The 142990-nt window shown below is 50.8% G+C and overlaps 1 protein-coding gene and 2 long non-coding RNA genes across 5 annotated transcripts; all 3 read right to left on the reverse strand.

Moving 5' to 3' along the window:
* Positions 1-11723: 11723 nt before the first annotated feature.
* Positions 11724-107564, reverse strand: ACTN1 (actinin alpha 1). 3 transcript variants are annotated; one of them, XM_022570283.3, is made up of 22 exons: positions 107092-107564; positions 54739-54853; positions 50607-50726; positions 42781-42867; positions 40895-40982; positions 40283-40361; positions 36602-36683; positions 35287-35372; positions 28497-28589; positions 26923-27153; positions 25134-25281; positions 22063-22213; positions 21496-21604; positions 20872-21012; positions 19854-20036; positions 19429-19563; positions 18185-18364; positions 17293-17439; positions 16247-16327; positions 15704-15769; positions 14332-14490; positions 11724-12437 (listed from the first exon to the last, which is right to left on the reverse strand). In XM_022570283.3, exons 1-22 carry the CDS (start codon positions 107194-107196, stop codon positions 12279-12281), a joined length of 2745 nt encoding a protein of 914 aa, XP_022425991.1. In that variant the 5' UTR covers positions 107197-107564; the 3' UTR covers positions 11724-12278. The 3 variants fall into 3 exon arrangements, with proteins under 3 accessions (XP_022425991.1, XP_089763998.1, XP_022425992.1); XM_089907872.1 differs by lacking the exon at positions 107092-107564 and adding an exon at positions 78306-78393; XM_022570284.3 differs by lacking the exon at positions 15704-15769 and having other exon boundaries at positions 107092-107561.
* Positions 71295-78298, reverse strand: LOC149750318 (uncharacterized). The gene is made up of 2 exons (XR_016392206.1): positions 73427-78298; positions 71295-71614 (listed from the first exon to the last, which is right to left on the reverse strand). It is a non-coding gene; the product is annotated as an uncharacterized LOC149750318 (long non-coding RNA).
* An 11032-nt stretch (positions 107565-118596) lies between the features above and the next one.
* LOC149750319 (uncharacterized) lies at positions 118597-141348 on the reverse strand. The gene is made up of 3 exons (XR_016392207.1): positions 129046-141348; positions 128033-128227; positions 118597-126107 (listed from the first exon to the last, which is right to left on the reverse strand). It is a non-coding gene; the product is annotated as an uncharacterized LOC149750319 (long non-coding RNA).
* Between the last annotated feature and the right edge of the window lie 1642 nt (positions 141349-142990).

The raw sequence follows: 142990 nt of genomic DNA on the forward strand, positions 1-142990 counted from the left end.
GCTTGTTACAGCACCTCGTCTTCCCCTGTGAGGCCTTTCCCAGGGACTAGCTGCTCCAGATCCCAGGATTGATGCCATCCTAGTGACACCTGGGGTGGCTGCTCGGCAGGCCCACCAAACCCTCACTCAAGCCTGCTCGCGGCAGGTGGGGCGAGACAGCTCAACAATATTGAAAACCCAGTCCCCCAAAGCCGAGTTCTTCTGCTGAGTTCATGATTAACCTCTCTATGCAAAACTTTATTCCCTTTCTTGTCCCACCCCTGTACCCTCAGGATTGAGGAGTATCAGAGAAACGGGGGATTGAAACTGAGCAGGATCCTGTGAAGCCCTCCCAGGTACAAAAGTCTCCATTTCTCATTTGCAGAAAAAGGCTTTAATCTCCTAGACCTTCCCTGAGTTCCAAAGAGCAGATTCAGCCGCTTACTAATTAGGGAAGTGAGGGAATGCAGAAACCAAGGAAAAGCAGGCAAGAAACAATAGTGCAGAGATAAAAGAGTCCTAGTTTCTCCTCAAGGGATGTACATAACAATCTGATATATATCTATGAGTTGTTCTGCGGGAACTAAGGCCCCTACTCATGTGGAGGATGGTAACTACATGCTGAGACCTCACCTGCAGCCCTCACCCCAAACGTCACCTTAAAAAATGCTTCCCTGAAAACCCTCAGAGAGTTTGGGGTCTTTTGAGCATAAGCTGCCCATTCACCTTGCCTGGTCCTTGCGATAAGCCTTTTTCTGCTCCAAACTCCGACACTTCGGTTTGTTTGGCCTCACTGTGTATCGGGCACACAAACTTGGGTTCAACAATGATGCCATCCTGTGCTTTCTCCGTGCCTCCTGCCAGACAACACAAAGGTCCCCAACAAGGCCAAGGTGCTTGATTTCCATGGGGGTGCAGGGGAGGGGAAAAAGTCTTTTTTTCCTCTACCCTTCTTAGGTTCATTGTACAGGGGCCCTGTATATTATACTAACAAAGGACAGATTAACAAGAGAAAAATAAACAGAAGTTTCACATGTGCACCCCACTTGCACTTGGAAGCTCTCAGAGTTGAGTAACTCAAAAGAGTGGTTAGAACTTGGGCTTGTGTAGCATCTTAACAAAAGAACAATAAATTTTTAGAGAAGTGACATGGAGCTCGATATCAGAAAAACAACGCAATCCAAAATGGACAGAAGACCTAAACAGACATTTCTCCAAAGAAGATATACAGATTGCCAAGAAACACATGGAAAGATGCTCAACATCACTAATCATTAGAGAAATGCAAATCAGAACTACAATGAGATATCATCTCACACCAGTCAGAATGGCCATCATCAAAAAATCTACAAACAGTAAATGCTGGAGAGGGTGTGGAGAAAAGGGAACCCTCTTGCACTGTTGGTGGGAATGTAAATTGATACAGCCACTATGGAGAACAGTATGGAGGTTCCTTAAAAAATTAAAAATAGACCTACCATATGACCCAGCAATCCCACTACTGGGAATATACCCTGAGAAAACCATAATTCAAAACCAGTCATGTACCACAATGTTCATCGTAGCACTATTTACAATAGCCAGGACATGGAAGCAACCTAAGTGCCCATCGACAGATGAATGGATAAAGAAGATGTGGCCCATATGTACAATGGAATATCACTCAGCCGTAAAAAGAAACAAAACTGAGTTATTTGTAGTGAGGTGGATGGACCTAGAGTCTGTCATACAGAGTGAAGTAAGTCAGAAAGAGAAAAACAAATACCATATGCTAACATATATATATGGAATCTAAAAAAAAAAAAAAAAAGGTTCTGATGAACCTAGGGGCAGGACAGGAATAAAGATGCAGACATAGAGAATGTACTTGAGGACACGGGGAGGGGTAAGGGTAAGCTGGGACGAAGTGAGACAGTTGCACTGATGTACATACACTACCAAATGTAAAATAGATAGCTAGTGGGAAGCAGCCACATAGCACAGTGAGATCAGCTCCATGTTTTGTGACCACCTAGAGGGGTGGGTTAGGGAGGGTGGGAGGGAGACGCAAGAGGGAGGGGATATGGGGATATATATATACGTATATCTGATTCACTTTGTTATACAGCAGAAACTACACAACATTTTAAAGCAATTATACTCCAATAAAGATGTTAGGGGGCCTTCCCTTGTGGCGCAGTGGTTAAGAATCCGCCTGCCAATACAGGGGACACGGGTTTGAGCCCTGGGCTGGGAAGATCCCTCCTGCCTCAGAGCAACTAATCCCGTGCGCCACAACTACTGAGCCTGCGCTCTAGAGCCCATGAGCCACAGCTACTGAAGCCCGCGTGCCTAGAGCCCGTGCTCCACAACAAGAGAAGCCACCGCAATGAGAAGCCCACGCACCGCAACGAAGAGTAGCCCCCGCTCACCGCAACTAGAGAAAGCCTGAATGCAGCAACAAAGACCCAGCGCAGCCAAAAATAAATAAATAAATAAATAAATTTTTTTAAAAAAAAGATGTTAAAAAAATTTTTTTTTAGAGAAGTGATAAGACACAGGAAAAGGACTGAGTTTCTAGGGTGGAAAATTGTGGGAAGGCAAATATATGGGGAAGCCAATGGTCGCTAAGAGCTAGTTTTAGCAAGGTTTGCGTGTAGATTCCTCTGATGCTGTCTCTGGGTTGCTGAGGGTCTAGGGTTGCAGCCAGTGATTAACTTCTGGACTTCCTGGTAGAGAGCAAAATTTACAAATGATACATACATTTACAAATTTATGTCCTGCTTTTAGGCACATAGGAGAAGGGAAGAGAGCTTTTCTTGTATCTTCTTCTCAATTGCCTTCAGTTCAAAATAATCCTTATGTCGAAGTGGCATATTTTGGAGTGGCATCAGGGACCACCCACCATGATGACTGCCAATGAAAGGAGCCTCAAAATAGAAGAAAGGAGAGGAGGGATTTCTTCTCTCTTGGAGGTTCACACCTTGGCACCCTCATGTGTAAATTGGGGCCGTCAACCTCCAAGAGTCACCAAGGACGGGAAAGGAGATTGCATCTGTGAGCACCTACCAAAATGCTTGGCATGTAGAGATTAGTTTGAATCAGAATATATGACTATTATAAAGTTTTTTCTTATGTCCTGACAAATTATCCCTCCTATTAATGATGAGATCTTAATCTAATGCTTCCCAAAGCGTGGCCCATGACCCTGCTTGGACTACTTACTAGATTCTACCCATAATGTCCCGGGGACAGATTCCCAGTTGTCTTTGCTCCTCTTAGACCCACTCAATCACAATCTTAAGGGACAGAGCCCTGGATTCTGCATCTTTGACAAACTCCCTAAACAATTCTTGGGCATAGCAAAGTTTGAGTACCACTGGTAAAGTGAATGAAACATTGCTTCTGGAGACTAGAGAGACCTGGGTTCAAATCTCAGCTTGGCCACTAACTTAAGGTTTCTATGCCTTGGTTTCCTGGTTTTTAAAATGGGATAATAATAGTATGTGTGACGATTAAATGCAGAGAAATCGCTTAAGACTTGGGCCAGCACAAAGCAAGTGTCAACAAGTGTTAGTCATTGTTTTTCTCCTGCTAAATGTTGCTTCTGCTGTCCCTCTGTGGCACAGACCATGGCCCCCAACATCCCAGGAACAGCCCAGCTGGGACCCGCTGGGAGCAGTGCAAAAGAAAGCAAGGAGGATGTGAGGGCGCCTGCTCGGGTCTTGCTCCCTGCTCCTCTCAAACTGGGAAACGCTGTAAGGACACATCCGGCCACTGGAGGGCAGCATCCACCTAGCTAATTTTAAGAACAGCTTTCTCAAAAAGCAGCTTTCTGGTAGCGGTGCGGGGAAGGTGGAAGGAAGCCTTAATGGGGGCTTACTGGACACTGGATTAGTTGCTTCATTCTAGAAGTTCGTTTACATCCATCCTACTCTAGGCAACCCTTAGTGAATAGATGTGTTCTAAAATACAACCTATAAAGAGAAGTTTTACGTAAAGAACCCTATTTTCCCATTGCCTTGAACTATAAAATGAGAATTTTGATCCTAACTCTGGGATCTCCCACAGGTGCCCAGTGACAGTTTTCTGAGTGCCCACATGCCTGACCACCAGGACTCCCCACACCTCCCCAAGGCATGCAGGAATCTCCCTATTTTCCAATCCTGCCAGCTGCTGGCTGCACACGAAGAAACACGTAGGCAGCCCAGAGAGAGGCGGCAGCCCCCTTCCCACACCCTTGGTGTTCCCTTCTCAACGCGGCAGCAAGGACGGTTTCTGCAGCCGGCAGGTCCAAGTGTTCTAGTACCGTGTGAGCACAAGGCATGGGGCCCCTGGGCGCCCATCTCAAGGGTCTCAGGTGAAGTCACTCTCCCAAGCATGTCCCCAAGAATGGTCTGTGTCTTAGTTTGGGTTACTTACCCCCAAGGAAAGCTCTAGACGATGGTGTGCTGTGAACTCACTGGACTGAAGCAGGACAGCATGTTTGAGAATGAAGTCCATCCAGAGAAACTAGGTCCTGCTGGCAGCATGTAAGCCCCTGCCTCAGGCATTACCTCCGGACACTTCAGTTATCCAGGCCAGTAAATCACCCTCTGGCCTTACCAGCCTGGGTTGGGTTTTGTGGCTCTTGGTCTAGAAGGGTCCTAACCAAATACACAACCTAATATCCTCAAATGACGCTGGGTTGAGTACATGCATGAGATATTACAGCTAATCATCTCAGGCTGATTGTGTATGAGACCAAAATATCCTTTTCTCTCTCTCCATCCCCCCTTTCTCCTCCCACCCACCTTGGCTCCAAGCTTGGCTGTTTTGGACAGAGCAGGAAAAGGAAAATGGGTCACGAGTACCAGGATCCAGTTCATCTCACTCACAGGCTTGAGCTGACATGGGGCTAGGTCTCTCCCCCACTGCAGCATTGCTTCATTTTGTCTGTTAAAGACCAGCTTTCCATGCTTCTCCTGCAATTGGCAGATAATGTGGGCACAAGCATCTTCTGAGTTTCCAAGCTATTGGTCCAGCCCAAGATCAAATTAGCTCTTTGGAGCTGCTTCTCCACACTGTTCACTCGTATTAAGTTTGGGGATATTCTTGGTCTCCTTTCCAGGGTATCTCCCACATCCTGTTTATTTTTAGACCCACTTCCAGGGTTTTACATGCATTCCCATGAAATGTAACCTTATAAGATTACTCCCATCATTACTGCCTGTTGAGATCTTTTGAGATCCTAATTCTCTCATTTACCTTGTAGGCTTCATAGCACCTGTGGGGTTGATGAGTCCAAGTCAGTAGGACTTAAAACAGAACCAACAATCGGTCCTTACAGCCTATAGCAACCTCCCAGAAGTCATCAGATTCATAAGGCAGCACACTCTGGGCACGCTTTTTGTTTACACAGCCACTTAGCACTGTAGTGGGACTCTCTATCGTCCCCACCAGGAATAGAGGAGACGCTGCTTTTCTGAATTTCAGCAAAGACTGAGACATCTTTTTTTCTTTGCGGTACGCGGGCCTCTCACTGCTGTGGCCTCTCCCGTTGAGGAGCACAGGCTCCGGACGCGCAGGCTCCGCGTCATGTGGGATCTTCCCGGACCGGGGCACGAACCCGTGTCCCCTGCATCGGCAGGCGGACTCTCAACCACTGTGCCACCAGGGAAGCCCAGGACTGAGACATCTTTATATTGCTCTTTCTGAAGAGCCCAGTACCAACCCCAAAAGAAGACAATGTTAGTCAAGCAGCGCCTGCTCTTCACGGAACCGGGCTGCACCCAGGGATGACTGCATCCTTTTACAAGTGTTCACAAACCCTCTTTCAAATAGCTTGCTTTCAGAAGCCATCTTCCCAGGTATTAAGAGTTTGCAAAATCTCTCTTGCACTTTCTGTTGGAAAAGTAGGATTCAAGGAGATGTCTAAGAAAAAAAGGATAATTAGAAATGGAAGATGCTAGAGAGGGGCGATTAGAGACCATATGTTAAAGTAATCTGTGATAAGAATGGAGGTTTTACACTGGCTGAGGATCTCCTAGCTTTGCCAAATTACATAGAGTAGGTTTAGGATGAATCTTTCTTTTGTTCTCTCATCAAAAATAGAACCCAGAAGGTTGGGGAGTTGACAGGTAATCTGTTCCGTGGGCCATATTTCATTGAATCTAAAATACGGTCAGATTTAGAAGACGCTCCATTATTTTATAAACCATCAAGAAAGAGAACGTGTAACCAACTAAACTGTAATACAATGCTTTCTTATCATTCTTTTATTTTGTACTTATGTGAATTATGTACTTATTGAAAGAGCTCTTTTAGACTTTAAACGTTTTTATCATGTCACTCTTGTGCAGAGATAAAAAAGAAAGTATGAGCAAAACAGAGTCCAACTCTTCTGAATTCCTTGTCACAGTCTTTAAGTGCATTTTCCACATGTCATTTCGATCCATAGCATTAATAATGCAGCTTTTCATAAGAGAGAGCTCCACTATGACCTCCAGATTGTCTTTCTGTATACCCATTCTGCAGGCTTTGATCCTGGTGCCTGATCTTACTAGAAGGTGTTAATGGAAGTTTGAGACAAAAGCAGGACTCACTTTCCTACTTCAAAAGGGCAGGCAGTGACTCTAGGTCATGACTGCCACCTTGCCAACAGCAGTGGTAGGATACCATTAATTCTAACGTGAGATTGGTCATAAGCTACATCCCAATCTCAGGGATGTGAAAATTGATAATGAACTGAGGTAGCTCTTATAAGGCCACCTTTTGAGTTATCTGTCCCACCCAGCTCCTGACTGATAGCCTCAGCCTCATCCACTGGTAGGCATCACCGTGTCAGACCAGGCCAGGCTGGGCCAAGTGGGTCCTGCCATCTTGGATTTGGGACTAGCTTCTTGTGTAGAGGAAAACACTGGGGTACGTGGGTCAGCCTCTCCCACCACAGGGGTCACGACCAGAGAGAGCTGGGCCCGAGAGAGGAGCGAAGCTCCCACACAGAGAGGGGCCGAGATGAGATGGAGAAATGGCAGGCTCTTGGCTTCCCGAGGGCTTTCTGGGGGCTGTGGCCAGTCCCTACCTGAAGCTGGGCTGCCGCCTAGGCCCTGGGTTCTGTAGACACCCTGAAGCCTATTTCCCCTTTGTCTCTAAGCCAGCGAGGTGGTCCAATTACTAGCAAAGTGTCCCACTGCAGCACCTTAGCTGTGCCTGCTCAGACAGGGGCTGCCCCACCACTCTTGGGGCTCTGAAAGCCTCCACGGTCACAGAGTGGCTTCTAGAACTGTAGTTTAGCTGAAGGACCCTATTCCACCATGTCTGGGTGTCCTGTTATCTCTGGGCCCTCTCTGCCTCGATGTAGGCTTCCAGCTCTGATGGCCAGGTTTGCCTGGTGCTGGGTGAGAGGGGTGTCTGTCCAGTGCCATCCTCCAGGGCACTGCATGTAGACAAGGTTCTTCAATGGTTTTAGTGGCAGTGCTGGTGCTTAGTTACCTCTCTTCTGTCCCCCTAGGTTTGGCCTGGTCTGGGGGTGAAGGAGCAGCCTATGGCCTCGGGGCAGACTTGTCCGTGTGAGGTCATCTACCCCATCAGGGGTTAAGCTCACAGCCTTCAGCCCCTCAGCCAGTGCCACTAACCAGGTGAGCTAATTAGCCTACCCACCTCCTGCTGGGCCTAATCATTCTGGCCCTTTTGGAGTTTCAGAGCTTTGAAGCTTCCATCTCCTTCCTCTGCAGACTGGCGATGTTAGGGTTAGGAGTTCTGGTCCAGTAGCTGTGACAGCCTCCCAGGGATGACGTTGCAAGTTCAGGCCTCTGAAGCTGGGGTGGTTTCTCCAAAGCCTCAAGCCTGTACCATGGATCACTGGCGTCAGGGAGGCAGCCAGGCTTCCCAGAGGCCTGGATAATGGAGCAAGTATTAGTGTCCTATTGTTGCTGTAACAAATTACCACAAATGCAGTGGCTTAAAATATGAATTTATTATCTTACAGTTCAGAAACCCAAAATGGGTCAGCAGGGTTACATCCCCTCTGGAGGCTCTAGGGGAGAGTTCATCTCCTTGCCTGTTCCAGCTTCTAGAGGACAGTGCCTTCCTTGGCTTGTGGCCTCATGTCATTCCAACCTCCACCTCCATCATCACATCTTCTGACACTGCTGGCCTGGCTCCCTCTTAGTAAGAGCCCACCCAGATAATCCAGAATAACCTCCCCATTAAGTACCTTAACTCAATTACCCTCTGCGAAGTCCCATTTGCCATGTAAAGTAACACGGTCCCAGGTCCCAGGGATTAGGACACGGACATCTTGTGGGGACCGTTATTCAGTCCACCACAGAGTTCAAAGACTAGAAGAGGACTCCTCTTTTGTTTAATTTTTTTTCCTTTTTTTTTTAAGATGTTGGGGGTAGGAGTTTATTAATTAATTTATTTATTTTTGCTGTGTTGGGTCTTCGTTTCTGTGCGTGGGCTTTCTCTAGTTGTGGCAAGCGGGGGCCACTCTTCATCACGGTGCACGGGCCTCTCTTGTTGCGGAGCACAGGCTCCAGACGCGCAGGCTCAGTAGTTGTGGCTCACGGGCCTAGTTGCTCCGCGGCATGTGGGATCCTCCCAGACCAGGGCTCGAACCCGTGTCCCCTACATTAGCAGGCAGATTCTCAACCACTGCGCCACCAGGGAAGCCCCTAGAAGAGGACCCCTCTTAATGGTATTTTCCTAGATGTACATGATATGTTATTACCTGAACCTTTGACCCCCAAAAGCCAGCAATGAGTAGTAAAGGGACTTGAAATCGCCTATTTAGAAATAAGTAAACAGATGAAGTAAATCAAACTCTTAGGACTAATACTTTGGAGGTGTTCAGCAGCTTGTAAGCATCATGGCAACCGGTGGGTTAATTTAAGGTGACTGAACACGGCAGAGAACCTGGCATATATTAGCTTTGTGGTTTTTCATCTGAAATGTATAATTGAAATGAGACGTGTGATTTTAATCCTGGAGGTATAAGAGAATTGTTAGTAAACAGCTTTGAACTGCTCCAGAGAACGTGATTTACTACATTTATAATATTTCAATTGCCTTGTGCTGAGTGAAACTGTGCCGCTTGGATTTGAATCTTCCTGGGTTGGGAGTCTGAAGTCCTGGAAAGAATTACTAAAACTTATAAATACACTTAAAATATTTAAAGGAATTTAATGAAGTTTGCAAGTGGGGTTGTTTGGGGGGATTAAATCTGTTAAATGTATGAATGATTAGGACAAGAGCGTTTTTATTTTTACAGAAAAATTACATTATCAATAAAACAAGATGTCCATGATGACCTTAAAAGGTTAAGAAATCAATTTTTAAGATTTTACTTCTTTAACAGATTGAAAATTAATTTAATTATAGTCATTTGCACACATACAAGCACCCTTGAACACTGAGAAACTCAAACTCTTGAAGGCTGTGGAATAACTCTGTAAACACACTTCATTCAAATGACTCACACATTCTTTTAAAAATGGATCGTATCTCTGGAAATTGAAGCTTTTTAAAAAAAAAAAAAAATTCTGGCCACGCCACATGGCATGTGGGATTGAACCCACATCCCCTGCAGTGGGAGCATGGAGTCTTAACCAGGAAGTCCCTGGAATTGAAGCTTATTAAAGAACTTACACCCTGAGTTTAGGAAACTTTCTGGTTGGAACAGTTTCCCTCTCCTCAACTCCTATACCACCATGCCCTTGGGTAGACTTGCATGTAAATAGCTAAAACAACATATCTTGCTTATCGGCCTCTCCAAAGACTTTGAGAGCAGGCTCTGGCCTTTTTCCACAGTTTTCCCCACAGAGCTGCAGTCAGAGCAGGCCCACCTTGAGCATTTACTGGCTTACCAGCCAGTGGTAAAACCTACAGGAATGTTTACCAAAGCAAAAGCCAACCTCTCTCCCCATGTCTTTTCTCCTGAGCAGCCTTGCCTCTTTTCCAGGGCAGGGATGTTCCAGAAACTCATAGAACTAATTCCTAAACAAGAGGGCCTCACACTGAAGAACTTATCTTTGGCTCCAGTTCAGTAAGTTCTGATTTAAGCTTAGTCCTCTTATATGAGGGGACGTATCATGTTGAGGGTTCTCTTTTTAAGAGATCCTTCAAGCGAATCCCTTGAAACTTAAAATAAGATTGACAGCTAACATTTATATGCACTAATATTTTAGGAGCTCTGTGTATTACAGCATCAACTTTCCAACAGCACTATTATTCCCTGTTAACAGATAAGGGAACTGTAGTGCACAGTTAACCATTTTGTAAATGGCAGTCATGAATTTGAACACTGGCAGTCAGACTCCACAGACCCAACTCCCTGTAACCACTACACCAAACTGTTTTACTCCTAGACACAGCCAGAACTGGAACACAGACCTTTAGCTTCCATTGCTAAGTTACATTTCTGTAAATCACTGCACTGTTACTATTACTGGTATCATTATTGGCAGTCTTCATTGCCTGATAACCTCGAGGAGGAAACACAGGTAAGGGGAAAAAACAGGAGAAGCTACAGAAGTGCACACAGATGTCTCGGGGACCTTGTTATAAGGCAGATTCTGATTCAGGAAGGTCTGGGGTGGGGCCTGAGAGCCTGCATTTCCAACAAGCTCCAGGTGATGCTGGACAGCGGCCGTCTGCGGAACAGTCTGAATAGCAAGGGACGAGATGCCTCTGAGAATGTGTCCCCTGTGGCAAAAATAAAAGGAAGGGGGGGCATATAGATGTTACAGAGCTGTTTGATGCTGTGGGAAACAAATGAAGGTGGAGTCTACTTTTAACTCATAGGAGCCTCGTGAGGAAACGACCTTCTCCTTTTAAAAACGAAACTGAAAAAAAAAAAACAAAAACGAAACTGAAGTGTAAGAAGACGGAACGCGCCAAGGTCGAGAGCATATTAGGGGTGGTCCAGGTGCCCCCACACCATCGACCCCACACACACTTCTGTAAAACAGTAAGCAAGGAGCAAGCAAAGAGCTGACATGGGAGTGTTGTTGCTTTAATATGGTGTGTGCCAAGCAGCATCGAAGTGGTCCACGCTTGCCAATTTTCTCCTGACCGTTTTTTTTTTTAGTGTTGCTTTTTTAAAATAATTAATTAATTAATTTTATTTTTGGCTGCGAGGGTCTTGGGTCTTCGTTGCTGCGTGCGGGCTTTCTCCAGTTGCGGCGAGCGGGGGCTACTCTTTGCTGCGGTGCGCGGGCTTCTCATTGCAGTGGCTTCTCTTATTGCGGAGCACGGGCTCTAGGCGCGCAGGCTTCAGTAGTTGTGGCTCGGGGGCTCTAGAGCACAGGCTCAGTAGTTGTGGCGCACGGGCCTAGCTGCTCTGCGGCCTGTGGGATCTTCCCCAACCAGGGATCGAACCGTGTCCCCTGCATTGGCAGGCGGATTCTTAACCACTGCCCCATCAGGGAAGCCCCTGTCCTGACCATTTTTTTTTTTTTTTTTTTGCGGTACGTGGGCCTCTCACTGTTGTGGCCTCTCCCGTTGCGGAGCACAGGCTCCGGACGCGCAGGCTCAGCGGCCATGGCTCACGGGCCCAGCCGCTCCGCGACATGTGGGATCTTCCCGGACCGGGGCACGAACCCGTGTCCCCTGCATCGGCAGGCGGACTCTCAACCACTGCGCCACCAGGGAAGCCCCTGACCATTTTTAATGAGCAATATTTAAAAAAAAAAAAAAAGGGTGTGCTGATAAATAGGCTAATTACACCTCTGGACTTAAAAATGAGAAGATAAGCCACATAAATTCTCTTTCTTAAAAAAACAGCCATTTCAAAAGATTTTCTTTAATATCATAAAATATTTTCATGGACAGGTGAGCTAGCAAACACACATGCACCAATGTGCCTTTGACAAGATTATCCCCTACCCTCACCCCCCCACTCCACATCAAGGTGGACATGAGATTGGAGAAATGAATACAGCAGATGGTACAGATAGAAAAAAAAAAAAATCGATAAAAAGGATGGATATAACATTGTGCTTGGTTATTTTCCTATGTCACAACAAAACAAAACATTTCGGTGCAAATAGTTAATTTTTCCTCTTTTCCATTTAAGTCTGGTGGAGAAAAAAATACTTTTTCTATAATAAAATATGTGGTTTTTTACTTTTTCTAACGTAACTTTTTTTCTTTTTTGCAGAAAATAATTTTGTAAACTGTCACTTCACGGTCTGGGAGGCTCGATGCCACTTGGGTCCAGCTCGCCCCTTTGGAGGCGGAGCGCGAACCAAACCCGGGCGGGAGAGGGGGGACAGCTGAGGCGCAGGGCTGGGCGCGCATGGCGGACGGGGGCAAGGGCATGGGCCGGCGGGAGGGGGTTAGAGGTCACTCTCGCCGTACAGCGCCGTGGAGAAGGACATGTAGTCCAGAGCACCTGGCACGGCGTCGGGGCCGGTGTAGGGGGCCATTCGCGCGATGCAGTACTCAGCCTGGTCAGGCGGCAGCTCACGGCGCAGCTCGTCCACAGTGATGTAGTTCTGCGGAGAGAGCGCGGTCAGGACGGCGGGTCAGGGCGGCCATAAAGCAAGGCGGCCACAAAGGCCAGAGGCCGTAAACCTCACTCATGACATTAGGTACCCTGTTCCATCCCCGTTCTGGCCCTGTCCTCATACTTCTGGATATAGAAATACGTGTGTGTGTGTTGTGTATATACACACACGCACACGTATATTACACATTCATATGTACGTATATATGTATGCGTATGTATATAAATATATACGATACATATACACAAATATAACCATATACACGTGTATATAAATATATACGATATATATGCATATACACATATATAACCATATACATGTGTGTGTATATAAATACGTATGCTATATATACACATACACACACATAACCGTATACATGTGTGTTTGTAAATATATGATACATATATAACCATATACATGTGTGTATAAATATGTACGATATATACATGTAACATATATGTGTGTACACACATGCACATGTATATTGCACGTACATATGTATGTGTGTATATAAATACATACGATATATATACATATACACATATATAACCATATACGTGTGTGTGTGTGTGTGTGTGTGCGCGTGTATTTAAGTCCCCTTATAAGTTTTCCACTTCTATAACTACTTGAGGCGGTTTCCAAGCTAACTGGAAGTGCTAACTGCACCTGTAATCTTTCCACGTATCGCTCTAGCCCACCCCGGCCACAGGCAGGATCAGCAGCACCGTATCTGGTGGGACAGAGTAGGGCCCCCCACACCCACTCAGCTGGGCTCCGAGGACATCACCCAACTCCTGCAAATTACATGAGCATCAATCATCTTCAGATAGCATCACTGCCACAGACAGCTATCTGAACCGTGTTTGCGAAATTTGGACCTTACCCCACCTGGCCCGGTTCCCAGTCTGGGTCTCTGCTTTCGCCCCGCCTTGGACTTGCCCATGAAAGTCTACTTGGAAGCTACTTCTTTTGGGAGCTTGAGGCTCCACAGGAGCTCAGGGGCTCTGACCCACACGGCGGGAACCCGTCCTATGCCCTACTTCTGCCAGAGTCCCCCAGGAGCCAGTCTGAAGGAGGGAGGCGCTGGCCCTCAGGTCACTTCAAAAGTCAGAAGACCAGGTCCCTTTCTGGGCCCCGGAGACCTCCTCTACAAAATGAGTCACTTCAAGGAGGTGGCTTCTCAGGGTCCTTCCAGCTCCAAAGTGCTGACTCTAACATGCTGTCCTCGAACTTAAGTCAGACCTTTAGGAACCACTTTGTGGGTTGAGTCTTTATTTCCATATAGATTACAACATTGCGGAAACTATACTCCCTATTGGCTAAGGAAGGATGGCATAAGGATTATCCTGTGAATTTTTCAGAAAGGGAATCTGGCCTCTAGATGTCTCTGCCCCAAAATTCCCCTGGATGCTCCCACGTTTCCACTGTCAAGCAGGGCACTGAAGGGAACTTGGGAGATTTGGAAAATTGAAGCTGACTGCTGCTCAGGGTAGAAAAATGAGACACACGCTTCCTTCCTGCTCCCTACCTATATGCCATACCTTGTGCGCAGAATGATATAGGGGCGAAGTCCAAGTTCCCAGATGGACCTTTCATCACCCACTCCCACACTCCACCTGACTGGACTGCCCTCCACCACCCATCATTTTGTCACAGTATCTCATCACAAGTATGACATGCAGTGTCCCTGGCAGGGGACCCCCTTAAGCTAACGCTGTGTCCTAATGCCTTAGCTGATCCCAAGACGTTACAGAAATGGGTAGAGGTGACAGCAAAGAGGCCCGGGGGTGGGGGGGGGGAAAGGAGGAGCAGTGGAGGTGCTCACGACCACCCCTCCATATCAGTCCGCCCCAGCATGGTGCCCACACCACAGCAGACCCACCTTATCCCCGGCCAGGATCTTGAAGGAAGCCATGACTTGGTCTGCTGTATCTGTGTCAGCCGTCTCACGGGACATAAAGTCGATGAAGGCCTGGAACGTCACTACCCCTAGGCGGTTGGGGTCCACAATGCTCATGATGCGGGCAAATTCTGCCTCTCCCTGGAGGGAAGAGCCAATCCCAGGTCTGTTATCCTCTCAGCCACGGTCTCCTCTCTCTATGGACCTCAAGCCCCTGCGGGCTCGGAGTAGCCTGAGGCTATTAGAGAGGGCAAAGCAGACCCCTGACCTAACCTGGGTTGTCTTGAGGGCATGATAGGAACATAATACCCAATAGTGAAGACCCAGTTCAGGCTTCCCACCCTCTACGGATGCCTTGATTCCTCTTGGAGCAAAAATGATAATGCTGATAATAATTAAGGACAGCAATGGCTAACACTCACATAGCATATACTATATACCAGGCACTATTCTAAGTGCTGTGTAGAATTCATTTAACCCTCCTCACAACCATATGAGGTAGGTATTTATTTTATTATTTCCATCAGGTTCCCAGATGAGAAACCTAAGGCCCAGACAGGCTTAGTGACTTGCCCAAGGTCACACAGCCAGTAGGTAGAAGAGCTGAGACTTGAACTTGGGTGGTCTGCCTCCACCGCACTGTACTTTCTATGGGTCAGACATGGGCACAGCACTCACGTGAGTTCCTTCACTTAACCATTACAACAGTAGGGCAGGGCTCCCCTCGCTTTATCCAGGCCCCCAAGCTGATGATGGCAGAGCTGGGTTCCCTGTTTCTAAAGCCTGTGCCCCTGCCCCTCCGCTGGGCAGCCCATGGGCTCTGCACTCTGCACCACAGCCCAGGCATCGCCGGGCTGCCTGGCTGAGGCCCCTGTCCCGCTCAGAAGGCCAGCACGAGGGCTGGCAGCTGAGAAGGTTGGGGAGGGGCTTGAGGAAACGGCAAAGGGGCAGCAAGCCTGGCTGGAGCCATCACACGGGCAGAGGTGGAAATCTCCACGCCTCATGCGAGATGAAGCAGAACCAAGCCCCACCCAGAGTGCCCACCACCAGTCCTTCCTGGCAGCCTTGCGGTCAGCCCCACCATCCACAGTGGGAGAGTTTTAAAAGGCCCACGTCCACTGTAAATATCAAAAGATAAACCAGCAGAGAGAGGCGAGAAGGCCAGGTCTCTGGGACACACACAGGCCCTGCGGCTGGGCTCAGCCTTCAGGGCGCCATCTTCCCCATGGACCAGAATCTTGAGGCCCCTCTGGGGAGGGCACCCTGAGCCTGAGGGCCTCCAGCCCGCCACGGCCAGGACTCGGTCTCTCGAGTCAGCTGGCTGCCCCTGGCCAGAGAGCGGGGTTTACATTACCATGTTGTAACCCATGGAGATAAGGCAGGCGCGGAAATCATCCGTGTCCATCATGCCTGTCTTCTTCTGTGGGGCCAGTGGCACCGAGACACAAGGAGGAAGGGCCGGCCGAGGGCCAGGAAGACATGGCCCAGGTGGCCAGAGGGGAGGTCGAGGTGTACGGTTTGGGGATCAGGAAGGGGACAGGAACGTAGGAGGTTCGATTGCAGATGCAAATACACATCCGGGGGAAAAGTCCACAGGAAGGAGGAAGACAGAGCAGGGAGATGCAAAAATCCGTCCACAGGATGGAGAGCGGCGAGGAGAGAGGAAGGTGGGCACCGAGCAGGTTCCCACGAAAGACAACCGAGGGCAGAGGTCGGAGTAGTGGGGGGAGGAGCCCGACACGGGCCAGGGGGGGACAGCAGGAGAAGACGAGCCCCGCGGCCCACAGGAAAGGGGAGACAGGGAGATCCAGACAGAGAGAGAAAAGAAAAAGGAGAAACGCGTTATTTCTCGCCCCGGACGCCACCCCTGAGCGTGCTCCATGCAGGAGGCGAGTACCTGGGGGTCGTTGCCAATATCATAACCCAAGCTGATGAGACAGGCTTTGAACTCCTCGGGACCCAGCGTGCCGGAGTGATCCTGGGGCCGCCGTGCGCCAGCCAGCGAGCCATGCGGTGCCAGGGAGGCGGAGGCCGTGAGGGGAGGGGTGGGCCACGCCCCGGTGGAGGGTAGTGAGTGTGGGGAGACACAGGGAAGAAGGCATGCGGATGGGGAGGGCGGAGGGTGGAGGGTCGGGGGAGGAGGGGAAATAAAAGTGCACACGGTTAGACACACAGACGAGGCCCAGGGGCCCTCTCCCCGGCACACTCAGCCCTGCTCCGGAAGGCAGGCCACAGGGGAGCACGGTGAGCCACAGGGGTTAGCAGCTGCCTCACAAGTGCCCAGCCCACCTCCGGCCCTGCTGCCCAGACCGGGCTTTCCAGGAGGGTGCCACCCACCCAGGCGCCTGGAGGGCAGTGAAGCAGGCAGGGGGGGTGGGCAGCACCTAAGACCATGCTCCCACCCCCTGTGGCCACCGCAAAGCCCCAGGGCAATGGGAGGGGCAGCCCACGCAGAACTGTCCTGTCCCAGAGCTAGGAGGAGAACCCAGGACTGACAACTCTGACAGCCCCGCAGTGTCCCAAAGGCTACACTGGGGTGGGAGGTGGGGGCGGGGGAGGAGGGAGCCCCTGCTCTGTCCTGAGGCAGAGGCAAGGGATGGTCCCCACAGCCAGGAGACAGCAGGCCTTCCCTTGAGGCTATGGCAGCCTGGCTCCCGGGGGTTGACTCCTGGTCGCAGGAGACCAAGGGTCGGGGTCAAAGGCTCTCTCCTTAACTCACAATGCGAGCACTGTCTTCAGGAAAGCGGGGAAGCTCATGGGACACCAGGACAGCTTCTAAGACTCGCTGTGCAGAGTCAGGGCAGGCTGACAGCAGTTCCTCCCGGCCACCCCCCCCCCCACACTTGCCCAGGAAGCAGGCCCACGTGCTGGGCGTTGCCCTCCAGGGCCCTGGGGCAGGAGGGACTGGGGATGCCCTAAGCGAGTGCAGGGGGCGGGGCTCACCCGGTCGAAGTGGTTGAAGGAAGCCCGGAACTCGTTCATCTGCTCCTGGCTGATGCCCTTGGCATCCCTGGTCAGGATCTGGTTCTCCACCTCGTTGATGGTCCTGGCGATGGTGGTGAGCAGCTGCTCCCAGCCCACGCGGATGTGCTGGGGGTGGGCAGGGCCTGTCAGCAAAGGGGTCCCAGGCCTGGGCCACCCCTGCCTACTCCTTCCCCTGACAACCAAAATGGCCAAAGCAATCGAACCAGGCCTTCTGTCCGGATTTACAGTGTCACCAGAGGGCAGGGGAACCAGGACAAGGACAACCCACCAGGACAGAGGACCCTGATGATGAAGGGGGAAGCACAGGAGGGTGGTGGTCCCTGCCCTGGATGGCAAAGACCAGAATGACCAGTGTGGTCAGGTCAGGAAGGAGGGCAAAGTTGGCAGCAGGAAAAACTAAAGGACAAAAAAGTGGGTAATTCCCTGAATATCCAACTCCACAACCTCACACACATGCCTTCACGGTCAAAACAAGTGGGTCATTTAGAAAGCAGATGCCAAGCCAGTGTTCGGAGGCCACCAGCCTCAGAATCACCAGGCTGTTTGTTAAAAATTTAGATTGCTGAGCTCCATCCCAGACCTAGTGAATCAAATTCTGGAGATGGGGCCTGGAAATCTGCATTCTCAACAAGCTCCTCGGGAATATTCAGAAGGCACTGAGGACTGAAGACCCAGAGCTCCAGGAGTGAGGAGAAGCGAGTAGCCCCTCACTTAAAAGCCAGAGTTGATCCTACTATGGCCAGTTTTCTTGGATGATGGGTAACCCCCCACCACTACCCCAGCCCAGGATGGTGAAACAGAAGGGCATCTGGGGCTCCCTCTCTGGAGAAGCAAGGCTGGTGCCACCCACCTCCATGGTGTAATTGGTGTGCTTGTTGTCGAAGATGAGTGCTTCCTGGATGAGCTGGTGGTCGCCCTCCAGCTGGTCGATCTTGGGCTTGTAGTTGACGATGCTCTTCTCGTATTGCCGCAGGTGGCTGAGCTGGTCCTCCAGGGTCCCGTGCATCTCAATGGAGATCCTCCCAATCTCCTGCTCACCCGGGAAGGAGGCCCTTGTCAGACCGCCCCACTCTGGGTCCCTGGGGTGGAGATTGGGGCCCCCAGGTCATTGACCAACCCCTCAGATGATTCTTGGCATGGAAACAGCATCATAAAGATAATGTTATCACCGGCTGAATATCTCCTGTCTCTCGGATACCTCTGAGCCTCAGGAAGGGGATGCAAGGTCAGTTGCTAATGTAAATGTTCACTCCTCTGGTCCAACTCCCTTCTCAAGCCTAATCCCGGCTACCATCCATCTCAGGCACTCTCCCACTGAGCTGGGTCCCTCACAGGCTCAGCGCACCTCACCTACCTTCTCAATGGCCGTGCTCCTGCTGTTCTGTTCCTAGGATGCCTGTCTTGCCCACCTCAATCCCACCTGTCTCCGTGGTCCAGGACTAGTCCCCGTTTCTGTCAGTCTTTCATCCATGTAAACACACCTTGCTTGTAAAGGCACCTTCTGTGCGCTCAGTTCAACTCAGCAAATATATCCCGAGCACCTACTATGCACAATGTGCTAATAAAGCAGGTGGGGGTGGGATGCAGGGAAGACACAAACATGAACTCGATGTGGTCTCCGCCCTTAAGGAGCTCAGAGGGACACCATGCTCTAACCCACACAGTGTCCCTTCCTTATCTACATCACCCCCATACCTGGCCCAACAATTCAGCAAAAAATTCCACGCTTGCCCAAAGCTCGGTTCTCTCTCTGGGGAGATCACCCTGTCTGACCAAGCTCACGACTCAGGAGGAAGGGAGACCTGGTCAGCCACATAAGCCAAAGGGCAAGCCGAGCCAGTCACCTAGGCACCGCTCCTTCTGTGGGAAGGACTCTTTAGTGGTGTCCCTGTGTGGGTCTTTGCTCTCAAACCAGACACCGGAATCACCCCACAGGCCTTCCTCGCATAGACTCCACCCCCACCCACAGGGCAGCAGACCAGACTCCACAGTCCCCACAGGTCCCGTCCCAGAGGAGACAGGGCAAGCCTGAATGACTGGGATGGTGCTGGGAAGGGTGGAAACCCTCTCCCTGCTCCCCACGATGGGCCCCACCTCCATCTTGGTCTGGATCCAGGGCCCGATGACGTTGGCCTGGGCCGCAAACTGCTTGCGTAGCCTCTCGTTGTGCTGCTGGCGGGCGTGCTCCTCCATCAGAGCCTGGTCCCTCCGAGGCACCAGCTGCCGTACCTGGGGCAGGAACAATCATGGGACACTGGGATGGGCCAGCCATCTGCCCTCACTTCAGAAGAGGAAATGGAAGAGCCGTGAAGGGAAGGGGCCAGTCAGTAATTGAGTGAACACGTTGACCTGTTCTAGAAATTCAGCCATTCGTTCACTTGACAGATACTGAGTACTTACTATGTGACAATGAAATCAATGAAAAGTCAGTGAAATCAACAACACACACAGACAAGAATCCCCGCCCCTCTGAAACTTACAGTGGCTCCGCCAACACCCCACCCAGCCCTTGGACTCACATGGTCCCATTTGCCGTTGATCTCCTGAGGCGTGATGGTTGTGTAGGGGTTGGTGCCCGCCATGTTGACGTGGTAGGTCTGGACAATCTTGGACACCTCGTTGTGGATGCCTAGGATGGCCAGGCGCTCCTTGTCAGCATCGGGGAGGGTGGCCTTGAACTGCTCATGGGCTGTGGTCAGTCCCTGGACATAGACGGGCATGCAGGAGAAGCACAGTGACCGGGAGGGAAGTCCCTCCCACTCACTGGTGCCTCCCGTGGGCAAGAGGAGACAAGGGAAACCTGCAGGCCCCAGGGTAGAGGTGGGTGGAGGGGCCACCGGAGGCCGGCCGCACACCAGCTGGGAGGCCCAGCGGTATCAAGCCAGGGCTCTCGCGGCTGAGCCCCAGGACGGCTGGGCTGGCCACGGGAAGGTGCCGACAGCTTCACCCTCAGGACTGGTGAAGTCAGCAGCAACCCCCCGGGGGGCGCTCACCACCCCACAGTCAGGTCGGGGACAAGGGGTGCTCCAGGTCTGCTCCTCGGGTGACCTCCCCCAACACACGTTCCTCAACACTTTGCAAAACCTTTTTCGTCTGACACTCTACAGCTGTACAAAAGAAGAGCTTATTGCTATGAAATGGGCTCCTAGATAATTGTTAGGTTAGAAATATAAGGCTCAGGATACAGTATATAATAAACTTTTTGCATTAAAAAAGGGGTGTGGAGAACATGTTAATAAATAAATGTGCTTGCCTATGCAGAGATCATGTGGTCATACTGCTCACCTCTGGGGAGGGGCACTCAGGGCTGGGGGACAAGGAAGGGAACTCATTGCTTAGCCTTTTTAGCTTTTAGATTTTATACCATGTGCATATATGACTGAGTCAAAATAAATAAAATGCAAAGCTTTCGAATCTATAACATCCTGGAGATGCTAGCCTCAGTCCTCTCCTTACAGGGGCAGTCCTGCAGGAGTGTGGGCCGTGGGCAGCTGGGGAGCCAGCCTCTGGGGGCGAGGGGGGAGGGCGGCAGCACACCTGGATCTCCTCGATAGTGTGCACGATGAAGGTGTCCTGCAGGTCCTCCATGGCCCCCTCCATCCAGTTGTTGAAGGGTGCAGCCCGCTTGGCATATTCCAAGTACAGCTGGTCAATGGTCTCCAGCAGTTTCTCTGTCCGCTGGGAGTGCCAATGGCATGGGGGTGGGGAGGTGTTTAGCAAAGTCATGTCAGGAATCACCGTGTCCCCCCACCCCTATTCCCAACAGCCTTCGAGATCCTCCCGGCCAGCCCAAAGGGGTTCAGGTCTGGAAGCACAAGACTAACTCAGACAGAAAGAACAGGCTCTCTCTGAGGTGCTGGTTCTTAATATGGGGTGTACGGACCACCCCTCAACTGAGTCACCCAGCCTGGGCCCCAGAGAGTACGGTTTGGAGAACAAGAAAGTTCTCAGACAGCTGGGGTGGAGCCGAGTACACTAAACTGGGAGGACGGGATATGATTAGGGCATCTCCATCAGGGCAAAGATCAAGTCCGGGGTCAATGTGAGCCTTCCACAGGCAGGCCAGGCCTGGGGAAGGTCCGGGGAACCCAGTGGAGCCTCTCAGCGCAGAGCAAAGAGAGTTGCTGAAGGCAGGCCTCTGCCTCCCTCAGGGGGCCTCACCTCCAGAGCTTCCCTCCGCTTCTGGGTTAGGGCCCCCAGATTGTCCCACTGGTCACAGATCCTTTGGCACCGGGCGTTGACACTGGGTGAGTCGTAATAGTCCAGCTCACTGGGAGGGAGGAGACAGGAGGAGTCAGATGACCCAGGTGACTTCCGTAGCCTGCTATCCTCTCCCTGGGGCTGGGGCGCTGGTGGCACTTGAAGGCCAGGTGTGCTCGCTTCATGAAGACCTTCCAGGACTCCCCTCCCGCTCTCAACTCCTTGGCTTTCAGGAGACCGCTGGCAGGAGACCGGCGAAGGCCAGTTCTCCTCTGCAAGGGCCCCCACCCCAACCCTGCAAAAATGCCCAATGACAGGAAGCCACTAAGGCCAGCCGAGAGCTCAGAGCCAAGACTTGGTCGTCCTCTGGTCCCACACCAATTACAGGTGAGGACCGAAGGCCTGGAACAGGACGGTCACAGGCTATTCCCCACCTGGGGGGAACGTCCTTAGCCTTCCGTACTGATGACTTTTCAGGCCACACTCCCACCTCCCACAGCGCCCCTGCGCCCGCTGGGCCGGGCCTACTTGAGCTCCTGCGCAATGGCGGCGATCTGCTCCACGCGGTCCTGGTGGGCGGCCAGGTCGCTCTCGAAGGCCTCGTGCTTCTTGAGCAGGGCCTTGATCTCCGAGAGGGTGGCCGTCTCGTAATCCTTATGTCGCAGCATGGCCTCTTTGCCTGGGGTCAGAGACAGGGCACGAGGCTGGGCGGGAGCCGGGAGGCCCCACCTTCTTGACCCCAACTACCCACCCCTCAGGGCCCGGAAGCTCCACTTCCGGTACATCCCGAGGAGGCGTGCCCTATGCGATGATCGATTATCTGCAGTTTGAGAAAGCAGATGTGCAACCGGAACACGCATCCACGATGGGGCGGGGGCGGGAAAGTCACTACTTTCCATGGAGCATGTCAGGGCCGTCGGGCGAGGTGATGTAAAAAGGCTATGCTGGGCCAGGAGGGAAGTTAGGGCATAACGTGAACTTGATGAACAGCGGGAAACGATGATCTATGCCTGTGGTATAACCAGGGAAAAACAAGCCAAGCCCCTCAGGGATACCCCATCTTTAGAGTTTCTCCAGTTATAGTTGCTGGTGCCCAGCAGCCCGGCAGGGACCCCTCCCCTCAATTACGCTCAGTGTGGGTAGCATGTCCAGTGCACTCTGCACATAAGCACCAGTGGCCAGGACCTTCTCCCATCGTCAGGTGCACTGCCCTCCCCTCTGAGGGGCAAAGGCGCACTTGGATTTCTCGGATTTTTGTTTGCCAGGAGAAAAAGGGGGTGAGAAATGACCTCCCAGACTGCTGTTAGACAATGGTTATCAGCTACCCCGGGAAGGAGCTGCTGCAGGGCAGGGGCTGGCCTGGCCTTGCCTGCACTCCCACCTCCTGTGTTCGCACCCATCAGGGATGCTCAGTCCCTCTCAGTAAACGAAGGCTGGTTTGTGAGGTGAGGGCTTCTTTCCTTCTCTTTACTCTTTTTTCTTTGTCAGAATAATAATATGACAAGTTTCGGGAAAAAATATCACAGATGAGCCTACTTATCTACTCCTTTTCAGTCTTGCCTTATATGGATGTTGTGTTAAAACCATCAGGTGCATATAAATAAGGCTCCTGCTTTTAAAATGCTCAGCAGCACGTCATCAGTTTCTGCTCTGGCTCCGGCGGCTTTTACATGAGCCGCTCTGATGGCCGCATGACATTCCGTCGCGTGGCCGAACCGTCACTGGCGTGACCACTCATCGCCCTACCATGGGGCGTTCAGGGCCCTCAGCTTGCACTACTGTAGATGGTCTCATCGCAAACATCCCAGACACGTGACTTCGGCCATGCTTAGGGTTAATTTTTTAGACAGTCTCAAGAAATGCAATTCCCGGGTAAGCGGGCAATAACACTGTCAAGCGTGAGTACGTGTGCCCAGCAGCTGTGCCGGCATCTACAGGCACGCCAGCACCTCTCATGACCTTGCTGGCGGCTGGCAAGCTGGCGGGGCCGATCCTTGCTCTGTACCTTTTGGCAAGCTGTTCCTTGGCTCCGGAGAGGACACGATAGGAGCATGTGGGTGAACAGGTGCAATTTCCACCATCCCCCTTCTACTCCGCACATCCACGCTTGGATAAACAGCTCCGTACATGCACAGTGGAATGTGGGGCAGCAACCTCATATCACTGTATACAAAGCTCAGCAAAGCCCCTCTGCTGAGTCAGGCACACACTCCTATCCCCAACCAAGCCGCGCTACCCCCAAGTGGCCGTCCCTACTCGTCTCCAGCCTAATGTCTGACGATCACAACAGAGCTGGGTGGGGGTGTCTTAGGGCACTGAGCTCCACTGGCCAGTTGGTCTGCCCCAGGGGCTCCAGCTGAAAAGGCTGCATGGCCCTAGGAGATCGGCAGCATGGCCCCCTCTCCAGCCCCAGCCCAGGTTCTGAGGAAAAGACCATTCCAGGTATGATCTTCTCTCCTTGGAGTTAACCTTAGCTGCCAACAAGCAGACATCAGACATGGCCCCAAGAACCTCCAGGTCAGAGTGATGGAGACACGCAGGTGCTAAGGCCAGGGCTCCAGGGTACTACAATGGGAGGCCAGAAACAGGAAAGGGGCAGGCATTGGAGGGAAGATATCAAGGGCTACCATTTACTGAGTGTGTTACATGGGCCAGGCACCCGACCAAGCATAAAATGCACTTATGGTGTGTAAGCATACAACAACCCCATGAGGAGGTATGCTGAGCTGAATAGTGTCCCCCCAAAACTCATGTCCAACCCAGAACCTCAGAATCTGACCTTATTTGGAAATAGGGTCTTTGCAGATATAATTAGTTAAGATGAGGTCATACTGGATTAGGGTGGGCCCTAAATCCAATGACTGGTGTCTTTAGTAGAAAACTGAGAGGCAGACTGAGTCAGAGAGACCCAGAGAGAAGCAGCCACGTGATGATGGAGGCAGAGACTGGAGTGATGCTGCTACCAGCCAAGGAACACCGAGGACTGCCAGCAACCACCAGACGTGGGGAAGAAGCATTGGACAACCTCCCCCTCAGAGCCTCCAGAAGGAGCCAACCCTGACGACAATTCACTTTAGGACTTCTAGTCTCCTGAACTGTGAGAGGATGCATTTCTGTTCTGTTAAACCACCCAGTTTATGGTAATTTGCAGTCCTAGGAAACTAATCCGGGAGGGTACATCATCACCTGCATGTAATAGACAAGGAAACAAGACCACTGGTCCAAGTTGCACTGCTTCAAGGTGGCAATGTCGGGGTTTGAACCCCAACCTAATTCAGGGAAGAAGAAATCATTATAGTGACAAGAATAATTAACACATATATAGCATTGTGCTATGCCGGGAACTCTTTTCCGTGCATCTAATGTATTAAGTCATTTAACCCTCATAAACCTATGAGGTTGGTACTATTATTGTCCCCACTTTACAGATGAGAAAACTGAGGCAACCAAAAGGCTGATGAACTTGCCTAATGTCAAGGAACTAGCAAGAGACAAAAAAAAAAAACAAATAATAAACAAGAAAAAAAGGAGTTGTGGCTGGTGGTTCAGCATGAAAGCCAGACCCTTGGAGTAGGGGGCAGGGGCTAGGCTGGCCTTACCATCCGTCCAGGCCTCGTGGATGGAGGCCTTCTGCCGGAACTTCTCTGCCAAGTGGTCGAGCCGCTCCAGCCTCCGGATCTCATTCAGCAGCCACTCCTCATAGCCCTTCTCTGCCTGCTCCAGGCAACCCCACGCGTTGTTGATGTCCTGTTAAGGATGGGAGGCACAGGGTCAGCCCGCCTGGCCTCCCGAAACCCCAGAGCTGCTCCGTGCCTTCCAGGAGGAGCCTCCTCCCCATCTCAGCCATCCCCGTCCAGCCCGCACGGTGTTTCCCAGGGCTCCCGGGCACCAGGCCTCCTGGACAGAGAGTGGGGCTGCCCAGCTACGGGGTGTTGGGTGTGCAGCTCAGTGGGCAGAAAGCCCAAGGCCCTCTGTGCTCCAGGACTGGCTTCTGACAGGATTCTGAGCAATCACAGGGCTCACAGGGCCAGCCAGGGAGACAGAGCAACAGACTGAACGAGGCAGACAGGTGTAGGAGCCTCCCAGCCTTCCCACATTTCTGGGTCCACTCATGGGCCCCAGCCTCCGGGCCCTGGGCAATAATAGCCTGGAGCCTGTAGGGACCCTGGCCTGGGTGAGCCAGCCAGGAGCTGCCCAGAGATAGTGACAGGTACTGAGCATAAACCCACAGGCCTTCAGACAGGGAGCCACTGACAGGGCCATCCCCTACAGTTAGCACAAGGGCACCCCTGGGCCGTGATGGCTGACCCAGCTCGAGTGCCACCCAGGTCCCTGCCATGTGCCAGGGGCCACACTGCATCCACCCAGAGGAGGGGCTCTAAAGCACAGAGCACCCTCCAGATAGCAGCAGCTCTGGCCATCTAAAAACTGCTGATTCATCCTGTGAAAGGATGCAGTTTTCCAAACTGCATGTACAACGTCACAGCCTTTTCCCTGTCCCCCAGAGTCCCCCCATGATCCTGCTTCCTTTTCCAATGCTGTCTGCATGCTTCTCCCCGTCCCTTCCATTCCTGCCTTATGTGCTCATGTCTCCTCATCAACTCTCCATTGCAAAGGGCAAAAGCTCTACCCTGTTGAATTTTAAATTTTCTTTTACGTGTTTCCCTGGCTCATAAAATTTCTCACGTTCTGCGGAGAGGGTAAAGAGGGAGGAATTACATAAAGTGACATAAATGAAGAAAATTTTATGACATGGAAACCTGGTCACAATATATTGTTGTTGCTTTTAAAGCAGCTTATTAATTAAAACATGCTTTACGATTCCCTTAAAAATTATATTTACAGAGACTAAAAGAATCTCTTTCCCCCCCAACATCTTTTAAGTTGATCCTGGGTAGTAAGATTATGAATAATTTCTATTTTCTGAATTTTGCTTATTTATACCTTTGAAATATCCTACCAAAAAATCTATTACTTAAGGTAATAAAAACAATTTTTAAGTAAGATTCCATGAAAGTGAATATTATCCTTATTGCTGTTATACCCTGTTTGGTTCAACATGTCAAGAGGGATTTTGTTTGCAAAGATGATTTTTCTGAGGGGTAGGGAGGAAGGTGCTGGGGGCAGATCCAAGTGGATGTTCAGGGGTCTGGAAGGGCAAGTCTGACCCGGAATGGTGAGGAGAGAAGGGGCTCTGTTCCTGGGGAGGGAGGGAACCCCACATGGCTGAGTGTGGGCTGGAGCCTGGGCGGTCACCTGGAAGGGAGAACTGGTCTCTGGAGCAGGGTGGGCAGGTAGAGAGCACACGCCCCCGCCCTGCCCCACTCACGATGCGGCATTTGATGGTGACCCGGCACAGCTCAGGGTGGGGGCAGTCCGGGTGCTCACCGAGACCATCCTGCCCTCGGAGGGCATGAAGGCGGGCCGGTTGCTGAGGCGCAGCTTGGTCTGCAGCGTGTTGAAGTTGATCTCCAGCTGGCACTTCTCCTGCACCTTGGGCGGCTTGTGCAGGCGCCGGTAGTCTCGGAAGTCCTCCAGCTTCTGCTGCATGGCGTGCATGGTGTTCTCGGGTACCCGGTTCTCCAGCCACGGGATGGTGCGGCGGATCCACTCCAGCAGCTGGAGGTAGCGGGGGAGGATGCTGGGATGGGGGCAAGGACTGGCCTCCCTCTCCTCCTGATGCTGGGGGGGGCACCTCTCCTGACGGCACACTCTTTCCCTACTACCACCCCAGGCCACTCGGCCAGGTTCCAGGGCATTCCCTCTGAGAATCAAAGGCCTCATGAAGCCTGGCCGCTAGGGTGTGTTAACCCACAGCCAGCATCACTCAACCTCCCTGCTCTGCCAAGGGGAGACCTGGGGGCAAGATGGCTCAGCTAAGAGCAGGAGACCCGAGTTCTATTTCTAGGTCTACTACCTGGCTGGGCCTCAGTTTCCTCATCTTATCATGAAGGTGTGAACACTCATTCCCTGAGGCCCCTGCCACCTGACCTTCTAGGATTCTAGAATGTGGGTCCCTGACTCAAAAAGGAAGAGGCTGGCCTCTGGGGCACAGGCAGGGATTGTTTTCCTCAATGAGGTGATGGAGGAGGAGTGGAAGTGATGAGAGGAAAGACGTGATCCCCTGCAGGGTACCAGGCACGTGGCCTGAACTAACTCATCTGAATGATGGCGAGAGCTACGTCGTCATGGGGTTAAGTACTGTGATCCTGCCTCAGGTGGCGGAGGAGGTAACCAAGGCACTGTGAGGTTCTGTGACTTGCCAAGGTGACCAAGGTGGAATGGTAGCACAGGGATTAAACCCAGGCACCTGGGCACCAGAACTTGGGTTGTCACTATGCTGGACGGCAGATCTGATCTACCGAGAGGCTGGGCTGAGCTGTTCAGAGGGCTGAATTCTTCTAAGGAAGAAGCAAGTGGAGCGCTAACCCAAATGCAGCCAATGGCAGAACAGCAAATCCAGTCCTGTCCCCTCCTGTCCCCTGGGTGGGCCCAGCTGCTAAGCTAGCCTGAGCCAGCACTGATTTCTCCCCCATTCACATCCTCTCAGGACCGCATACTCCTTTTCTAGTCCAAGCGAAACCCCCAGCACCACAGCACGCTCACTGGTCTCGAAAGGCCTCCGAGGTCCCTTAGCACAGCTTTCACTTGTTAAGCGAAAAAAAAAACAAGACCCAGAGAGGTGAAGGGATTTCCCAGGCTTACTCTCGGTGATAGAAAAAGCCTGGAACTCGGCTCTCCAAAGCCCAGATTGGCCCCGGACCCACCCTCTGCTTTCTGGGAGAGCAGAAGCAGAGCCGAAGCCGCCCTAGGAGGACTGCTGGGGATGAGGGATGACACCCAGCCTGGGGCTGTGCCTGGGCACAGATGTGGAGGTACAGGTTCTGGGGCCCCCTCGTCTCTCAGGGCAGGGTGGCGGGGCCTTGCTGGGGCCAGGCCGGGAGAACCCAGAGGGAACCCACATCGCTGGCCAGCTTTTCGTAGTCTTCCATGAGGCGCTCATTCTCCTGGTTGACGGCCAGCACCTTGCAGATGCGATTGGCGGCTGTCTCGGCCTGGCAACAAGACAGAGAGGGACACGGTCAGCCTCACGACAGCGGGAGCGCCTGGCACACGCCTGCGGTGACAACGTCTCCCCCCGCCCCTGCAGATCACGTGGTTGGAAGGCACCTCCCAAGACTCTGAATTCACAGGCTCCTCGCCATCCTCTCTGCCAGCCTGGGCCGAGTCCCACAGATCAAGTGAACCCAGACGGAGATCTTAGCGGCTGAACTGGGGGCCCCTGAAGAAGGGCCTAAGTTTGAGATCCAACATGTATGTTGGAAAGAAACTAATCCAATGACTGGTAGAATCGAAATACTCAGCTCAGGTGGAGGGGTGAGAAAATCCATGCCCATCCTGGAATTCCAAACTGGAGACCCTGGGACTCCCAAGGCTCAGGCTTTCAGACTGGCTTTGCCAACATCTTAGAGATGCAGGAATTCCAATCTGGGAGTCCTAGAATAAGGTGCTGATAAGGAGCGGGGCCTCTCAGGACCCCTGCAGAATCTCTCTAGGCTCCTGGCCCAAAGCCCAAAGAACTTTAAGAGAAGCTGCAGGAATTAAGGATCAACCCAGCACAGGCAGGATGTCCAGAAAGCAGGCACGGGCACCTCTGGGAAAGCTAAGCACACATTCCACACCGAGTGCTGGGCCAGCAGACACCCGATGTGGGCCTTGGTGGCAAGAGGAACTAAATAGGACTGAACGGCAATCAGATACAAAAGGCCCAGAAACCCCAGGGGACACTGCTTCTCCCGCTTAGAGGGCACTGTGCACCCGACACTGGCAGGGGCCAGGCGCTCCTAAACTCACTTTGCTCAGGTGATCTTTAAATGCAGTTCTTGTGCACATCCTAACCCAACTGCAAGGGGAGGGGAACTCGAAGCCATTTGGGGGTCCTGTGATAGGAAGATGGCCTAAGGGTGGCAGCAGATAACGCCAATGAGCAAACAGATAAGCATCCTGGGGCCCTGGAGAAGGGTGACCCTGCAGATGGCAAAGGTTTAAGGGGGAGAAAGATGGGACCTTGCGCCCGGTTGATGAACAAGACAAAACGGGTTTCAACTGCAGCAAGATAAACTGAGGCCAGGCATCAAGAAGTTCCTGAGAATGACGGTGCTTTGACTTGGGAAGGAACAACTGAGAAGATGTAAATGCTTTTTCATTGCAGAACTCTGCAAATAGAACACACGCCCACCAAATCATGTGATGCGTGGGTGACTGCCAGGTGTGTGTGCGAGGGGGCAGGATGAGATCACCAGGAAGGTTCTTCCAAGCTCCAAGCGAAGACACTGCACCCTCCAGGGCGAGGTTTCAGGGTGGGTGGGCCTCCAGTGGGAGAGCTGTGGGTGTGGCCAGAGGGGGAGCTGAGAGTCCCAGGTCTCAAGAAACTGAGACAAGCAGTCAATCCTTAGATCCTCACTCACTGTGCCCCAACCTAACTCTGTCCTGGAGATGCCAAGGCCACTTCTCACAGGACCATCAGGAACTCCTGACGGATCGTCCTTCCTCTAAAGAACCAACAAGCAACCATGGGGGATCCCAAGAGGCCACAAGGAGAGAAATTCCTTCCTGGAGCCCGTCCCAGAAGATGTGGGGCCCCGGAACGAACAGGGTCATGGGAACTGGGCTGATGTCCCCATGAAGCTGCCCCAGGAATCTGCCTGGAGTCACCGGGGCCACTTCCCTTGAAGGCTGGGGAGGGGACCCGGGGGAGGCCAGGGCTCTCCCGTGTGCTGACATGTGCGTAAGACCGTGGGGTGGCTGCAAAGCCCCCAGCCCAATGTGCTGATCAAGCAAGGAAGAATCACAGGTGGCCCCTAATCATCGGCAAGAAGCAGCTGCCACTGTGACGGCGAATGGATCCAGCCCACCTTCGTCGTGTTATCCTCCTGATCCACCTTGAGATCCTGGGCTCAGAGGCCGTAAGCTTTGAATGGATCCAGCCCACCTTCGTCGTGTTATCCTCCTGATCCATCTTGAGATCCCGGGCTCAGAGGCCGTAAGCTTTGAATGGATCCAGCCCACCTTCGTCGTGTTATCCTCCTGATCCATCTTGAGATCCTGGGCTCAGAGGCCGTAAGCTTTGAATGGATCCAGCCCACCTTCGTCGTGTTATCCTCCTGATCCATCTTGAGATCCTGGGCTCAGAGGCCGTAAGCTTTGATTCGTGTGTCAATTTGTGAACTTGGTGGACTGAGTGAGGCCTGTGCTCATGGGATTCTGGAAGACACGTCCTGCGGGCCTTAAGGGCCTTGGCCGTCCCTCAGAGGCCCCCGGGTCAAAGGGGGCTCCTTTTGGATGAAGTCTAGGGGAGTTCCCGGGTGGGCCTCCTGGGGACTTTTTATAAAGATCATCAAATGGGCTGAGAAAATATTTGATAGAAACAGGCCAAAGGATGACTTCCAAGTGCCAAAGGAAAAGATTACTAGAAATTTGTGTTGACCCTTCCACGGTTTTTTGTTTTTTATGACCCACTTTAAGGTGTATTGTTGTACACTGTTACACACTGTAATACAAAACAATGTGCTTAGTTTTATATTAATTATTTGTCTCTAAGTTATGGAGTACTAGCCCCGGAGCGCTTAGCCATCCTCAAGTGAAGCCCTCAGCTATTCCAGGCCAAAGCGCCTCTCTACTAATTAGCATCAAATTAGCCGGTAGGTGCGGTCTGGAGAGGAAGCAGCCTCAACGCCGGTGACATCCAACAGCCAACTGGGGCCAGATGACGCGCCGTGGCGCTGCCACCCGCCACCTACATCGTGCGAGTGCCACGAAGATCTCATCTGTGACATTTTTCGTCAAAAGTTTCCCAAATCTAGCTAGAATTGCCCATTTCCTTCCTCCCACAGCTTCCCACTGCCTAGTCTTTCTCCATGTCCCAAGTCAGCTCCCTGCCCTGGTGTCCCTGCCAGCGAGGACCCCAGACACAAGGGAGCCAACCCCGCGGCGCTCAGCCCTGACCCCAGCGACCGACTCTGGCTTTGCCCCCAGTCCTCACTCCAGGCAGCGGGACGGACGTGCTCTCCTCTGAGGCTGCACCGTCACACCATGAAGCGTCGCACAAGCCGTGACCACCTTCCTCAACCTTCCCTGAGCCTTTCAGTTGCAGATCCCCACCACTCAACCCTTAAGACCCTCAAGCTCCAGTGTCGCCTGCTCGAGAAAGCCTCCACATCCCGCAGCCCTGCAGCGCCCCCACCCCCACCCCGCTGCTCAGCTCTGCAGCAGAGCAGAGATTAGGCCACAGCATCACGAGCTTGTTTATTAAGAGTTTTCCCGGATGGACCATGAATCCCTTGAGGGCAGGAACGGGGTTTCTTTCCCTTAGAAGATTCACAACCAGCTGGCGACAAATGGAAGGCTGCGAACAGCATCATCTACTCCTAAAAGCATCCAGAACCCCCTACAGCAAGTCCGGTTCGTGCCCCAAAAGGCTGTTTCTCAGAAACAGTTCCCAATAGGCCATGAATGTTAAAGCAACAAACTACACAAACAAACGCTGGTTGCTCACAAGCCGTTCTAAACCCCTCCAGGGGAAGAGGAGGGGAGAGGAAAGCTGAGAAAGAATCAGAACCAAAACCAACACGTCAGACAGGAGTTGGTCCTCATCTGACTAGGAACGTCCATCACACACACTGGCATCCGTACAAGTGCAGTATCCACACAGGCACACAAACACATGTACACCTGCATGCACGCATGTATTAGACTCGGCTGTCTTTCTAGTTCCACCGCCCAAGGCTTGATAAGAGAAAGACAGTGAAGAGGATGCAGGGCACTGGGCGTGGGTTTCAAGGACACTTTCCCCCACTGGCTCCAGACACGGAGACAGTCAAGACAAGAAGAGTCTATGAGTCTGAAAGACTCCTCCTTCTTCCACGGGAGAGGGGCAAGATTCCCCTCCCACCGGCCTGCTGAGCTGTAAGCAACTGCCTGACTCCTTCGAAGTGGGATGGGAGGGGCAACTCTGGGTGAGGCTCCTGACCCAGGACGTGAGAGGAACACACCCCCATCCCCACCCCCCCACCCCATCCCCCCAGCTGGTGACCTTGTCCTCATGTATGGACAAAAGGAGCATGAAATGACTGCAACAGGGATGAGTGAGAGGGAAGAGGGCATGGGGGGAGGTGGTATGAGATTTGGGAGGAAGAAAAGCAGGCTGCTTCACACACACACACACACACACACACGCACGCACGCACGCGCGCGCACACACACACACGCACACACACACTCCCTTCCGAGCATCACCAGCCAGGACACAGGGAAGGCTTCAGAGACAGGGAAGGCCAGTGTCAACGGGCATGAAGCCCAGGAGAGAATCCTGCAGGAGCAGGGGAGGAGGAAGGAGAGCTGGAAAGAGGGGAAAGACCACGGCCGAGAGCTCAGCCTAGCCCTGGGTGCAGGCAAGACTCTGTGCGGTTCTCAGGGCTGGAGGCCCAGTGAGGCAAGTAGATAGATGGTGCGCACATCCTGCCCAAAAGGTGGGGTGTAAGAGGGGCCAGAAGAAGCTGACAAGAAAGAGCAGCAGCGGAGGTGGGACAAAGAGGAAGAAGAAGCAAGAGGCAGGCCAGAGAAGAGGCTGAAAAGGGCTGGGCCTCCTGGGGATGCTGGGACACCCAGGATGGGGAGCCTCCAGGCGGGGCTGTTTCCTGTCAGGCAGTACCCATGAGGCCTGGAAGGAAAGTGAGGAAGGTCTTGGGTGCCCATCCAGGCAGGGCATGGGGCACCTCTATTGCAAAACTGTCATACTTATTCTGTTAGAAGACATTTTTACTGCCATCTGCAAGATTATTTTTGTAAAAAATATTCAAATCTTCATGGTCTATGGTGCACACAGGGCACCCTTGGGTAGTATGCAACCTGCACCACTGTCCCTGGCAGGCCTGGTTGGGAAGGATCAGGCAGGACTCTGAGCCTCTGGACTAGACACGAAGGGGAAGGCAGAAGACTTCGCCCTGCCCTGGCTGCTGGGTAATTTGAGAGGGTAGTCTTGCTTAAGTAGATGGAGAGAGAGAGAGAGACGTGAGAAGGTGCTGGATATTTAAGAGAACAGGCAGGAAGCAGAGCCAAGAACTGTGCTGCTTGGGATAAGGGCTCTCAACTCAGTCCAGGGAAGGAGCTGAGACCACAAGCTTCTTTCCCGTTTGTGGCACCTATTATGCCCAGCGTGTAGGGACAGAGATGCAGGCCATCCAGAGGCTGGCATTCTCAGGCATCTTTAAGTGTCCTGGCCAAAGCTCAGAGAGCATCTTGCCCTCCTACAAGGGGCTGGGGTTGCGGTAAGGGGAGGGGGGCTTTTCTAATCCCGCCTTTCATTCCAGGGGCTGCAGTTCCAAGGGGCTGCGGCTGGAGTATCCAGGGCGGATGGAAGAGATGGGCAAAAGGGCGCTGGGAGAGAGGGCGAGGCAGAGGGAGAGCTCACCTTCTGCGCACCGAGAAGGCGTGGCAGTGACATGAAACATTAGGTCACATGGCCTTCCCATCCGGCCTTAGCGTGCCTACACATCTGCACAGAGAAGGAGAAGAGGTTGAGAGAAGAAAGTAGGCAGCAGCGGCGCAGAACAAACCCAAACAGCCATGGTGGACAGAGCACACAAGACAGACAGACAATGAGGGAATGGGCAGAAAGAGAAAATGAGATGATGGGAGGAGAAAGGGGCTGGGGTGGGAGAGAGATAGGGAAGAGGTGGGGAAAAAGGGGTGGGGAGGGGGGTGCTGGGGAAGGCTGGGCTGAGGGTTGGGGAGGCGGGAGCATCGCCCCATCATGCATTTCAAAACAGGCCACTCAGACTCCATGCAGAGGGTGGGAAATTTGCCTGAGTATGTGGCAGCTCCAAGGCCCAGAGCTGAGAGGGCCAAGCCTGTGGTCTGTCGTCATAGCGACCTGGAGGTTGTGCTTCTAGGGTCCTGTCTGTGAGGGGACCTGGGGGAGGGGCGCCTGCCACCCGAGCTAAGCCTGCTAATGAAAATATTCAAATCTTCAGTGTCTGCAGTGTGAATGATGCCTTTGTGGAGTGCAGAACCTGCACAACTGGACTTTAACCTCAGGCCTCCCTGGGCAAACCTGGGTCAGGACACGTGAAGTGTTCACCGCGGCCCACCCTTTCCCTTCGTCTCCCCAAGGGGTTGTGCAGAACGACCCCGCATGGGGGCCCCAAGCAAGATATAGAAGGCGCCAAGGCCCAACAGGGCTGTGGACAGATTTGCTGAACCACGCCTGGGAGCGGGAGAAAGGCGGGGGCTTCGTGACACCTCTGCAGAACAGGTCAGTGAGGACAGGAGGCACCTCCCCAGACCTGCCTCTGTAAGGGACGCCTGCTGCTCTGTTAAAGCTGTAGCTTCAACAGAGGTGGGCACAGAGGGGCTGCTGCCCACAGCGCTTCCAGGCCTCCAGAACCAGCCCTGGCTGATTTCACCCATGCCGCCCTTCCTGCTGAAGCCCGCCATCCGGGTCCCAGAAGGTGAGCGCTTTCCCAGTGTTGTCCGAGGCAGTAGAGGAAGATGAGGGAAAGCAGAGGGGCGGGTGGGAGAGGAGTTGAGCTGGAATGACATGCCACGTTGGCACCGGGGGCTGACTCTACCGAAGAGACAGACCATCGGACCCTGTCGCCAAGGAGAGGTGGGGAGAGGGGGGGGCGGGAGGGCATGGCTTGGGGTCTGGCATGAGGTGTGCTGGGCAAGGAAGGAGCAGGGGGCCCTGGGTACCTTCTGGGCTCCAGAGAAGGCGTGGTAGAAGCTGGACACGTAAGTCATGATGGCTTTCTCATCCGGACGGGCGGTTCCGACAATGTCTGTCAAGAAAAATCTGGAGTTAAAGCCAGCTGGTGAACACATGATACGCTTCCTGATGTGATGGGGAAAGCAGCTCTCAGAACCACCAAGTCTTCTTGCCAAGACGCTGAGCCTGCATCTAACCAGCCATCTGGTATCAGCTTCCACTTACGGGAATGCGAGAGGTAGAGGAAGGAGTGAAATGGTACCCGAGGAAGGAAACAGACAAACCAGAGTAAGGGGTACTCGGGACGGCTGGCCTGGGTTCTACAACAAGTTCAGTGCCAGGAACGAAAGGGGTCGGAGGGAAGAGAGAAGTGCGACAGATTAGAAAATACACAAGAAATAGAACAACGAAATGCCACGTGCAGACTCTGTTTGCATCTGGATCAAAACAAAGCAACTAAAAAGAAATAATGGGGAAATTCGATTCTGAACCAGGCAGCAGATGTATCAAGGAATTATTGTCAATTTGCTTGGTGTGAAAATTATTTTCTGATTGCATAAGAAAATATTGCTATTTTTAAGGTATGTAATCTGAAGTATGTAGTAGTGAGATGCTGTGATGTCTGAGACTTGCTTTAAAATATTTCAACAAAGAAAACAAAAGCGAAAAAAAAAGGAAGTGTGACAAAACCTCAGTAACTGTTCTATCTGGATGGTGGGTACATGGAAGCTAATTATATTATTCTCCCTGCTTTTGCATGATTGAAATTGACCTTACAACTTGACAGACATTGTCACAAACTATCATATCTTCCATCTATTCTCCTAAGGGCCCATCCATCTTTCCAAAAAGTCATTTGTATTTCCACAAGTGCCCTCTCTCCCACTCCCTTTCCCCTGTGAAGTCAGGTACGTATATAGACCCCAAACTCAAATCACCCCTTTGAGTTACTCATCACTGCAAGCTCCCACGGGTGTCCATGATGCACATGATAATAAACTTTTTTTTCCCTCCCCTACAACAACAAAGGACCACTGCACTCCACCCCGGCACCCACTACCCCGACTCCAAGACCAAGCTGAGGACCATGCTCGGGCCGCCCTTTTCGACACCAGCTACCACTTCTCCCTCCAAACCTCAGGGAATCTGTCTGTGGAATCCCTGAGAGACAACTGACCCCCTGGCTCCCCAGATGAAGACCAAGCCTTCTCCCTTCTGGCCTCAGGTGCGGGGCCCGCCCTTCCTGGCCGCTGGCCGCAGCCGGGAGAAGAGCCGAAGGCCCAGAAGGAAAGCGCCTTTCACCTTCTGCATCCAACATCTTGGGGATGTCCAGGTATTTCTCCGCCACATCGAAGGCCGTGTTCAGGTTTGTAAGTGGGTCGTCCTAGGGGGAGAAGAAGAAGGCGGCGGGTGAGAGGCACAAGAAGTCTCTGGCTACCCCCATCTCGATGATCACCAAGACTGGGGGTGGGGGGACTGCCACATGCCGTGGTGCAACGGAGAGCGCCACAACTACTGAACCTGCGCTCTACAGCCCGCGAGCCACAACTGCTGAGCCTGAGTGCTGCAGCTACTGAAGCCCGCGCACCTAGAGCCCGTGCTCCAGAGCAAGAGAAGCCACCACAGTGAGATGCCCAAGCACTGCAACAAAGAGTAGCCCCTGCTTGCCTCAACTAGAGAAGAGAAAGAAAGGAAAGAAGGAAGGGGAAGGGGAAGGGGAAGGGGAAGGGGAAGGGGAAGGGGAAGGGGAAGGGGAGGAAGGAAAGAAAGAAAGAAAGAAAAGAAAGAAAGAAAGAAAAAAAAGAAAGAAAGCAAGAAAGAAATGCAAGCTGAGACCAGGCACTGGCCTGGGAGCCATCAGTCTTGGCTTCTGGTTTCAGCTCCACCACCAGCCAGCTAGCTGGACTGGTAAGTAACCTAACCTCAGTCTCCCCGCCTGTTACTCAAGAGTTGGCCTAGGAGCTCTCAAGCCCCTTTGGCGCTCATATTCCGTGAAATTTGGGGCTCCTTCAAACAGCTACAGTCTTCTGACTATATTCTGGCTCTGCTATCTTCTCAAGAAAACGTATTGGGGATCGGTGAGGAGGTGGAGTAATCGGAACCCTCGTGCACTGTCGGTGGGATTGTAAAATGGTGCAGCAGTATGGAGGTTCCTCAAAAAGTTAAACGAAGAACTACTATACGAAGCAGCAATTCCACTTCTGGGTCTATTACCCCAAAGGATTGAAAGCGGGGACTCAAATAATTTGTACACCCACATTCGTAGCAGCATTACACACAATAGCCAAAAGGTGGAAGTAACTCAAACGTCCACTGACAGATAAACAGATATGGAATATTATTCTGCCTTAAAAAGAAAAGAAAAAAGAAAAGAGATCCTGAGACGGGGATACTACAACATAGACAGCCTGGAAAACGTTACGCTAAGTGAAATAAGTCAGACTCAAAGGGACAAATATTATATGATGCCACTTATACAGGTGCCTACAAGAGCGGTCAACTTCAGATACAGAAAGTAGAGTGCCAGGGACTGGCGGAAGGGGGAGTGGAGAATGATGGTTTGAAGGGTTCGGAATTTTAGTTTTGCAAGATGAAGAGTTCTGGAGAGTTGGGTGGTGGTGATGGGTACACACCAGTGTGAATGTACTTAATGCCACTGAACTGTGCACTTAAAAATGGTTAAAGTGGTACTTTAAAAATTATGTATATTTTACCAAATTAAAAAAAAATTTTAATGTGGAAAAAAAATCCATAACTTAGTCGGAGGAGTTCCTCGCTGGACCTCCCACTCGATTCTTGGTTCCCAGACTAACCCAAAGCAAATGGCTTTGTCAGCCTACCACTCAGCTTCCGCGTTTGCTAGGTGAGAGTCACAGGGTACAAAAGGATAAATCCATTCATCTGGGACGCGTTCAGGAAGAAACTGCTCAAAATAGAGAAGGTGGAGTCCTTCTGGGAAAGTCTCTGACAGCTTCCAGAATAATAAAAAACCACTGTCAAGCAGCAACAGTCATTTCCGTCCAGGCCCTCGGCCATCCTCAGGCCCCGGGTGCACACCCGCCTGCCCCCCTCGATTCCCAGGGACCGCCAGGCCCCCCACGCCCACCTAGAACGGGTGCCGGAAGGAAGTGCTTCCCGGTCACAGCCCTTGGCTCTCTCCTGTTCCCAAGCACCAGAGGCTCTGGCAACCTCTGTGCTTTCTGGAAAGAATCCACGGTTCAGTGGGAACAGGTCTGTACTAGGATTTGGGCTGGACTGTACTGTTGCTACTGAATTAAAGAGAAGGGGAGACAGACACAGAGAGACAGGGAGAAATGAAAAGACACAGAGAGGGACAGAGGGTGGGGAGAGGCTGGCCAGGAATGAGACAAAGGCCCCTGGACTCTCACCTCCCAAAAGGCTGAGGCTCCTGGAGTCGGGGGGTGGGGCGGGGGCTGAGACTGAAAAGCCACAGTCAGCACGGACCCCACTTTATATGGGGGTGGGGAACAGCTGTGCACTGGCTGGCTGCTGCCCACCCCGGCCGCCCAAGCAGGGACACAGGCACGTGCACACCTGTCACCACAGGGCATCGGCTGACCGCTAGGGCGGTACATGATGATCATACCTTTAAAAAAAGTCTCCGCCTCTAGGATTCCCCCACCTTGGCCCCTGTCTGGTTTGGCCACACAGCTTTCAGGTGGGTCAGGGGGGTTCTCAAATCGATTTTTTTTCTCTTTGCAAAGTGGCTGAGTTAGAGGGCTGGGACCCGCCCCATCCCCCAAGAGGTTAGCTGGACGCTCGTCCACATACACCTGGATACCGCCATGCACAGGGCCAGGCAGCGGGGCTCTCTCCTTCGGCAGGTGGGCTTTTCGAGGTGGGCAGAGGCCCAGACTCAAGTTTCAGGCCCAGCTTGGGGTTTCTGGAGGGGGTAGGAAACTACTCCTTTCCTCCCTCACAAATCCTTTTTGGCGGTTCACCCCACCACACCCCCCCCCCAAAAGGAGCTTCTGATGCCACAGAGCTGCTGCTGCACCAGCAACATGAAGCCTTGCTTGGCCACTGGGGGCAGAGGCAAGGTGGGGGACTTCACTGAACACTGAGCTCTCCAAGTATCAAGGTCAAGGAGACAAATACCAGAACGGTCATTCCTAGAAGCCCTTTGCCAAGAGATTCAAGGACCAACAGGTGACATTCCAACCCGAGCTCCAGGCCATATACCGGGGGCATGAGGAGGGCTCCACGGGTGGCCTCTCCCAGGACGTCTGCACCACAGGGCCTCTCGCTGCTGGGATGGGCTGAGAGGGGGGGTGCTGAGCACAGCCACGGTGTCCCAGACAGGCCTCTCCCAGGTCAGGCCAGCAACTTTAACCAGCCCGGACACTAAGAACCATCACGAGGCTAGACACACAGCTCCCACCTTCCGGTCTGTTCCTCAACATCTTGTTGCTCAAGAAAAGCCCCTAGCAACTTCACACCAAAAGCATAGATGAATCAAGCAGCTCTAAAATCCCCAGCCAAACTTCAGCAATAGGGGAAAGCAAATCATGGCGGGAAGCTGCCCAGGACTGTAGAGCAAGCCTCGGACAAGGCTGGGACAGATGTCTCTAAAAATATGCAATATCTTACATTATGGAAGTAATATATGCACCTTGCACAACCCAGAAAAACAGAAGGGGAAAAGGCCACTTAGTATCCCTTCATCCTAACAGAATTGCTTTGGTGGTTCTGATATTTTTCCTGGCAGGTTGGGCATGTCAGCAAGTACCTATGTGCTATGCACATACATACTCAAGCAGCCCTGAGAGAGGAGGTGTTTTTCTCTTACTTCTAGAAGGGTTGTCTCCTCAGCTCGTCTAAGGAGACTGACACCTCTTCACACTGGGCCATGGGCTCTCAGAACAGGGGGCCGAGTCCTGCCCATCCCCCACCCAACCAAGGGGAACCAGTCGGTAGGAGCTGCTGGGGGAGGGGGCAGGAGGGTCAGGTGAGCACACGAACCTTCCGCAGCTTCCCGTAGTCAATCAGTTCAGGCCGGTGTCGGTGAATCAAGGCACAGAAGCCGAGGCCGTCCTTCCAGCTGCCCGGGGGAGAGGATGGGGGGCAAGCTGGTGAGGTGGGCCAAGCAGTAGGGGCATAGCACTAAGCAGGGGCCTCCCTTTTTCCAGAGATGAGTACATAACCCTTCAGAGCAGGAGCTGGGAGAAGATACCATGGGAAGGAACTTTCTTCCTGCCACGATCCCAGGCACTGGGGTACGACACTGTGGGGCTTGGTAAGTTGAGACACACCTGCCACATCCAACCCTACCCGCCCCCAAGGTCCAGGGCCCTCATCTGCTCTGTTCCAGAGCCCCAGGCTAGAACTTCCCAGACACGCTCCTTGGGGGTCTCCAAGGGCATCAACCAAAGGTGTATCAGGCAGTAGCTAGGAGGGAGAGGGCTCCTCTCCAGGAGGAAGGGGGCATCAAACGGCGACACTCCCTTCCCAGAAAAGCGACTTCTTCCCCAAGTGTCTTTGTTCTGTTCTAGAGCTAAGACTGACCCAGCCAAGGGGGTCCTTGGGGGAAGCAGCCCAGGTTCTGCAAGGGTCCCTCAGACCCCAGCCACTCACCTTATGTGGAAGTTCTGGATGTTGACGTTTTTGTAAGGGGCTGTCTTTCTCTGGCACCACAAGAGCAGCCCTTCCTTCGCTGAAGTCTCTGTGGGGAAGGGAATGACAGGCAGAGAGGTCAATGGCTGGCTTGGTGGAGGGAGGGGCGTGGGCTCATGGAGGTCCCACCGTGACCACAGGGTCCATGCTCTTTCACACAGGGGGTCCACACAAAGACCCCTAGATTTCAACCCTGCTGCTACCAGGCCAAAAATCTACTTCCTTGACAAAGTTTGAGAACTTATTTGAGAAACATAGAAGTAAGCTAGGAAGCGTTTCATAACTGGCCACCTTACACATTTAAATACTGAGAAAATGGCTTTTCAAACTTTCAGAATATCTCCCCGTCACTCCCTTTTATGCAAAGAAATGGCAACAATACAAAATAAGCTGGCAACTTATGTCAGGTGGCCACTTTGGGGAGGAAGGTTTGATTGGTCTGTGAAATCTGAAATTCATGAATCTTCAGATAGGGGCCCCATGTACCCTGTGGAGGGCACACAGCCATGTGGGAAGAAAGCATTAGGACTTCCGGTTGCATTTAGTGTTCATCTAAAAAAAAAAAATGGTTTCCTTATATTTAATGCATGGGTCAACACTGTTGCTGTGTGTAAAGCAGACATGTATCAGTAAGATAGGGCAGGTATCTGAGAGGACCCCAGAAGCTCCCAGCCCAGGAGGGCTGCAAACTGCACCGCCCCCATGTGTTCATGGCTGTGAATTGCAGGTTATAGTACTCAGTAAAGTGGGTTTGTGGATGATCTCATTTACTTTCGATTCACAAAATGGACTTTAAAATGATGTTAAACAATTCCTGCAAAGATAATATAATAATTCAAGCACAAGAAAACGATTAAAAAATCAGCAAAGCTAACGCTTCTGCTTTTAGTTCAAGCTCTTTGTCAGTCGCATTACAAGATGAAAAAACAACGATTTAATCAGAACTGACAAGATGTCTACCCAAAAGAATAAACTCATCAAGAAAGCTATTTGAAAACCAGATTTATATCTATTATCACTAACAAGCACCATGCCCTAAGTGACTCCTGAGGGTATCTTTTTAACCACTTCAGCCCTAAATACCAGGTATCTATAAACCAAACTTAGAATTTCACATTGCTGTATCACCAAGTGTCAAACCAAGATTTCCATAACAAAGCAATTTAATCCACATTGTTCTCATTAAAAATTATTTTGAACAAAAATCTTTTCAAGATTTGATTTCTAGGCCATTAAAATGAATTAAAAATATTTTTAAAATATCTCCACCTCATCTTTAAAAAATTTGGTTTGGTGTGTTTTATAATATGCATAGAAATACATGCATATAATTTAGTGCAAAATAAATACACACGTATCAGACATAAAGCTCAAAAACTGCTGGAGTGTGAAATCAAAAGTTTAGAGAGATCACTGCCCCAGACCATGGTGGCCCCTTGCAGATCTACAAGGTGGCCACCAGAGGGTGCTATGGGAGCAAAGTGGAGGACCTGGTGTCCACTCACCCTCCTGTCACTCCCTCCTGACTGCTATTCCCCTACCCTTTCAGATTTAACAACCCAAGAGCCAGGTGGGGTGTTTCCAATACACTTCCCCACAGCAACCTTGGGCTTTCTAAGTGAGGGGTTTCTCTGAGGCCAACACATCTATGGGGACCAGCACTCCAAACAGTTCTTACTTCCCTGTAGACTAGGAGAGCGCACAGATGCCAGCGATGGGTAAGCGGCCCAGGATGTGGCCCATGATCAAGGCCCTGTTGCCCCGGGGATCAGGGAGGAAGACGTGATGGTGAAGGCACGGGAGAGGTGGAAGCCTGGGGATGGCAGGGAACAGAGCAGAAGACCTACCTTCCACGGAGATGTCCTGGATGGCAAAGCGGAGAATGATGGTCCAGATCATGCCCAGGGTCATTTTCACGTTCCCATCCACGATTTCTACAGAAACAGCAGTAGGACACATTAAGAAGGGTCTCAGCAGGAATAGAGTTCACACTCCCTGAGTGACCATGTCACTCCGTGCGCCACTTAGGAAGTCAATGACCACAAACTCCACTTCTAGAGGGAAGTCTAAAAATTAGTGCAATTACGTGTCACAGGTGTCAGGAAGGAAGTCTACTTGGGGGTGTCTTGGGGGCACCAGGAGAGTGGTCAATTCGACTGGGTACAACAGGAAAGGCAACAGAGAAGGGGGTGTCTTAAACCCTGAGTGGTGCCCACCGGCCTAACAGAGAAGAGGGAGAGAATTTCTATACCATCACAAATGTCCTGGCACCTCTGTGAGCTGAGGACCTCTGAGCACAGCTCTCGGAACAGGCATCCACAGCTGGAAAGCCAGTGCAGGCAACAGAAATTAACCAACCCGACAAAGGTTTACAAACTGCCACTGGAAGGATCCACTAACTCACAAATCAAGTTCACGATGCCACTAGCTGGGTATTTTTTAAGAAAAAACAAACAACAGCTTCAAGATCACAATTAAGAGGTACCCCACTATGGGTTTCCCTGGTGGCACAGTGGTTAAGAATCCACCTGCCAATGCAAGGGACACGGGTTCGAGCCCTGGTCCGGGAAGATCCCACATGCCGCGGAGCAACTAAGCCCGTGCGCCACAACTACTGAGCCTGTGCTCTAGAGCCCGCGAGCCACAATTACTGAAGCCCGCGTGCCTAGAGCCCGTGCTCCGCAACAAGAGAAGCCACCTCAATGAGAAGCCCACGCACCGCAACGAAGAGTAGCCCATGCACCGCAACGAAGAGTAGCCCATGCACCGCAACAAAGAGTAGCCCCCGCTCGCTGCAGCTAGAGAAAGCCCGCTCACAGCAACGAAGACACAACGCAGCTAAAAATAAATTTAAAAATTTTTTTAAATGAATAAAATCTATCTTAAAAAAAAAAAGAGATACCCCACTAAATTCAGTCTAAGCAGCACTTTCTAGACTTTTTAAAAAATGTTATAAATTCTATGAAGTAATTTTTTTTTTTTCCTGTACCAGACTCAAAGGCAGGGAATACAAAGATAAATAAGCCCTGTCTTCAAGGAGCCTAAGACATGGAGTCATTTATAGTCTTGGGGGTTGAGAAGGGTAACGATCAAATGCAGACTCCTTACCCTCACCTGCTTCCAGGCCAGGAGATGGTAACCTGGCCCCATGGTGAGGTACTCTCAGTTAAGACTCAGGCATCCAAAGAATATCTCGTTTTTTCCTACCTGCAACACTAGTTTTAGGGGAGACCCAACAAAACCATAAGAAGGGGCAACTTCCAGGGACTCCTAATCCCCTGAGCCCACATCCACTTGGGTTTGCTTCCCACAAAACAAACCCCTTAAACAAGAGTGGATTCCACTAAGGAAATTAAGATCTCATCCCCTTCCTCAAAAGGGAGGGCAAAATTGCACGCAAGGTAAAGGCACTGAGCAGTGATGCCTGGCCACAGCAGCTTCTGGTGGGGACAGTGGGTAAGTCTGCTGAGCCTGCATCAGGGTGCTGAGTAAAGGAAGCACAGTGTCCACTTTGGACTTGGGACAGGATGTGACTCTTCCTGTAAAGGGGGTTTGAATGCCCCTCCCAGAACCCTAGGCATCCGCAGGACAATGATCCAAGTTGGAGAACCTGAGTTAGAGAGACAGAGAGATGTAGCAGCATACAACCGTCCTCCTTAATAACTAAAACAGCCGGCTGCACTTTGCAGAGCAGGCTTGCGGGAAACGGGAGTACAGTCAGTTAATCAGTCAAGAATCAGTTCCTTGTAAAGCAACTATACTCCAAGGTAAATTGAAAAAAAAAAGAACCAGTTCCTAAAAGTTTGATATTTTTAAAATGCCCTTTCATTTGTGACTCCCAATGGTTTTGCATCTGTAATGTTCACAGTGTTTATATAAATTGATAAAAGTCTAAACTCATAATACATAAGTAGGCAAAAGACATGAATACACTTCATAAAACAAGAAATACAAATAACCAATCTGTAAGAATGTCAATCTCACTTGGAATTAAAGTTATAAGATACCATTTCCCAGCTATTAAATTAGCAAAGTTGAAAAACAGCGAACACACACCAGGGTGGTAATAAGGCTACCATACTGTGGCTAGAAGTTTTTAAAAAAACAACACCTTTCTGGGAAATAACGTGGCAATAGGGAGCAAGCATCTTGAAGTTGCTCAACTTTTTGAAAAAAAAATTCTCTCTCTAGCCCAAGCCAGTGGAGTGAAATACAGAGTAAGGTTGCTGTGAAGGCCCTTGCTGCCAGGGTATTTATCATGACCACACACTGGAAACCCTGTGAAGGTGCAAAGTACGAGGCATGACTGAGCAAATCCCCAGACTTGTCACCTCTCTGCTCAAAACCTCCACTCGGAGCCAAAGGCAGTGGCTGGTGGGGCCTCTGGGACCCCTCCTCCCTCTACCCCTCCAGTCACACGGCCTCCCTGCAGCTCTCCCTGGTCCTGGGATACCCCTCACCTCCTTCCTGTTTCCACTCACCCTTCATCTTCTCACTGAGCCCTTCATCTTCTCACTGAGCCCTTCCTGGACCTCCCATTTTACTTTTCTACAACTGACATATGTATTTTCTTTCTCCCTCTTCTAGAATGTAAGCTCCCTGAGGGTAAAGATTTTTTGTCTTGCATCACTGCTTAAGAGCCCAGCATTGTCCCTGACACAGAAAAGGCCCTCCATCAACATTTGTTGAATGAATGAACAAATGAATGAATGAATGAACAGGACACTGGAGGACACTAACCACAGGTGGGCGAGCGGGCAGAGAACATAGAGCACTTGGGCTCCTCCAGGACCACAACAGAGCACAGCTGTGCTCACCAAATAGACAATTAGAACATAATTTAAAATGATGTTCGCAAGTTTTTAATGACTTGGGGCCAGTGTCCCCACCCCCAGCTGCCCCATTTGTGAAGATCAAAATATCCCAGCCGGGCTTCCCTGGTGGCGCAGTGGTTGAGAGTTTGCCTGCCGATGCAGGGGACACGGGTTTGTGCCCCGGTCCGGGAGGATCCCACATGCCGCGGAGCGGCTGGGCCCGTGAGCCATGGCCGCTGAGCCTGCGCGTCCGGAGCCTGTGCTCCGCAATGGGAGAGGCCGCAACAGTGAGAGGCCCGCGTACTGAAAAAAAAAAAAAAAAAAATCCCAGCCTCCTGCTGGCCTTGAGCTCAGTGTCCTCCCAGCACCAAGGAAGACAAGGCAGCTTCTTCTCTGGGTCTTGCCTACTTACGTCTCTCCTCCTTCCACAGAAACACCCAAGCCCTGGGGGTGTTGCTTACTGAATTCTAACTCCTACCAAAGAAGCAGTTTCACTCCAGAAAAAAAAGGGGCCAAGGACAGGCAAAGAGAGTGGTGTGTGTACAGTTAACAGCCCATGTACCACCCATCCCCAGTGCCCACCTGATTCCCCACACACCCTCAGAGTGTAACCCTCCCCAGAGGGCTCTCCTGCCCTGGTCCCGAGAACGGTAGATCCTTTCCCCAGGCATCTCTGTTTGGAGTAAGGCTGCCCATCTCATAGGCATCTATATGGCCTGAAATGCTGGGTCCAAAAGAAGGGTTCCAAGGCCACAACCGGGCCCTTGGGGGAAAAACCACGAAGCTAGATTAACAATGTCTGGGACTTCCCTGGCGGTCCAGTGGTTAAGACTTTGCCTTCCAATGCAGAGGGTGTGGGTTCAATCCCTGGTTGGGGAGCTAAGATCCCACATGGCTTGTGGCCAAAAAACCAAAACATAAAACAGAAGCAATATTGTAACAAATTCAATAAGGACTACTTTAAAAATGGCCCACATCAAAACAATCTTTAAAAAACCAAGCCAAACCAAAAAAACTGTCGCTGTGGGTGTGGAAAGAAGCCATTCCTAGACCACAGCTACCTGTGAAGCTGTTCACATCCTGATTTTACTCAGAACCTGCCTGTCCCCTGGCCCCAGTCCGGGGAGGCAGTCACTGAGCAGTATTCAGACGGTGGAATGAATGATGCCGAAGGAACTCCACGTGATAGAAACCAGAACCCTGGGGGCCACCACCTCCCGAGACCATTGGGTTTAGCTACTGTACCCGCCGCCCCCTCCATCCTAAGGACAGATGCTAAATCCTCGAGCCCACCCCCAAGCTCTAGCACCCAAAGCCATCAAGCTTTCCCTGCCTCAAGATTTTAAAAGGAAAAATCCTTCTCAGGTGCCCTCATCTGGTTAAATCCCACCACTCACCCACGTCAAGTCCCAACCCCGTGAAGTCTAGACATTCTAGAATCAAGTATCACACAAGAAATCCCAAGGATCTATTCTAACCCCTGCCGCTGTGTGGATGCTTCTTGCCCCTGGCCTCCATCTTTGGGGGCAGGGAACCCGTACCTTTCCCAGAGCACCCACTGCATCCCCTAAGGTTCTGTATGTTATCCACAGTCAGCCTGCCCACAGGGTCTCCCTTCTGGGCCTGGTTCTGCACGTCAGAGTCAGTCAGAGTCGAGACCTTGCCCCACGTGATAACCCTTCAAAGGTCTGGGGCCTTTCACCTGGGCTGGGCCTGGTCCCCAGGGCACCCCAGCCAGAACAACTGGCAACATCTCCCCCACCCCAACCCCAGGAGGGCTCCTTCCAGGTGATCCATTCCACTGCCTTTTATAGTCTACAGCAGTAAACTTCACTTCATTAAAATAAACAAAGCCCATTCAGGGCCTCATCCAGTTTCCTGGCTCAGCAGAGCGGCCGTCCTGGCATGATCTTGGTGCTCAGCTTTTTTTTGTTTTCTTTTTTTAAATTTATTGGAGTGTAGTTGATTTACAATGTTGTGTTAGTTTCAGGTGTACCCCAAAGTGATTCAGTTATACATATACATATATTCATTCTCTTTCAGATTCTTTTCCTATATAGGTTATTATTTCAGCTTGAAGCGGGAGCGAGGATCTCAGAGGGAAGGCTTGGCCTAAAGGCAGCGAGAAGGTAGGGAATGTCTCATTTTAAGGCAGCTTTAGAAATCTTTTGAGAGGCGAGGCTTGTGCCAAAGGAGCTAGAAAACTCTGGCCAGCTAGGTTAGGTGACTCCCCAGAGATTAGAGGGGGGTCGTGAGCGTTTACACCCATGTCAGTCTTTGCTCCTTACCCCTCTGTTGAGACAACACAGCCAGCTTGACCTGCCACTTCAGAGCTGAGGAAAATCAGACATGAAATTTCTGTCCTGGGCCCCTGCAGAGGGGTGATGGGAGAGCTTCAGACCTCAGCTCCAGAGCCCGAACCCCCGGGGTTTACTGGGCTCTGCCATATGGAAGCAGTCTGGTCCAGAGCCTGTACTACACACTTCCATCCCATCAACTTCTTCGAGCCTCAGTTTCCTTGACTGTAGAACGTGGCTGGTGACATGACAAGCCTGTTAAAGTATCCTGTCTAGTCAGCCACAGATCTGGAACTCAGCAAGTGCTATTCTCGCCCATCTTCTCCTTTCTTCCTCCCCTTTGGTATTCAGAGTCTTTACAAATATATTTTTTTAGGTAGTTGTTAAATTTTCCTTTCTAAAAATCTGGATTTCTGGCTTCTTTTGAAAAATTGGAAGATCTAGCAATGCTTGAAGAGTATTCCCACACAGCAACGACTGACCAGATCTACATGGCAGCTGCCCTGCTTAGAAGGACATGTTCTCCCCTCTTCTCCCCACTCATCCATACCGCTCACCCCAGCCCACATCATACGTCCTCTACTTCCCTGTTCCAGTGAGCATCTGAGCTTGCACCAGACGACCTGAGTGGCAATTTCTTTGGCTTCCCATACCTGCTTGGTTGAAACTTTCTCTGCCAAGTCTTTTTCTTTCTTTTTGCGGTACGCGGGCCTCTCACTGTTGTGGCCTCTCCCGTTGCAGAGCACAGGCTCCGGCCATGCAGGCTCAGCGGCCACGGCTCACGGGCCCAGCCGCTCCGCGGCATGTGGGATCCTCCCGGACCGGGGCACGAACCCGCGTCCCCTGCATCAGCAGGCGGACTCCCAACCACTGAGCCACCAGGGAAGCCCATTCTGCCAAGTCTTGGTTCCTCCCTAAGAGAACAAACTATTCTTTTCTTCTTAACAGGCAGTGATTACTTTCCCACTCACAAAGCGACGTATCCTGCTACGCACAAGCCCTTCGAACGTTTACTGAGCACTGACTGTGTGCATCGTGCTGCTAGGAGCTGGGGCCACAAGGATGTAGAAGACGTGATCTCTGCCTCACAGCTGAGGGGATGGGATGCATAAGGCACCACCCGTGCTGGCCTCAAGTACTAGCCTGAGTCCCTGGTAAGGCAGGGGTCAGCAAGCTTTTCCTGTAAAGGGCCTGATAGGAAATATTCTCGGCTTTGCAGGCCATATGGTCTCTGTCGCAACTATTCAATTCCGCCTGTAGCAGGAAAGCAGCCAATGATATGTAAACAAATGGGTATGGCCGTGTTCCACTAGTTACAAAAACCCAGGTCAGCCAGGTTGGACCCCATGGACCGTAGTCTGCCAACCGCCGTGCTCAAATTTCTCAGTTTGAGGTTGATATATCAAATCCCTCAATTTCTAGAAAAAAAAGAGGAGGACTTTAAAGTCATCAAGCGGAGAAGAGATCAGCTCCTATGGATTTACTGAAGCAAGACCCTCCACCCTCTGCGAGGAGAGGCCACCCTCTGGGGTATTTCTCTGGAGTCACTCAGACCTGAATTTGAGTTCTGGCTTTACCACTTACTGATGATGGGACTTGGGACAAGTTAATCTCATCAGGCATGTATCTTCCTTTTGCAAAATGGGGATAATAATTAGAGCCACCCCATAGGGCTGGTGAGGGTGAAATGCGATCACTGGTGCAAAGGGCTTCAGCACAGTACCTTCTGCAGAGCAAGTGATCAGTCAGCACAGCCAGGGTTGTATCTACAGTGAAGGAATGAATGGATGGAGATGCTGTCTTCCTCACCTTTTGATCTCTGGCACCACACAGCGGATACCCAATCCATTGCGGAATCCATGGGACACAGTCCTGGCGGGGCCTAGTTACGGTATTTTATTCTCATCACCTCACGACCCTCCCTAAATCCTTCAGAACCATTACAGTGCACACAAGAAATTGTGCAACCTCCTTTTAACCATTAAGAACATGCCAATAATGGTTCAGACTGAGCTTTAAACAATTTTTTTAAATTGAAGTAAAGTTGATTTACAATCTTGTGTTAGTTTCAGGTGTAGAAACAATTTTTTGGTAAGTAAAGGGCAAAGAGTCAAGAAGCTGCTCTGCAGGGAAATGATATTAAAAATGTTCCTAAAGGCGTGCAGGCAGCCATCCTGCAGGGGCTGCCTCCACCCAGCCAGTGTCTGCACACTCTCCCCAGACCACAGAACTCTCTGCTTGGGACAGCGCAGTGCAGCCAGGCCTGTGGAAGAGGGAGGTGGCATTCTACACAGGGATATCCCACAGCGCCAGGATTCAGCGGAGGGGTTGCCAAGGTGCTGAGATTGGATGGAAAGTGCTGTTTTTACATGAAGGATCCACGGGGTCGACCAGATGGAGGTGCTGGGAGCCCTACTTCCAAATGCCCCCAGGGATGTCTAGAAGTGGGTGGGACATAAGAGTGGGTCTAGGAGTCAGGCTGGAAAAGGCCAAAAGAACCAGGAAGCTGTGGGGTGGGGAGAATCCAACTCCGGGGGGCAGCCAGGGGCAGGCCTTACTCACCTTCAGCTCCTATGGACACCAGCTTGACCCCCTTGCTGGCTATGAAGTCCAGGGCCTTGTTGACATTGGAGATCTTGTGCACCCTCATTTTGCCTCTCTCCGGCTTGGCCAAGCGTTCACCTGAACACAGACGAGAGGGAGGGACAGGAGGTGAGATGCTGTTCTCCGACTTCTCGGGTCTAAACTGCTTGCAGCCGCTCAACAAGCCTGTATCAAGCCCCTAACACATGCCAAAGACTTGGCTGTGTGCTGGGAATGCGGGGGTGCACAGAGCAGTTTGCTGCCTTCATATACTTATGGTCCAGGAGGAGAGACAGATCTTCATCAGAGAAACACACAAATGAACAAGCAGCCAGAGGGTAAATGCTTAAAATAAATGCTTTAAAAGAGACACCGCAGAGGAGGGCAGGCAGGAGGGCGAAAGAGTTGTGAGGTGGTCAGGGGAGGCCTCTGAGTGGGAGGCAGCCAGGCCCAGACTGCAGGGAATGGTGACCAAGGCAGAAGGAACAGCATATGCAAAGGCCCCGAACTCCTAGCCTAGATTGTTTTGGCCTGGGGGAGTGTTTGGGTCGCTCTAGAGTATTCTGGAAGAGTTCCCTGTGCTCTGCCAGAGTCCTCTCTCATTTGAGCACCGCTGCTCTTGTCCAGTTACTGCCTCCCAGGGGTACCCTCGGCTCAGCTCTGAGTCAATCCCCCACCGTCACTCCACAGCCACTCCCCCACCCCACCCCACCCCTCCAGCTTCCACAGGGGATCCCCTGCTGCTCAGGCTTTTCGGTCAGAAGCTGCCGGGAAACAGGTGTTGAGGAGCAGGTTCTCCAAACACCCTGTTAAGAGCATAGACCAGGGGTGTCCAGGGACCTCCTGAAACCATCTGAAAAATGCGTATGTACAACATGTGTGCCCATATCTGGGGAAGGGGCGCACAGCGTTCAGAGTCTCTAAGAGGTCAGGGACCCTAAAAGGCTGAGAACCACCATCCTAGGACCTGAAATTCAGGACCCTTGCACCTGCCACGGTCTCCAGCCCAGCCCAGCAGTGCCCGCCCCCCTCCCTTCCGAGCACATCGACAGTCTGGCTGAGAGATCTCGAGGGGCAGGGTGGCCCTGATGCTGGGCCATGCCCACCCTGTCAGAGCGGCATTTCTCCGGGGGGCCTCCCAACTCCCCAGGGGGCCCCCCCAGCTTCTAGAGAACAGAATTCCTGCCACAGATGTCATTTGGCCGAGCAGCTCCCAGGGAAGCACAGCTGGGTTTTTATCATTAAATCAAGACTTTCCGCTCACGGCTTTCCCAAGGCTGTGGCCGTTGCCCCCCTCTCTGGCAAGGAACCCTACCGCCCTCCTGAGCAGATGAGATGCCGCAGGGCTCCCCTCCGATAGGATGGATGGAGGCAGCACCTCGTGCCCCCAGAAGGCTGCTCCCGCTAGAGCCCCAGCCCTTAGGTCCTGCTAAGCCTGAGTTCGCCAGCCAGCCCACCAGCCACGTACACTGGCTGGAACGGGGCTTCTCCAAGACAGTGGAGGCAGTAAGGATAGTGGTTCTGGGACTTCAATCAGCACAGAACCACCAGGAGGACCTGCTAACTGCAGACGTCCAGTCCCCTTCCCCTGCTTCCCGAGTTTCTGATTTAGGAGGTCTGGGGTGTGGGCTGGGAACCTGCATGTGGCCAAGCAGTCCTGCTGATTCTGCTGGGTGGTCCAGGGACCACACCCAGAGGACCTCTGCAGGGAGCACCCTCTTCCTTTCTCCTGTTATCCTACCCATCTCCAGAAACGCTCAAGGGGGAAAAGGCAACATCTCGGTGACTCAATCTCTCCCCGCCCCACATACGTGCACAGGCCGGCCCGTTCAGTGAGAGCACCTGGTGGGTATGCGGAAAAGCCCAGCGGGCAGTCAGTCACTCTAATATTTGTTGAGCATCACCTACGTGCCAAGTACAGGTATAAGCACTTGGGATACAGATGAGACTGTCCCCACCCTAAGGGGCTCAGTGCGCAGTGGGGAGAAAACACATGAGCCAAAAATGATCCTGCTGCATGGCAAATGACACACTAGAGGAATCAACAGCCTGTTCTAGGAGCCCAGAGGAGGGCAGCCACTCAAAGCACGAGTGGAGGTGGGGGGATGGGGGGCGGTGGTAGTCAGGGAAGCCTTCCTGGAGGAAACGCCTAAGCTGAGTTTTGAAGAATGAAAAAGAACAATGCCAGGTTTGTTTAAACTAAGAAATGTTGGAAGAGAGGTCGGGAAAGACACTCTAAAAAGCAGAGGAAAACATATGGCAGTTCCTAAAAAAATTAAATATAGAATTACTCTAGGACCCAGCAATTCCACTTCTGGGTACATACGCAAGAGAACTGAAAGCACAGGCTTGAACAGATATCTGTACACCATGTTCTTAGCGGCATTATTCACAATAGCCAAAAGGTGGAAACGACTCAGGTGTGAATTGACAGACGACTGAATAAACAAAATGTGGGATATATATACACGATGGAATATTATTTGGCCTTAAAAAGGAAGGAAATTCTCATACATGCTACTTCATGGAGGAACTATGAGGACATTATGCTAAATGAAATAAGCCAGTCACAAAAGGACAAATACTATGATTCCACTAATACGAGGAACCTAGAACAGAATCTGTGAATCAAGTTCACAGAGACAGAAAGCAGAATGGTGTTGGGCAGGGGCTGCGGCAGGGAGAAGGGAATGGGGAGTTGGCATTGAATGGTATGGAGCCACAGTGTGGAATGCTGAAAAAGTCTGGAGACGGATGGTGGTGATGGTTGCACAGCAATGTGAATGTACTTAATGCCTCTGTGTACATTTTAAAACGATCAAAATGGTAAATTTTATGTTACGTATATCTTACCACACACACACACGCCCCACCCCACCCCACAGATTTCACCTGCAATGAAAATATTTTCAAGTATTGGGGAGTGGGGGAAGGCAGTCGGAGCTTGTGCAAAAGCACAGAAAACAGAGAGCATGCCATCTGGGGAGGACTGCGTGTGCCCCCAACGTGGCAGAGGGTCTGAAGTCTGACACATTTTTGGGAATAGTTCGTTGAAAACAAAGCAGGTGCCAGCTCATGAAGGATCCTGCTAGCTATGCTAAGGAATGTGGGCTGCAGGCGCAAAGCCCCAGAGAGGCAATGAAAAGTTTCAAGCAGGGAACAGCGCGACCATATTTGGGCCGTTGGATGGACCCTCTGGCTGCGTGTGGGTAACGGAGGGCGGTGGGAAGGGAGAAGCTGGGAGGAGGGGTCAAAGGCCTCTGGGCATTATCTAGGTGACAGCTGACGCAGGCGCACTGACACCGTGAGGCAGCAGAGGTAAAAGAAGGATAATAGAAGGAAACAGAAAGAATGAAACTTGAACGCCAAAGAGCAAAGGCATTGAACCCTGGGGCACATGTGGGGGAAGATGCCCAGTGCGATTCAGTATTTAAAAGGAGGCTCCAGGGAGAAGGCTGGACTGAGACTAGCCTAGGACAGGCGGCAAGGTGGAAGGTAAAGTGAAGAAAGCAGCCAAGATCCTCCAGTGCATAAGCCAAGGCTAGAATCTCGGGACCTCCAACCTTTAAGGGATGGTGGAGGAAAGGTATTCATAAGAAAGAGGAGATATGCATTGGAGAGGAGCTGTCCCTCCAGATATCTGGACACCCAAATTCCAAGCTGGGGGCTGGATAAGGGACTGGAATCACCTGGATATAGGTAGCAGTGGAGCCAGTGTTTGGAGATGGTCAGCCATGGCTGCTTTCTTGACCACAGAGTCCTAGCATTTGGAGAAGAGACCTCAGAGACCATCCTTCAAACCCCTCTTTATGCAAATGAGGATGCTGAGGCAGAAAGGCGGTGACTTGTCCGAGGGCACACAGGTAGTCGGCAGCAGGGCCAGGACCAAACTCAGTCTCCTTGTCTGAATTCACACGTCACCCCCAACGTTTTTCAAGACACCCAAAGCTAGCCATAACCAAGGACAGAGCAGACGCAGAGGTGTCAGGGCAGCATTCCCAAAGTGGCAGAACCCAGTGGGCAGTGCCTGATCCTGGGCCACGGAGGCCCCACCCATCTGGCATCACCGCACCTCTGCTCTGGCTCTCCCAAGGCCAGTGGTCCAGCTCACCTGAGATGACCTCCAGCAGTAGCATTAGCTTCAGGCCATCCCGGAAGTCCTCCTCGATGTTCTCGATCTGCGTCCCTGCCTTCCGGAGGTGGGAGTTGCACCATGCTGTAAACGTCTGCGCAAAGGAAAGAAGAGCAAGCGGTCAGTCTCTCCCACAGGCCACATGGTCTCTGAGGCCCTAAGGACCCGTCTGTCTCACGCCCTTTTTCCAGTTGTTCTGTATAAGGTGTTGGGCAGGCTGGTGGTGTCATCCTTGTTGGTCAAGACATCTAACCATAAAGGGTGAGAAACCCACACAGCAGAGCCCATAAAACCTCTCAGCGTGGCTGTTCTGCAGTCTCCTTCACCTCATCGCAGGGCAACAGCTGAGGGGCCGCCCTGCAGGGCCAGTGGCATGGGTGGGCACCTTCCTTTAACAGCTCCCCTCCCAACCTTCTTCCCAAAACATCATCCCCACCCACACTGAGAAGTGGCACAATTCCATTCTTAGCAGTTCACCTTTTAGATTATAAGGCTTAGTTTCGATCTTCACAGTTACAAGGTCGAGTACCCCAGGGGTAAAGTATTAAGCCTCATTAACACCTTACGGTAAATAAGTTTATTAAATCCTTGTCCATTTGGCAGCTAGCTAAAGGAAAATTATTCAGTTTTGTTGAGGACAGAGTTCAGAGGGGCAGAATAAAGAGAGAGAAGTAAGTACCCCCATGGTGTATGTGTGTGTATTTGGGGTGGGAGGTGAAGGCATCTTAGTGCAAAAGTAAGAGCAAGAATTTCAAAAAGGGACTGTCAGAAGACTAAATGAAAGACCATCAGCGCTGTAATTTTCTGATCTGTGGGGAGAGAGCAGCAACCTTGAAGCTTCTGTATTAAGCCGACCATCAGGCGGGCCAAGCTATCCTGCGCCAACAGCACCCTCTGGTGGCTCACACAAGGAACAGGGTGACTCAACAAACATGAGAAATAAACAGCATGCACTTCCATTTCGCTCGCCCATCCAAACAGAACGTGGGCAAGTGTCTCTCCCCAGCTGTCACAAACAGAGAGAAGAGCTCTCTTACTTTAGATCCAATCTATTCCTTGGCAACTCAAGACTCCTCTGCACCAAATGGTACTCTCAACTACATGGGGGCTCAAAAGCCAACCTTCAGTCCCCCACAGCAGGGCCAGCCAGCTCTCTCCCCACCTGTCCTGCAAAGTGGCAATGGTGACAGTGTTATTTCTCAAAACAGCAGCAACCACCCTGGAAATACTCCCCCTCTTCGGAAAGGTCACCAGACTCATGACCCGACCACCACGTCCTCTTGCCCTGGGGAACTCCAAAGTGAAGTGGCAATAAATGGGCAGGAGAAGGGGGCAGTGCCACAGCAGTGAGTACTGGGGAGAAGAAATGGCCGTGTAGGCTTATAAACCAACAGTTGACGAGCCTGTGGGCAAGAAGGCGAGACAGCATCCCACACGAGGTGGGGACAGGGGGCCGCACTATGACACCCCTCCAACACTGGGCTTCATTCTTAAATCATATCTCACTAGAAACTCAGCAACACAGGGTACTTCTCTCTCCCTGCAAACAGCTCCACTCTGTAGGCCAGCCCACATCCACGATAGACAAGAGGGATGTGCGTGTGCTGTCCCAAAGCTTTCGTAAGCCTGGCACACAGCTTGGGGGTGGGCAGGGGACATACACTGATTCCTCAGCCTGGAGTGTCCTTTATGTCATGCTTGGCTAACTCACACTCCTCTTCTAAGACTGGGCTAAGATATCACCTCCTCCAGAAAGCTTTCCTGATAGCCACCCGCCACATTGGGCTGATGTGTGAGCCCACGGCACCCTGCAACCCCTCTTTATCATTGCCCGTATCCCACTGCATGGTGGCCACCGGTCAGCTTCACACCTGGACTCACCCTAAAGTCTCGGGGCACAGAGTCATAGATGCAGCAGTGAACAAAATAACACAATTCCTTGCCCTGTGCAACGGACATTCTAGTGGATGTAAAAGTGAGAACGGATGCAAAGTGGGAGGGTCCTGGAAGATCCAACCACACCCGGATGGTATCAGTGCAGGGGGGTGATGGGCCAAACAGCGCTCTCAGAGACCCTCTGGAAGAGGAAGACAGCTCAGAGGAAAGGGGATGAAGCAGGGCAAGAAAGAGTATCTACCAGGTCCCCTTCCTCTCGTGTTGGCATTGCAAACCTAGCAGGGGATGAGAGGCTACTTAGTTTTTATTTTCACCGTGCTGTCAATTTTTTGATGCAAAATTTTTTTATTAAAGAATTTTTAAACCTTTAAAATAAATATGCATTTGTTTGTAGTTCCTTATTCTCTCCCAGCTGTCACGTGCCTGTATGTGCACTTCTGCCCGGGTGTCATCACACCGTACGTTGACGGAGGGGGTGGTCATTTACCACCGTCTTGCATTTCCACAGCACGTGACTCTCATCTCCCTCCCAGGCCCACACTCAGCTTCTGCCTGGGGTTTTCTGCTGACTTGGCAGGAAGTGGGTCACCCCAGCAGCTCAAAGGGATAGTTTTCAGGTCCAGTGGGGCCGGGGTCCTGGTGGGAATCCCCAGACCCCCGCAGCTGGAGGGGCTGTGAAATCTCACTGTTTACCACCCAGTCATGGAGAGGGGATGGGGTGAGAGAAAGGAGGAAGAGGCCACGTGGGTAAAAAGGTACCACTTTTGCAAGAGGAAAAGTGCTGTTGAAAGCAGCCAGCCCCATTTCCTGGAGAAGCCAGTCCCAGAGCCCTGGAGGCTGACACGCACCTGTGTTTGCTCAGACTCCCCAAAGCCCTGCCTCTGAGGCCTCAGGGGCTGCACTTGGTTAAAACCCCAAGCCCCCTTCCCGGCCCCTACAGGTGGCTGCTATGAAGGGGCCTCTGCCACCTCCCCAGCAAGCAGCTCGAAGCTCAGGTCATGGAGGAAAGGGTAACTCAGTGATTAAGAACATGCACTTGGGGGGACACCAGATCCGGTTCAGCGCTCAGACCCACTCTTTACCAGTCTGCAGGTGAGACCTGCCGACTCACCTCCCTAAACCTCGGGTCCCTTAGCAGCAAAACAGGGATAGTAACAGCACGCTATAAAAGTCAGGCGGATTAACTAGAAAATATTTATAAAGTGCCTACCACGTAACACGAGCTCCATAAATGGTAGAAGGGAGGAGAAAAGCTAGCTCCCCTGGAAGCTCCGGGGTAAGGGGCTCAGAGGACTCGGCCCCCCATGCTCCCAGCCCACACCCTTCCCCCAGCCTCCAGCCACTAAACTCCGTCCTGGGTTCCACCCCGGCACATGCTGTGCTGTGTTCCCAAGATGACAGCTTGTGTCTGGGGACTCTTTTTCTTTGAACAGGTGCTGATGTGTTATGCGGAGGGGGCTCAAGTTGCGGCATGGGGGCAGAAAGCCTGTGACTTTGACCATGGCCTTGTGGATCCCCAGCAGAGGAGGCTGACGGGGCCTGAGAGGGGAGACAGCAGGGTCAGGAGCGAGGTCCTCCACGTACACCGCACAGCCACGCTCTCTCCTCCGGCACAGGCAGGCCCTAGACTTGAAGCCTGAGCTCCCACATTATGACAGAGGGGGATACCTGCCCCTTAGCAGGAGGAAAAGCGAACAGCCACAAGGGATGCCCATGGCTAGAGACCCTGGCCCCATGGCCTCCAGCCCAGATGCCCCAGCATGGTGGGCAGTGCTACCCCAGCAGGGTTACGGTCCAGCCTCATTCAAATAAAGGGCAGGTGGCATCTTGTTGCCTCACTCCCAACCAGGCCCTGCCCTATCCGACCTTCCGCTTGCCCCAAGAGCCCCGTCAGGGGATCCTTGCTGTGGCTCACTGCCTAAGGAGATAGGAGGAACTGATGGTCCTTCCGTGGACCCACTCTTGCAGAATGAGCTCGGGTGTGCAGACAGGACTCAGGAAAAAGGGCCTGGGCACCATGCTGGAAATGCTCCCAGAGCTACAGTGAGGGCTAGCTTAGCTCTCTTCTCAGCAGCCTCTCTCTGCACTTCACCTACCTCCAGCCCCACTGCACGGCCTCGGAAGGCCCTGGACAGAGAGGGAGGGGCTGGCAGAGAACCCAGACTCCTGTTCAACTTCTCACTGACCTTGAAGCATCTACCCATGTTTAATCTGGCATAAAGGTGATTTTAAGGAGACACAGTTTAACTATCCAGTACTGTAGCCCAAGGTTACAAATGGGCCAGGCCAGGCTCCAACCCAACAGGGGGTGAGGGAGTACAGGACACTTGAGCTGGGCCAAGGTCCATGGAGTTGATGGAGAGAGAAGCATCTTTGTCTACCTTCTCTGTGGGTCTCACAGTCCCGCTTTCACACAGAATCCTCTAAGGGCTTTCTATTATATCTTTAACAAGTATCGTATCCATATATTTCCTTTTTTTTTTGGCTGCCGCAAGTGGCTTACAGGATCTTAGTTCCCCAACCAGGGATCAAACCCAGGCCCCAGGCACTGGAAGCGCCGAATCCTAACCACTGGACCACCAGGGAATTCCCTATATTTCCTTTAAAATGTGCTGAGAAGGCAAGTGGCTTTTGAGAACATGTTCTCCCTGCTCCCCAGCTCATATGCACTAGAATGCGACTTCAGCCACACAGGCCTCTTTGAGCCTCAGTTCTCACACTGTAAACTAAAGACAACAGCACCTTCCAGGCAGGACTGCAATGAAGATTAAATAATAATATAGTGTATTTTACCACAACCTAAAAAACTAGGAAAAATGATAATGTTAACATATTAATATTGTTAATTTATATTAATAATGATAATATAATATTAATGTGTTTGAAATACACTGAGTGTGTAAGAAGTAGTCGGTACCGTCATCATTATTATCTAAATTTTAGATTCTAAAAGGTGTCTGAATAATCACTCAGCTGGGATCTGGGGTACAGAGGATTACCCCATAAGCGTGACGCAGGTGCTGAGCTTTTGAAGTCAAGTGGCATTCAGAGCCTTGACCTTGGTGGGAGGGGGAGTGGTTAAAAAACAAGGTGCTGAGCACGGGAAGATCACAGGACTTAAGATCACTCCACAGAGGGAGTTCCCTGGCAGCCCAGTGGTTAGGACTCCGTGCTTTCACTGCTAAGGGCACGAGTTCAATCCCTGGTTGGGGAACTAAGATCCCACAAGCCGCAAGGTGTGGCCAAAATCTTTTTTTTTATTTCTTTAATTTAAAAATAAAAATCATTCCACAGAGCAAGAATCCAAAAGCCTGGAAGGATTCAATCACTCTGAAGAAGACAAGGCAAACCCCAGTCCATCAGCTTCTAGCCAGGTGGGCAAGCGAGTCAACATGGCTCTGCCTCAAGGCACTAGTCTGTAAAGTGGGGTAATGACAGCATGGGGTTGGTGGAGAATTCAATAAGATAACCCACTTAAAACACGGAAAAGAAGGTCTGGCACACAGTGACTGCTCCATAATTACCTATCATTACTGGTACCACAATAATTAGAGATAACTATTACAAGTTCATGCTGTCCAACACATGTCATCAAAGAATGTTAGAGCTGGAAGAGATGCTTGGCACACCTGAGCCAAAACCCTCCCTTTACAACTGAGGACACATGGACCAGAGAGGGTGAGTGACTTTTCCCAGGCCACAGAGCTGGATGTGTTCACAACCTGGCCTCCTTACTCCCAGTCCCGTATACTTTTCTGCTCCACCAGGATGACGTGGATTTCAGGTGCAGGTGTGCGTGGGGTGCTGGAAGGGAACAGCAGAACCAAGGGTAGACAGGTGGGCTGAATCTTGTGACATGTCACTGAAAAACAGGTCACTGTGAAGTAAAAACACCACCCAGAGGGAACCTGGGTGACTCCGGTCAGCACTGGCACAGAGAGTCTTGAGTTGATGGACCATCAGCTGGCATGGGATGGGCAGCTTCTCTGGAGGCAGCGTGATGGAGAGAGGCAAAGGGAGCATAGCCCCGAGGCAGGTAGCTGGTTGTCCAGAGGTGGGAGATCGTTCTGGATGGTAAGCAGATCAGAAACATGTCTTTGAGGAGAATTCTGGGAACTGGGGCTCTTTGCCCAGGAAGAGAGAAGAGCGGACTCAGGGACTCATCCTAAGTATCTGAAAGACCCTCCCATGGACAAGCGAATAAACTTGTTGAGTGCAGCCCCGGGCAGAACAAGGCAGGCAGTAACGGTGAGGAACGTGGATTCTAGAGCAAGACTCACCTGGATCTAATCCCATCTCTGGCCCTGAGTAAACTTGGGCAAGTGATGTCACTTCTCCAACCCTCAATCTCCACATCTGTAAAATGGGTATAATAATAGAACCTGCCTCGAAGGGTGGTGTGGATCAGTGCAGCAACACATGGCAAGTGCTAAGTACAATCACCCACACATAAGGCTCAATAAATGGTAGCTACTATTATTAGGATCAAGGATAGGAAGCTGCAGGGAAGACTAGAGTTCAATGTAATAAAGAACAGACCAAACACTGGGTATACAGTGCATTACCCACCAAAGGCATGTGTTTGGTGAGGGTGCTGGGAGAGGATTCAAGCTCCCCCTGGGGGCTGAGCTAAGTAGGTCCCTTATAATGCTGATTCTTCCAGAGCCCAAGGCAGCCCTTGAAAAGTTGGGTTAGAGATGTGTTTGAAGAGTTCAGTTAGACCAAGAGTCACACACTCAAATGTCTGAGCAGGGTTTCTCAACCTCAATACCATTGATATTTTGGGTTAGTTACTTCTTTGTTAAGGGTTTGGGGCCTGTCTTATGCATCATAGATAGGATGGTTAGCAGCATTCCTGGACCCTACCCACTAAATGCAGGTAACATCCTCCACCTCAAGTTCTGACAACCAAAAATCACCCCTGGTTGAGACTCTAGTCTGGAGAAGACAAGCACATACGCCATTAATAATAATCATAATAATAACGGCAGTATCTAACATCTGTTGAGTACTTGCTCTTGCTAGACCCTCTTCTGAGGGCTTTACCCCCTGTAACTCAATCTTCAAAACAACATTACAAGGCAGGTGCTATTATTTTCCCCGTTTTACAGATGAGAAAACTAAGCCACAAGAGGTTTAATAAAAGGCCAAAGGGGAAAGTGTACGGAAAGTGGGACTGGCGAGCGCCCTTGCCTCCATGTGCGCTCATGGCTTTCTCTTGAAACAGTGGCCCTCTCGGGCTATCCTTCGGGGTTCCACTCAGGAGAGCAACATGGGCACAGAGAACTGGTCCCGAGCGTACACGGTGATAATGGCAATTAGAACACAATCTCGGTATCAGGGCAGGTGTGGTGAGGGCACGGGAGGCGTCTCTCCTTGGCTCATATGGGAACGTGCGTCCTCAGGTGCCAGACCCCCAATGAAAAGGAGCCAGAAATCTGGACTTTGATGTGAGTCTTCTCATTTTTAAATGCTGGTCCAACTTAAAAATAAGACATCCCACAGCCCCTCAAAAGATAGGGGCAGGCTAAATCTGAATTAAGACTGACAGGGTCTCTGGTTCCACAGTGAGAAAACGTGAAAACTTTCTAAGTCTCCTAACAAAAGAGTCACCACACAGGAACGAATGGTGTGTTAACGCGAGCAGACAGCTGTGCCCAGCACGGTTCACATTCCTCGCAGACCACCACCGGCATCTGCCATCGGGGAATCTGCAAGCAAAAACTGAGAGAACTTTCCGTGAGGGGCCACAGGAGCTCTCCTTGTTTGGGCTGATCAAGGACCCACACCTGTCACCAGGGACGACAACCAGATGTGCGTCCCCCCCATACACACACACACGTGCACACACACCACCATGTTTTGTGAGTTCAAACGAAGGTACCAATTTTCATTTATTACATCTGCAAAAATAAGTTTCTGCTAATTCCCATCAAAGGGTGGCCAAGCCGCAACACGTCACAGCAGGTTGGCTGATTCGGTACAACTCCGGTGGAAGGCAACCCGCCGAGGGGAGCTAAGACGGGCATAACCTTTAGCCTAATGCTGGGACACTATCCTGGGTAAATATCGCTCAAGAAAGAGAAGGTTCATGGGCACAAAGACATCCTCGCCAGCATTACTGGAGAGGAAACAATTAGAAATAGCCCCAAATTCTATTAATAAAGTATTAGTTAAATAAATTATGGTTCATCCACTTAATGGAACACTAGACGGCCAAAATGATGGGTTCTGAAACTATACATTATTATGGGAAAAGGCTGATATGTAATTACCAAGAACGCAGGATACAAAACTGTATGTACCACAGGCTTAAAACCATGTGAGCGATCACAGGAACGAGAGAAAACGATGGAAACAAAACCCATCCTGACGCAAGCAGTGCCTGTGCTCCTGTAACTGAATTGCAATGACTTTCTTTCCTTGCCCAGCCGGCTGCAAATGTGATTGGCAATCCCCATCTCCTCCCTGCCCTTCTCCCTGCTAGCACTCCTCTGTGACGCGTACTCCCCTCAGCGCACAATCCAGGCCATCCGCACCTGGCTGACCTCTCCATTGGTCCTGAGTAAACAAGACAACCCACCTGCAGCCAAAATGAGGCCGGCTCAGCGGGTGGAGGGAACAGCACTGCCACCTCACTGGCCACCAGGCCCCAGGCTCGCGGGCCGACCACACCTCTCCCAGGCACATCCTCCTGCTCCCCTGGGATCCTGACACTCGACACCAGCCCCGGTTCACTCCAGGGGAGTTACTGTTCAGAGCACAGGGGTCAGGAAACCTGGGCTCTGCCCTGGCTCAGCCAGGCATGCGTGTGACCTCATATGTATCACCTCAACCCCTTCCAGCTGTGTAACCCCAAATGAGTCCCGGACCCTGCAGGTCAGAGCCCAGCAACTCGTCCCATCATAACGTGCAAAAGTAAAAGACACAGCCAAGTAGAGCACCCAGGGTCAATCTTCAGCTCCCACGTAGGGCTGATTGCAATGGATGGGCTCTGCTCCTTGTCAGAGGCCAATAAATCCCACAGGGGCAGTTTCACCTCAGTGGCTCAACGCATGATCAGGGTTTCGGTCTCAAGACTGCCTACCCCTCACCAAAAGACACCTGTTATTAGTTTGCTGGACAGTCCATAAAAGCTTTATGCCAGAATATCCCTGGAAGGACACACAGGACTTGGCACGGTGGCTGCCTCCAGGGAGGGGAGCTAGGAGGCTCCTGACAGGGGAGGGTGGGGCGTTTTCTTGTCACAGAATACCCTTTTGTTTCCTTTGAATTTTATACCATGTGCAGTCATTATCTGTTAAAACAAACAAACAAAAAGCCATGCAAATCTAAGAAAAGTCTGTGTATATGTTTATCTGCTGAGTCAGACCTCTGGATGGGATAGAGGGAACTTCCCATTTCTCTGGGATTACTTGGGATGGGGGTGGTCAGGGCCCATGAGTTCTCGGGGGGGGGGGGGAACAAATGTTTTCAAATTTTAAAAGAATAGGAAGAGATGAAAAAGGAAAAATTCTTCCATCTATTGAAAAGAATTAGTAATAGAAGAAAATATCATACAGAGAAAGGGTTGTGAAAAACTTTGAAGTGCCTTGTCAGTGTAAACTATTATAAGTAAAGTCATAATTAGGGACCAGGACATGAAGATAAAGCAGCAATTACACCCACGTGTCCACCCCAACAGACAGCAAACTGCTAACTGCGGGCGGAGTTGAAGGGCAGTACCCCCTGGCCCAGTGGCCCAGAAAAACCCAAGCAAGTTTCTAAGCCTCTTGAAGGTGGTACAGGGCTTCCTGTACAAGCTGGCTTCTCATCGGATGACTTCCCCTCCCTGGAGTACAGCTACCAGGACCCTGGTCCTGGTCTAGGCTCATCAACTGAGAAATCAGTTCAGCGGCCCTGCGATCTCCACACCCTTCTGGGCGGGCGCCCTGCCATGGCTGTCAGTCACAGCCCACCCTCCTCTCCCACTCTTGGCCACCACGCGCAAGCATCAGGCCAGGGCCCCTTGAGAGCTCAGGGCCAAGGTCTCTGCAGCATTTGCTGGCCCGGGGGAGGTCACTGTGGACCAGCCAGGGAGCACTCTCTCTCCCTCAGGCCACCGTGGAGTCCCTCTGACCCCCGCACGTGGCCAGCCTGGCCAGGGCGTGGGCACTGGGTGGTTTGTCTAAGCAAAGGCCTGCCAGCAGTGATCTCAGATGCCCAGTGTTCCGGTAACGTAAATAGAAGTATCTGGTTAACTTATCAAGGGCTGGCTGCCAGCCTTTCAAAGCAAGCAGTCAGCTGGTTCACTCACAGATGAAAAGCAGAGTCCTCAAGAACATCTCCACCCAGATCTGTTTACTTTCCACCCCTGGGAGTGGTGCTGAACCACCAGGCGGTTTCCTCTGCTCTGAAAGGGCACCTCTCTAACCGCTGGCCCCCAAAACCATGCGAATGTTGGGGCCCTGGAAACTCAGGGGCAGGTGGCTGGAGGCTCCCAAAAGAGCTGGACTTTGTAACTGTTAAGAGCTGGGCCCCCGGCCTACACCTCTCATTAGCTCTGTCTCTTTGTACAGGATTCTCAATCTCAGCCTCAGGATACCCATCTGTAAAATGGGGATAACAAGACCTATGACGGCACAGCATTAAAGAGGACCAAATTAGATCTCATGTACTTAGAGACGGTCTGGTGCTCTGTTCACAACAGATGCTTAAAAAACGTTAATCCTGTCGGCCTTTGTCACTCAGTGGCTGTGTGGCTTTCATGAACCTGTCTAGGCCTCAATTACTTCATCTGACAAATGGGGCTACATAATATCACAAGTTTGTGGGGTTGTTGTCAGAATGAGGGCAATGGAAGCAAAATAGCCAGCCGTCAGAAAAGGGCAGGAGCCTCATTACTGTCCTCTGTCCTACTGCTCTCACTTCCTATTCCCTTTCTATTCAATGGAAGTTAATCATTCACAGAGCTCTACAGGTGGGAAGAAAGAGGTCTGTTATTTCTCTCCTACTGACTGATGAGGAAACCCTGAGACCAGCCCCTGGCCAGGGTGAGAACAGGAGTGGGAGGAACAGGGGCCTGTGCTTTCGGTTCATGTCCACCTGCAGCCCGTTTCGGGAGACACAGCACCAGATGCCCGGAGGGTCACCAAGGCCACAAGGCCAAAGCACAGGTGGCCAAATGGCTCATTCTAGGAGGTGATTTGACCTAATGACCACACCCTGGTGGGAGAGAGGAGAGCTGCCAGCCCCTCCGCGAGGCCCAGGCACCCCTTCTCACCAAGGCCCTTGGAAAGCACCCCAGTGCCTTCCCGCAGGTGCAGGCAGAACCTGGAGCTCCTGAGAGAATTCAGGGCCGTTTTAAAAGTCAGGTGGCACCAGATTCCAGTGAAGAAACAAGGACTGTCCTCTCAGCTCCTGGCCAAGGTGCATCAGCTTTCCCCACCAGTCTGCCACCGTCCACAGCCTGGCCTCTCCCGGGGACCGAAGAGCCACAGCAATGGTCCAGCCCTCGGCAGGCTCTGTCACCATGGCCTCTGGGATCCTGGACTCGCTGAGCCTCAGTCTCCACGTCAGTAAGACAAAGACAAAAAAGAGTGTCTACCCCGTGCGGCTATCCTGAGGGAGGGTTGTGTGAGCTAAAACAGAAGGCTTAGCCCAGTGCCAGATGCAGACTAAGTGCTCACTGGATGTTAAAAACCCAAAAATGTATCTACAGAGGCAGAAATAGAGTAGTGGTAGCTTAGGGCTGGCGGGGGTGTGAGAGCTAAGGGGGATGGGGTTTCTTTCAGAAGTGATGAAAATGATCTAAAATTGACTGCAGTAATGGCCGCGCGTATCTGTGACTATGCTAAAAACTTTACATTGTACACTTTAAATGGGTGAATTGTACAGTACGTGAATTATATCTCAATAAAGCTATTATTAAAAAAAAAAAAAACTAAAATATTCCAGAACCCCACTAAGTCTTTTATCAAGGGGTTTTTGTTTTGTTTTGTTTACCCATTTGGCCCACTGGCAAGAGACCAGGCTCAAAGGCAGGCCCCAGACCCTCGCTCTCTCCAGGTACTGAGGTAACTGAGACCAAGATTCCAAGGTGGGAGGTCTGGTCTCATCTTTGGGCATATGTAGCACTCGAGCCAGGCCTGAACTGTGTGGGCTTTAGGTGCCACTGGCCTTGTCGATGCCTCCCTAGGGAGTGGTTACTCTGAAGAGCAGGTCCCGCCCCAGGACATCTGCTTAACCATCAAAGGCCTGTTGGCTCCTCCTAGGCACACTTGACACTACTTACGGAGGCCAGTGTGAGAACAGCCTGCTCCCCACTGCCGACCCCAAGGTTGGGCCTGCCTATGATACCTCCCCCATGTCTGGAGTCAGATCCTGGCCCTTGTGGGTCTGACAGCACACAGGTCTTGTGGGCTGCAGCTCACAGGAATGGCCCACACATTCCTTCCCCAAAGAAGGAAAAGTCATTCACATGTGAGGTCATCTGGTTTTTCTGGCACGATGCTGAGAGCCATGGGCCACTCAACCCCACAGAGAACTTCCCCGCATGACAAGAATCTGGCCCAGCCTGGTATTCATAAAGTATGGGGAGCTGTGGTCTGGCTGCCTTGAGCATCTAACCTGACTTCTCTGTATGGTTGAGCTGTGACCCTCAACTTCACAGCCTGAAGCCTCGATGGTCTCACCTGCGAAATGGGAATAATCAATCTGCCCCCTCCTGGGGTTATGGTAAGAATCAAATAGCACAATACCTGACTTATAGTGGGGGCTCAAAAAGTAAAATCAAGTACAGCTAGCTCCCCTCCTCTCGCCAGGGTCATTTCTACTGAGCATGATTTGCTGACTGGGAACAAGGGTCCTGCCTAGGCTCCAAGCCCCCCATGTGGCCTCTCCAGAGGCCAAACCATTATTACAAATTTGCAAGAAGGAAAGAGACACTGCTTGGATAAAGAAAATTTCCAGGTCTCTTCTCTGTGTCCCCGAATAACCTGCTGGACTGGAGCTTCTGTTCTGGCCTGTCCCACAGTCCACTGCTGGGACCCCTGCCCTCTCGAGGCATCTCCTCTGGCACAGTGCTGGGAACTCTGACCCCCGTGGTGGCCACTGTCACCAGGCTTGCAGCTGGAGGCAGCGGAGATATCAGCTCTATCAAATGCTTTCAGGGACTTGGGAGGGGTTCCTGGAGGCCCCAGACCCAGTAGGGACATACACTGTACCTCTTAGAGTGGGCATGAAACCCATGAAGAGAAGCCAAGGCCCAAAGTCTGTGCTTACACTGACCGGCCCAATGACACAAGCGCAGGGCAGAAAAAATAAAGGAGAAAAAGGAGAGCAGAATAGCTCCATGTGGTGGTTCTCAGACTTGAAGGTGCATCAAAATCACCTGGAGGGCTCGTTAAAACAGATCTATGAATCCCCCCAGATTTCTGATTCCATAGTTCTGGACAGGCAGAGAAATTGCATTTCCCACAAGAATCCAGGTGGTACGGATGCTGCTGGTCCAGAGATCCCACTGAGGACCACGGGCTTGACGGTTACGAGGATGGGTTTAGGCGCAGACGACTGACTTGGGTGTGATCTGTGTCTGCCACTTAGTAACACTGGGACCTGAGCAAGTTCTTGACCTTTCTGAACCTCAGTCTTCTCACCTGTAAAAGGGGTTAATACCTATCTCACTGGGGTATTAAGGGGTTTCAATGAGCTAACATTTGCAAAAAGCCAAGCACATGGTAAGTTGTTAATAATATCTAGAGTTCATTATTAAAATACAAGAAAGAAACGAAAAAGGATGCTCACGGAAAGGAGTGAGAGAGAAATACTCGGGGCCCACGGAATTGCCCATGTGTACTAAGTGGTCACCTGGCACCATCCTGGGGTTATAGAGGTCGCCTTCGTCCCCAGTGTGTGCTTGAGTCTGGGTCAGCATGCACCAGCCAGCACTGTGCTCCAGCGTTCCCTGGCCCTAGGCTCCTTGACCCAATCAAGGACATAAGCTCAATAAGACGACCTCAGCCCAGACCCCATGCCAGTGCTATGATGTCATCCACCTCCCTCCCGAGGGACCGCCACATGACCTCACACCGGAATGCAGGCAGACTCGCAGCCTCCCAAGGGAAAAAGGTCAAAGCTCCAGGGAACCCAGAGCCTTCAGGATGCCAGAGCGGAAGCAGAAAGCAGGCAGCAGGGGGCACAACCTCAGAATCCAGCAGCTGTGTAAGCATCGCCAGCCACAAGGAATCCCTCGAGTGATGCGCACTCTGGGTGGGGGCGGGGAGGTTGGGGCATTAACAGACTCCCTATAAACCGCCACTCCCTGGGGAGTGGGGGGCTTTCTGCAGAGAACCTCCCTGACTCTCAGCCATGACAGCAATCACCCCATGCCTAAGAGGAAGTTTCTGGTTCCAGGAACTCTGAATGGGGGAAGGGGACAGAGGCCTGGAATTTAAGAGTTCCTCCTTAGTTGCATATAAAACAATAATTTGGGGCTTCCCTGGTGGCGCAGTGGTTGAGAGTTTGCCTGCCGATGCAGGGGACACGGGTTCGTGCCCCGGTCCGGGAGGATCCCACATGCCGTGGAGCGGCTGGGCCTGTGAGCCATGGCCGCTGGGCCTGCGTGTCCTGAGCCTGTGCTCCGCAACGGGAGAGGCCACAACAGTGAGAGGCCTGCGTACCGCAAAAAACAAAAACAAAAACAAAACAATAATTTGTCCTTTACACCTAAGAGACTGGTAAACAATTAGAGAGGTGATTACCCCAAATGTCGCTGTGGTTGAGGAATCCAGCAGCCCTCATGCCTGGCTGGAAGGGTGGGCTGTGCAGCCATGCTGGAGAGCAAGCCAGCACGACGTCATGAAATTCATCACGTACCTGCCCAACAAGCCACCCGGGAAATCTCCTCTCAAAGAAATCCTCACATGGTGAACCCGGGGGTCCATGGGAGAATGTTCATCGTTCCGTTATCTGTGTTGGCAGGGAAGGGGTTGGGGACCCCCTACGTGCCCATCGTAGCGAGACTGTGGGGTGAAACGTGATGGACGCACAGTGGCCTCACATGGGTGGACCCACAAGTGGGCCATGAGCTGAGGGGCCTCATTAAGCCAATTCTCTTCACCTGAGGTCCAGGAAAATAAAGTTTCTTCTCCCAAAATACAGACACAGATCAGCACATTATAAAGCGGCACAGAAACCCCAAAACCCTTTTCTGAAGAAATCACAGGCAACCTGTGGGCCATGAAAATCCCCACCCAGGCCCAGGCGGACGTGGCCCAACACTGTCCCTGCACTCCCAGCCTCCACTAAGACCCATCAGCGACCTGGGGCGTCGGCAGCGGGCCTGCTGGCCAGGTGGCTGACCAACCTCAGCACGGCCAGCCTGGCTCAAGGGACAGGGCACCAGGGGAATCAGGAGCAGGGAGCAGAGGCTATGGAATAGAAACATGTCTGTGGAAACGTCCTCATTTCCAGAAGGATGGGAAGAAGTGCAGCTGTAGGCAGATCTGGCCAACTAACTGCTGGGATGGGGTGGGACACGGGGCTCCTGTCTGTGGGTGAGTGTGTTCACAGCCTCCTGGGAACTTGGAGATCCACACCCGTTCTGTCTCCCAGCACCGGGCTTAAGCTCAGAAAGTGTGCAGTGAGTGGGAGAGGGGGCCACAGAGAACACGGGCTGCCCAAGGGCACCGCAGCCTCCCCCTAACCTTGTTCCAGAGGAAGGCACCGTGTTAAGCCCTCACCTCCAACATGGGGACACGGAAGGCAAAGTGGACCTCTGGGAGCCCCAAGGGGAGGGGAAGAGAGAAGGAATAAGATCTTGGAGTTGCTCAGAGACGTGGGCTGTTATTACCGCTGGGTGAGGCATGCACCATCTCAGCAAATCCACTCAACAATCCTGTGTTAGGGGAGGAAAGCGAGGGTGAGAGGAAGCAACCTTCCTAGCCACACAGCTAGTGAGAGGCAGAGCTGAGATCTGAACTGGGGCCCACAGGATGCCAATGTGTGGGCCCTTTCCGCTATGCTGGGGGCTGCGGCTCTTCCAGGTAAGCCTTCCACCTTTGCTCAGGCTGGAGAATAATGAGGAATCGGCCAGCACCAGTCCCAGGTCAGCCGAGAACCACACGGGGACGTGTGCAGCTAGCTGTCCCCAAGCAGTCCCTGGGCCTGGACCGGGGAGGGCAGCCCAGGACACTGGGTGAGAATCACGCCAGCACTCATATCCAGCCATGCGAGAAGGTCCTGGACCTTGTGGCTCCCTAGAGATTCAGAATGGGCCAGGCAACTCTTTCTCCTAAGTCTCAGTTTTGGGGAGGTGGAAAGAGGGTTTGAACTCTTGTCTCTTTTGGCTTTCCAAACACAAAGCCCGTTGAGAGAGGTCATGAGTAATTATAGGGGCAGCCAAGTCAGGGGGTGTGTATGCCAGGGCGTGGGCAACCGGCTTGTTTGGGCTTGGATTGGCTCGATGGCAGCAGCTTCCCTCAAGGCAGGCCACTGCCCGTGCTCTTGACCCACGCAGGCTCCAGGCTCCCCCTGCCAGTAAGCAGGAGAAGGTAAATTCATTCATTCGTTCATTCACTCACTCATTCAGTAAATTCTTACTGAGCACTCACTGTGTCAGGAACTGGGGTCACATTTTGGGCAAGTAAAGACACAGTCCCTTATTTATTAACTTTTTTAAAATTTATTTTATTTATTCTTTTTTTTGGCTGTGTTGGGTCTTCGTCGCTGCGTGCGGGCTTTCTCTAGTTGAGGCGAGCGGGGGCTACTCTTCATTGTGGTGCGCAGGCTTCTCACTGCGGTGGCTTCTCTTGCTGTGGGGCACGGGTTCCAGGCACACAGGCTTCAGTAGTTGTAGCACATGGGCTCAGCAGTTGTGGCTCACGGGCTCTAGAGCACAGGCTCAGCAGTTGTGGCGCACGGGCTTAGTTGCTCCGCGGCATGTGGGATCTTCCCGGACCAGGGCTCGAACCCATGTCCCCTGCATTGGCAGGTGGATTCTTAACCACTGCGCCACCAGGGAAGCCCAAGACATAGTCCCTTAAATCAAGGACCCTGTGGTCTAACAAGGATGACAAATGTTAATCAAAAACTCATATCAGTAAGTATATATTTGCAAGCCGAGCTTCACTGCATACAGGAAAAGTTCTGAAGGCATGAGGCTAAAACGGGTCCCTAACCTGGCCCAGGGTGTATGTCTGACCACTACTTTGAGGAAGTCAGTGAATTTTTAAAGCTGAGGAATTTTAATTAGATGAAGAGATTGTAAATGTGAAAGGGGGACCACAAAGTTTATCATCCAAACTGGGGCACTTGTAAATAAAGGTAGGCGCTGTTAATAAATACATCAGAACAACAGGTGCAAACCGAGATGGACGGTACCCAACGCACGTGTGTGGGGTCCGGGATGGTCGGGAGGGTGGTGCCGCCCAAGCAGAGGAAAGAAAATATCAGAGGCCCCAGGGGTCAGGGACGAAGGCCTGCTCAAGCCGCTGGAAAATGGCCACTGGGGCTGGTGCAGGAGGAGAGGAGAGGGGTGCCAGAGGTCAGCATTACCGCAGGGGCATGGGGTCCCATAGGATGTTAGGACGGTGTCTCCTGAGAACAATGGGAGAGGTTTTATTTGATTTCAGCTGAGGGTTGAGGGGTGGGGGTAGGGTGGATGCAGGAATCAGGTGCTAGTTTACACATAATTACACCTGCATCTTGGAAAGAGACTCCTAATTGCACCGCGACGAGCAGATCAGAGGTGGGTCAAAGTGGCGGCGGAGAGCAGTCCGAGGGCCGCGCAAAGGTCCAGGCAAGAGACAAAGGTGGCTTAGACCAGGGAGGTGGTGGCGGGGACAGAGAAGTGGGTGGACCCAAGAGATACTCAGGGAGGGAGGGAGGGAGGGAGGGATCAGAGGTCACACCCAGGTTTTGGACCCGAGCCAACCGAGGAAGGGGGTATGGGTGAAGGTGCCATCCACTGAAACGCGGCTCCCTGCCCGCCAGACACCTACAGCACTCACCACAGTTACAGAAGAAGGCCCTCAGTCCTCAGCCTGACAATCTAATTTGAAGGTCAGCGCAGAAGGACTTCAGAGGCCAGGGATGCCCTCCCCAGCTCACTGTCCCAAGTGCTCTGTCAGTTTTAACACAATTAATCCCCCCAGCCACCTTATGAGGTAGGTGCTATCATTAATCCCATTCTACAGAGGAGAAAACTGAGACAGAGAGACGCCCACAAGGTCACATCACACAGTAGCCAGAGGAGCCAGAGAACCGGGCGCAGAGCCCAGGCTCCTAACCCCGGGCTCGGGCTCAGTCAGCCTGGCTCTCCTCCCTCGGGCCCCTCCCAAGGGCCCAGCAGCAAGTCACGTCACGTGCACCGGCCCGGGGCGGGGCTCTTCCTCTCACACTGCGCACCAGCCCGCCTCACCCCAGCCCAGTCGGATCACCCTCCGGGGGTGCGCCCAGGCAGAAGCAGCTCCCGAAGCCCCCAGGTAGAAGTGACGTCGCTGTGCAGTCAGGGCAGCCCACCTCGGCCTGGAACGCCCTAACGGAGCAATTCCAGTGCCTCCCACCCACCCTCCCCAAGCCTCTCCACCCACCCTCCCCAAGCCTCTCCACCCACCCTCCCCAAGCCTCTCCACCAATACTGGGAGAAAATCAGCCTGAAAGCATCATTAAGAGCCACTTAAGGGGAAACTGGAGAGGGGGGGTGGTATACAGAGGACCTAAACTAGTTTTCCTTTAATGGACCAGGCCAACCTTGGGAATAAGGAAGCAGGGAGACAGTGGGCCCCTGTACCTGGCACGGCCAGCTGGCCTTGGCCACGCCCGTTCCTCTCTCCCCGCACACGCCGCCTTCCACCATCTGAGCAGGGGAGCCAGCCCTGCCTGTGCTTCTAGAAGGCTTCCCAGACCTAATCATAAAAGGAGGGGAAAGGAGGGAGAAGTAGACCTACCTGCACAAAGGACTTCCAGGACTCCGCCAACAGCCCCGGTAAGGTGCTCGGGCACCTGACCCAGGCCACCCCCTAACCTCCTTATACCTGCTGACTCCCAGTGGCTCTGGGACAAAGCCCATGCTTATCATGCTCACCTGGGCCCTGATTTCAGAAGGCACACCTGGGGAAGTATCTTAGTGGGGGAAGGGCTCCAGCCCAACACCCTACGCCACTGTCCCTGTGGCTGGTCTCTGCAGGCCTCCCACAACGGGCAGCAGAAGGGCACCACTGGTGCCCCTCTGCCACCACTGCAGCCTTGTTACTCACCTCTTTCCTGTCACCCCATTTCTCTCCATCCCCCACCCTTTCCATGCTTTGCTGGAATGTCTGCAGGCACAACGGACACACAGCACTGGGAGATCTGGGTTCTAATTCTGTTTCCACCACGAGGGAACCAGTGGTTCAGACCACCACCACCTCGGGTCTGTCCCTTAAACTTCACCATCTCACCTATAAAATCTCCCATTTTGCGTGCAGCCACACCTGCCTCAGACCTGCCTCAGTGGCCTCTTGTGAAGATCAGATGATACAGCCACCGGAGGGCAATCTGAGGGAGGCGAGTTTTCCCAAGTTGGCCTACTGATAAAACATGATGAAAATACAGACCCCAAACCGACAAGCGCCATTCTGGTTCAGAAGTTCTGGGTTGACGGCCGAGAATCGGTATTTAACAAGTAACAGGTACTCGGGTGAATCCTAGAATCAGGCGAGTTTGGGCAACTCTGGGCTGTGGAAACGAACAGGAAGTCTTTACCACCTTGCCTTCTGGGTAGAGAAGGGAAAGAAGAGTTTGTGAAAGGGCTCCTTGGCTTTGGGCTCGCTTCCAAAATAACAAGCCCTGCCCCCGCTTAGGGAGCCCACCAGGCGCAGGACACCATCATCTCCTTTAGTCCTGGCAGTGATCCCGCAAGACAGACTGCCTTCTTCTTTTTTTTTTTTTTTTTTTTTTTTGCGGTACGCAGGCCTCTCACTGTTGTGGTCTCTCCCATTGCGGAGCACAGGCTCTGGACGCGCAGGCTCAGCGGTCATGGCTCACGGGCCCAGGCGCTCCGCGGCATGTGGGGTCTTCCCAGACCGGGGCACGAACCCGTGTCCCCTGCATCGGCAGGCGGACTCTCAACCACTGCGCCACCAGGGAAGCCCTGCCTTCTTTTTATAGATGAGGAAACTGAGGCTCAGAAGGAGGACCTGTTCAAGGACACAGCTAGTAAGATGGCAGAGCTTCCCTCACCCCAGAACTGGCAGCTCCGAGGCCGGGCTTTTCCCAACACCCCGAAGCCTCTGCAGGATGAACTCTCCTGCAGGGAGGGGCAGAAAGGAGCCAGCAGCTCCAAGCCGAATTCGCAATCCTGTTCCCTCCCCAGAGCCTAGACACGACCCATGCGTGGGTGGTCCCAACCACCCTATCCTGCAGGAGAAAGGAAAGCTCTACTGCATGGCGGTGGAGGCTGCTATTTCCTGTCCTCAAATATGAGGGAGACAGGGGTCCTGGAGCCTGCAATCTGCAAAGGTAGGTAGGACCCCCCCTAAGAAACAGTCATACAGCAACCACGGCAGGGGCAGTTCCGAGCCAGACCTCCTGGTGCTGGGGAGCGGGGCTCCAAGAAGGCCTGGCAGGGAAGGGTGCTGAGATCAGAAGACATGTCACATCTGGAATGAAGCCCAAGGCACCCCGGACCCCTTCTTCCCCCCAACACACAATCCCTGCTCAGCAAGCAGCAGCCAGCCCCACGAGGGCTCTGAGCAACTGCGGACTCCCTGGAGAGGAAGCAGTTTCCTCCTGCAGACAGCATCACACGGCCCCTTCCTCCTCTCACCCAGTCTCTCCAGGGACCAGACAACCGAGAAGCAGAGGGAGAGCGCCATATCCTAAAACCTCGCCCTCCTGCAGCGTCCTCACCCAGGCCTGGCAGCTGATAACGTCTCTCCCACTTAGAGGGCACAACAATGACACAGCTGACATTTAGTGACACTTACCAAGCACTTTGTATTGATTATCACATTTACTCTTCACAACAAGAGGTAGATTTTTTTTTTTTTTTTTTTTTGGCTGTGTTGGGTCTTCGTTGCTGCACGCCGGCTTTCTCTAGTTGCAGGGAGCGGGGGCTACTCTTCGTTGAGGTGCACAGGCTTCTCATTGCGGTGGCTTCTCCTTGTGGAGCACAGGCTCTAGGCGCGCAGGCTTCAGTAGTTGTGGAGCACAGGCTTAGTTGCTCCACGGCATGTGGGATCTTCCCGGAGCAGGGCTCAAACCTGTGTCCCTCGCATTGGCAGGTGGATTCTTAACCACTGCGCCATCAGGGAAGCCCTAAGAGGTAGATTTTGATTCCCCCTTTTTAGAGATGGAAAAACTGAGGCTCCGGAAGGTTAAGTAACTCAGTTGGCAAAGAGCAGGCCTCAAACCCCAAACCAGGAGTTCCCTAACCAAATTCCAAATTCTTTCCACTTTCTCTTTCTCTCACTGAGCATCCACTAAGTATAGGGCACTAGACCAGTGACTACTAGAACAAGAGAGGGCCCAGCTCTCAGGAAGCCATGGCCAAGCTGACAGATAACTACACACCCCACCAGTGAGACACAGACTGAGCACCCAGGGGAACGATACACAGATCCCTGCAGGGGGCAGGTAGGCGGCACGTGGTGGAGGTCCATTCCAGACAGCAAGCAGCAACCAGTTTGCTCTGCGGTGTGAGCGTATTTGGGGGCCTGACTTGAGATGGTGGTCGACTGTGGGTAGAGCAGGGAGCAGGAGAGGAGAGCCTGCTCTGTTAGCAAGAAATAGACCTTTTCTCCAAAGGCAGCTAGGAAGTGTTGCATTAGTCTCCGGAACTCCCCGGCCAGCAATCGTTCACAGGCTAACCCTCTGGGAGAGAAACGGCCTGGGGCAGGAAGAACTGGGGGGAAAAAAACAAAAAAGCGAATGGGGAGAGTGGGGCCAGTTGGCTCTGGGGTCCCCGTTCCACCCCAGGGCACCCAGAAGACTACAGCCCCCTTCCGCAGATCTGCAGCAGGAGAAGTGATAGGAACCTGGCCCAAAAAGGCCCTTCTTCACCGGGAGATGCCGGAGCTTCACACCAGCTCAGCAGCTCCAAACCTCCCTAGAGCTGTGCTGCAGCCAGCCCCGGACACGGTACACAAAGGAGACCCAGATGGCCAGCCCGCCCACCTGCCCACCTCTGCCGACAGCTACCACAGCAGACCAGCGGGCCAGGGACCCAGCCCTGGGGGAAAAGGAAGGAGGGTGGGGGCGGGGGTGGGGTGGGGGGAGGAGGGCGGGTGCCCAGGGTGCTGTGCTGACCTATCAACCCTGCCACAGGTGCTCAAAGAGCCTGAGAGTCGCAAACAGTAAATACATAAAATTTAGCAATTCCATTTCTGGGTATATACAGAAAAGAAATGAAAGCAAGGACTTGAACAGGTATTTGCACACCCATGTTCACAGCAGCGTGATTCACGATAGCCAAAAGGTGGAAGCAACCCAGATGCTCATCGGGAGATGCACGGGTAAACAAAATACGGCATGTACATGCAATGGAATATTAGTCAGCCTTAAAGAGGAAGGAAATGTTGACACAGCGGGGATGCACATTACAAACTCTATGCTGAGTGAAGTAAGCCAGACATGAAAGGACGAATGCTCTCTGACTTCACTTTAATGAGGTCTCTAAAGCAGTCAAGTTCACAGAGAAGAAAGTAGAATGGTGGGGGGCCAGGGGCTGGGGGAGGAACAATGGGAAGCTACTGTTTGATGGGTACAGAGTTTCAGTTTTGCAAAATGAAAAAGTTCTGGAGATGGATGGTGGTGATGGTTACACAACAACATGAATGTAACTATTGCCACTGAACTGTCCACTTAAAGGTGGCCAGAATGGTAAATGTTATGTATATTTTACCACAATTAAATAATATATAAATTAAATACAAAATCTTATGTGTGGCATAGAAGAATAACCATGTCACCTGTGGGGAACTGTTTTTGTTTTGTTTTGTTTTTTGGGTTTTTTTTTTAACATGAGCATGTCTTACTTTCATAATAAAACCAAAAAAGAGATTGAGACTTATAAGGCAAAAACATTTCCAATCACGACGCATGAGGGGGTTTAACAACTCCCAGTTCTTAGAATGGGACAATGCTGTCACCGGACTCCTCCCCTTGCTGCCACCACCAGCCTGCCCTGCAGAGGACCACAAGAAACGCCCTCCCAAAGGCAGTAAGGCAGACTTGGGGTGGGGGACAGCGGTACTGTCGCCCGGCCCTCCTCCACCCTTCATGAGACCAGCAGGAGGAAAGTGCCACTGACCCAGGGCCAGAGGCGGTGAGAGGGTTGGGGGCCCCTCCCTGGGCTCTGACTCCAGGGTGACTCCAGCTCTGGTTTCCCCGCAAGGAAATGAGCCCGCCCGCCCTTTTTTCCCCTTCTAGGACAGCACAAGGGAATGACGTGGCCCATCTCTGCATGCCCCGGCCTCTCCCCAGTCGGCTCTGGTGAAAAGCACCCTCCGCAGTGGGGAGCAAGCTAGCGCGAAGAGGGTGGCAGACGAAATGGCTCGTCCGCACGACTGAGGAAGACAGGGGATGGGGAGGCCAGCGGACCCTCAACTCCCTCCACGAACACACCGGGCTCGGGCTCCGGTCCTGTGTGCCCACTGACCAGCCGTGTGGCCTTGCCTCAGTTTCCTTACCTGTAACTTGCAGGGGATGGGCCCTTTGCTATCGAAGGCTCCTTTCGGCTCTGAAACTCTAGACTTCCCTGAAAGCTGGGTGATGTGCCGGAACTGAGCCAGGGCTGGAGAAGACAAGACCCAGCCTTGGAACAGGACAGCTTCAGAACAGATGCTCAGAAGGAAGCACAATGATTCTAACTGGAACACCAGCACCTCCACCCTCAGGCCAAGCCACCCACTCATCCATTCATTTAATTTTTTCTGAGCTCTTCTTCCCCTGAGCCAGGGACCATGCCAGGGCTGGAAAACGGCGGTGAGTCAGCCAGCCTTCGAGGCGCTCACAGCCTTGTGAATGTTGCCACCAAATTTCAAGACTGGCCATCACGAGCTCTGTCCCCAGAGCCGGCCCTTTGAGGAAGCAGAGCCTGGAAGAGTAACAGCAGGCAGAAGGGGAAGCCATACGGGGCCCTGAAAAGAGCACTGAACCAAACTGGGAGTCAGGAAAGTCTGGTTCGAATCCCGAGTCTACTGCCGACTCTCTGACCTTGGACAAGCTCCTTCAGCCCTCTGGGCCTCCAGTTCCTTATCTGTCAAGAAGGGACTGGATCTGGTCTTTGCAGGACCTTCCAGCTCTGACAACCTGGGCCTCCTGGACGCAAGCCCTCAAGCCCGGAATCACGGCCGGGAGGCCTGCGGGAGCCAGCAGCACTGCTGACCCATCCGGGACCCTCAGACGCCAGACAAGCCAAGCTGACAGCCGGCCAACTCTGCGAACTCTGCAGCTCCGCCTGCAAAGCCCAGCTGCTGGAAGCAAATGCCTGCGTTAACCTCGGGGGTAAAATGGATGCGGAAGTTTTCTCAAAGTTGGAACCATTTATCTTGGGATGGGGTCGGAGGACCCGAAGGAAGCTCTGTGCATCCCCTGTGCCCCACTGCCTAGTACGGGAAAGTGGAGCCCCTCTCGCCCCATGTCTGCCGGATTTGAACCATAAACACAGCCCTTTTCTGAAGGGAAGGACTTAACACAAACCAGATGCAGTAGGGACTTTCCCCCACCCCCTCCTGGCCCTAAAATTAAACATTCAGTGTCCCTTCTGCCAAAATTCACTTGAAGGCCAAGCCTTAAGGAGCCAGCACCTCCGGTTCTCACCCTCACACGCTCTCAATCACACCCCCTCTTAAACAAAATGTCAAGGTCTCCAAATGGAAAATGGGGATGGGCGGCCTGGCCTCCCAGCAGTGCCCAGCACCCCTGCAGGCCAGGGAAAGATCTAAAAGGAGAGGTCACTGGGGAAGGAACACTGATCCCCCACTGCCAACCCAAAAGGGTCCAAAGGGCAGCCTCCCAGGAGTGGATCCTGAGCAGGGGATTTGCCCCTGGGGAGGGCACGGGTGGGGCTTGCAGACGGGGCACAGCCAACATGCCGGGAGCGGGTCTGTGCAACAGCCCTGTCCCAGCGGACTCCTGAGATTACTGGAAGAGTTCGCTTCCTGGACTTCAGTTCCCAGTCTCTAGAAATGGGGTGAATCACAGGCATTTATTTAAATAACTCTGATCTCAGTCAAAGCGGTGAGGATCTGGATAGAACCCATCTTAGGAGAACTGGACTCTTCTTGCTGGGTTTTGCAGGCTTCCCAGCTGCCAGGCTGGTTGCTCCCTGGTCCTACAGATCCTTCCAACTCCCGGCTGAAGGCCCAGACCATCCACCCACCTGCTGCCTCCCCTCCCCATGGTCCCTGGCCGTGCTAGGGCCAAGCCTCAGCACCCAGCGCTAATCAGCTTGCCCAGCACATCCTGTCTCCCCAGGGAGAAGAAACCTCCGCCTGAGATCTCAGGCCCAGGGGACCATGTCTTACCCCCTCTGTGTGCTCCACGGGGCTCAGCAGTGCACAGCACACACCAAAGTGCTCAGAACGGACAGTCAGATCTCACTGAGCTGCCATTCCTCAAGAAAAAGGACAGGTGATAGCAGAAAAACATTTGAAGCAGGATGTTGCCTCAGATAGCAATTCTCTGACTTGCTATAAAATTTGAGTACTATTTTTTTTTAAGTATTTAATCCTACAACCTCAACACAGCCATTTTCACTTTTGTACGTTATCTTCCTGTTTACGTGGGTTTTACAGTTGCAACCGATTATAATGTACATGCTCCATAAAGTTCTCCTACTTTAAACAGTCTGTTGAACATTTCATTCCTGTGTAATCTTCCTAAATGTCATTTAAAGGCTGAAGATATGTTCCACCACTATCACGTGTCAGGACGGTTTGTAAAATTCCTCCCCTGACGTTAGTGAGACACAGAAGCCTTCCTTCTGCTCCTATGGAGAGCACAGAGAATATTCTGAAGCATTACTTTGTTTTAGTTGGACAGTTTCCTCAGGACACTATCCTGGGGGTAGAATTACCCAGCCCAAGGGTAAGAACATTTCCATAGTTTTTGCTACATAAACGAACCAGATACTAACCCAGGCTGCACCAATCCTCAAGGCCTTCAGAAAAGAGCACAAGCATTTATTCGACTAGAAACTTGCCCTGATCGGATTTTATTTTTACCTTTTTAAAGTTAAGTTGTACTGACTAGAAGAGTTCATCTTCTCTGGGCCTCCAGGTTCAGTGCTCTGGAGATCCTTTTTCTAAAATCTTACCCCCTCTATACCCATCCTTCTTGTAACCCTAGTCCACTCTGACAACAGCAGACCTGTTGTGGCTCCCTTGACGCCTTCCCTACCAGACTCAATGCCCCCCCCATTTCTGAGGCCCCTGATCCACTTCTACGCCATGACCTCCACAGCGCCACATCTCCCCTGCAGAACTCCCACTAGGCAGAGAGGCTGCCAGAGGGTTTCTGGACCTAGAACCCCCGAGAGGACCCCTAGTGGTGTGGAGTCATTGGGGAATTGCCTGTTGAGCTCAGTCCTACAGGCCTTCTAGCTTCCTGCTGCTGGGACCCCTGTCTCAAGGGGGCAGTTTGATTTGAGTCCGTGCCAGCAGAACACACTGCTGCTGGCAGACCCTCAGGCTGAAACAATCCAGGGCCATAACTGAGGAGGCGTTCACACAGTCTAGGGCCAACCCAAACTCCTCATGTCACGCTGTCTGGATGAAAGCTAGAACCCAGACAACAGCCCACAGTCAGGATTTGGCTCAACTGAGTGTAGAGGACCAGAGGTCACTAAGGTGGGACAGGGAGAGGAGCCAGGCGAGGCAGGATACACAACACTGAAAAGCCCTCCCTCCACAGGAAACCAAACAACAGAGCTGGCAGGTCACTGCAGGACACAGATGTTTGTGCTCAGTGGCAAGGCGGGCCCTCAGCAGGCCCGGAGGGACTGGAGGGCAGGATGGGCCGCCTGTCTGATACAGACACCCCTCCGCATGCCCGGGATGAGAAAAGTGGCTTCCACCATTATCACTGCAATACTGCTTCAACACAGCCTTGCAGACAGTCGACTGGCCCACCTGCTCCAAAGCCAAAAACAATCACAGTCAGAGAAGCAAGAGGAGATTTGCTTTCCTTTCTTTCCTTTCCTCTATTCATATTCCCCCTCTGGGTCTGGGGTCCAAAAGAGATGCTTGGCTCACATCTTGGAGAGCTAGCGAATTTGCGGTCTAAGCCTAACAAAGGAGACGAAGCATCACCAGGACGTCCCAGAGGAGGAGTGAATGGGAATGAAGGAGTTGAGTTTGTTTAGCTGAACTCCTGCCGTTCAGACTGAAGCAACAATATTCCCAGGTAATCCTTCGCAGAGGTCTCTAGTGTTACCTAAAAATTAAGGCAGGAGCTTGCTAGAAATGCAGATTCCTGGGCTCTGAGCCCAGTGTACTTGGTTCAGCCGGTCTAGGCAAGGCCCAGGAAGCTACAATTTTTACATGAACTCTAGGTGGTCCGTGGACCACCCTTTAAGGATTACAGCCTTGGAGTGAAACTCTCCCACTTGGGTGGCAGAGGGTGGACGTGCCCTCGGGAACCAGAATGCCTACAGGGAAGCCGTGGTCACCTGGAGTCGGTGGTCATTTAATAAGGTGTAAGGAGGAGGCCCTTAATTGCTACTTGCCTCCACTCCTCACAGCAAAGAAACCTCTCCTTCACAGAGCAAAAGCACAAGTCACTGCCTCCTCAGGAGTCCCTCTCTCCCTCCAATTACCATGAATTGTAATTGGACCCGCCTTGACAGTTCATGTGGTTTCCTGGGTGGGGAGAGGCAAAGAGGGTAGAGTGTCTAACAAACCAGACAGAATTAATCAATCCCAGCCTTTCCACATGGCCGCAAGCTGGAGAGCCTTACAAGGCTCCAACAGGGAGCTCTTTACCCAAACGACCAGAACAGTAGCTGAGACATTCCGATGGCTTCCCCCTTCAGGGCCCCCAAGGAAATGTCCCAACACGCAAATTCTCTGTGGTGAATCCCATGGTTCCAAAGTTCTGATCATCCACAGCCCCCGGACCTTGGAAAACTGTCCCCAACTGTGTCAGATGGGCTGGCCATAGGACAAACAGCACTAGGGACATCAAGCCTCCTCTAGGTGCACCTCCTAGAGGCCTGCGAGTCCCACACGTGGGTAACTCTAAGGTGCCATCATTTAAGCATCACTTCTTCCTCCCCCAAGAGACATCTATGAGCCTCCAGCTACGGTCCCTGCCCAAATCCCACCCAACTCAAGGGGACGGCCAGAGTTGTAGGGAAAAGGAAGCTTCTCTGCACCACCTCCTCCATACTGAAAATAACACAACCATCCAGGTGTGTCCTACTGTGTGCACTGCACCAGGCACCCCCAGTATAATCACCCATTTTGGCATTTGAAGCCACCTAAGAAATCATTAGTCAGCTCTTAGAGTTCTTAGGGACTGAGGCCTCCGTCCCTACTTGAAGTCAAGTCCTATCATGAACAGACCTTCTTCGTCCTCTCACTCCAGCATCTGGGAAATTCAGAGCAGATGCGTAACTGCTCGGGTGACAGAAGTATCACTGTGGGCTGGAGGTGTCAGCAAGCCTCAGCCCAGCACCAGCACCCTAACCAAGAGTTCAGCAAGGGCCCGTCCAGATCAGGAAGTGGTCTCCCCTGCCTGGAGGCTTCCTCTTGAAGACAAGCGGTAGAGGAGAGGGTCACCTGGACCACGGGATGCTCGGTTCAGAGAAGTGAGAACCAGGACAGAGATGACAGGCGTAGGTTCTCACTTACGACTCGTCCTACTTCCCTTCAATTTCACCGAACACCCTGGCTCTTCTGACAAACCTCACAGACAGACAGGAACTTGGGGAATGCGGTCAGGAGCCAGGGCTGGGCAGAATTTTCTCAGACACAGATTCTTCTTTTTTTTTTTTTTGCCTGCGCTGGGTCTTCATTGCTGCATGCGGGCTTTCTCTAGTTGTGGTGATCGGGGGCTACTCTTGCTGTGGAGCACGGGCTTTAGGTGTACTGGCTTCAGTAGTTGTGGCTCGCAGACTCTAGAGCCCAGGCTCATTAGTTGTGGCACAGGGGCTTAGATGCTCCACGGCATGTGGGGTCTTCCCGGACCAGGGCCAGAAGCCATGTCTCTTGCATTGGCAGGCGGATTCTTAACCACTGCGCCACCAGGGAAGCCCTCAGATTCTACTTCTTGGCCGCCTGTCCCACCAGCGCTCATAAACTGCACCCCCGGCCCTTGGATCTCACCTGGTGTGTGGCAGCTACTGGGGGATCTGCTACGTTGCCACCAGGCGATAATATTTCACACTTTCCAGCCAAATATCTAAACCCTGAGTTTCCAAGCCAACTTCTTATGTATCTAGCACTAGATGAAAATGTTATGAAGGTCTTTAGAACCTTAGAAATGTAAGTCCACAGCCAGACAGGCCAATGGCTGAAAAGATATTTTGGGTCAGAGGAAAATCAGGCACCCCCCTGCCAGGTAGGGGCACCTAGGGACAGCCATTAAAGGAGGGACTGTCCCAGCTCAAACTCCTGCCTGACGAGAGGCAACAGGTTCACCACAGCAGACCATCACAAGACACACCTCCATGCTCTCGGGTGGCAGAACTTCAGGCAATCCTTATTTTCTTCTTTGTATTTTGCTGTATTTTCCAAATCTGTCACAATAAAAATTACTTTCCTTTTTAATTCGTTTTAAAAAAATAGGTTGAGTGTGCAATCCATAAAAATTTTAAATCGCTATGTTGTACACCTGAAACCTGAAAATATAATATTGTAAATCAACTATACTTCAATAAGAAATAGGTTGTGTGCTGCTGGTGGCACACTATACCAGTCTGCCTTTCATTTTTGTTAATTTTTATTAGTCTGCCTTGTAAAGGCAACTGACTACTATGTAAAAGGACATACAGAAACGACCATCTCCTTTGATTAACTCAGCTCGTAGACATTATCCTAAAACGCAGCAAAATGTCCACATGAAACGAATAGTTATAGAGGAATTATCTATGAGAGCTCAAAACTGGAAACCATGGGGCCTCCCTGGCGGTGCAGTGATTAAGAATCCTCCCGCCAATGCAGGGGACATGGGTTTGAGCCCTGAACCGGGAAGATCCCACATGCCACGGCACAACTAAGCCCGTGCGCCACAACTACTGAGCCTGTGCTCTGGAGCCCGCAAGCCACAACTACTGAAGCCCACGCGCCTAGAGCCCGTGCTCTGCAACAAGAGAAGCCACTGCAGTGAGAAGCCCATGCACAGCAATGAAGACCCAACACAGCCAAAAATAAATAAATAATTAAAAAAAAAAAAAAAAAACTGGAAACCATGAAAATGTCCAATAATGGGAGAATTAAGAGGAGACGTATGGCTGAGGAGTGGGGCAGCCAGTAGAGGTCCAGGCCCAGGCCCAGCCCCGACCGGACGGCCTCGTCCCTCCTCTGTGGCAAAGAGCCTGGGGCCAGGAGCACCTTGTTGAGATGTACAGCAGACCCCCAAGTGCTTCCAGAAGACAGCTCTGGCCTTGACAGTTTTCCTGTGAAGAGGTGATATAGGCCAAACTCTCAGTTTCCTAAGGAAACAGCTTTGGCCCTCATGTGCCCAGCACTGAAAGCAAAAGTCCTCATCTCAGTAAAGGCCTCAGAAAACCTCTGAACACAGGAGTCCACACAGACTGCCCTCCGGCTCCTGTCAGACAACTGCATGTAAGTCTGCAGGAAACGCTGACAAGCATCTCCAAGGACTGGGGCCTCGCTCAGGCTGCACCTCCAGAAACAGTAGAATAAGATTTCATTCTTCAGCTCCCCACAGAAATGCCTTCACACCAATATGATTTAACATCATGCCTTTGGCTCTACTGGGGTTGATTTAAGAACCAAGATACAAAAAAGGTCTCTATGTTCCATGAAACTAACACTGATGGCATCATCCACCACACTGCTCTCCTAAAATGGAAGAGCCCTGGGAGTTCAGTGCTTACACAGAGAGGCAAAGCATCTCTTTCCAATGAACTGGTACACTTCCCTTTACTAGGAAATAACAGATGTGAATTCTAATTTATTGTTTTGTTTTGGCTGCCGGGAAGCTCAAAACTAGGGTCAGTGCTGACTTACAAAAACAAACCTTTTCTTTTTTTTAATATTTATTTATTTAGCCGCACCGGGTCTTAGCTGCGGCGCGCAGGCTCTAGAGCGCGTAGGCTTGGTTGCCCCATGGCATGTGGGATCTTAGTTCCCCGACCAAGGATCAAACCTGCGTTCCCTGCATTGGAAGGCGGATTCTTAACCACTGGACCACCGGGGAAGTCCCAAGGCAAACCTCTTTTAACACTATTTTCTCAATTACCTCACCCCACCACCATCACCCTGACAAAGCTCTGGGTCGTCTAACTTTAATTTAAAACTCTGTTTTACATGAGCCTTTTAACATGTCTCCTCAAACGTTTTTTGGAAAGAGGAAGGAAAATACAAATAAATATTTATTCATGAAAAAATCCCTACACTTTCTCCAGGGAAGGAACATAAAGGCTATGAGGCTATATAAGAAAAAACATCTTTGATAAAATGCCAAGTGGGGAAATATAAAAGCAAACTAAATTGCAGATCCACTGTGATTACCACTATCAAAATAATACAAGCATGAGGATAAAAAAAAAATAGGTTTTTGAAAATATAAGTAGTTGTGTTTAGGTGAAAGGGTTAAAACGGTCATTTCCTCAAACCTCCAAAGTTGTTTATCTTCTCAAAAGGAAACAGAGGCCCATGTTGGTGAAACAAGTAGCCAAGCCAGAAACTAGAAAAGCAGAGTTCCCCTGGCCTGTCCAATGTCATCCCCAGTCTGCCACACCAGGAAGGACAGAACAGGTTGGGGCCCTCATGTGGCTCCTTAGGGACTGGAACCCAGTGGATGATGGTCTACATTTCATAGGGTCTCGAGGAAGATGCTTGGTGCCCTGAAATCACAGTTGTTTGAGATTCTGGCCATCCCCTGGCAGTCAGTGGACATGGCTCTGCGCACTCCCTCACAAGAACAACAAATCGCACACATGGTGGGTGGGGAGGAAGGAGATGAGCCACAACCCCGGACCTCCAAATACCTAGGACTTGATTGGCAAACTAGCGACCCCTCAGCCTTCCAGTGTCAGATCAAATGCCACTCCCTCCCGGAAGTTTTCCTCACGCACCCTCAGAAACCAGCCCACACCTGACCAATACACATTCATGAACAGTCTGAACTTCTTCAAAACCCTCAGCACACCTGAAATCACAGCATCCGTCCAGCCTACGGGACTGCAGGCCCCAGGCCCAGCACAGGTGTAGTTGTTGCCCCATCGATGTGAGCTGAGTGGCCTGCAGATAGCACAGTTCAGCCCTGTTGAGCGCCATGGTTTGGCCAACTGGACTAGAGGCTTCCTCCTGCCTCTACCGGAGGCTCCCCAGGGCCACCAGAATGGCGGGTGGCTTCCTCTACTGCCCCCATCTCGTCTCTAATGACAACAGCCCACATCAGGCAGAGAAGTATCAGTGGTCCGACGAGGGGCAGAGGCAGAGTCTGCCACTCAACTTCTTGCCCAGCCCTGGATAGCAAGCAGGACTTCGGAACAGGCTGACTCATCACCTTGCAGGTGGAGTGAGCTCATTCCCTTCCAGGGCATCCCTGGAACTGGAAACCCACAGCAGAGATGGTTCCCATGGCAACAGGCCAGCACCTCCTCCATGGCTACCTTCCTTGGAGCACCATTCGCCTGTGCCCACGGGTCACTTAACCCACTCTCCCCCAGCTTGTATTCTTAGAATGCAGAATGAGGAGGGTCCTTGAAGGCCCAGTGCCCCCCCTCCCTCCACGTCCCTCCCATCTCATTTCTTTTTGGGTTAGTTGAATACCTCAACTACAAGGTTTTTTACATTTTGTTTTGTCTTTTTGTTTTTTGGCTTGCGGGATCTTAGCTCCCTGACCAGGGACTGAACCCAGGCCCTTGGCAGTGAAAGCGCAGAGTCCTAATCACTGGACCACCAGGGAATTCCCCCATTGCCGTTTCAACATCTCAGGTCTACCTAAACACATTTAAGACCAGGTAACTCCCAACCTAACAGTTCATTCCTTCTTTGGAAAGTCTGACTATTAGAAATTCTGAGCTAGACTCCATTTCCACTCAACCTCCCCCAAGGCCTGCTTCTCCGAGCCCTTGGGGCCCCTGAACATAGCAAGTCCAGCACAGCCACTCTTCCAGCCTGGAGCTTCTCTCAACAGCCAGGTTCCTTCAAATATTCCTCTGCCGCAGTTCCCACCCTTCCCCAGACTCCACAGGGGATTATGTTGGTCTCTAATCCTCTCAGTGTGCAGTGTGCAGTGCAGACAGGCCCAGGGCCTGCTACTGCCCCACAGTCCAACTCCCCCTATACTCACCAGTGTCACCCAGCCTCGGGCCTCTTCCTCTCCGCCCCTCCCCTCCCCTCCTTCACACTCATCCCCGGCCCCTCCCTTCCCAGAACTTGACACTCACTGTCTCAAGCCTTTGGTCACACACGGCCTGGCCCGCCTGGCCCACTCTTCGCCACCACCCCCTTGCCTGACTCACTCTTACATACTCTAGATTTAAATTTTAGCTCACATTATCACCTCCTCCAGGAGGTCTTACACCAGTCTCCTCCAAGGTGGCCTGGGGCCTTCCTTGGGCTCCCTTCACTATATGGGCTGTGACATCGTTGAACATGACAGGGAAATGCTAGCTCATGGGTCTCTCCCCCACTGGCCTCTTCAGAGGCAGACATCCTGCATCATCTGGCCCTAATCTGAGAAGAGTGAATGCTTAGTATTTCTTACATCTGGGTGGCAAGCGCCTGGGTATTTGTTTTACTATTCTGTACTTTTTAAACATTTGAATGTTTAAGAGAGATCCACAATAAATGTGAACTGAGTGGATGAACTATCGTTGGCCACAGTGCCTTTAGCCCCAGCGTACATGTTTGAGCATCTCATGGATCTGCTGAACTCATCCTTCAGAAACTTTCCTCCCACCCTGGGGCTGGAGCCCAAGGCCACCTGGTCCAGTTATCAAGTGCAGTCAGGTCAAACCTTCAAATAAGCACCTGCAGCGTACCTGGCACAGCGGCGTCACAAGGGCACCATTTCATCTCCATTTGTCCCTCCCCACTTGAGAAGGTCTCAGCAGTTCATCCTAGCATGCTAATCTCACTGTAAAGTATCCCAGATGGCTACATACGACAGGTTCCGCTGCTAATTGTTGAAGCCGGGTAATGGGTATATGGGGATTCATTATACTTACTCTCTACTCCTGTGCTTGAATTTTCCATAATAAGGGTTTTTTTTTAATTCATTCATTCATGCAACTAACATTCCTTAAGTGCCTACCACATGCCAGGCATCATGGATAAAGAGAAATAAGAAACAACCCCTGCCCCCAACTTGTATGAATTGATAACTTTATTAAATTCTAAATTATTTGCTATCTTATCCCTCCCTGGGAGTTAAACACCTAATGTCACTTATGACAGGAAGACAGGGGAGACCTCCCTAAAGGAACAAATAGCTAATGAGGGGCTTCTAGGCCCCGTGTCTCCTGGGCTTTTCTTCCCAGGCTTGCCGACTCCATCTGCACTTGAAGTCTCCCCATACACAGCGCTCCCCCCATTTCAGTACGTGGCTGCAGGAGCCCCAGGGTGGGCCTCAGGGCTGCTGCCCATCTTACACCCCCATAGGAGCCCATGCCAAGATCCCTGCAACTTGGGCTTCCTGATGGCGCAATGGTTGAGAGTCCACCTGCCGATGCAGCGGACGCAGGTTCGTGCCTCGGTCCGTGCCCCGGTCCGGGAAGATCCCGCATGCCGTGGAGCGGCTAGGCCCGTGAGCCATGGCCGCTGAGCCTGCGCGTCCGGAGCCTGTGCTCCGCAACGGGAGAGGCCACAACAGTGAGAGGCCCACGTACTGTAAAAAAAAAAAAAAAAGATCCCTGCAACTTAAAGGCAACTTCCTCTCAAAGGGCAGGATGCAAATGCCCTACATTCTATCATTGCAACTTTTCCTAGAGCCCACTCAGTATCCAGTGCTAGGCCAGCTTTGGGGATAGAAATAAAAGCCATAAGGAGGTCCCTGACCTCCAAGGAATCATGCATGGTCTTACTGACTGGAAATCCTTGGATTCAAATCCTAGTTCTGCCACTGGCTAGCCGTAGGGCCTTGGGTGAATAACTAAACCTCTCTGGGCCTCAGTTTTCCAATCTGTAAAATGGGGATACTAATGCCCACCTCACAGGGTTGTTGTGAGGGATATATGGGTTAGTACATGGAAAGTCCTTGTCCCAGTGCTTACATGTAAAAAGTTAAGGACAGTGCCAGGCACACAGCATTAGAAGAGTCAGTGCATACAGCTCTTACAGTATTATTATTATTTATTATTATTATTCACCAGGCTCCCATAACCCCTATTAACAGGTCCCGACGACAGTGGGCACTGAAACTCTCTGAAAAGAAGGAATCACAGAACAAGGCCAGACACAAAGGACAGGCTCTGACTGGCTTCTGGCTGCCCATGCATCATGTATTCTCTTGAATGAGCTTTTCTGAGCAATGCCCCAGCCGCAGCTTAGTGAGTAAGAGGTGCCCACAAGCCTGTAAATGCTTTCCATCTGCCCTCTTCTCTCAGAGGAGGCCAGCAAGGCACCTTCATCAGGGAGATACCCCAGCCCACCTGGGCCCAGGATGCTATAGCCGGGCTGGGAAGTGTTTTGCTGTTGTTTGGGGGGGATTCTGTCCAGCTGCCACTTTCTGCGCACACTGGGCTATAGCAGATGGGGGCACTTTGGCCCACAGACCTGGGCATTAACCTCAATCTGCCGTATACTAGCCTCAGCGCATTCTCTGAGTTGGCGGGGTTTTGATTCCCTCACCTGCAAATAGGGCTGATACCTCCTACCTTGTTGTGGGGAGGAAATATGATCGAGGATGAGAAACAGCCAGTACAGGAGCTGCAACAAAGACGGGGAAACACAAGCGCGGCTATTTCAGAGGGTGGTTGCCTGGAGCACCTCTACGGACACAGGAGCAGCCCAACGTTGACACAGCCGGCAACCAGCACCTGCGCCCCACAGGAAGGCAAAGAAAGCCGCCCCCACTCCCCCAGCGGTGAGGCCTGGCCAAGCCTCACCTCCCAAGGCCATCCTCAGGGGTGGCCAGTGTCTGGGGTGCCACTGTGGGGCAGGAGGGAAAGAGAACAGACAAGGAGAAGAAAGGAGGAGGGCAAAGGAGTATGGAGGGGACATAAAAAGCCCCCATCTGGCCCTGAGCGCCCCCCAGCCACCTGCACTGCTTGACACAGTGCTGGGACCTGCAGCGTCGGGGACCAGAGAGACGGCCACTTCCTGGTTCCTCAGGAATGCGCAGGAATGTGTGTGTCAGGAGAGAGGTATTTGGGGCCCAGGGAGGGTGGAGACCCAGCTCCTTCTCTGGCGAGGGGCTTCCCTTCTCCAGTCAGGGCTGACTTGCCATCAGGCAGCTTGTCCTGGCAGAGAGGAGACAGCCAGGGCGCTGGGTAGGAGCGCAGGCTCTGGCCTAGCAGCCCTGGGTTCACAGGCCAGAGCCCGGGAGTTGATGGCTTGGGGCAAATTATTTAATCGCGATAATGCTCAAGCGCTTCTGTAAAGTGAAGATGAAAATGTATGAGGACCTAGATTTTATGGGGTGGTTATGATGATTCATTGATATAATACGTGTAACGGGCTTAGCACAGGGCTGGGCATGCGACACTAAGTGTTAATATCAGGACCAGGACCACTAGTGCCACCAGCACCTGTCCCTCTGACTCCTTTCTTGCTCCCCTCCTTAACGGCAAAATCAGAAGCCAGTGCCAGGAACATCTGAGTGTAAGGGCAGCCATGCACAGGGCCCACCCGTCTGTCCATCACCACCTCCAGCCTGGCAGAGCACAGCTGCCAAGCATGTGTGAAATTCACCTGAACTTGACCACCCACACACCAGCCAGAACTCCAGCAGCTCCATCTGCCTTCAGAGCACAGAGGCTCACCCCGCCTATCTGTCAGCAAGTGTTCTGGAGCCCACCGGCAAGGATGACTTCAGATGATTTATATGTACCCAGAATAAATTCTTTACTAAAACCAGCCCCACAAGGAATGAACTCCTGGCAGTGTGTCCTTGGACAAGTCAGATCGCCACTATGGACCTCAGTCTCTTCATCTAATGGGGGGAAGGTCAGGTAACAGTATAGGTCCCTTCTGGTCAGGCATTCCATGAATTGATTTCTTCAAACTGCTACAAGGGAAAGGATAGAGCCAGGTTCTGGGAGTAAACAAAGTGCAAAACAAGGCCGCCCATTGACACCAGTCCCTTGGGCAGGTACCCTTGCTCCGGCAGGAGTTTCTCCTACCCACTGAACCCACAGGCAGGCCGCCTCCCTCACACCAGGCAGTGGGTCAGCCAAGCCTACACAAAGGACTGATTATGAACCATCTACCTTGCAGTGGGCAGAGATGCTCTCCCCATCCCTCCAGAGCTAACCCCAGTATCCCCACCCCCAGACCACACCTGGAGCATCCAGGCTACAAGGCAAAGCTAAGGGGCCCATCGCCAACCCAAACAGGGCTCTCCACTCTCCCCTCCCCAGGCACCTGGCTTTCCACTCGGCCACACCCCAAGCAGGCATTTCCAGAGTAAGAGAGTCCATGCAGGGCCCAAGACACAGAGCATTGTGGGTCCATAAGGGAAGCTCATTCACCTGGCCCCACCCATGCCCTCCCTAGAGGGTGGGAACAAATTACTGAAAGCTGAGAACATATAAGACTCTGAAAGATAAGAGACTGTGTATTAGCAGGTTATCTTCAGGGCCAGATTGGGAAGCCCAGGGATCAACCTCAAGGTCACCTCAAGAAGTGCTAGACTCTGCTGAGTAATCCCCCCAAAGAGGACGAGAACACAGCATAGTGGTACTGACCCAGACCCTGGAGATCATCTCCATGTGATAATCCAAGCAAGACATTTACAGCAGAGCATCACCGTCATCCTATAACCCAGCCCCCTCACTTTGTAGGTAATGATCAGGTGTGACTTACCAGCATCATACAGTAGCCACAGGAAGCCCTAAGAGGAGACCTCAGGTCTCCCGAGGCCTCGGTACATCATGTACAACCGTGCTCCCTGTTCTGAGGAAAGGGGGCAGGGTCCTCCCAAGCAGCTCTCTGGCCTAATGGTGCCAAAAAAGGGACAGTCTCTCCATACCTATTCCTCTCCTAAATGCCACCTGCCAAGGTCCCAACTGAGAGGAAGCACAAGGCAGGTGGACCAAGGTCTTGCTGAACCCCATATCCTGGTGAGCTGGAGAGCCCAGGGTTCTGTCTGCTTCCACACCCCCAGGAGGTCGAGCCCAAAGACAGCAGGCTGCTGATGTCCGATAACTGAGAGAACCCTTGGCTCTGGGCCTGGAAGGAGAAGGAAAACTGAGGCCCAGATTTTACTTCCTTTGAGGCCCACAAACCCACACAACAGGACCGGAAACTCCCTAAGAATTTCTGAAGTAGAGGCCTCAGCCAAATGCAATAGGGCAGGGAGTGGAGGGATGTGTCAGCAAGGCCAGCTCCTCGGGAGGGGAATCCGAAGGGAGCCGCTGGCCAAAAGAGGAAGAAAGGCAGCTGGACCACCTAACAGGGAGCTGGAGCCCTGCGCTGGTTCCCGCCTCCCCGCAATAGGACACCCGGGGAGGGGGTGCCAAGCAGCAGCGTGGCAGTCTCAGACCCCATCCCGAGCAAAAGGGCGCTTCCCCAGCTCGGGCCTCCTCTTGACCCCAGGCCACACTTCTGAGTCCTGGGAGCCAGCCCTGCTCTGCGCCCTGCTTCAGCCCCATCACTGGAGTGACCCTTGGTGACTTGAGAGGTCATCACACCCAGCACCTCGGCATCTGCAGACGTCTCCTGCTGGACTGTGGCTACCGCACCCCCTTGAAATGTACCCACTGTCACCGTCCATCCAATATTTGGTGAGTACCTACTATGTGCCGGCAGGAGGCTCCTGAAGAGTCACCCTTTCTTGGGGTGCAGAAGCACATCTCCCTCCCCAAGCCTGGGCCTCCCAGAGAAAGACATGGTGTTTATTTTGGGGGAAGGGAGAGGAGACGCTAGGTAGACGTTTTGTGTTCAAGACCTCTACAGTAGATTGCAAAAACAGCCCCAATTCTTCACCCCTGCCTACATCTACCCCCTCTGCCAGTAACTTTAGAGTGTCATCTCACTTCTTAAAAATGCAAATTCTCAGGCCCCACCCCAGACCCACTGAATGACCAACACTGAGGATGGGGCCCTGCAACCTGTGTTTTAACAAGCCCTCCAGGTGATTCTGATGCACATTCAAGTTTGAGAACCACTGCTCTACTCCACAAACCACCCCTATCCTTCTAGGCTTCAAGGCTCTGGGATGAGGTGGCATGAGTGTCTGGATCCCAGTGGCACAGCCTTCAGGAGCCCCAAGTAATGGACCCCTTACTAGGAGGCCCCAGGAGACCCCACAAACCCACCTTCACTCATCCAAGGAGTCCCGAGTCAGTCACAGATGAATGACATCCCCTGAGAACCCTCCAAATGTCCTCAGAGCCAAGAGTTTCACAACAGGGCCCTACGCAAGTGCGGTGAGGGCTGCCAACACGGCTGTCCTTTCCAGCTCTCTCCAGCCCATCCTCTACCTAGGCGCTAAGTGAGCAATGCAAGGGCTGAGTGACTGAGAGCCACGGGATTAGGAAGAAAGGGCCGGAGCCAGGAAACCAAGCGGGGACAGGGAGACATAACTGGAATCCCACTGGCTGCCCCTGGGATCCAGGCAAGACACGCTCAGCCACGGCTTCCCACCTCCCGCCTCTTCCAAAACTCTATGTGCAGATAACAGCTAACTTCCAAATGTTGCAAGAAGCCACTGTGAGACATACAACACACATTCATCTAGAAGCATTCCCAAATTCACAGTAGCTTTCTGTCATTGCATATTTGCTTCATCAAGGAACAATAAAAGCAGAAGGGCTCTCTCCTGGGAGGAGAAAAGAATGGCAATGTGGTGGGAGTCCCTAGGAACCTGACTCTCGAGCCCTAGGAGGAGGGCAGCAGACAAGGGTACAAGTGCCCCAGGGGACGAGAACCAGGTGTCAAAAGCACATGTGGGAGGAAAGAAAATAAGAAACTGACTGCTCCTGCCCTCCCTCACCAAATACCAGCGAGTCTTTGAACTCTGATGGGGCAGGGAGCTGCAGGTGAGCACAAAGAGCCACCCGCAGAGGCAAGAAGCCCAGCTTCCGGTCCCACCTGCCACCTGTAAGCTGCTGTGTGACCCGCGCAAATCCCCCAAGTCCTCCAGCCCCTCCAGGCGTCAGCCGTCTCATCCACGCCAGAGGGGTCGGAGCTCCTGCCATGTGGGGTGCGGGACAAATGAGAGCAGAAAGGGAGGTGTGCATGGCGACACGCTGTGTGTGACACCATCTGTCACACGGACAACTACACAGGCAGGAAGCGTACAAATAGATGTTTAGGAATGGAAACACCAAACTGGACAGCGGTCAGTTCCACTGAGGGGCAGGAATGGGACTGGGGAGAAAAGCACCGCGACCTCAAATCTGGAATGTTCATCGTCTCTGTGAACTGGCCTCAGAGCAGAAAATGTAGAAATCACGGCTGTAACCACCTGAGCCTTTGCAGTCCTTTCTAAATTTCCTTACCCCCAGCCAAATCATCTCACAGGTGTTGTGAGGATTAAACGAATTAATATCTGTGAAACACTCAGAAGCGTGCCTGGCCCAGAGCACAGCACCAGCTTGCCTCATGCTTGGGGGAGGGGGTAGGTGGTCCGCGGTATATAATTCCAGACATACTCCCTGGGCCACAAGGTGGGCCTGAGCTGGCTTTGTCCTGAACCAGAAGCTTCCATGGAAAGGGACTGGGGGCAGGTCCCCTAGCCGGGCACCCCTGGGCCCCAATATGGCCTCACTGCCTGCACCAAGCAGCCCATTAAGGGGGTTCCAGACAGGCCCAGAGAAGTGAAACCCCAGTGTGGGATTCCTTAATTTTTAAAAAGCTGATTATATACAATGAAACTCAATTTACCACTGCACGACTTAGAAAAAAATATATATATATATAGGTAGCTTTCTTTGGGGCTAGAGTTTGGGGCGTCCTCAGGACTTCATGCATGCAAAGATACCTCCAAACAGCCCCGGCCAGCACAGCATCCAGGAGGAAGGGCAGGAAACCAGGGGTCTGGCCCCCACTTCCCTCACCTCCTCCATCTCCCAGCTCCCGGGGCCAAGTCTGGAAAAGCACTTTGGGTTCCTGGAAAGAAAGGCCTTTCCGAAGTATCGGGAACTCTACTGGAAAGTGCCATTATATATTATCTGGAGGATGTCTGTGGTGTTTGAAAGGGGGCCACTCCCCTGCCAAAGTCAAGGCAGTGGCCAAAAACAACAGCGGAGCTTCTCAGAGCCAGACACACACACACACATGAACACACACACACACACACACACACACACACACACGTGTGCCTGCATTCACGCTGCCACACACATCCTCGCTCACTCACTCACAGTACTAGAGGTCAAAACAGACACGGGACCGGGACCTCAAAGCCACTGGCCCTGTCCCCACCAGACCCTCCCACTGGGGGAGGAGGTAGTGATCCCATTTCCTGGTCTTGGGACTTAGAAGAATTAAAAGCCCCACTTCTCTCTCCATCCTCAAACCACAGGCTGTGACATGTGCACATTTCCACATGGGACATGAGGAGAAAGAGTCTGACAGTAACAAGTCCCTTCCCACCCACGTGCAGGACCTGCCACCCCTCTTCCAAGATGGAAAGCCAAGTTCCATTAGGAGACCTGCCTGAAGGGGGCCACCCACCTCACCGCTCCCTCCCCTCGTGTCATTTCACCTACAGATGATTTGAAAACAGAGCCCAGCACTGCTCCGTCGGTTATAATCAGCTTTGCCGATGGCTTTTAAAAAATAAAATTTCAGGGCTTCCCTGGTGGCGCAGTGGTTGAGAGTCCGCCTGCCAATGCAGGGGACACGGGTTCGTGCCCCGGTCCGGGAGGATCCCACATGCCGCGGAGCGGCTGGGCCCGTGAGCCATGGCCGCTGAGCCTGCGCGTCCGGAGCCTGTGCTCCGCAACGGGAGAGGCCACAACAGTGAGAGGCCCGCGTACCTCAAAAAAAATAAAAAAATAAAATTTCAGGCCCCAAAAAAACGCTCCCCTGTAAGCCCTGGCCTCAAATCACAGGCCTGCGACCACGCTCCACAGCACCAACCACCACGGAACAGTAAACACAAGGTAGAGGAGGCTCCCTTCCCTTCCCCACCCCCATCACTTTTCTGCCCTCAGCTGAACCATTCAGGGCCTTTGATTTAGACCCTTAGCTGCAAGGTTCAGAGGGAAGAGGGGGCAGGAAGGGCACTGTCCTCCCCCCAGGGCTGTCCTCTGGCCTGGCCCGCGGCGCTGAAAGCCGAAACTGCTTACCCCAGCCTAAGCCCCCAGACTTTCCCTCATCAGCTTTCTGAAGAGCCTCAAAGCTCAAACCAGAACCTCCACCTTTGTGTTTCACAAGCACAGGCTTCTCAAACCAAAATAAACACTGAGCCTCAGCTACCTGGTTCAAAGGGTGCTAGGTTCCCCTGGCGACCAAACAAAGGGGCCGGCTGGAGCAGGTGAACCTGAAGGAACCCAAGCAGCAGAGGAGGGGACGTGGTTGAATTTCATAGCGGGGGAGCCAGTCCCCAAAGCTGGGAGCAGCTCCAGGAGAGGCCACCGGGGACCTGAGCCCATTCCTGACACCTACTCCTACTGAAAAGTGGGGAGAAATACAACTAGAATCCTCCACTACCTTTCCAACCAAGAAAGGGAATTTCGGAAAGGCCCACACCCACCCCTTTAGCCTCACAGACCCTCAAAGACCTGGATTCAGAACCAACTCTACCCCATTCAGGTTGTGAGAGGTAAAAGCACTCCCCCTTTCTGAGCCTCACTTGCTCTGTCTATAAAATGCGGATAAGGCCTCACAAGTCTATTCATCATGATGGAGAGAAAAACCATATGTGAGAGCGTAAATGTTGAAAATCATGAACCGTACGATGAGTACTTGGTTATATTCCATCTTGACTTGTTCCTTATTTCATTTATATCAGCCATGTATCAATTAAAACGTAACCTCCAAAATAACAAAGGGTGAGTCTGTACTTATGGTTAAGGGTGGAGTTCCAAGGTCAACCTGCCTGGGTTCATTCATAACCTGGCTTATTACCTGGTCAATCTTGGGCAAGTTACTTAACCTCTCTGAGCCTCAATCTCCCTATCTGTAGTAACAAGGGAAATAAAAGTACCTTTCTCAAAGGGGTTTTTGACAGATTGAGATAATCCAAACCATGCAACCTTCAATCCATGTGAAATATCAGTCTTTTTACTTATTTGGGGAACCAAGACTTTCTTAATAAATACTACTGGCTGGTTGTTGGATATAAAACAGACAACTCTCCTTTCCAGCCTTCCTTCTCTCATCTTCTCTTCCCTTCCCTGAAGGTGGATAGTGTTTACATGACCTCCCACATCCTGGGCACGTGAAATGCTTTAAACCAAAATGAAAGGTTTATTTTAAGCACCAAGGGTACCACCACCTTCATCCCCAGCCCCTCTCACTGTGAGCCTTCTGGTGTGAGCCTGTTATTTTGTATCTCTAAGCTCAGGATCTTCATCTATCAAGTGTGAGCATCCCACATGCCTTACAAGGCTGTTGTGAATGTTAAATGAGACCACAGAGAACACATCCACCACAGAGGCCACGTGCAAGAGGGGTTTCTTGACATCCCCCTCCCCGACACTGTGGGTGACAAGCCTGGAGAGGACCCCACAACCTCTCAGTGAAGAGTGGATCCCAGCCCAGAAGTTGCCCGCTGTAGCCAAGGACCAAGCAGGTGGTTTCCAGGGTAACAGCATCTCTGCAACTACTCCCGATTTCTATCCTTGGCTGCCGTTTATTCTCCTCCCGCCTCTGTAGTGGGCTGAGTCACCTGTTCCCATGATTGCTAGGCAACCTCTGAGAATGGGCAGCTGCCTCCTGGGGTAGGACCCTGGCCCTGCCCTCCCCTCTTCATGCCTCAGGACCTGGGGGAAGCTGCCCCACTTGGACCCCCCTGTTAACCCTGGGGATGGCACAAGGTGAGAAGCAATCCCAGGCCAACAAGGCAGGTGCCATGGGACTCGGCCTTGGAGAAATGAGGAAGGTCACCCGTCTCCCCCCAGCCCAGCCTTCTGTTCGTCTGTTCTTATCGGTGATCTATTCTTAAGCAGTTTCCAAGAAAAAGGCCACATGATGCTTTTTATGAAAGCCACCCTTCTTGATTATTTTACTCTTCTCTTCTCCCACTCACTCACCGTGAGCCTGTATCCCTGACCTTGCGTGGGCTCCCAAGTGAGAGGAGGAGGAGTAAGGATGGAGAGAGCTCACCTCTAGGAGGTGGGATGACAGGCAACTGTCATTCTCTTCTTATATTAGCATTTTCTGAGGGTTTTTAAAAATTGAGATATAATTCTTATACCATCAAAGTCACCCATTTAAAGCCTACAGTTCAGCGGGTTTTAGTATATTCGCAAGGCTGTGCAACCCCCACTGCTATCTAATTCCAGAACGTTTTCATCACTGGGTTTTGTTTTGTATATGTTTGGCTTTGGTTAAATTGTTCCTAGATTCGCAAGCGTTTGGTTTATAAGCAGGAGAGCACAGTTTGAGCAGGCAAATCGGGAACCACACTGCCCGGCTACGGACCCCTGCTCCACCTCTCGCTCGCTGTAGGATCTTGGAAAAGTCATGCGGCTGCTCCAAGGCAGTTCTGTCATCCGAAAAACGGGGTAACGGTATCCCCCTCGCAGGATTAGATGTGTTAATGCACGTAGACTCCTTAGCACAGGGCTGGATACTTAGCACATGCTCCGGAAGGGTGAGCCACTGTGATCATTATGAGAAAAAGAATTTCTTCAACTTAAAAAAAAAAAGAAAAAAATCCAGTCCTGTTCCTGGCTCAGCTCTCGGGCTGCCGGCACGGCCACTTTCTGCTCATTTGTCTGGGAGGGGCTGGAGCTGGACGAAGGCCTTGCACCATTTGGGGTGGCTGAACAGGGCACGAGGCAGGGGCAGGTGGGGGTTGTGAGTGTTGCCCGCGTGGCTTTGAGGCCAAAGGGTCACTACCCGGGACTCACTGCCCTGCATGGCAAGATCCTGCAGGTAATCCCCAGCCAGGACGTGATGGGGGGTGAAGGAAGAACTGGAAAGACAATCAGGAGAGTGCCTGACCAGCCCTCTCCACGCCGTTACCCTCCACCCGCTGAGGTGGGAGGATTCTCGGGCCCGATGCTCGGCCTGAGAACCAGCGAGCAATCTTGGCCATGTGTTAAGAGGAAGGTGGGCTCCCAGTGTGGCTCTGAGGGTCTCCTGTCCCCGCCACTCCGCAGGTGCCTGGCGTCGGCCACTTTGGGCAATTAGAACTTAGCAGGACCCTGCCTTGGCCGATGGAGACAGCACCCGGGGCTGAATCCCGAGTCCCAGCAGGGTGACCCCGTCTGACCAGGACTAAGGAACCAGGCTACGGGGCTCCTCTGCCTGCTGCCTCTTAGCCGAGACTCCTCTGGGGAGCTCCAGACTGGACTGGGCTTCCAGCACCCCAGGTGAGTAACTCAGCCCAGCTCCTGCGGCCCTTCCTGCAGTGATGTGGGCCCACTGACCACACTCCAAGGGGATAAAAGCAAGGCCCTGGTAAGGCTCCCTGACACCACGGCCCTGGGCCGCACGCACACCAGGTCCCAGGAGAACCTTGGGCGGGTCGCACATGGGGGCAGCTCAGGTGGCGTTGGTCCCAACTAACACCACACCTGCGCAGAGGTGCGGGGCTCCAGAGCCCAACCTGTGAGCCGTACAAACAGCCTGGCCTCTCGGGAAGGCGACAGGTCAGCTCCGGGAGGGGCACAGAGAATGGGGGGAGGAGGACAAGGACGGAAAACAACGGCAGGGTGTTCCCGGCCTGCAGGAAGCCCCACAGGACGACTCACTGCTGCCTGGGCTCCTTCCAGCCGTCTCCCTCTCCTCTAGTACACACACACACACACACACACACACACAGACACAGACACACACAGACACACACACACACACAGACACACACACACACACACACACACACACACACACACACACACACACACACACACACACACAACCTAACTGCCAGGGAAAGGGGAGGCTTCCCAGCAAGACCTTTCCTGTCACCTCAGGCAGCAGTGGCGGCTCCTGCTCTACAGTGGCCAATGCCACGCCCCCGGCCGTGACTGGCGTGGCCTGGTGGGATTTTCTGTCTTTCTGGTTCCCTCTGCACCTAAACTGTCATTTCCACAAGCCCACATGGGTGGAGCATCTGATACCTAGCAGGGGTTCGATCAGCGCTCACTGATTGACTCCACAGGAGAAATGGTCCATGTTCTCGCACTGTGAAGGGGCTAGAAGGTAAGAAGCAGAGACACGGCTCTTCCCTAGAGACACACAGTAGCAGGTCTGTGGCTGGGTCCTGTCTCAGGCCGCCCTACCCTGGCAGGGCAGGAGGCACCAGGTCTCATGTGACAAGTCCTCCAGCCAGGTTTGTGGTTTGTGGCCACTGGCCAGGCGCCCAGCCCCAGGCCTTCCTCGAGAAGCTGGAAAAAGGAGGCCCAAATCCCAACCACAAATCCCAAACGACAGGACGCCCATTTAGTTTGACCTCCTCACACAGAACCGCCCCACAAGGAAGGTCCCAGAGGTGAGGGCCTCTCCCAGCCCCGTCCCACTGAGCACAGCCTTGGCAGCCTTCCTCAAGAAGTCAGACTTCAGGAAATGAGTTTCCTCCTTTTCCCTTTGAAAAGGCTGGATCCTACAAGCCCATCTCGAGCGACCAGCAGGCCCTCAATGTCTCATCATTCCTCAGAACTGGAAAGTCTGGTTTCCCCTGTGCTCCGGGCACTCTCACATCTATCTGTCCAGGGCAGGGAAGGTGGCAGCCTCCACCCACAGCCCTGATGCTCTAGGCCTCGTCCATCTCTTCTATCTCTCTTTCGGGCTCTGTCAATCACTTCACCAACCAGTGGGGCACCTGTGCTCAGCGCACCCATGTGGGACAGGTTTCAGAGAGGAAGCAGCTGTAACCGGTCCTGGAGCAAAGCAGGGCTGGGTAAGCAGCTGGGGGTGTGGGCCGGACCCAAAGAACGGCCTCAGCTAATTATCAGAGAGGGCTGAAGACATTCTAGAATTGTCTCTTTTAGAGGAAATCCATTCTCTGAGGTCATTTTACCTGTATTACAACCAGCTGACAAAGTTTTTAAGCACTTCAGCATTCATCTCTTCATCCTGGATACCCAGGGAAGTAGGGAAAGGGTAGGCAAGGGATTCTATACCATTCTATAGGTAAAGGTACTGAGCAACCAGAGAGGTCACGTGACACTGAATGAGCCAGAGCTGACTTCGGGGTCAAAGGTCAAGGACAACACAACTCCCACACCCTTCTAGTCAACCTGGTCTCCTTCTGAAATGGGTTTATATACTACATCTTATCTCAGAGCATCATGGGTAAAGGCCATAGCAAATCTGGTTCCTCAAAATAGTTGAGCACTCACTATATGCTAGGTGCTAGGTAAGTGATTCATCCAGGATCACACCACTAGTCAGTGGAGGGGCCAAGACTTGAACCCAGTGTGCCCAAGAGCATGTCCACCTGCAGAGGTTGGAGCTGGGGTCCAGCCCCAGGATGGGGTGTTTTATCTGGAATGTAAAGCATTTCATCCCAATCTCCACCCCCCTGGCCCGGAGTTGGGAGCCATGCATGATGCCATTTATCCAATTGTTCGCATCATTTCTGGACCATGCACAACAGGCCTGACTCTCTGACAGGCAGAGCACAGGACAGGCGGGGTCCCTGCTCCCATGGACACTGGCACAGGAGTGAAGCAGGAAGGAGTGGAGAACACTGGGGCTATGAGGATGGAGTCGATGGCCAATTCTCTCCTCTTATCTCCACCAGGCATCACTCTGGCTTTAGAAGTCCTAACCTCCTGCCTTCAGGGTAAGCAGACGTCCCACTCCTCCCCAGGTAAACCCACCCACTTTGCAGTCCTCCATCTTGATCGGTGGCCTTGGTAGCTCCTGGGATGATGGTCTCACAGTCCAGAAGCAAGTGTAAACAAAGTGGCCTCTCTTCCTGCCACATCCCGACAACCTGGCTTGACATGGGTACAGAATCAGCATCTGGGCCTATTTACAACCACCTTCTTTCACCTGCCAGGGCCGCCTCTCTGTTTGAACTTCCATCAGCTCAACAAATATTATTTAAGGTCCTACATGTTAAAAAAAAAAAAAAAAAAAACAGGGGTTGGCACCTGTGGGAATACACATTAAACCAGAGCCTCTAGGATTTAAGAGGGAAGAGAGAGAATAAAACTGAACAGCAGGGGGACTTCCCCGGTGACGCAGTGGTTAAGAATCCGCCTGCCAATGCAGGGGACCACGGGTTCGAGCCCTGGTCTGGGAAGATCCCACATGCCACAGAGCAACTAAGCCCGTACGCCACAACTACTGAGCCTGCGCTCTAGAGCCCGCGAGCCACAACTACTGAAGCCCACGCACCTAGAGCCTGTGCTCCGCAACAAGAGAAGCCACTGCAATGAGAAGCCCGCGCACAGCGACAAAGAGTAGCTCCCGCTCGCCGCAACTAGAGAAAGCCCACGCACAGCAACAAAGACCCAACACAGCCAAAAATAAAAGTTAATTAATTAATTAAAAAAAAATTGAACAGCAGAAGCTGCCATTTTACATATTCTCTGCTGTCAGCCCAGCAGGGGGGTATTGGAGGCTGAGAGAGGTTAAGTTAACCTGCCCAGGGCCACAAGCCTGAAAGTGTAAAGCCAGGATGCTACTCAAAACCTATGCCCTCTCCAGCCCACCTGACCCCGGGCATGCATGCGAGTGCGCACACAAGGGCGTGGGTGAGACCCACATGAGGGAATAAAGTGGGGACTATGGTCATCCCCCCAAAATGGGCATTCAAACCTGGGGCCCCTAGAAAAGGTGACTTTGGCGCTCAGCCTCCAAGATCAGAAAGACTATGAACGCCGGTAAACTTCCCCAATCCACTGCATTTTGTGTCTGGAGGCAGGGAGTCCAGCATGATGAACTCTGCACTGAAACATTCTTTGAAGGGACAAGCCGTGGCCAACCTGAGGCAGGTTCTTGAGTCATGCCTGCTGCCTGCACGAACTTCTACCTACATCTGCATCAGCCTTACCGTTTGCCCATGAAGTCATTAAATCTGATGCCTGTTAAGAGCCCCGAGGGGTGGGCAGGGCAGGCGCACGGCCAGAGGAGGAAATAGAATGGAAGGGCCACAAGGACAGGGACCTCACCTGTCTAGTTCACTGCTCTACCCTCAGCACCTGGAACTGGGCCTGGCCCAGAGTAGGTGCTCCAAAAGTATGTGCTGAAGTTTCTAATAACAGCTCAGAGAAGTGAAAATGACTTGCCCGAAGTCTCACACATAGCACTGATTGTACCAGGGCTAAAAACAGGGTCTTCAGCCTCCCACCCAGTGGCCTTTGTATCCCACGGCACTGTGTCTTCCTCCTCCCCGCCCTCACCCCCAGACTCACTCTCCGGCCTGCATCTGGAATGGTCGGCCTCTGTCTACTCGTTAACTCTGGTCCCACTCAACCCTCACCTCCCATGGTCAGCAGGGAGGGTGTCAAAAGCACCAAGTTACTTTAAGTCTGATCCTCCACTTGTTGTACCACTTTATATCCCCACCAGCCCTCTGAGAACTAGGGGAAATGTGCAGAAACTGAGAGGTAATAATTAATGGCAGGAAAAAAACAAACCCACCAAAGCAGGTGTTGGCTCCTCTTGGTCCGAGATCTTTGCAGGGTTGGATGCCAGACCCAGTTTTCCAGCCTCTCTCACCAACAAGGAACAAGTGAGGGGAAGCTGCCTGCCCAGAACACGGCGGCATCCCAGCCCCACCATGCACCCGTCAGGACGCTGGGCTGGTTACTTCCCCCTCTGCCCCTTATTTCTTCATCCTCACGTGTGCCCAGCTCACAGAGCTGTTGGCAGTAACAACTGAAACAATATATATGATTAGAAGAGTGCCTGGCACACATCAGCCAATGCCAGCTCTTGGAACTGTTGAGTTTGTCCCTAGATAACCAACTTTCCCAGGTGACCCTGTTCCCACCTGGCTGCCCAAAAGCCTGGTGCACACCCACTACCACCCAGGTCAGGGTTTTTGACTGTGAGTGTGTGTGTGTGTGTGTGTGTGTGTGTGTGTGGAGAGAAAGAGACTTATATAATTTTTCTCCCCAACTACTTTTAATATATTCATTCATTCATTTGATAATAATGGGTACTGTGTGCAGGTCCAGTGCCCGGTGCTTAGTCCCACAGTCCTTAAAAGGACCTAATTCCTAATTCTTGGGCAGTCCTGTCACTCCTGCCCCACCAGGCACACAGTAGGTGTTAGGCAAACAGGAATTTTTCCTCTTCTACTGCCCATGGAAGATCCCAAGATATCCACCACATCCTAATCCCTAATTCCACTCCTCACGTCCAATTTAAAATCTATTCTCAAGAAAGCTGCACCTTGTGGGGGGGAAAAAAAAAAGAGCCCCACCCTTTCCCGCATAGGAATCTCCAAATAACTCCCTTCTCGATTTCACCAACAGCCCAACTGACCCAGGAGATAAACCGGGTGAGGGAGGACTCACCTCTCCCCCAGCTCTCCCAGAGGGGCCGACAGGAAGAGGGGGAGGGGTGTTTAAGCAACTGCCACACATGGCAAAGAAGTCAGCTCGAAGCCCGGGAACCCTCGGATGCGGCCACAGAGGGCTGAGTCCAGGAGAAGCCAAGACCCTGGAGCTCAGGTCGCCCGGCTTCGGGAAGCCCTTTGTGCGCGTGTTTTAAATTACCTCTTCTTGCCTGATGAAGTGAGTAAAAGGGCGCCGTTTCAGGGCTTAGGATTCCTGAGTGAGCTAATACAGGATGCCTTTGGCTGAAAAAAAACTTCAGTCGGCTCCCTAAACTCCCCCCCCTTTTAAGTTTAAAAAAGGGAATGAATGTTACCATTTTTGGACATGAGCTTTCTCCCTCAAGCCCAGCCCTAACCGCACTATCCAGAGGGACGCGCCATCCTGTCCCCCCCCCATTCCCAGATCAGCAGAGGGGTGGAGGTGGGGGGTTGGGGGGTAAGGAGGGACCGGATGGGAGCGGGGGAGGGGGAGGGGGTGTTCAGGGTACGTGGCCGCCTGGGGCAAGAGCTCACCGCTCAGGCAGGAAACAGGGACAGGGCTGGGGCGCCCTCTCCCCCACAACAAGAGTGGGTTGTGAACTCTTCCTGCCACCGGCCACTGTGCCCGGGTCCCATCGCCAGCTCCGAGCCCAGCGCCAGTGGCGGAGCGCGCCCTCGCACGCGGCGCCTGGGACGCGCCTCGCTGGCTAAGCATGGAGCCCCAGTGACTGACCCCAAATATCCCCGGAGACAATGCCTTGCCCTAGAGCCCCTCGACTCAGATCAAGTTGCCCAAATTCGCGATCTCCCGGGAATGAGCGGGGGTCGGAGAGGCAGGACGCAGACGCAAGTCCATCTCCGCTCGCAGCTACCAACCACTGAGTTAAGCAATAAAACGGTTTGCCGTCCTGACCCCGCCCCCCCCCAGGGCCCGCTGGGGAGCTCGCGTTTGCCCCCGCGTTCTCCCGGCCCCAACCCCATTCTGGCAGGTCCACCTCCAGGCAGACCCAGAGGAGGCTGCCAATCCCGCTGGCGCCCGCTTCCCCCTCGGCCTGCGGGCAGGGGCTGGGAGGACCCGTGCAGCATGTCCCCTCCAGGTACCAAGGCGACCCAGGAAGCGCGCTGCCACCGCACGCCAGACGGAAAGGCGGTCAAGGGGCGGGGAATGGAAGGGAAAATCGATCCGGAGCTAACAGCCACCGAGCCGGGGACTCAGCCCCAGCCTCCCGAGCACCGCCCCTGCGCCTTGCCCTCCCGGGGCTGGTGCGATTGTATAGCCGGGTGGCCTGGATAGCCCGCCCCAACGCGACCTGCCCGCCGGCGGCCCCACCTCCCCGCGCTTGGCCTCGGCGTTCGCGGGCTCTGGGACCCGGGCGCTCCCCCTTCCGCCCCGCGCCTGTAACCCAACACCCCTCCTCGCTGCGGCCGCGCATCCCCGCCCCCGCTCGTGCGCGCCTGGAACCGGTTCACAGCCGGGAGCCCAGAGCCCTGCGGGCGGAGTGGCCCGGGGCTGGGGGCTGCGGTGGGCTGGGGTGGGCTGGGGCGGTTGCTGACCTTTCTCTGCTGCTTCTCCCAGGCTGGGTCCAGGAGCAGGTCTCGATCCCAGTCCTCCTCGGGCTGCATGTAGTCATTGGTTTGCTGGGAATCATAATGGTCCATGATGGTGAGCGCGTGCTAGGGGCTGGATTTCTTCCTCCACCTTCTCTCCCGGCGGCGGCTGCTGCGGCTTGCTGCCCCGGCGTGGGGAGGGAGTCGGGGATGGGCTGAGCTGGGCTGGGCTGGCGGGGCCGGGCTAGCTCCCCTGCGCCCGGTTCCGCCGCGGCGCTGCTCGCGAAGGCGGCTGCTAGGGGCGGCGGCGGCGGCGGCAGCGGCGGCAGCGGCAGCGGGTCGAGCTCGCTGACTGCCTGCCTCAGGCGGCCGCTCAGACCTAATCTCCACGCACACTGAGCGAGGCGGACACACTGGCGCTGCGGGAGCAGAGGCGGGCGGGGGCGAGGGGAAGGGGCAGAGCCCTCCCGAGGTTCTCCATTGGCCAGGCCGAGTTGCCCAAACTTCCCCCCATCGCCTCTCATTGGGAATTCCTGGCATCCGTCAGCCGGGCCGCGGCGCATATAGGTGGACTGGGCGGCCCCCTCCGGGCGCGCACGCCCCCGCCCACTCCCCGGGTTCCCACTCCCCCGCGGCTCATGTGACACCAGCTTAAGCTGAACGGGACCGAAGCCGGTGGACGCCTCCCCGAGCTCGGGAACCGAGCGGGCGCGCGCTCGGGAGCCCCAGGAGCCGCCGGGGGATTGGACACTGCCCCCGCCGACACGAAGGCCCCGAACTCCGGCGCGCCGGCGTCCTGTGATCCCGCGCGCGCTCCAAACCCCAGAGTGCCAGGAGCTGGAGGACAGATGCTAGGAAACGCGAAAAGCATTCCATTTTCTCTTTCCCAGGGTCCGGAGAGGTCGGCACCCAAGGAAGGGGGGCGGGAAGTGCCGGAATGGAAAGGAATTTCCTGGGAATTTCCTGATTCTGCCGCCCCGCCCCGCCCTGCGCGACCCCGCAGACCCCTGCCCTCCCGGAGCCAGGTTTCTTGCCAGCCAACTGCGCTCAGAGGCCACACAGCTTTCCCGCCTCGCCGCGGGGTCCTTTGCCGCCCGCCCTTGGGCTCAGGGGCTATGTCGCTCAGCTTTCCGGGATCCCCTGCGAGTCCCCGCGGGCTGGCAGGGCTCGAGCTACCCTCATATACGCCTCGGCAGCATCCCGATAATTCCGAGTGATCTACCTACGCCACGTCCCTCCAACACACACCCCTGACTGATGGAGAAACTGAGGTTCAAAGAGCTGAGCTTAAAAAGGGTTTTATCAGGTTCTCTGGACTCCACAGGCCAACCCTGTAATCTTACGCCTGACAAACAAAGCCATATTGTTATCGGAGAAGGAGGGAGGGCAAGATTGACGAAACACCTTTAACTTCTTGGTGCCTGCCTGGGCTTCCTTCCTCAGGCCTGGTAAGAGGGAGGTCTACCCAGTGGGCTGCAGCAGTGACAGACACCAAGAAGAGGCAGGCCTCACACCCTGGTGGGCTCCTCTGAGGGGCGGCAAGAAGGCCTCCAAGAGCTTACGGACAGAGAGTGTTTAATCTCTATTTGTTCCCCTGAGGAGTGACTGGGCCGACTGCAGAAACGCAAGTGTGTCAGTCCAGAGGTGAGCGAAGAAGTTAGGAAGGGCCGTGAATTAGGATACCTGAGAGGCCACAGATGGAAAAGGTGAAGAAACTGCCTGTGACTCCCAGGAGGGCCAGCTGATGCTGTTGTAAGCAGATATGGGTAGTGCAGATATGGGTGGTGCAGATACGGGTAGTGCAGATATGGGTGGTGCGGTCGCTCCCGGCATCATCAGTCAATCTCGCACGTTTATGCAAGTGTCACTGGTCAGCACTGTGCCTGCCACAAGTCCCTGGCTGAGGAAGCAGTGCTTCAGAACCACGGAGACAGCAGATTTGTGGACTATTTTATATCCACTTCTAAACTGTGGCTCTAAACCTGACATAGAGGGTAATGATGCCGCCGTATCCATTCATTCACTCAAATATTTGCTGAGTACCATCCGTGTGTCAGGGGATGTGCTGGATGTTATGTATCTAGAGATGAAAAAAGACACACTCCCTGCCCCCATGCAGCCCTGCAGAGACAGACACAGAAACAAAAATATACTGCAAGGAGATAGATAGTTCCCCGACCAGGGGGTGCAGAGTGGGGCACAGAGGACAAGCTTTGAGCCCAGCATAGGAAAGGAGGCTCCAGGTATCACCTTTTGGAGGAGGTGAAATTCAAATGAGCCTTAAAGAACAAGAGTCAGCCAGACAAAGAAGAGAGTGGGAGGTTATTCCAGGCAGAAGTAACAGTGTGAGCTAATACATGGGGGCAGGAAACCATGGTATAAAAGGCATGCCTAGCATTTCAGCTGGGCTAGACTAGAAACTCAAGGCAAGGAGGGGCAAGAGGTGGGGCTGGAGAGGTGGGCAGCAGCCAGAACATGAAGGCCTCCTGTGCCTTGTGAAGTGTGGCCCTGAGGGGAACAAGGCTGGCTGGAAGCTGTGACAACCAGTTGCAAAGGAATTGCAATAATCCAGATAGGAATGGTGTCTTAGCGCATTGGGGCTACTATAACAGAATACTGTAGATCACATGATTTAAACAAGAACATTTATCTCTCCCAGTTTTGGAGGCTGGAGAAAGCCCATGATCAGATTTGGTGTCTGGGGAGAGCATGCTTCCTGGTTTAAAACCAGCCATCTTCTCACTGTGCCTCACATGGTGGAAGGGGCAGGGAGCTCCCTATGGTCTCGTTTATAACGGCACTAATCCCACTCATGAGGGCTCGGCCCTCGTGACCAAATCATCCTCCTCGTACTGTAATATTGGGGGTTAGGATTTCAACATAGGAATTTGGTTGGGAGGGACATAAACACTGAGTATTTAGCGAATGGAGAAGAGTGGATAGACAAGAAATACTTGATAAAACTGAGAGGCCTAGGAGTTTGGATGTGAGCAGGAGAGAGAGAAGCAGGAGAGAGAGAGGAGTCTTTGCTGCTCTCAACAAATGTTTTTGTTTGTTTGTTTTTGTTATGTTTTGTTTGGCCACGCGGCTTGCAGGATCTTAGTTCCCCGACCAGGGATTGAACCTGCACCCTCAGCAGTGAAAACGCAGAGTCCTGACCCCTTGACCGCCAGGGAATTCCCTCAACAAATGTTTGATATGGGACAGACCATGCACTTTACCTATATTATTTAAGCTCCACCTGTGATGTGAGAATGTCTCCATCTTACAGAGAAAACCGACTAATGCTCAGAGAGGTAGCTAACTAGTCCAAAGTTATGTGTGACTCCTAAAACCATGCCTTTAACCCTGGGATAGTTACACACACACACACACACACACGCACGCGCGCGCGCGCACACGATATTTGGCAATGTCTGGAGACATTTTTGGTTGTCACAATTGGTGGATTACTATCAGCATCCAGTAGATAAAGGCCAGGGATACTGCTAAACATCCCACAGTGGACAGGACAGTCTCCCTACGACAAAGAATGATCCAGCCCAAGATATCAGCCATACCTAGGTTAAGAACCAGTGTTTTAGCCGTAGATTTCTAGTTTAGAGGATCTGGTGAATGGTGGAAGTACAATCAATTGAGATAAAGAATTTTAGGTTTGGGAGCAGAATCATGGATGGTGTTTGAACCCACTGAACTGGAAGTGCTCTGAGAATGTCCAGAGTCAGCTGTCCAGCAAGCAGGTGATGGCACAGCCCTGACCTGAGGGGAAACAGTGTCTGAAAGTCATCTGACTACGGATAGTATGGACACCATGAGAGCTCTTCTGCTGAGAAGAGCGCCCAGCAGAACCCAGAGGATCAGGACTTAGAAAGGAAGTGTAAAGAACAAGGACCCCTGGAAAGAGAGGAAGTGGTCGGCAGGAGCGCAGGACAACATGGTGTCATAAAAATCCAGAGTGAAGCTTCAAAGTGAGGGGCATCGGCAACGTCAGATATGGCAGAGAAGCCGGGAAAGTAAGGCCTGAAAAGTTGTTTTTAGACTCATACAGGATGCACACTTTGGTTTCTGGATTTTTCACTCAGTTTAATGTCTGTGAGATTTGTTTATGTTGTGGTTTGTATCAGTAGTTGATTTTTTTCTTTGTTTTTCGTTTTCTATTTTTTCCTCCTGTGTAGTATTCCATTGTATAAGCATATGCTAAGTAACTTATCTACTCTCCTGTCAATGCATTTGCATTGTTTCCAATTCGAAACTATGAATAAAGCTGCTATGAACAGTTTTATATTTTTATGTGTGTTTTTGATGAACATATGCATTAATTTCTCTTGGGTGTATATCTACCTAGGAAGGGAGTTGTTGCATCATAGAGTAGATACATGTTTCATTTTAGTGGATATTGCCAGTTTTTCAAACTGGCTGTAACAATTTACTCTCCAAGCAGCAGGATGTGAGAAGTTCAGTTGCTCCACATTCTCCCACCACTTGGTGTTATCAAAAAAAAAAAAAAAAAATTTTTTTTTAATTTTAGCCATGAAGATGGGTGAGTAGTGGTCTCTTCTTATGGGTTTAATCTGTTCATATGTTTATTGACCATTTAAATCAATAACTGTCATTCCCACTGCCATTGATAATAGCAATTGATTTTTTTAGCTGCTTGAGATAGATGATGACATGCATATTTTATTAATTTCCCCAAATTTAATTCACTCATTCATTCATTCAACAAATATTTATCAAGCAACTGCTCTATGCACAGCACTGGGCTGGAGAGTAAAGATACAAGAGCAAACAAGAAAGATGTGGTCCTGTCTCTCTTAAAATAGGTAATAGATGCTTAGTAAATATTCCATGAATGCTTGTCTGGGGAGGCTGTTTGGCCCCTGATGGGAGCTGTTTTGGTTTCCATTGGAGCAGGTCCATTATGACTTTTCAATAAAAGAAGGTTAAGAAAAACAGCTCCAAAAAAAAAAAAAAATCCCCAGGGTCACATGGGCAGCCCAAGTAAGATAAGATCATAAAAGAAAATGAGAGGGTTCATCTGGGGAACCACCCTGACTCCTTTCTTCCCAGAGGCTCAGCCTTTCTTGCCCCTTTTCCCTCCATTCTTTGGATTTCTCTGGATGCGATGACAAAGGAACCAAGATTGTGGGCAGAGGTCTTGCCACTCTACAGGCCAATGGGTGTGAATCAAGACTGAAGGTGTCTGCTCAAGTCAGTGGCCGGGAAGCGAATACTCAGGTCCTTTCCACCAGCTGGGGCTTTCTCTGGAGCTGCTCAAAGAATGGAACTCCCGGCTCAACAGCAGCAGGTTCTGGGATGCTAGCCCAGTCCATTACCAGCACTCCAGGCAGCCCCAATCCAGCCAGTGATGAATCACCCAGAAAACCAGAAGTGCTTTGCTGCTGAAAGAACCTACCTCTGGAATAGATGACCCAGCTTCCCTTAGAAAGAGGGAGGAATTATGATGTCTTTGAGTTCTGGGAGTACTTACCAAGCACCTGCTTTGTGCCAGGCAGAATACTAGGAGACTCAAAGAAGAGCCCGGGTCCTCCCAAACCTCCAGGTCTAGCTGGGACCAAACCATGGGCTTCCTCCCCTAGAATTCATCCGTCCAATGGATAGTTACCGACGGCACGGTCTGAGGGTAAAAATGAACTGGATTGACATATGCAGGGACATAAAAAATGCAGAGTGCCACAGCCACTCCAATGCTCCTCAGGCCCTTCTTCTTACCCCGCCATGAGTAATTGACCACACAAGGTCCTGTGGGGAAACACAGACATGTAGGATCTGCAAGATTCTGGAAACTAAAAGCCCAGAGATCTGGGGGTTTCCTTCATTGTGTCCTGAACATCTGACCTTACAGCCTAAGGCTCCTTATGGGCTCTTCCTAAGAGCTAAGGACATGGTTGTGTTTGTAGAAGGCTAGAAGAAGAGGGGAAATCACTATGGTTTCTTGGGTTTCTAGCTCAGATGGTGAGAGGCCTCAGTTTTTTCTAGTCCCAATAGCAATCTAATTCATTAACTCACTTTCCCCTGAGCTCCCACAGGACACCATTTGTAACTGAGATAGCATTTGTTGCTTTATTGTAGTCCTTTGCCCACATTTCATCTCCTACTGTTCCTATGCAGTCTTACCCCTCTACTGGCCCCCACATAGCCTACTACAGGACCTAGCACACAAAAGGTGCTCCAGTTCAATCTTTGCTGAAAGAAAAATGGCCCGAGTCAAATGCCATCTCTGTGCCTCCTTTTCCCCCATCAACCTGTAGGAGGCTCTGGGAAGCCAGTCTTCTGCCATAGTCCATGTAAGCATTTCACCAGTCCCCTGACCTCCCAAGAAACCAGTGCTGGAGAAAGTGACTAGGCATCATCCTTCTGCTCCCCAGCCAGCAGCTCTCAGACCTCAGGCCTAAGTCCTCAGCCACGGGTACCGTTTCCTGCCCCTCCCACCACAGGCCCATCAGGGGAGGAAAGAAGACAATCAACAGTGTCCCTCCTGCAGAATCTTTACTGAAAGACTGGCCTGGAACAGGCAGAAAACTTTCTTTGGTTCTCATGCTCTGCCCAGCTCTCAGGTCTTAGACCTCAGGTGATGGAACATCTGGCCTGTCTGGTACCCTCTTTTCCATCTTTTCTGCATATATCTCTCCCCCAAAGTCCAGGGGTCAATCCAAGCAGAAGCCTCAGAAACCTCCCCCTCAGATAGCCACCCTGAGGTCAACTCTGTGAGCAGGAGGTAGTCGTGCCTGGTGGCTGCCGAACCTGAACCCTCCAAGGAGAGGGGGGAGCTCTCCCCCAGCTATCTCTAGTTCCCAGCAAATACTGGAGCAAAACACCCAAATCACAGCTGGGAAGTTCCTGGTGAGTAGTATACCCCAACCTCCACCCCCTTGGGAGGTGGCAAGGGAGCGAGTTCCATGGGAGTCTGATCAGCCCCAGCTTCCCCCCCTTAGCAACTTGGTCCCACTGGTCTTCTACAGAAGCTCAACCCTAGAGACCTTCTAAGGTCACTCCATGGAAATAAAGGGATAGCTTTTTGGAAGCAGGTGTCCTTAACTGGGCACAGGAGGGGGTGAGGGTATCAGAAGACATGAGCTCCTCAGTTTATTCACCTGCAAATTGAGAGAGCTGGACTCACCGCCTGGTCTTTAAGCTCTGAGCTCTGTTCTAAGAATATCCTCCTTAGGCTGCTCCTTCAGATCTCCAATGACAAGAGGGTTTGAGTCTTTGGAAACAGTGTTTCTCAATCTGGAGTACTCAATTCCTTTTTAAAGGATACAAATTTTCACAAAGTTACTTAATTTTTGTTTTAATGTTCCTTAAACATGCACAAACATAAAACTAGGCACAAGCTCTTTTCTTTTTGGCCACATCACACCGCATGCAGAACTTCCCCAACCAGGGATGGAACTCGTGCCCCTGCAGTGGAAGCGCAGAGTCTTAACCACCGGACCACCAGGGAAGTCCTAGGCACAAACTTCGTAAGGTTGACGATTGAGATAAAATCAAAACAAGCTTACAAATTGTATTTAACAGAAACTATAAAACCAGTAAGACTCAAACAAGCCATATTAATTTAAATGTGACTGTTGCCATTTGCTGAAATTAAACTACAGCTCCCAGCATGATGTAAGTTCTGACTGTGGTAGAGCAGGTGCTTCCTTCGCATTCAGGATACCTGTATCACCACGCGCCAGGCGATGACTCAATTCTCCTATTACTTTCTCTATTTGAACCACCACATCAGGGCATCATTTAACCTTCATTTGGTAGGAACACACTGTCATGCACTAAGTTCTCCTCTGCTGTTTTCTCATTAGCACTCCACAATTAAAGTTTTAAAAATTCTTTTTAATCTTTTGCCAACGGGAGCCTTCTCTCAGGTTTCAACGTCCTTACCTCTAACAGAAGGAGAATCACCTTCATCCCACCTACTTCCCAGGATGGCTGTGAAATATCATTCATTTATCCAACCATTATGTATTGAGTACCTACTCTGGGCCAGATACAGTTCTAGACACAGAGAGTATAGCAGAGACCAGAAGAGACAAAAATCCCTGCCCTATGGAATCACATTCCAATGAGAGAGACCGAGAGTAAGATAAATGAGGAAAATAATATGATAGTATTCAGGGAAAAATTAAGCAGGGAAGGGGAATAGAGGGTGTGGGTTTTCCAACAATACCATGCAATTCTTCACCACCAGCTGGGTGTCCTACACATAATATAACTCAGTTCTGACACCATCTACCTGGAGACAGTGTCAGATCTCACAGGTCAAGCCTCAGTCCTATGGGACTTCAAATGCCACTCAACAGGCAGGGTTGCCACCTGTGCTTCTGACCCACCAAATATAGAGTCTGAGGTTCTCACGTCCACCTCCCTGGGTTTGATTAATTTGCTAGACTGGCTCAGAGAACTCAGAGAAACATTTTACTTACTAGATTACAGGTTTATTATAAAAGGATATAATTCAGGAAGAACCAGATGGAGGAAGGGCATAGGGCAAGATGTGGTGCTTTGTTTTTGGTTTTGTTTTTTTGGCTGTGCTATGTGGCATGTGGGATCTTAGTTTCCTGACCAGGGATTGAACGTGCACTCCCTGTATTAGAAGGCAGATTCTTAACCACTGGACCACCAGGGAAGTCCCGGGGTGGAGTTTTTATGTCCTCTCTGGGCACACCATCTCCCCAAATCACCGTGTGTTCACCAACCCAGAAACTCTCTGGAAACACCCTCCAACCCCAACCCTGTCCTTGTTGGGTTTTTATGGAGGCTTCATTATATAGGCATGATTGATTAAATCATTGGCCACTGGTGACTGATTCAACCTCCAACTGCTCTCTTTTCCCTGGAGGTCTCAGGAGTGGGGCTGAAAGTTCCAACCCTCCAATAACACAGTCGGTTCCCCTGGCAACCAGCCCCCATCCTTAGGTGCTTTCCAAAAGTCATCTCATTAACATAAACTCTGATGTGGTTGAAAGAGGTTTGTCATGAATTTCAAGACATCTTTATTGCTCTTACCACTTAGGAAATTTTGAGGGTTTTAGGAGCTCTGTGCCATAAACAGGACAAAGAGAAAATATATGTTTCTTACTATAAATCACAATATCACAGAAGAGAAGTAAAGGGAGATTACTTTTTTAAATGGGGTATTCGGGGAAGGTTTCATTGAGTAGGGAACATTTAAGACCTAAGTGACATGAAGAAGGAAAAGCATTTGAGGAACAGCCAGGAGGCTAGTGTGGAATAATGCACATGAGACACATATGAAAAAGTACAGGGCAAATGTGGGTATAATAGATACTCATTGTTTCACTGTCCAGAAACCATTTCCTCTTCTGGCAACTGTACCTTGATTTTCCTCTAGGGAGGCACTTCCCCTACCCCAGTCCCTGCGCTGCGGGTAGAGTTGACCCCAGCCCTAAACACCAGGGCTGGGCAATGATGGGCCTGGCCAATGAATTACAACGATTGGTTTAGAACTGCGCACAGGGACCCAGTCAGAATGAATGACACGCAATGAGACTCTTGCTGGCACTCCTGGGAGAGAGGCTCACAGTCTCTTCCCCTGGAGATCCCAGCAGTAAGGATGATAGGAGCCTGGAGCTTTCAGGAGCTACCACATGGAATCTAAGGGGAAAAGCCGGGGCAGAGGAAGACAGTTCTAAGAGGTGAAGAAAAACTGAGTCCTGGCGACATCTTTTGAGTCCCTGCATGAAGTTGTACCACTTCTGGAATTCTCAGTTATGTGCATCAATTTATTAAGTTTTTAAAGTTGGCGTGTTATTCATGTTAATATTTGAGAATAAAACCAGGACACTATAGGATACGGCAGATAAATTCAGTAAGATTGTCTTAAAGACTTTATACACTTTTACCCATGGAAAAATTACAGGGTTTTTGTTGCATCTATAGTCACATGTTTTCATTTATTTCTTAATATGTTTCCTTTTTGAAGGATTTTTGTTAATCTAACTCTGGTGACGTGTTCTCTTTCTCTCCTATCTTTTTTATTTTTTTTAATTTTTAAAATTTATTTTATTTTTATTTGCTTAAGCTGGTATATCAGATTAGTTATTTATTGATGCATAATAAAGTACTGCAAAACTTAGTGGCTGAAAAGAGCAAACATTAATTATCTCACTATTTCTGTAGGTCAAGGTTTGGGAGTGGAGTAAGCTGAATGATCCTGGCTCAGTGTCTCTCACTGGATCTCAGTCTGGATGATCGCAAGGACCCTGGAGGCCTGACTGGGCTTTCATGATGGTTCACCCATGTGGCTGTTGGCAGGAGGCCTCATTTCCTGGTCATTGAGCTCTCTGTAGGCTGATTGAGTGTCCTTACAACATGGCAGCTGACTTCCTCTGGAATGAGTCATCCAAAAGAGCAAGTGAGGGGGGCCTTTTATGACCTCGACTCTGAAGTGCACATTGTCACTTCCACTTGTTCTATTTGTTAGAAGTGAGTTACTAAGTCCATCCTACAATCAAAGGGAGGGGATCAGTCCCTACCTCTTGAAGGCATGAAGACCAAAGAATTTGTGAACATATTTTAAAACCACCACACCTGGTTTGAGTTTGGTATTCTGTCACTTGCAACCGATAGACTTCTGATTGATAGATATTCAGGAGTTTAGTACTATTGTATTAGTGGTGTTATAATGTGGCTTGTGGTAAAACAAACAAACAAAAAGCCAGTAGCCAAGAAAGTGGCAACAAACCTTATCTTATAAATGCCAACTCGATCCTGTCCTGCCTGAGCTCAAAAACCTCCAATGGCCCTCATTATCCAAAAGCCCAAAATTCTTTACATCAGACACAAAGCCCACCATGGCCTGGCCCCTGTGTCCTCGCCCCCACTCTCCCACAAACCCCCTGCTTCAGGATCTCCAAGCTGCTTGCTCTCCTCTGAATAAGCCATGTTTCCATGTGTCCACGCCTTCGTCCATGCTGTTCAGACTTCTCCCCGTAGATCTCTGCTCATCTCTCAAACTCAACTCAGACGTCACCTCTCCTGTGAAAATTTCTCTGACTTCACCCTCAAAAATGATGATACTACTATATTGATGTCTATTGAGCGTCAGGTGCTTCATATTTGTTATGTCCAATTCTTAAATCCATAACCCTGAATTTATGTGCTATTTCTGTTATCCCATTTTACAAATAAGAAGATTCAGGTTCCTCCAGAGAGGATGAGAAATGTGTTTATGGTCATCCAGCTGGTAAGTGGCAGGGCAAATATTGGTATACCCTAGATAGTTAGTTAGTTAGTTAGTTATTCCTTCCTTTGCTCCTAAACCACCATGTTCATACACCCTGAGTATAGTTTTAGGTGAATCTGGCTCCCCTGAGGACCATGAACTTCTTGGGGGCCTGGACCCCCTGTCTTGTATAGCTGCCCTTCATAGAGCATTTCACCACATGTGTTAGACACGGGGATTAATGTTGTCCATTTTCCAGATGAGGAAATCAAGCCTCAGAGGAATTAAATGGTCACGGTCTGACTCTAGATTTCCTGCCCTTACATGTAATGGTGCACGAGGCATAGCAAGGGCTTGGTGTGCACTCATTGGAAGGCACAACTGGGGTGAAGGAGCGAATGAGAACCCGGTGGCCCCAGGTGCCCATCCCCCACCATCTCCAGCTGGGGGCTGGGGGGCGGCTGCTGTTTACCTGCCTCTGGTTGAATGGGGCTTGGAGGGGTCGGGGGCCCACAGGCAAGAAGAGTGGAAATAATCCAACTGGAAGCCAAGCGTCGGTTTCTGGTACTGGCTCAGCTTCCATCCAGCTGGGTGACTCTGGGTCGTTCTTTCCACCCCTTGGGGCCTCCTTTTCTAATGTCACATGAAGGGGAAGTGCTAAGATCCCACCAAGTAATGCCGGGTGGGATGTGAGATGACCCCACACAGAAAGGGGCAGCCCAGACCCTTGTGGGGTCCAGCAGCTCCTCAGGAGGCCAGGGCCCAGGGCTCCTCTACAAGTGGCACGCTGCTTGCTCTGGTGACCAAGGTGGGCCTCTGGCCTGGACTGAGTGAGTGCCCACTCCCTGTGGGTCACCCCAGCTTCTCGGCACTCCACTCAGAGTCCTCCGTCTCATGTGAGAAGCTGAAATGAACTTCCACCCCATGTGCCTTACCTTGAATGTGTTCAAGTTAAATTTTAGCTGCCATCCTTGCCTGGGACCCCAGAGGACATGAATTCCATCTGGAGTTTCTCACAGGCTTCACACCGCCTTGGCTAGCCAAACCGTGTTTGGATCAACAGCAACTTCATCAACTCATCTCCAACCCCAACCCTTACTAAATGCATTGGCGCAGCAAGAGCCCCAGGGTTGACCTTTGTGGCATCCATTGTTATGGCTGTTATACAGACACAAACAAGAGCAGGGGTAATAATTCACAGTGAAGTGGTTCTTCAACCAGAGGTCTGGAGGACTCTGGGAATCATGACCTCCTGACCTGCCTGGCAGCCTCCCACTAGCCTTTTCTTCAAGTCCCGCTTCCAGGCTCTGCCTTCTGGGAAGCCCTCCTCCACATTCTCTCTAACTCTATTTTGTCTCCAGCTTAAGACCATGTTCCCAGGTTCCAGCCTGGAGGAGAAGCCTCATAAGGGACAATGTCCAGGCCTCAAAGATCTTCCTGTCTCCCACTTGCTCCATCATACTGAGTAAGTCCCTTCACTGACCTGTTTCTCTAGATGCTCAGAAGGAAGAATTATTAACACTGAATGTGTTGAAGTGTTTTCAAATACTTAGGATGGAAAAAGAACCTGGGTAAATATAATCTTAAACCTGGTATATGGCTCACTGTGGTTGTTGGTGCCCCCTGCTCCTGGCTGGCCCAAGGTAAAGTACAAGCTGTCCTTAGAGAATTATTATGGTTACGTTCATATAAACTTAGCTGTTGGGCGTTGCTATTGGTGTCTTTCTTATTTTCGTTCCTTTCCTTTCTTTCTACCATCTGAAAGTCAGAATACATTTGCCGTCACACCAAAACTACCCAGCCTATGGCCAAGAAGAAGCTAACCTACCCCCTAGATCTCTCCAAAATATTTTGGGAACCACAGCAGGTCAAAATGTGTGAGCCAGTCAAACACCTTTCCTTGAATTATTTTGGAAGTAGACCTGCAGGCAGAAGGAGATTATCTGGAGTGAGAAAGGAATGTGCAAAGTGGTAGGGAAAGAAATGGAGATTAGAGAGACAGGGTCTCCAGCAAATACAGCCTTCTCTACAAAACAATGGTGTGGCTTGACAACCAAAGGAATAAGGTGGGCTCTGAGATATTTTCAAGTGTTTAAAAAAAGAAGTGACTGCAGAATCAGGGAAGGCCAGTGTGTGTATTTAACTCCCCCATAAATATCGATTTGTCCAACTCCCTGTAAAGAACCAGGGAAAGAATCACAGCTCTTAGATCGAGGTACATGCTGGCCCAGATGGGGAAGGGGGATGGAGATTGAGCTGCCACCTGGACAAGATGAGCTGCAGAAGGGACAGAGACATGGGGAGGAAGGAGGGAAGGAGGCGAGCAGAGCTGGAGTGCGCAGGATCCAGAGAGGGCAGGGCAGCGCACATCGGAGTGGGTGATGGTGGCCTGACTCTGAAACATTTTCTCCATCTGCAAAATGGGGATATTGGCAATGTCTCTGAGGCAAGGTGATGATTAGTCAGGGTTCTCCAGAGAAACAGAACCAGTGGGATGTATATAAATAAAGAAAGAAGTTTATTATAAGGAATTGGCTCACGTGATTAAGGAGGTGAGCGAGTCCCAAGATCTGAAGGCCAGCAGCTCAGGACCCAGGAAAGGCTGATGTTTCAGTTTGAATCCAAGCGCAGAAAAAAAGCCAACATCCCAGTTTGAAGGCCATCGGGCAGAAAGAATTCTCTCTTACTCAGAGGACGGTCAGGATTTTTTGTTCTATTTAGGCCTTCAACTGATTGGATGAGGCCCACTCACATTAAAGAGGGCAACCTGCTCCACTCCGTCTACTGCTTTAAATGCTAATCTCATCTAAAAACACCCTCACAGACACCTCCAGAATAATGTTTGACAAAATATCTGGGCACCTGTGCCCCAGTCAAGTTGACCCATAAAATTATCCATCACGCAAGGTTATGTTGAGGATGGACAAAATGAACTTGCATCTGTGGAATCAATATATATTTGTATCCATGTGTATAGATGGTAGTCAATTGAGTTAATCACTACAACTGTGCCTTTTTCTTGGCCTGAAATTCCCTCCTGTTGTTTTCTAGGTAAAGTGTGTCCTGGAGCTGAGGGAAGGGGGTAGGGACAGCCATGGAAGGGAAAGGTAAGGGGAGTAACAACCAGATAAATATTTCTGTTAGTGGCAGAAGGGTAATGGAGAGCCAGGACCACAGCATCTGGGGCTTAAGAAAAAGAGACATCTAGAGAAGCTTAAATATAGGGTTACAGGGAGAGGGACTGAGGCTAGGCCCTGGCAAGTCAGTGGACTCTCCCCTGGGGAGCCACAGTGGAGACAATCCCTGCCTTGGCTCCTTGAGGCCTGTTATTCCTATCAGTCTCAGTGCCAGGGCAGGAGGGCAACCCATCCTCACGTCCCCAGCTACAGGTTATATAAAACATGCGCTTTTTTTTTTTTTTTTTTGGCCCACGCCACACTGAATGTGAGATCTTAGTTCCCCAACCAGGGATCAAACCCATGCCCCTGAAGTGGAAACGCAGAATCTTAACCACTGGACCACCAGGGAAGTCCCAAAACATCAGCATTATACGTACACAGTACCTATAAGGTCAGAAATTAAATTAGACGAGGATTCAAAATCTTTGTTCTTGGGCTTCCCTGGTGGCGCAGTGGTTGACAGTCCGCCTGCCGATGCAGGGAACACGGGTTCTTGTCCCGGTCCGGGAAAATCCCACATGCCGTGGAGCGGCTGGGCCCGTGAGCTATGGCCGCTGAGCCTGCGTGTCCGGAGCCTGTGCTCCGCAACGGGAGAGGCCACAACAGTGAGAGGCCCGCGTACCGGAAAAAAAAAAAAAAAAAATCTTTTTTCTTATCAGAAACAAGACACTAATAGAGGCAGCCTCACTCCACAGGCTTCCTCTGGCCCTCAGAATTTTGAAGGAGGTGGGCAGGGGTGCCTGTCTCAATGCCTGGGAGGTAAGATCTCCTGGAAAGTTGGATATCTTACTCCATTATAGTAGGGCTGGTGTCATGGTTCCAGAAGTATGTACTTCTAACGATCTAAGTGCAAGTCAAGAGAATGTCCACAGACACGGGCCTCTCATAGTTCTGGACCCGACTCCACACCCCCAAGTCCATGTCCTCATGTGGGAGCTGAGCAGAGTGGCACTCAGGGCATCACCTGCGCCGAGCTCTCCAGCATTCCTTTTGTCACAAGAAATCAAACATTACTGTGGGTGATGAGCAACACTTTCAGAACTGGGCAGATTGCAGAGACCATCATTCCCCTGCTGTCCCTGCTGGGACCCCACAGTCAGGGGACCCATTTGGGTCAAGTAGGGTGGGCATGTCCAGAGGAACCAAGGGGCAGGTGGACAGTGGCCTAACGCCCAGCTCTAGAATATGGTTCCTGGGCTAGTTACCCAGACTCTCCGGGTTTAATTTCTCCTCTCTTCTGAACACAGCAGTTCTCAACCCTGGCTAAACTCACTTAAGGAACTTCAAAAAGACAACCACACCTGGGCCCTAACCCAGGCTGATAAAATTAGACTCTCTGGGGGTAGAACCTGGGAACTGGTACGTTAGAATCATTTCAGGTGATTCTAATGTGCATGTCCACTTGTTTTTATTTTGCAGTCTCTAATCTGCTGGGTTGGCATCCGGATAACTACGCTTGTGAGGATGGAGTGGAGTGTGGAGAGAGGTAGCAATGAGGCCGATTTTATGTGGCTGCAGGATTCGAACTGGAGTCACAGGAGCAGATTACAAGGAGGCAGATTTTGGTTCAGACTCGGAAGAAATTTCTGACCATTCCTGAAACACCAGCCTATGAACCACACAAGATGATCCGTTGTGTGTAAATTTATATTGAGCACGCCTAATTTTGCAGATAGATACATTAACTAGTTGAGTAGACTTTACTCCAAATAGCTTTTGGCTGTTTCCAAAATTCAAATCCATTCCCAAGAGCAATCACAGTGTCACTTACCGCAAGTTCCTTAACCTCTCTGAGAGTCCAGGGCTCCCTCCCTAAGATGGTTGTGAGGCTCAGCCACATGCTTCACTGTGGTAAGATTTCAGTGAAATAAGGAAGGAATGTGAAAGCTCCAGATTCCACTGATTGAACCTAAATGAAGGTGAATCCTCAGGCCATCAGTGAAGATCTGAAAAGACGGCATTTATTCCTAGTTCTGAAAGTAGTTTTAAGCCTGGGGTGGAGAGATCTGGGCCTGGGTTGGACTCCATCTTCCCCACCCAGTAGTGACGTGACTTGATCTCTCTGAACCTCAGTTTCCTCCTCTATTAATGGGACTGGGAGGGTCAAATGGGAAACACTCACACAGATCTTAGCAGAGAGCCTAACATTTGGCAAATGCCCCATACATGCTGATACCTTGTTAATTATTATCACCCTTGAAGTGAATCCAGAGCCTACCTAGGTGAAGGGGATAAGCCTGTGTGGATGTGTAAGTCTGGAATGTTTGTTAGGACACCCTGCCCCACCTCTCCGTGGTCGCAGGTCCTGGAGAGTCTGTTGACTTCCATTCAAGTCCCAGGCCTTTGGCTCAGGAGCTCTACTCCTGTAGAGCGTGTCTGGGCGTGAGAACAGAAGCCAAGGCAAGTGTTTGTTTTGGAACAAAGAAGGGACAAGGATGGATTTCTGGAGGCACTGGCCATTTCCGAGGAAGGAGTCATCTGCTTCTCATAAGATGGAGAGGTGGGGTGGAATCCATTTTCCTGAACTGTCTCCTACAGCTCCTGTGGGTCAGGAGAGGGACTGAGGGAGGAGTAGGCCCCTCCACAGCCAGGCCTAGACTTTGAAAATGGACTTGCATTTCTTTTGTGTCTTCCAAGGCTAGGCGAAAAGCATTTCTGAGTTGTGTGCTCCCATCTTCTCCATAACTGGATGAGGCTGTGTGTGTGTGTGTGTGTGTGTGTGTGTGTGTATGTGTACGTGTGTGTGGAGAGACAGTGTGCGTGCAGGGGAAATATTGCTGGGGAAGGTGTCTAGGTGAGCAATCCTGAGTCACTGGCTCTGGAAAATACCACCAGAGCCCTGATTTAAATTTCTAAGGGCTCTTTAACTTCTCTCCCTCACTGTGGGGTTCAAGAAACTGCTTTCCTGGACTTCCCTGGTGGCGCAGTGGTTAAGAATCCGCCTGCCAATGCAGAGGACACAGGTTCGAGCCCTGGTCCAGAAAGATTCCCACATGCTGCAGAGCAACTAAGGCCGTGCGCCACAACTACTGAGCCTGCGCTCTAGAGCCCGTGAGCCACAACTACTGAGCCCACGTGCCACAACTATTGAGTTCATGTGCTGCAACTACTGTGCCACAGCTACTGAAGCCTGCATGCCTAGAGCTCGTGCTCCACAACAAGAGAAGCCGCCGCAATGAGAAGCCCGCACACCGCAATGAAGAGTAGCCCCCGCTCGCCGCAAATAGAGAAAGCCCGCGTGCAGCAACGAAGACCCAACGCAGCCAAAAATAAATAAATAAAATACATAAGTTTATAAAAAAAAAGAAAGAAAGAAACTGCTTTCCTGATGTAGCTAAAAGTGTCAGCCTGGCTGCACAAACCCCCACACAGAACCACCCTCAAACACACCCAGCCATCATTAACAAGGGGAAGGTGATTTTTCACAGGGGTTTTGTTCCTCCCCATTCAGCATTCAGGTTCATGTTTTGCTTTAGCACCACCAACATTTCATTAAACCTTACTCAAAAAAAGGAAAAACAAAAAAAAGGCACCCACAGCTCAGAATTTGTTTTGAATTAATTATTTTATTTTTATTATTTTGTTGTTGTTAAAGAGTCGAGGGATGGACCAGGTGAGGTTCAGAGGCCCTACTGCATGTGATATTCCCAAATGTTTCTTTGAGCCGCTTGACATGGAGGGGCAATGGTAGCTCCCTCCCAACTCCCAACCATTCAGCAGCCCCACCCCTGCCCCCTGCTGTGGATGGAAGCCGATGGTGGCAGTGGTGCAGGGAAAGCGGAGCTGTCACAGCTTGTTGTAAACAGATGTCAGAGGCTGTCGGTGCCACATCTCTCAACAAACCCAAATTATGACCCCAGGATTTCCACAGAAAGAACTGGGAAGTGTGGAGACATAGAACTCATAATACCTGCAGCTTAATAAGGATGGTATGCCTGCTTCCATGAGGAACTACTGATCTCATAGCTATGCTCCAGAGGTCCATGGGAAGGTCTGGTCGGGCGGCCTTGTGTGACTTTACCAAGAATGACCATCTTGCTAGGGGTGGGCAAGAATTAAACATTTAGTGAGTCCCTTCTATGAGTCAACATTGAGCTAACAATGGGCCTAACAGCTTGACACATATTCTCTATTAAATCTTCACCACAGCCATGTGAAGTAGGGGAGGGGAAACTGAGACTCAGGTTGTGTGTCAGTCAGGATAGGCAAGGTTGTGCTGTAGTAACAAACAGTCCTAAGAATCTCAGTGCTTTTATACAATTAGTGTGTATTTGCCACTCACAGCAGTCTTCCATGCAGTGACTCCAAGACCCTGGCTGCTTTGATCTCTTGGCCCACCATGTAAACTCAAGGCCTCTTCCACAATTGCCCTGGCAGGGGAAGAGAGAGACTGGAGAATCATGCATGAGTTGCTTTTTTTTTTTTTTGCGGTACGCAGTCATCTCACTGTTGTGGCCTCTCCCGTTGCGGAGCACAGGCTCCAGACGCGCAGGCTCAGCGGCCATGGCTCAGGGGCCCAGCCGCTCCGCGGCACGTGGGATCTTCCCAGACCAGGGCACGAACCCGTGTCCCCTGCATCGGCAGGCGGACTCCCAACCGCTGTGCCACCAGGGAAGCCCATGAGTTTCTTCTTCAGCCTGGAAGTGAACATCTGCTGTCATTTCAGTTGCCAGAACTAGTCCCATGGCCCCACCCGCCTCCAAGTGGGCTGAGTCTTCCATGTGCCAGGAGGGGAGAAGCACAGGATATTGGTGAGCATAGGATGTTGAACACAGGGAGGTTTAATAACTAGCAGGTAGTGGTTGGCAGAACAAAGGTGTAAACTGAGTTCTGCCTAGAATCAAAGCTCTAGGTCTGTCCATGACACTTGGAGCCAGTGAGAGGACCCCTTCCCTCCAACCTCGGTCAGCAGGCCTTGTGTGAGCATCCTTGTGTGACCCGCTGGGCACAAAGGCAGTCATTAAATAGCAACAATAGACCCTTGTACTTCTACAAAGCCTCCCCATTTTCAAGGCTTCTTAAAGTACGTTGCTTTACCAAATCCCTAAAACACCATAACGAAACAGAAAGGGAAAATTTCGTAGCCCCGCTTGTTGAGCTCCACATCTCAAGAAGCCAAAACCAGAAAGGTGAAGAGACCGGACACGCTCAGAGCTAGTTTTTGAAAAACCCAGACTAGAACCTAATTCTGATAAAACCTCATTTAAAACTCTTCCCAACCCATCCCACTCTCTGTAACTTTAGTATCGGGAAAGACCACCCTTTCCCCCAAAATTATCTCCTCTCCTCTAAACTGCCACCCTCAGGACACCATGCCTTCACTGGACCCTCCTCTGGGGGATGTCATCATTAATGCATGCAAAACAATTAATGTGTCACACTGTAAAGCCTTAGGTTTAAGAACATCTGAGACAGAATTTAGATAATGGACAGAACAGGGTAAATGAGAGAGTGCAGGAAGGCTGAACTGAGAAGCCACTGGCCTTGGTGAGATGTGGATAAAGGGGGAGTCCATTCCAGGTGGAAATTCCTTCCTAATTCTCTCTTTCCTCTGTTCTAGTCTATTGCATTTAAAATTTTACTAAGTGCCTTTCCACATACTATTTTATTAAATTTCCTGAAAAATTCTATTAGGGAATTGAGAGCTTGGTCAGATCTTTCTTCTCATTGGACAAAAAACTGAAACCTACAGACGATAAAGTGATTTGTCTAGCACCAGAGCAAACTAGAGCCTGAACCCAATTAAAGAGGCAAAAATGTTAAAGAGTAATAATCGTCGATTCTTGTGCATATGTGGTGAAACTGTCACATTTAGAGCTACCTGGTAGCGTATAAATTAATACATTTCATAAAAAAATCAAGCTTTTAGTATGAAATATTTCATACATATAATGGATTTATATATGTATGTGTGATATTTAGGACAATAAAACACTATATCTATCACCCTGCTTATTACCAGTGTTCTAAAACATTAGGTCACTTTAAATTATAAAAATGATGTATACTCTCGGCACAAAATTCAAATCATGCAGAAGATAGAAACTTTAAAGTCTCTTTTCTCATCCTGTCGACCACTGAATCCCACTCTCCAGGATAACCACTGTTAACAATTGAACACAAGATCTTAATTAAGTTCATTTTGGAAACAATCCAGAGAGATATATATGTACACACATATATATATCAAGAGTCTAAAAATGTCTATAACTTTTGGTCCCGTCACCCCATTGTGGGAATTTATCCCAGGAAAAGACCTCCTAGGATTCCTTCCTTTCCTAGAAATGGCCAAGCTCATTCCCACACAAGTCCTTCCCCTTGTTGTTTCCTCTGTCTGGAAACCTGTTCCGCCAGATTTGCTCATGGCTGGAAGTCCACTCAAGTCTAAGCTCAGATGTCACCACCCCTGAGAGGTTGCCATGGTCACCTGTCTAGACTGGCTCCCTCTCCCCACAAAACCACCTGGCACAGAGTAGGAACGTACATCTGAGTTAAGAGGATAAATGTCCACTCATGAAACCACCATCTGGTCTACTTAGATAAGGGATATTATTTGACTCACCTTGGAACCCAGGCAGCTACTACTGCGAAGAAACAGCTCTTGCTGGCTTTCAAGACTCTAAGGACCTGGCAGTGTGGAAAGTCACCAGCCAGAGGCCATCCCGACTGTCCTTTCTTCCAGCAGAAAGGCTGCCTTTCAGACGTAGATACTTCAAGGTGGGCTGCCTTCCCTCTCAACCCTTTTCTTTCTTGGCTTCTAAAACAAACAAGAGGTAAAGAAAATCGATGGCTGAGAGTCTCTATCAAAACAACACCTAGTCCTACTTAACTAAGCTGAATAATTTGAACGCTCTCAAGTCAGACAATGGAAACATTGAGAGTTTCCACCAAAACAGAAACTTGGCCAAGTGGGAGGGATATCCAGAAGCCTCCACAGCATTCTGAGTTGGCAGGGGAAGTCTTCTTGCTTAGCCTGGGGGTAGGGAGAAGGGGTGAGAAAGGGAAGCCTAGGTCCTAATCAGAGCTCCACAAACCCTAACTTTTCTTTTTTCCTTATAGCAAAATAAAACATGTTTACAAAATAAATTACATAAGGAAAAAATCAAAACCTCACATAATCCTGCCATCCAGAGAGGCAATATTTTGTGGTGTGTCCTTGCAGTGTTTTTTTTTTCATAGCATAATTGTTTAAAAAAATTAAAATGTGATTATACTGTATACTTATTGCCTCATAAACTGCTTTTTTCACTTAATGATACACTGTGGACATCTTCGCTTGCCATTAAATACTACTCAATGCTGTCAATTTTTTTTTATAGCTGTTTAGTATCTCATTGTATGGCTGTATCATCTAACAAACACCCAGTCATTGGAGATTTAAGTTGTCCCCAGTTTTTATAAGCAGCTTGTCAATGGCTGTTTCTGAAATGCATTCATGATTATTTCCTTAGGACTAATTTCCAGAAGTGGAATTTCTGTGGTAAAGGGTATTACAATTCTAAGGGTTTTTTTATGCAGCTGTTGTGGACAGCACATTTATATGTTTGAAGAGCATTAATAGACGTGGTTGACTACCTTATTCTTGGTCTCTTCACCTATATTTTTACTGAGTGTAGTGACACAGAGCTAGGAACAGTACATTCAGATGGGAACTTCTGCCTTCAAAGAAGCTTGTAATTTTTTTTTTATTTAATTTATTTAATTTTTTTGGCTGCGCTGGGTCTTCGTTGCTGCATGCGGGCTTTTCTCTAGTTGCGGCGAGCAGGGGCTACTCTTCGTTGTGGTGCGCAGGCTGCTCTCTGCGGTGACTTCCCTTGTTGCGGAGCACGGGCTGTAGGCGCACAGGCTTCAGTAGTTGTAGCACGTGGGCTCAGTAGTTGTGGCTCACAGGCTCTAGAGCTCAGGCTCAGTAGTTGTGATGCACGGGGCCTTAGTTGCTCCACGGCATGTAAGGTCTTCCCGGACAAGGGCTCGAACCCATGACCCCTGCATTGGCAGGTGGATTCTTAACCACTGTGCCACTGGGGAAGTTCAGAAGCTTGTATTTTAAACAAAATCTTTTGATTTTTGATCTGGACAAACATAAAGCAAATCAATCAAACAGAAAAAAAATGATCTATTAATTGATCAAATCAGTTAAAGACAAAATTAATGGGAGACCCTGATCTCCTTTGTTTTCTATCATTAAATAATTACTTAACTAATTACTGAATTACTTAATGCGTTAAGTTTGCCTTATGTGAATTTATGGTTCACGTTTGCCTTTTATGGCATGCACTGATGACTGGCTGCCTAGTAGCCTTTTCCCATCTCCTCCATATTCTGCTTCCTATTATGGACAATGAAAAGTCAGAAATTCACTTTCCCAGATGCCCTAGCAGGTGAGGGTCGCAAGCCTTTGCCCAATTAGAGCCAAGGGGACATTTCTTGCAGGGATCTGGGAAAGTTTTTTCCCTGTTTGACAAAAGGAGAGAGTTCACAAAACAAGCTCTTATCACCTTGGCCCTTCACCCCATTCCCAGGCTTTGAACCTTGTCATATCAGTGCATGATTCCAGGAGCTGTGGCAACTGTCTTACAATCATGAGGCAATAAGCATCAGGATTAAAAAAAAAAAAAAACCCTCTGATAATTGTTAGTCCTCAATTACATCAGGGGGGCTGCCGAATCTACCCTGGATTCTAGCTCCCAAAGTAAATATCTTTATGGCTTAACTTAGTGGTTCTCAATGTTAGTGGTTAGGTGACCACATTCGAATCACTTGGGAATTTTGTTAAAGTAAGACCGATGCAATAGGTCTGAGACTCTGTATTTTTATGGACATCCCAGTTGATGCTGATGCTGCTGGTTCAGGGACCACACTTTGAGTAGCAAGCATCACTGTTTTATTGGCTTGAGGCATCTCAACTGGTACATCCTTTTTCTGGATGCAAAGGTCACCCTCATTATTTCACAGGTGTGGCTCTGGGAACCATGAAACAGCAGGAAGGATTCTTTCCTACCGAGGGTCCATTAGCCCTTCTGAATCATCAGCCCCTAGTCAGAACCGGGGGATACCTAAATTAATGCATTATCCAGTGGTAAAGTCCTGGGTCCTGAAGCTGTAGACTGTCTGCAGATGTGCTGTCCTGCACTTGCTGCCCCAGCCAGACCGGCTTTTCTGACCAGATCCACCCTGACAGGCAACCTTAGGCCAAAGGGGTTGTAACTAGAGCTCATCCTTTCTTTGGGGCCCGTTCTCTACCGGCCTCCATCTTGGCTCTGCTCTTTAGGTGGCATCTTTCTCTTTGGTTGCTGAAAGTCAGGTTTCCAAAAACAGTGATGGTGAAATTTCAGGCCACAGAGAAAGAACACTGGCAGAAGCCCTCCATTTCCTTCGGAGATGTCTACACATTTACGCTTTCTTCCCTCTTTCCTTCAGTCTCAGGAAGGACATGCCGGCCTCCTGCCTAACACAGCAGTCCCCAGTCTGTCACGTCTGCTGCTCTGAAACCTCTCAGCAAGGTCATCAGTGACCATCTGGGTTCTCCTTCTTCTCCCAATGGGCTAGTCCATTTCTCTATTCCCTTGTATAGCAAAATCTCTCAGGTAGATTGGTCTGTCCTTGTATCTCCATCTCCTTCTGTCCCATTCACTCTTGTACTCACTCTTGTGAAGTCTAAGTCCCCACCACCCCTCTGAAGCTCTCTTGTCAAGGTTGTCCATGACCTCCAACTTGCAAGTCTCAGCGTTTTAGGTTGGTCCCTATCTTACCAGCTGATCGAAGCTTTTGGCACAGTTAAGCCCTCCCTCTTTCCTGCCTGTCTGAGCTCACTCCCATCAGCACACCCCACTCACATGGTTTCACTCTTACCCTCACTGGCTCCTCTTTCTCAGTCTCCTGGGTTGGTTCAGCCTCCTCTTCCTGACCTCTCCATGGTGTAGGCCTGGGGCCCAGTCCTCACTTCCCTTCCCCTCCCTTCTAAGTTTCTCCAGGGATCCCACCTCTCCCATGGCTGTCAGTCCCATCTACAAGCTAATGAAATGTTATCTCCAGCTTACCTCCCCTCCCTGGCCCCCACCCCGGGTCTAGACTCGAAGCTTCACATCTCCAATTCAGAATTCTCAACTTCTCCTCACCTGCACTATTGACTTAGAAGCTCATGCGGCGGGACTTCCCTGGTGGCGCAGTGGTTAAGAATCTGCCTGCCAATGCAGGGGTCATGGGTTCGATCCCCGGTCCAGGAAGATCCCACATGCTGCGGAACAACTAAGCCCGCACGCCACAACTACCAAGCCTGTGCCCTAGAGCCCGCGAGCCACAACTGCTGAGCCTGCATGCTGCAACTACTGAAGCCCGTGCGCCTAGAGCCCGTGCTCTGCAGCAAGAGAAGCCGCCGCAATGAGAAGCCTGCGCACTGCAGTGAAGAGTAGCCTCTGCTCTTCATAACTAGAGAAAGCCCGCGCCCAGCAACGAAGACCCAACGCAGCCAAAGCTAAATTAATTAATTAATTTAAAAAAAATCTCTAGTGTTTGGACCCAGACATCAATATTTTTTAAACATCCTCAGAAGATTCCAGCAAGCAGTCAAAGTTGGGAATCAGTGCCTAAAACTCATTCCTCATGCGCAGGAGAGGCAGTCCTCTGGTGGCCAGAGACTGGGCATGGGAGTCACACAAGTTTGGCTCTTGACCTACCAGCTACATGATCGTGGCCAGGTTACTTAAGATCCCTCTGACTCAGTTACTTTACTTGTAAAGTGGTGGGGGGCTGGTACTAACCTCACAGGTGTTGAGGAATTGTATTAAGTGAAGTGACTGATATGTAAAAGGCATTTAATATATCTCATTATTTTTAGTCCATAGCTCAAAGTTCCCCTCATTGGTTGAGTATACTTTCCAACATGCCCAAGGAGACCCCCCTCACACACACACACACACACACACACACACACACACACACACACCACATTTTAAATTATTTTTCCTGAGGCTACATAAAACCTATTGTAAGCCTTGTCAGTTCCCTTCTTGCCTCTCACCATTTCCACCTAGTTTCTTGAAACTATAATACTTATAAGGTTGACCTTGGGTGCCATCTTAGAAGTCCCTGTCTGTCCTCTTTGGTTCTGATTTGCAAGGCACTGCTGCTGTTGGTGGGTCCCCCTGGGCAGGACTTTATCATTTGGAGTCTTCAAATCCCTGGTTAGGAATGGGAGGAGAGTCCACACAGCCTGATGAAAATATTATGTTTCCTTGCTTTGGGCTAAAATTATCTCACCCTATCATGCTGATGGGAAGCCCAGGCAGTTGAATGCCTTCGGTTAATTAAAATGCAAAAATAAATCAATGATTACTTATTAAATACATTTTTCCTCAACAAACCTCTCAAAGCTGAGATTTCTAGAGAAAATGGGCCGTACAAGGGATCACTGGTAATGGTGTGGTCAGGGATCCCTAGACAGGACAGGACTTTAGCCAGTTCATATTCAGGCCTTGGGGCTCAGGTTAAAACCCAGGAGCTAGGGCTGTTCTGGTGGGAAGGGCTGACCTTTGTACTCTGAGGAAGTCAGGAGGCCACACCCACAGAACCTGTCTGCTATCCTAGGCCAGGACTAAAGTCTGAGGTGAGGGGTGAGAGCTGAATAATTACAGGGAAACCATCATGGTAGAGCCTTTGACTTAATAGACATGATTAATAAATACCATCTCTGAGCTCACACCATATGCCAAGCATTTGACATACTTTCTCTTGCTAAGTTCTCCCAACAGCTCTATGGATTAGGTACTAATGTCTCCAGAGAGAGTATCTTCATTCATTCATTCAAGACTATTTATTGAACTCATATGCTCAGTCCTTTTTGGAAACAAAAGCCAACACATTCCCTGCCTCATGGAGTTTACCATCTAGTGGGGGAGACTAATATTACTTGGATAACGCACAGATCAATGTATTAGCACACTTTTGTCCACATGCTAGATTGACGTATTTCAGGCAGCCCCTCTCTTGCTACCATATAGAAGTGCTGTATAAACACAAGTAAAACATTTGAAAATACACAGCTGAGCTCAAAAGAAAAAAAGGAAAATCCTCAGATTCCAAAGATAGTGCAAGAACTCAAAGTCAGAATGAGGAGTGAGAGCCGAGACTATGATTCATGGGGTTTCGACTAGATAAAGGCCCTAAGTCCTGGAGCCTAGAGTTCTAAGGCCCTTTCAAAGATAGGAGGTAGCCCTAGGCTGTTTGAGGCAGGAGGGCAGGAATTTATCCCTCTGAACTTATCCTTTTAAGGCTTAGAGATTTAAAGAGAGAACTAGTCAGGGAATAAGAAGCCTGGGAAAACTCTACCAATCAGGCCGGCAGGAGGAGCAACAAAATTTTCTCACTGTCCTGAGCTTGGGTGGGAGAAAAGTTCCTGTGAAAGATGGAAGGTCCAGGCCTGCCCCACATGGAGGGGAGAGTTAGATGGCTCCCACTGCATCCCCTCCTTGGTGTGCCACTGGTCCCAGGACTCCTGTGCCAAAAAGTTAACATAAAAGTTAGTCCAGGGACTTCCCTGGTGACGCAGTGTTTAAGAATCCACCCGCCAATGCAGGAGACACAGGTTTGATCCCTGGTCCAGGAAGATCCCACATGCCACAGAACAACTAAGCCCGCGCACCACAACTACTGAGCCTGTGCTCTAAAGCTTGCGAGCCACAACTACTGAGCCCGTGCACCACAACTGCTGAAGCCCGCGCACCTAGAGCCCGAGCTCTGAAACGAGAAGCCACCGCAATGAGAAGCCCGTGTACTGCAATGAAGAGTAACTCCCACTCTCCACAACTAGAGAAAGCCTGTGTGTAGCAACAAAGACCCAACGCAGCCAGAAATAAATAAATAAAATAAATTAATTAAAAAAAAAAAGTTAGTCTGGAACTTAGGACCCGGACAGAAGCAAAACCTAAAGTACTCTGTAAGGACATTTTCACAGACGTCCCACAACAAAACAACTCCCATTGAAGATGAGTTCCTAATCAAAAATTATAAACCACAGAGGGAAACAAACTACCATAAGAAATAATCAGTAAATATAAAAATATTTTTTAAAATAAACAAAAAATACAGAAGAATTCACCCCCTAAGAAATGGAAAGAATACAAAAGAAATCTGAAAACCTAAAATAAACATTTTAAGTGATTATAAAGAATTTTTTAAAGAAAAGAAATAATAGTAAAGAATAGGATACTATGTCCCAGTGCCTTGGGACAAAATTTGGTCATGAAATGTCTCCCAAATATTCGTTGAATTCCTGACCAAGAGGAGGATCTGAGAAATGGAATATTTCCTACCATATCAGTAAACAAAGGATGTCACAGTCATCAGCGATTGCAGCCCTCCAACCAGCCTGTGAGCCTTGAGGAAACTCAGGAAGGAAAGAATACCTGCCATCTAGCAGCCGTCAGACTGTGGCCACTCCCAACAGTGAGACCTGAGGAAACTCAGGATGTGAAAACCCTGAGGAAACTATGGATGTGAAAACAGAAGATACTGGCCCCAGATAGCTGAGGTGCATATCAAAGGAATGATTTCAGTGAGCCCAGATTCTTGCATCTTCCCATACATAGAAAGATGCTAAATTCCTTAACTTGGGATATCTGGTTTTCTTTAATTAACAATAACCTTTTGATGTTCCCAACTACCTGCCCTTTGTTGCAAAACTCCTCCTTGGAGCAGTTCTCTCAGGGTTACTTGAGATGCTGCCTCCTGAGCTTGAAGTCCTAAAATTTCCGGCCAAATAAAACATAACTCTCAGAAAAAAAAAAAAAAAAAAAAAAGAATAGGAGACTATGAAAAAAATTGATGGAACACAAGCAAAATAGTTTTAGAAATGAAAAATATATTGGGTTGGCCAATAAGTTCGTTCAGGTTTTCCTGTAACATCTTATGGAAAAACCCAAATGAACCTTTTGGCCAACCCAATTTTTAACAAATTATTTATTAAAATTGATAGATTGAAGAGCAGAATAAGACACAGCTAAAGAGACATTTAGCAAGTGGGATGATTCCTCTGAAAAAAATCACTCTGCCATTAGCATAGTGAGAAAAACAAGAGCGGAAAAATATGGAAGCAACCATGGCTAAGAGACACAGAGGGGAAAAAAATGACAAGATCTAGCACACCTTAGCTAGCATACCCAGGAGAATAGAGGGAGAATGGGAGAGGAGCAATATTTGAAAAGATAATGGCTGGGAATTGATCAAAGTTTAAGAAAAACCTAAATCTTCAGATTGAATAAGCACCCCAACCCAATTTCTGAGAATAAATAACAAAAATTCACACCTTAGGCACACAGTGCAAAATGTGGAAAAGAGCAAAACTAAGCAGGTAATATTAGAAAGTGTCATAGTTCTATGAAGGAGAGAGTCACAGTCCTAGAATAGCGTGTAAGCAGGAAGCGGGGGGAAGGAAGGGGGTGCTTATCTTCCCTAGATGTCAGGAAAAGTGTGATTATTAATTTTATGTGTCAACTTGGCTAGGTTATTGTACCCACTTGTTTGGTCAAATACCACTTAGATGTTTTGGTGAAGGTATTTTTTAGATGTAATTAACGTTTACAATCAGTGAATTTTAAGTAGGTAATACTCCATACTGTGGGTGGGCCTCATCCAATTAGTTGAAGGCTTTACGAGCAAAGGCTGAGGTTTCAGAAGAAGAAGGAAGTCTGCTTCAAGACTACAACATAGAAACCATCCTTGTCTGGGTTTCTAACTTGCTTCCCTGTGGATTTCGGACTCAAGACTGCAGCATGAACTTTTACTGGAATTTCCAGTTGGCCGACCTGCCCTACAAATTTCAGACTTGCCAGCCTCCACAGCCATAGGAGCCAATTCCTTAAAATCTCTCTCTATATCTACAGAGATAGAGGTGACAGAGATATTCTGTTTCTCTGGGGAACCCTGACTCATACAGAGGCCTTCCTCAGGCAGCTGGGGGTTTGAGTGAGGTCTTAAGGCTGAGGAGGCCGCCTAATTCCGTTAATTACGCAGAAGAGAGGGAGAGGAAGAGCTTGAAGAGAGAAGGGATGGCTCAGGCCCAGGCCACGGGTCTGGGGACAGGTAAGAGACATGAAGCAGGACCAGATCACACCAAGCCTTGAAAATATTTGGGGCTTTTCCTTAGGAGCTGCCGGAAGTCTGGGCACGGTTATAAATAGAGGATGTCCACAGTTACAGAGCAGACGTGATAAGCCTGGGGTCATAATCAGGTGTCCATACCCCAGAGTCCATGTCTTTCCACAGCACCACCTTCCTCCCACAGAAACCAGTTGGGGACGTCTGCTGTTATCCATCTGTCCAGCATATATTCTGCCCTGCTTTAGAAAGCAGCACCCAGATTTTCATTTTAGGGGGAATCTCTCTCCTTTTGGCAGTCTTGGTTGTCACTCCAGCTCCCTCCCCCAGGACTTTGAGCTCGGAGTGGAGTGATGGACACAGGGCTGGAGCTCTCTGCCCATGACAGGGGGGCCCAGCACTGCCCCGCGGGACCTGCCATGGAGAGTGCTGTACCATCCCTAGTCTGATAGGTTTGTCATTTTCCTCCATTTCATGCTAAAATACATGCCTAACTATTAATCCCCTGGAGTGATCCCGTGTTCACTTGAGTTTGAGAACCACTGAGCGAGAGGAAGGCAGGTCCTTAGGCAGAAGCCCAGGGCCTTCCAAATACCCATCCACCCTGAGTTGCCCACGATCTCGCTTGCCACAGGGTTTCCTCTACTTTCTTTAAAGTGAAGCTTCTTTAGCCCGAAGTTTGTGAATACATTTGCCGCTGTGAAGCCTAAATGAGACGGTGGGGGGCTGAGTCCCAGAGCCAACTTCAGGGCCCTGTGTGCATAACGCCTCTGCCCTGAACTCCACGCAGTGACAATGACCTGCGTCCCAGACCCTCAGGGCACACTGACCTTGACCAGCACCAACCTGACTCCTCTATAACCTAGGATTTGCGCCGGATTCCTGAGAGAATATCTCTTAGAAAAGGAGGACAGGAGCTCCTGGGGTGCAGGCAGAGATTCAGTCTCTAGTATTGTGCCTGGCACTAAAGGGCTCATCTACAATGCAAGGGCGTAGGGGACAGAGGAAGGACAGAGAGAGGAGCTTCCTCACCTTCTACCTCTGAGAAGATTGAAAACACCGGGATCCTTTGTACAAGGCTGACATGCAGAATGTGCCAGAATTATTTAAATATTGAAATGCTTCCATGATGGTTGCTAAATAGTCACAGCCCTGAGCCCTCCAAACACAATGCTCTGGCCACCCCTGTCCCTCCACAGAGGCCCTCCCCCACCTCCAGGACCCTGCCGCAGTACTTCAAATTGAAGTCAGTTCTGTTTGATCAATGCCCTTGCATGCCAATTGCTGTGTGCAGTGTCACCCGACTCATGAGATTCCCATACACAAGACACCAGCTGCTTCCTGGCTGAGGGGTTTGGCATGGAAATTGGCAAAAGAACCACTTAGCTAAGACCACAGGGTAGACCCATATGATTATAGCCACAGTGAAATCTGGTGTCATGTGGCATTACTGCTCAGGTTCTCATGTGCAAGGAATGGCTGCCACAGGGTTTTGGGGGGTGCCGGGCTGTCTGAACTTTAATGGAAAAACCCTTGACTTGAGTCCTGCTCTGGTTCTGAATATCCTAGCGGTGTGAACTTGAGCAATTTATCTAACCTCTCTGAGCTCCTACAAAATATCCCTTGCACAAGGTTGCCAGGGAGATGAACATATTGAAAATTTAGGAGCTCGGTCCCCCGCCTCAAGGTCTTGTGCTAAATCCAGACCTGTAAATATAGCAATGGAGGACCTGCCCCCGCCTGCTGGCTTCTGCTGTTCCCAGAAGTACTCCCAGTCCCTGGTGATGGTTACCAGGACACCAGCTGTAACCAGGTGCTCCCTTGGCCAAGAAGACACTCCCCCACACCCCTCCTCTGAGGGCCTGCGGATAATAAGCAGGAAGTGGCTGAAGGGCATGGTGGCCCACATGCCTTTTCTTTGCCCTGCCTGTTTCCTGGTGATCAGGGCTCACTGTTGGGGGACAAGGGGAGGTGGTCACCTCCCACTATGACTCATCACTATGTAGCCAGTCTAGTCTCCTCCAGCCCCATCCCACCCCAACACTCACACACACTACACAGTCAGGCACAGTCAGGAACACATACACTTACACACATTCAGACATATGCTCACATATTCATATACACTCACACATACACACATGCACACACCTACACTCACCTGCAGTGCACCCACACTCACACACACACTCATACATATTTATGAACACTTGCACATGCTCACTCTCACCCGCCCACACGCACCTTCAGACACACACATACATGCTCACACCCATTCACATATTCACAAGACCTGTAAAAAGCGCAGTACGGGCTTCCCTGGTGGCGCAGTGGTTGAGAGTCCGCCTGCCAATGCAGGGGACACGGGTTCGTGCCCCAGTCCGGGAAGATCCCCCATGCCACGGAGCGGCTGGGCCCGTGAGCCATGGCCGCTGAGCCTGCGCATCCAGAGCCTGTGCTCTGCAACGGGAGAGGCCACAACAGTGAGAGGCCCGCGTACCGCAAAAAAAAGAAAAAGTGCAGTACATGAAATAGTTTTAGATTTTTCACACATTAAAAAAAAATTAATAGGGACTTGTTTTAATATTTAGTAGAGAAAAATGACAACCCTATGAAACCCTATCAAACTAGGGATCTCACAGCAAAGATTGTTTAGGACAAAGCGAAAAGAAGGTTGGACAAGATTTAAGTAAAAGGGAGTGAGTTGGTTTAAAGGGAAATGCTGAGTAAATCATGGCAAAATTTGTGTGAATGATCCCCCAAAGCCCTCAGAAACATGGTGCTGATGGGAGTAGAGGGTGAGGGCTCTGTATGGAACATGTGGGGAGAGGAGGCATGCCAGCCCTGAAGGGAGACTTGGGGAAGGAGAGAGAAATTTATCAAGTTTTTCTTTTATGGCTATTGCTTTCTGTGTCCTATCTAAAAAACCTTTGCCTGTTCCAAGCTTGTGAAGATAGTCTCCTATGTTTTCTTCCAGAAGCTTTAGAGTTTTAGCTTTTTTTGTTGTTTTTTTTTTTTTGCGGTACGCGGGCCTCTCACTGTTGTGGCCTCTCCTGTCGCGGAGCACAGGCTCTGGACGCGCAGGCTCAGCGGCCATGGCTCACGGGCCCAGCCGCTCCGCGGCATGTGGGATCTTCCCGGACCGGGGCACGAACCCGCGTCCCCTGAATCGGCAGGCGGACTCTCAACCACTGTGCCACCAGGGAAGCCCGAGTTTTAGCTTTTTATGTTTAGGTTTGTGATACATTTTGAACTAGTTTTCGTGTGTGGTACGAGATAGGAGTCAAGGTTCATTTTTTTATAAGTAACTTGTTATTCCAGCACAATTTGTTGATATAACTTTCCTTTACCCATTGAATTGCCTTGATGTCTTTTCCTTTTTTTAAAATTAATTAATTTATTTATTTTTGGCTGCATTGGGTCTTCTTTGCTGCTCCCAGGCTTTCTCTAGTTGTGGTGAGCGAGGGCTACTCTTTGTTGTGGTGTGAGGGCTTCTCATTGCAGTGGCTTCTCTTTTTTTTTTTTTTTTTTTTTTTTTTTTTTTGCAGTGGCTTCTCTTGTTATGGAGCACGGGCCCTAGCTGAGTGGGCTTCAGTAGCAGTGGCATGCGGGCTCAGTAGTTGTGGCACATGGGCTTAGTTGCTCCACGGCATGTGGAATCTTCCCGGACCAGGGCTCGAACCCATGTCCCCTGCATTGGCAGGCAGATTCTTAACCACTATGCCACCAGGGAAGTCCCTGCATGCTTCTGATCGATATTCTGTGTCTGCCCCTTCAGCTTCCTCCTTCCTGCTATTGTGCTCCCTTGCTCTCCAAATTTCAATTGGATTGGCCAACAGGGGGCACTATGAAGAGATAAGAGGGCAGGAAGGGAGAGGTCAGGTATTTGCTCCCTGGCTCCTTTCTTGCTAGTCCAGTTTGTCAGTAGCTGCATTTCTCCACATAAGCCACAGCTTTTGTCAGGTGGCCCTCCCTTAGGACTCCAGTTCTGGTTGATTCAGGTTGTTCTCGCCACTTGCCCCTCTTGCTAGAGATTGGGGCTTTACCATTCCTTACGGTAACTCATGCCCATACCTTGACTGAAGACTATCTTTAGTCACCTTTTTTGAGTCTGCATCTGGTTCCTGCAGGGACCCAACTGATACAGTAATCTATGGTGTACATCAACCACACTTTACCCATTTACTTCACTGAGACAGACCTTCCCACGCCCCTGGTTCTTCATCATCCTTAAACATTGCTATGTTGAACCACTTCATGCAGTTTTATACAAACTTATGTAGCAGTTTCAGAATTTACATAGGATCCTTGTGCAGGAGCAGGTCCTAGGTAGGTCTATACCTTGTTTAACTAGACACTGAGTGGTTATGCTTCAGAATAGCAGCATCAGCTGATCTGCTCACCCAAATTTCATGGGAGTTCCCAGCCACCCATGTTGATACCAATGCTGGGTGTCACTCAGCTTTCTAATTTTGCCAGTTTATTAGGTGTAAAGGGAGATCTCATTGTTGTTTTAACTTGCATTTGTCTGATTACTCATGAGTTTCAGCATCTCTTCAAGTGCATTTTTAGTTTTTGGATTTTCTCTTTTGCAAATTCCCCATTTGTACTCTATTATTTTCCTCAGGGATTTAAGATTTAAAACACCATGTAGGCAGCAGTGGGCAAGCTTGGCCTTTGGGGAAATCTGTTTGCAGTGTTTACACTTGGCAAATGTTTCCCCTGCCTTTCCTCTACCCCTTACTCCCAATGGATCCCCATTTGCTGCCTAAGCCTCTCCCCCGCCCCTCAGCAGTGACCTTACCAGTACAGGTGCAGCCACTAGCTGAAAAGTCACTCAATCTCAGACACTCAGCCTTTTTCATCTATAAAAATAGAAATTGACATAATTACCATGAGTAGGTCATTTATTCATTTAAATGAGCTGGACACTAGGCAGGTCTCCTGGTTACAGATACATGCCCTTGAGAAACTCATGGATAAGTATAATCCAGTGAAGCTAATACTACAAAGGCAGTCTGGGCTAGATGTGGTAGGTACAGAGAGGTCATTGTGAGATACAGTATGTGAAGTCAATTTGAATAATAAACAGAACTGCTAGCATTTAAGCACTTGGAGTGTGCCAGGCACCATAGCAACTGCTTTATGTACATCGTTTTATCTAATTCTAACAACAACCCTTTAGCAGTGCTTCTGAAAGTGTATTCTGCTGGCCCCTGGGGGTCCCAAGACCCTTTCAAGGGATCCTGAAAGGTTTAGAGTATTTTCATTATAATACTAAGATATTATTTGCTTTTTTACTGTGTTGACATTTTCGTTGATGGCACAAAAGCTATGGTGGGCAAGACTGCTGATGCCTTAGCACAAATCAAGGCAGTGGCACCAAACTGTATTAATGGTCATTGTTTTCCTCACCACCACATAGCTGCAGCAAAAAGATTCCAGTTTCACTGAAGAATGCCCCTGATGAAGCGGTAAACATTATCCATCTTATTAAATCTCCCCCAAGTACATGTTTTACTATTCTGTGTGACAGTGGGAAGTACACAGAAAGCACTTCTGCTGCCTTTCAACGACTGTCTCAGGGACTAGTACTCATATGACTGAGTTGTGAGCTAGATTAGCCACCTTTTTCCTGGAACATCATTTTTATTCTAAGGAATGCTTGACAGACAAACCATTGTTCTTCATATCTGGACGTTTGGCAGACATTTTGTTGAAAATAGACAAAATGAGCCCTCTACTTCAAGAAAAACAACAGTATGATAGAAGTTTGGAAAACTTGTATCTGCCACTATGATCTTGACAGCTTCTCATGCTTAAAGACTTTTCTGATGAAATCGGCAGTGATATTAGGCATGTGATTTTTCTAGGTTGATAATGAGATGTGTCAACTTTCGGAAGATTTGCATATTCTATAAAAAATACTCTCCAAATGACTAATGCACAAAGTTATGAAATTGTCTTCATATATTTCACCCAAAAGCACATATTGCAGCATAATGAAGGTAGAACAAATATGAGAATCCAGCTTGCAAAAATATAAAAGAACATTATTTTTTTCTCAGTAAATCTTTTGTTTTGGAAAGCACAAATAACTTTGAAAACTTAAAAATAACCATGCTAACATGTAATGGGTTGGATGTTCAAAATTTTTATTTTATTATTTTTTATTGAGGTTTAGGTGAGTTACAATATTAGTTTCAGGTGTACAACAAAGCTATTGTTATTTTTTAATTAATAAATAAAGGTTTTGATTTCTCAGCTTGAATATTTAATATGGTAAATCTATGAGTAAATAAATATATAGGTATAAATAATATGGTAAATATGTGGATATCTAAATATACAGCTATATCCTACACACATAAAAGGTCTATGGTCTTTATACTCTGTGTTCATACTGTTGTTTCCTTGAAGTGGCAGG

This window comes from Delphinapterus leucas, chromosome 2 (assembly GCF_059928025.1).
Source record: "Delphinapterus leucas isolate spDelLeu-1000000601 "Yukka" chromosome 2, BTC_Dleu_Yukka2, whole genome shotgun sequence".
Classification (NCBI taxonomy): Eukaryota; Metazoa; Chordata; class Mammalia; order Artiodactyla; family Monodontidae; genus Delphinapterus; species Delphinapterus leucas.

What these genes read in the sequence shown, in the direction of transcription:
- ACTN1 (XM_022570283.3), bottom strand. Translation starts at nt 107,196, where the DNA reads ATGGACCATTATGATTCCCAGCAAACCAATGACTACATGCAGCCCGAG. An exon ending in AGCGGAGGGAAGCTCTGGAG is followed by an intron (nt 21,013 to 21,495) that starts GTGAGGCCCCCT and finishes TGGCACTCCCAG; the next exon opens with CGGACAGAGAAACTGCTGGA. An exon ending in AGATCCTGGCCGGGGATAAG is followed by an intron (nt 12,438 to 14,331) that starts GTGGGTCTGCTG and finishes CTCTCTCCGCAG; the next exon opens with AACTACATCACTGTGGACGA.